The sequence below is a fragment of the Telopea speciosissima genome, chromosome 11 (assembly GCF_018873765.1).
Source record: "Telopea speciosissima isolate NSW1024214 ecotype Mountain lineage chromosome 11, Tspe_v1, whole genome shotgun sequence".
In the NCBI taxonomy this organism is placed as follows: Eukaryota; Viridiplantae; Streptophyta; class Magnoliopsida; order Proteales; family Proteaceae; genus Telopea; species Telopea speciosissima.
Genome location: NC_057926.1, coordinates 14,283,503 through 14,419,197, shown reverse-complemented (window position 1 = coordinate 14,419,197; position 135,695 = coordinate 14,283,503). Strand labels below are relative to the sequence as shown.

The window sequence follows — 135,695 nt, the reverse complement described above, 5'->3', positions numbered from 1 at the left end:
CACTAGTCTTACTCTTACTCCTAATGTTAAGAAAAAAGGTAAAAGATAAGTAATTCAGATATGATTTTGATGAAAAGTCTTTTATGCATCTTTATCCTTCATATTTATACTTAGTACGAACGGTTTGCAAATTGGTTGTTTCCACGTTCTCCCTGCAGCAGTTATAACTTCTTCAATGACAAGCTACAACCGTCTGTATTGGAATGTGATAGACTCATAGACCGATCTTAACTGTCTTGATCATGGTATGGATAACCGCGCTTACTTGTCTTGACCAAGTTGGGATCGATCGGTCATTATGTTTTTGTCACTTCTTAGCCTATGTCATTTTGGGTCCAGGTTTTATTGGCTATGCTTTGTGGCAAAAAATAGGGTACAAACAATGCCCCTCACAATCCCTTTGAACGAAGTTATATAGTTCAATAAGGATTGAGGAATATTCTGATTGAGCAAATGGTCATCACATTCTCATTTGGGGGTTTAAAATTTGAACTTTTCGTATTTGAAAGGACGTCTTCAAGTGATTTGATAGAAGTCATTGGTGCCACATGACATCACCCCCTTCTTTCAAGTACATTTTGGCAGCTTTCTTCGTCGTTTCCCTAGAAACGTAATTGTAGCCCCCTTTTTCTTGAACCGCCAAAGGTTTAAACCCCTCTTCACATCTTCTTCCATGAGAATCCATTTCATTCTGTTCCTTATTCTTTCCTTCTACTAAGTTGCAGTCATATCCTCAGCAAATGTGCGTCACACAACCCAATCATTTAAGGGAGCAAAATCAATAACAGGACGTATGTAAGTGAAGCATAATTCGCTTGCTTCCACATTCAACTTGGAGGTAGTTGTTCCTCAGCTCTAATCATTTTACAGTAGGTCCTAACCTTTGAAATCCTTCTGTGTCTATCCCAAACTTTCCTAGAAATCCTGATGAATGTCCCTTATTCCATAGTGGAACCCCTTTTTCTCTAGGCAAACACATTGACATTACTTCGAAGGAATGCTATCATATCCTCCCTTTACCTTCCCCCTAGCAGAGCTCCGACTTGGGCCGTTTGATCTAGATTTGAATCACATAGCACGATCTTTACAAGGTCCTCCACCAATTCTCCCCGCTGCTCTTTCGCTTCGTCTCTGTTGTTGCTGATCTCCATGGTCAGGGTCAGGGTATGCCTCGGCAATTACCTCTCGTCTGCTTCATGAATGCTGCGTAGCATTCTCTTGATTTTTTCTGCTCTATTTGGCATTCTCATATGCCATGCAGTGTTGAGAACTTCACCTTGAGGTGCTTCGTAGATACCACCGCATCCATCAGGTTGAGGCTCGGTCACCCTAGGATGGCATTGAAAACTGTGCTGACTTTGACCACCATGAAGTTAACCATGACGGTTAAGTCCTTGGGTGCCTCTCCTACCATGAGGGGCAGCTTGATTGATCCTCCAATGTTAGTAGCGGAACCTGAAAAACCATATAAAGACGTAACTTTGTGTTGAAGCTTCTCTTCCTCGAACCCGAACTGCTTGTAGGCATCATATGATAAGATGTCCACGGATGCTCCAGTGTTCGCCAGCATTCGATGAACCGTTCACTTGGCAATTACCGCCTATTTGATCACTACATCGTCGTGCGGAAAGCTCAATCCTCCGAGGTCTTTGTCTGTGAATACGATGGCGGGGTTTGGCTTTACTCTCTTGCTTTGCACTTCTGCTATAACAAATCGAGCGTGGGCTTTCACCTTCCTGATTGACTCCTGGCCAGGTCCTCCAAAGATGGTGAGAATGTTAGCACCCATTGGCCGGTTAGCTTCAGGATTTGAACAATGCTCTTCTGCCTTCTTTGCTAGAGCCCCCCGGTTGGTCCTAGGGTTTTTTGTGTCCTCCTTTAGGGGCTGAATTCTGTGTCGTGTCCGCTATCTCTGTGGAATCGATAATATTTCTTTGAATTTATTTCTATGGGCATTGAATACATGGGCATGGGCTACTGAAGAAGTCCTTGGTCTTGAATCTGCATCAGGATTTTTGTTTGGGAAGTGTTCAGCAGTGTATACTCAGAGCTTCTGGCCCTTCTCTTAGCCTTCGATCGATTAGACCTTTGCTTCTTTTCCCCGTTCCTTCGGTCATCCTTCTCCGATGAAGATTTCTTCTTCTCTTGGATTCTTGGTCCACTGTCTTTCTAGCCTCCAGGACGTTAACCATGTTCGCAAACTGATAACATCTCTACAATACCTTCGCCATGGTGTTAGGGTGATCCAAAGCCATAGATCGGACGAGCTCCTTCTCTGTAGAGGCCTATCTACTATGTTAGTCATGTCTTGATGGACGCAGAGACCAGGTACATAAAAATTAAGAAGGTAGCCTATGCACTCGTGATCGCGGCAAGGAAGCTAAGGTCATACTTCCAGGCGCACACGGTCGTGGTACTCACAAACCTACCACTGAAGAAGGTACTGCACAAACCAGACGTCTCTGGACGATTGATCACCTGGGCGGTAGAGGTAAGTGAGCATGACATCAAATTCCAACCTCGGACGGCCATCAAAGGTCAGGCCCTGGCGGACTTTGTCGCCTAGTGCACCCTATCAGAGGTCGAGCCAGAAGCAGAGGAACCAGAGGAGCATGACCGTGGGTTGTGGGAGATGTTCGTGGACGATTTGAGTAGTGCGGCAGGAAGTGGGGCTGGCTTCATACTCGCCAGTCCCGAGGGTTTTAGAATCCAATACGCCCTCTGATTCACCTTCCAAGCATCCAACAACGAAGTAAAATACGAAGCACTACTAGCTGGACTCCAAGTGGCCAAAGCCATCTAAGTCACTCAACTACCCATCCGGAGTGAATCCCAGCTCATAGTAAATCAGGTGAATGGGGAGTATGAGCAAAAGATGAGTGCATGACAGCATACCTAGCACGTGCTTGAGAGATGATTGAGGAGTTTGCGAAGTTCGAGATGGTTCGAGTACCGAGGGTCGAGAACATCGCAGCCGACATCCTATCCAGGCTAGCAAACAACGAACTCTGGAACTTGGGCAGTGTCGTATACGTCAAAATACTGCATGAGCCAATGTACCGGGAGAAGCAAGTCAAAGAGATCGAGGAGGGGCCAAGCTGGATGGACCCTATAGTCAATTACCTACAAAATGACGTACTACCAAGAGACAAGGTCAAGGCCAAAAAGATAAGGATGCGGGCAGCAAAGCACACGGTCATTGACGGGGTACTATACAAGAAGGCGGTCACTGTACCATTACTCAGGTGCCTAGGACCCAAGGGAGCCAAGTACGCCCTGGCAGAGGTCCACGAGGGGATATGCGGAAGCCATATGGGAGGGCGAGCACTAGCCTACAAAGTCCTCTGCCAGGGGTTCTACTGGCCACGAATGCAAGAAGAAGCCATACAGTATGCCAAAACTTACGAGCAATGCCAATTGTTCACCCCGATACCCCATCTGCCCGCCACAAAATTGACCTCCATCCTTAACCCCATATCGCTCGCCATATGGGGGATGGACATCCTAGGTGACTTCACCGCAGCATCTGGGAACAGAAAGTACCTGGTAGTTGCCATCGACTACTTCAACAAATGGGTTGAGGCTAAACCACTGGCGAAGATAATAGAGAATAAGTTGGAGAGATTTGTTCGCGATGAGGTAATCTACATGTTCGGGGTACCAAGAATCCTAGTCTTGGACAGCAGGAAGCAGTTCAACAATCCAAAGTTTTAGGCTTTCTGCCAATCCTAAAACATTGATTATCGGCCTGTCTCAGTAGCCTACCCACATGCCAATGGTCAGGTGGAGGTGACTAACAGAACATTGCTCGAGGGAGTCAAGAAAAGGTTAGAGGGAGCCAAAGACAAATGGGTCGAGGAACTTTTAAGTATCCTATGGTGTACCGAACAATAGTAAGGATGCCCACAAGAGAGAGCCCATTCCGATTGGCATATGGTACCGAGGCCTTGGCACCAGTAGAAGTCCTTGCCATGTCCCATAGAGTCCTACTCTTCAACCAACGCACATACGATGACGGGTTCTGGGCAAACTTAGATTTCCTGGACGAGGTCCTCGAGAAGGCACTGCTCAGGAACGTGGCATACCAGCAGCGAATGGCCAAATACTATAATGCCAGAGTCAGAGAGAGGCTTTTCCACCAGGGTGACCTAGTTCTAAGGAGGGCTAGAGCGTCACAACCCAAAAAGGAGGGGAAGCTATTAGCAAACTGGGAAGGACCCTACATAATTTTCAAGTAGATACGGCCAGGGACCTACCGCTTGAAAACTCTGGGGGGCAAGAAGGTAGATCGAGCCTGGAACTCAGAGCATCTGAAGAAGTACTATCAGTAGAGTAGCAGTAGTCGACTTTTAGCCATAGTAGTTCGCATTACAGCATTACAATAGTAGCATTCTATTTTTAAGGATTATTTAAAATTTTTTGAAGTTTGAAGTAAATATTTTGTTCTGGGCTACATCCGTCTACCTCTCGGCCGTTAGTCGAACACTTTCAAGCACCAAGGTCCAACGACCACCAAGGCGTAAGGCCACCAAGGTCGGGGACCACCAAGGCATAAAGCCACCAAGGTCTAAGGACAATCAAGGTGCAAGGCCACTGAGGTCTAATGACCACCAAGGCGTAAGGCCACCAAGGTCTAACGACCACCAAGGCGTGAGGCCATCAAGGTCTAATAACCACCAAGGCGCAAAGCCACCAAGGCCTGTCAGCTATATGCACAAACGATGAACAACAATGCACAAACGAGGCGAGGACTCAACCACAAAAATCAAAAGTAGATAATGCGAAGGAAGCAACAATAATTACAAAGCCAAGTTCAAAGTTCCAGGTTTAACATCCAATAAACAAAAAGAGCAGAGTCAAGGAAGAGTCGCACTCTCCTCTAGGGGAGTCACAACCTCCTCTAGGGGAGAGGCCATATCAGCCTCCGACGGATGAGCCACACCCTCCTCGGGAAGAGCAGCGCCCTCCTCGGGGGGAGTAGCACCCTCCCCACTGGGAATGGCAACTACCCTAGCATCTACAGTGATCGGTGGCACATTGCCCGAAAAACCAAGACAGGTCATAGTCGGGAGTCTCCCCAAGGACATAGGCCGCTATGTTGGGGTAAATTCCACACATCACCCATTATGGTTTTGATGATAACAAATAAGTTAGTTGTTCTAACTCTTGTCTAAAAGATGCATAGATAAGAGCAGAGCATCAAGTGAGGGGGAGCACTCAATTCAAGAGATTGATGCTCAAAACAAATTGAAATTGTCCAATCTTTGAAGACATCAAAGAATCATGAAGAATGGAGAACAACTTTTGAAGGCAAAGATCAAGACAAGTTAGAGGAACTCACTTTGAAGATACCGATGTAAAAAAGTGAAGTTCAAGACTTGAAGAAGTTTGAAGACTTAGAATTGTACTAAGTTGTAAATTCATTTGTTAAAGTCCATATGTAATACACACACTCACGCATGCATACATGTAGTGTGACCCTAGGAGGTTATTTTAGACACTTCTCACTTGGACTAAGACCAAAGAAATTGGCCCGGACTTGTCGAATGGAATCGACCCAAGTTAGTTCAATAAAGGACTTAATAATGTCAGCAAAAATTTTATGATCCAGCATACCGGATCATGAAACGGTATACCGGATCAACTGTTGATCTCAAGAAAATGCTCACAATAGCCTTCCGGAGTACGCCAGATTGTAATCCAGCATACCGGATCCTGAACCGGCATACCGGATCATAATCCAGCATACCGGATCAGTGTATTACTGTTATGATATAACCGTTACTCCTGTGTTTTAAATGGAAGTTAGGTGATCCGGCATATCAGATTCCCATCCAGCATACCGGATTATTTATAGACTATGGAATCCGAATGTTAATTGGATTCCTAATTGGTCCTAGGCCTCTAGCCTATAAATACCGTCTTGATTAGTGTTCTAAACACAACAATTATATACAATCAAGAGCTCTAAAAGATCAATTACTCCCTAGTGAGATTATATACTTAAGATCAAAGAGGATCAAAGAAGTTCAATCTCACTCTTGCTCCCTTCATACACATTTGCATTCAAGTTGCATAGATTGAAAGGTAGCACCTATTCTACTAAAGTTTGAGGTAATCCTAAACTAATTATTAGTTCATTTTACTTTGTTTAAAGTTGTGGTTGAGTCCTCTTGCTCGAAATCAAGAGAAGGAGTCCTCTTGCTCGGAATCAAGAGTAGTGAGTCCTCTTGCTCGGAATCAAGATTGGTTGAGTCATCTTGCTTGGAATCAAGAGTAGTTGAGTTCTCTTGCTCTTAATCAAGATTTGTACGATCCTTTTGCTCTTACTCAAGATTCAATTTAGTGAAATTCTCTCTAAGGTGAGAGGAGTGGACGTAGGCAAGTATTGGCCAAACCACTATAAATCTCATATGTCACTCTTTGAATTATTGCTTTGTTTATTGTTGGTCTTTACATTGGTAATTTGTTTTAATTTTCACATAAGTTTTAAAATTTTTTTCAACCTTCACCTATTTACCCCCCCCTCTAGGTGAATTCACATTTGGTATCAGAGCGGGAGCTCAAGACTGTGATTGTTTTTCAATCCAATTAAGAGTTAAAGATCATGGGATCCTCTAGCAATCGAAGGATTGAGGGATACACCATTACTAGACCTCCCTTCTTTAAAGATGAAGGATTCTCCTATTGGAAGAATCGCTTCAAGAACTTCGTGTGTGTCAATAACATTGACGCATGGGAAGTTATAGAGAATGGACCTAATACCATAGACAAGCCCAAAGAAGAATGGACCCCAGCTGAAAAGGCTAAAATGCAACTCAACTATGTTGCTATAAGCTATCTCCAATGTGCCTTAGGAGAAAAGGAGTATAATAGGACATGCATGTGTGACTCCGCCAAGGAGATGTTTGATAAACTTTTAGTAACCTATGAAGGTACCTCTGAAGTTAAGCAATCTAAGATTGACATGTTAGTGAATGAATATGAATTGTTTAAAATGAAAAATGATGAAGATATATATGCCATGTTTACTCGATTTACTGATATCGTGAACAAGTTGAAAGGATTAGGTAAGGTTTACTCCAATGGTGAGAACGTTCAAATGATTCTAAGATCTCTCTCAAAGGAATGGAGACCCAAGACTACAACAATCAAAGAATCCAAGGACATCGACAAGCTAAGCTTGGATGAACTGTTGGGATCACTCCAAACTCATGAGATGGAGCTCAAACAAGACACCAAGGAGATTGAACCAAAAGAACCAAAGAAGAAGGTTGTAGCGTTCAAATCATACTATGAAATAAGTGATGATGAAAAAGAACTATCTGATGACGAGATCGAATATCTCTCAAAGAAGTTCTCAAAGTTTCTGAAGAACAAAGGCAAAGCCACACTTAACAAGAGAAGACTCTTAGGAGATAAAAAATGTAAAAATGCTCTTAAAGAAAATAATGTTTCTTCTTCAAAAGACATTGTTTTTTATGAGTGTAGGAAACCAGGACATTTTAGGGGAGATTGTCCGAAGATAAAGAAATACAATAAAGTATACAAAGTCGAACACTACGTCGATTCAAGCGATGAAGAAGAGGAAGACGAAGAATCTCAAGAAGAAGAGCAAATCAACCTTGCTTTTGTAGCTATTGAAGATGAAGAAAATGAAACTGTGGTAACCCCCACTTATCCATCTCATAAGAATAAAGACTTTATAGAATTAGAAGAAGCCTTTGAAGATCTTTACCAAAGTAGCATGGAATTAGCTACTACTAAGAAAAATCTTTTAAAAGAGATAAACATCCTCAAAGACCAAAATACAACTCTAACTTCTCAAGTAAATATCTTGCAAGAAGAAAAAGAGAAATTATGTAAAGCCTTAGAGTCCTTTACAAATGGTAAAAGGACCCTTGATATCTTACTTGGAAATGCCTCCAAAGCACCCTTCAACAAGGAAGGAGTAGGATATGATGTGAACAAAGGTTCAAATCACACCAAAGAGGCAAGTTCAAGTAAAATGACAAGTAAGAAAATAAAAAAGAAATTTTGCAACTATTGTAGAAAGAAAGGACACTCAATTGAGGAATGTTATGCTAGAAAGAAAACTCCTCAATTTAGCAAACCCAATCCCAAAGGGAAGACTCCCTATATCCCTCAGATTATAGTATGCAATAATTGCAATAAGAAGGGATATACTATCTGGGAATGTCATCACATGAACCAATCTTTCCACCATCCTAGAAGACCTTACAATGGTCAAAACGGGAGGAGTCAACCAAAGGTGCAAAGACCTTGGAACCCCCAATCATACCCAAATTGGTATGGTAACTAAAGGGTAAATGAAAACCAAATGGTCTGGAAACCAAGAGGAATATATGATACTGACATTGACGGACCCAATATACAATGGGGACCAAATTTTTATTATGTTTTTTTTTTCTTTCTATCCCCGCTTTTTGATAATGCCAAAGGGGGAGAGAAATGGGGAGATAAAGCTGTAGTTTATCTTTTGGAACATATATTGTCTCGATATTATCTCTTTATATCACTTGATATTATTTATTTGTCATCATCAAAAAGGGAGAGATTGTTGGGGTAAATTCCACACATTACCCATTTTGATTTTGATGATAACAAATAAGTTAGTTGTACTAACTCTTATTTAAAAGATGCATAGATAAGAGCAGAGCATCAAGTGAGGGGGAGCACTCAATTCAAGAGATTGATGCTCAAAGCAAATTGAAATTGTCCAATCTTTCAAGACATCAAAGAATCATGAAGAATGGAGAACAACTTTTGAAGGCAAAGATCAAGACAAGTTAGAGGAACTCACTTTGAAGACACTGATGTAAAGAAGTGAAGTTCAGGATTTGAAGAAGTTTGAAGACTTAGAATTGTACTAAGTTGTAAATTCATTTGTTAAAGTCCATATGTAATGCACACACTCACGCATGCATACATGGTGTGATCCTAGGAGGTTGTTTTAGACACTTCTCACTTGGACAAAGACCAAAGAAATTGGCCCGGACTTGTCCAATGGAATCGACCTAAGTTAGTCCAATAAAGGACTTAATAATGTCAGCAGCAATTTTATGATCCAGCATATCGGATCATGAAACGGTATACCGGATCAGCTGTTGATCTCAGGAAAATGCTCACAGCAGCCTTCCGGAGTACGCCGGATTGTAATCCAGCATACCGGATCATAATCCGGCATACCGGATCAGTGTATTACTATTATGATATAACCGTTACTCCTGTGTTTTAAATGGAAGTTAGGTGATCCGGCATACCGGATTCCCATCCAGCATACCTGATTATTTATAGACTGTGGAATCCGAATGTTAATTGGATTCCTAATTGGTCCTAGGCCTCTAGCCTATTAATACCCTCTTGATTAGTGTTCTAAACACAATAATTATCTATAATCAAGAGCTCTAAAAGATCAATTACTCCCTAGTGAGATTATACACTCAAGATCAAAGAGGATCAAAGAAGTTCAATCTCACTCTTGCTCCCTTCATACACCTTTGCGTTCAAGCTGCATAGATTGAAAGGTAGCACCTATTCTACTAAAGTTTGAGGTAATCCTAAACTAATTAGTAGTTCATTTCACTTTGTTTAAAGTTGTTGTTGAGTCCTCTTGCTCGGAATCAAGAGTAGTGAGTCCTCTTGCTCGGAATCAAGATTGTTTGAGTCCTCTTGCTCGGAATCAAGAGTAGTTGAGTTCTCTTGCTCTTAATCAAGATTTGTACGAGTCCTCTGGCTCTTACTCAAGATTTGATTTAGTGGAATTTTCTCTAAGGTGAGAGGAGTGGACGTAGGCAAGTATTGGCCGAACTACTATAAATCTCGTATGTCACTCTTTGAATTATTGCTTTGTTTATTGCTTGTCTTTACATTGGTAATTTGTTTTAAATTCCGCATAAGTTTTTAATTTTTTTTCAACCTTCACCTATTCACCCCCCCTCTAGGTGAATTCACACGCCATGTCATAGGTCCCCATATCGTACACCTCCTGGTTGTACTCATAGAACAGATTCCTTATGGCGCGGGATGTCCGAAACTATGCCACAGCCTGCTCACTGGCCTGGACCAAGTCAGCAACATGACCCTGCCTCACGGTCTGGAGCTCATCCTCCAATGCTCGGACCCTGGCAGTCAAACCTGAGCTCTGAGCCTCCAAAGCCACACTCCTAGAGGACAAGGTACTGATCTCCTCAGCCATCCTCCTCTCCCGGGTGCTGCCCTTCTCACGAGCGGCCTTTTGCTCCAGAAGGTCCCTCTCCAAACTCCACAGAGTCCGAGCATCCTGAATCTCCTGGAAGACGAATCTCTCAAAGCAGAGTACCGCCTCAGTTGTACGGTGCTGGATCTGCAACCAAAGTCGTTGTCAGTAAGCCTCCCATGTGCTAGGTACCAAGTAGCAAAATTCATACGGTACCAAGTAGCAGAATTCATACGGTACCAAGTAGCAAAAATCATAAGGTACCAAGTAATAAAAATCAAAAGGTACCACTTACAGAAGCAATGTCCCCATAAAGGGACCTCAGCAACTCCGTATGGCTCATCTCCTACAAAGTCAGACGCTCGGAAGGAAGCTGGCCCTTGTCAAACCACTCCCACGGAACGCTGTTACCTGCAGAAAGAGAAGTTCAAGAAGAAACCACCCCTTGCCTCTAGAGGAGGGTGGAACAGAAGCACCAGGCACAGTAGCAGCTACATGGGTCAGCCGTGGAAGCTTGACCCTCGAAGAACTCCTCCCATTGCTAGGAGGGTTGGGACCCCCCTTCCTCTTGGCGCCCACGGCCATAACCACGGTGGGAGGAGGAGTAGGGACCGAAGGGGCGCTGGCATCCCCTATGCCAGCAGAAGGGCCATTCGTAGGAAGCGCGGCCTGAGCGGCATCCCTCTGAGCCACCCTCCTCCGAGAATTGGCACGAAAAAACACAGGGTCCGGTCGCAGATCCACTGAACAACAACAGACAAAAAAAGAAAATGAGTTAGCAACAGATAAAGAAAATTCTAGGCACAAGTACCAAGTATGTGTAGAACCAAAAGCTTGCCATGCCTCACCTCCCCGGGGGTAAAGGCACGACAGGGAGTACCCTCGCCGTTTGATTTCACTTCGAGCACTATGCATGATGCGGTTAGTACACACAAGGGTTAGCCAGACAAACATATTATGGTATTTATTTATTTATTTATTTATATTTTATTTTGTATATATATATATTTTTTATTATATTCTTTTATTATTATTATTATTATTATTATTTTATTTAAAGTTTAGAGAGAACATTCTGTCATTTATTGATAGCACCTAGTTAGAGAGTTTGACCTCGGGTGGACATTTGTCCACTTATTTCCCAGTGAAGTCGCCACTGTAAGTACCGCAGTCCTTCGGGACGAAGGTTTCCTCAGCCCTTGGTGGTATATTGGCGACATAGGATTTTAGGAGATACATGTGTGTGTGCATGGATGTGGATAACATTGTCGATGTATAATATCGATAAATAGGGGATTGGGATCATGCATTAAAATATGCTAACATAATGAGAAGTCGCCACCTAGGGTTAGGGCCTAGGACCCATTAAGTGTAGTCCTACCCGTGGTGAGCGGAATCGGGCTACGTGACTCCATATGGTCTGACCAAAGGTTCGGGTAAGGGGTCACGTTACGAGTGTGGGAAGGTGTTAGGCACCCACCTCGCCCGGCTGAAGCCGGTCTCTCTATGTTAGATGCTACATAAGGACGAATGTCTCTCTCTCTTATTACGGGGATGGGGGATATTATGAACTACATTCAGATGCTATGAATTGAACCAAAGCATAATAAACTACATTATATATATGAAAAATGCGGACTAAAACGGTAAAATATGAAAGGACTACATTAGATCAACAAAAATGCAATAATTATACCTGTATGGTTGTATGCCCCTGGCTCAGGGGAGATAGACGAATGGACCGACGCTGCTTCTTTCTCGGCAGAGTAACGGCTCTTTCGAGTGATTTGGAAAAGAGTAAACAGACAGAATAACGTCTGTAACAAAGGAGTTTCGATGGTTATCCGTGCACAGACGGGATACCAACACCAAGGAGCCAAAGCGCTCTATACTCAAAGGGACAATCGAAGGATCTGTTCGCCACAAGAGAACTTTAAATACTCACACACTCATGAGAGAAGGAGGAGAAATGAGGGTGAAAAGGGAGAAAAAGAGGCTAGGAATCACTTGGGGAGGGTCTCTCTACCCAAAATTCCTTTGGAAATGTGGGAGGGGACCCTCCTATTTATAGGGAGGGACCCTTTCTCTCTCCTGGCCGGATAAGTCCTCCACGACGCCGTGGAGATGTCCACGGCGCCGTGGGGGACTTTTCGAAAGCGCCGTGGGTGACGTCAGCAAGCTGATGTCACACCCCCTCATGGCGGCGTGGAAATCTAGTACACATCCCCACGGTGTCGTGGGAAGGTGCCCATGGTGCCGTGGGAAGAGTCCACTGCGCCGTGGGAGCGCAGTGCCATTTTTCCTTTGTTTTTGGGCCTAAAATGGGCCATTTTGTGCTCAGCGTGGTTCTTGGTCTCATGGGTCAGGTATCTTTGGGTCTGAAAAGAGGGAGGGTGCGTCGTCCATGTCCCGTTGTCATCATCGCCAATTAGGGGGTGACAAAAAATCAACGTCTACGTATAGCTTTAGGATGACTAAGGCCTGTTTGGCCTTAGGTCCCACTTCCCAAGAATGCATTTTTTAGTGCATTCTGGGTCATTCTGGCTGCACTGGTAGGGTCCACATGATTCCAGAGGTGGGTAATGGTTCCTAAATTTCCCATCTACCTCTAGAGGGTGTTCACAGGCTATGTGTATGATTCCCAGGTGTCTGGACTCCAATAAATCAGTTTCAGGCACTCTGGGCGTTTCACTGGGCTTTGGGCCAATCACCCAATGCATCGCCCAGAGAATGCAACCATGCTGTTTTGGCCTTAGGCTTGCACAGGTGTTAAGCCTATCTCTTGGGCATTCCACCAAGACCCCTTCCAAGGTCAAACACACATCTAAACAAGTGTGGGCCCCACATATTTGGGTAGGAGAGAGAGTACTTAGAGTTGGAGTTGTACATCAGACTGTGAGTAGTGCAGTTGCATGGGTCTATAACCCATCTTCTAACAGGCATATAGGATGACATCCTTGGAGGTTCTCCACTGAATTCAACCACTGGAGTGATGCTCCACAGTGTGCTTGGGTGACTGGTCACAGGTTCCTATCCTTCATTCAAAATCCCAATCAGTCTGGGGCAAGTTTGACACGCCGAGTAATATCTACCTCAGTGTTGTAAGAATACTGCTTGGTGAACTCCTTCACCACTGTCGACCAGGTTTGAGTTTGAGTCTGGTCCAATTGAGTGAGCCACCTCAGAGCTGATCCAGCCAATGAGTAAAGGAAGGCTAAACCCATTTGATTCTCTGTAAGCTGTCATAACTTGGCCACAATAATGAAGATTTTCAGGTGGGCTTTCAGGTCCCCCGTCCCGTCGAACTTGTCAAGCTTCCATTTGAAGCCTTCAGGTATTCTCCCTATCGGGAAGAAGACCAAATCATCTTCTGGTTTTGCTACTGCTTTCCCTTGCACAATAATCTCCAGTTTTTCAACTTTCTCCCTCATCTGTTTCTCTTTTTCATTCTCAGGGGGATTCTATGGGGTGCTGAGGACCACAACTTCTTCCTCCTCTATCACAACCTTAGGTTGTACTCTAGGTATCGGCGTCACCCTAGGTTCTCTGGGGATTTGTGCAGTGTTTCCTCGAGACTGACTTTGCATCTCCTAAACCATATGTGTAACTAGCTGCCTCATCTCAGTCATCTGTTTCCGCATGCTGACCATTTCTTGACTCAAAATTTCTTCTGAAGAACCGGCCTCCGGTGGATCCATGTTACTCGTAAGAGGAGGTGACCTTACTAGACTCTGCCTCGGGAGGCTGGAAGATGGGCTGGGATTTCTGTTGAACGAAGGGGATGGAGACTGGTGGAGGTGGGCTTGAGTTAATCGGTCGGTCTAAAGGTCCCAAGCAGGCAACAAAGGGTTCTTTCATCGCGGAATTATGCCTTGCAAGGGCGAAAGATTGTTTTAGGATTTCGTGTGACAAACAAATTATCATTTTTTTATTTTTAATCTTTATTATTATTATTATTTTTTAATTTCTTTATATATTTATATATACATATCTATGTTCTGGTTTACAAAACAAATATACAAACATATATATACAAACAGTGGTTGGGTAGCGTGACGATCCGTTTCTGATCTCCTTGCTCCACTTCTTACCATAAATCCTCTCTTGTTCGATGGCTCCCAGCGATTGAATTAGGATCGTCATGAAGAGGCTTTCTCAAGGATCTCCTAACAGTCTATCCTCAGTTAATGTAGAGTACCTTCCATTTTGGAATAACTAGAACTCCATTATTGACATAATGTGTTGGGCGGTGTACCATTTTCTGAGGGACTATTGAGGCTACACATTTTTTTTTGATACCCGGACGATTATGTTGCTTTCATCGAGGGACTATCGAGGGACAAATGGAGTCCTTTCCCATGACGAATAAGCTACATTAAAGAGGATATACTGCCAGGAACCTCGTTTTCGGCCCTGAAGGGTTGCTACGTTAGTTTGTGGCGTATCCTAATCATATATGGTCTTTCCTATATGATGCATGCAATGGGTAGGCTAATAAGACAGAAAAAGTTCACCCTTGACAGCACCGATATACCTATAGTTCGTGGTCGCGAATCGTCAGTACGTAGTGCTTTTAATATACTTGGAGAGTAGGTCACACGATCTCAGAGTAATCAAACTAGTGCCCTTTTTGAGTAGCGAAGTACCCCACGACACACTAGTGAATACCCTCGTCGGCACAATCTCAGAGTAATCAAACTAGTGCCCTTTTTGAGTAGCGAAGTACCCCACAACACACTAGTGAATACCCTCATCGGTGATTCTAAACTCGTACAGTAAATATCAAAGGCTGTGGCTTCGCCGCGAATTACCCATATCTACATATGGGGTCCAACGACTAACCACGAGGCTGTGTGTTTCCGTGCAGTGTTGTGTATGCATGATAGTGGTGGCAGAAGCGGGTATCATCCGATCTCAGAGTACTTAGTATGATGTACCCCATCTCCCTGGGGGTAGAGGCACAATAGGGAGTACCCTCGTCGTTTGACTTCACTTCGAACACGCATGATGCAGTCAGTACACAAAAGGGGTTAGCCAAACATGTTATCAATCAATAATGCAAAAGGAAGAATATTCTTGCGTTCAAAGATAGCATCTAGTATTGAAAGCTTGACCATTTTTTCCCCAATGAAGTCGCCGCTGTGAGGATCCGTTCCTTTCCTGGAACCGCGCCTGCGTTCCCTCTTGGGCGCTTGGTTTGGATGGGGTTGGGTTAGGTTATGCTCCTCGGTTGGAGAGAGAGAGAAGGAATGCATCTTCTCAAAGTTCATGATTTATCAAGGGATGGGGGTCATACAATTAAATGAAATGGAGTCGCCACCTAAGATTAGGGCCCAGGACCCATTGGTGTAGCCCTGTGAAGGGCTACGGGACTTCATTTGGTTTGGTCAGAGATTCGGGGTAAGTGGTCAGGTTACGAGAGTGGGAAGGTGTTAGGCACCCACCTTGGTCTTTCTACTAGATGTTGGTTTTCGAATATTCTTCCTTCAAAAATGTCCTATTCCCACATGTATAGCTAAAATGATGCACACATTGCTTAATTAAATTAACTACTATACACTATACAGTTATAATTTAAAAGTTTACATTGCTACGAAATTTAAATGCGATGAAAGGATTAAATACCTATATGCATTTAAACCAATGCAGTTATACGGGATGAATCGCGTCCCCCAGCTCAGGTGGAGGCAAAAGACTGGCTTTGCCCTTCGTCGGACAGAGTAACGGCGTCGAAAACTAATTACCTGGATGTCAGGCAGAATAATGGCATCGGAAAAATATTTGGGGAATACTTACCTGGATGTCGGGCAGCGTAACGGCGTACGGGTATCGGGTGCTGAGACCTCGGACAGAATAACACCGTCGAAAAGCTTTGGAAGCTAGGCTTCTTCGAATATCATGCAGAGTAATGGCGCACGGGCATCGTGTACTAGGACCTTGGGTAGAATGACGACGTCGAAAAGCGCTTCAGAAACTAGGAATTAGGACATCGGGAAGGGTGACTAGGCCATGGGAGGCTTCAGGATTTTGGGCAGAATTGGGTTAGGGGAGGCGGGTCCAGAAGACCCGGACTCCAGACAGAGGGACGAGGCTTGAAAGCTCAAAATCGGACAAGGGCAGGGCCCCGAAACTAGGGAAAAAGGAAAAAAAAAAACTGAAAACTGGAGCTCTGGGGGTCCCCCCTCTCCTCAACTTGAGACTTGTTTAAATGAGGGGTGGGGGATATTTATAGCCAAAAATCCGTTTGGCGGCACTGCGATGAAATTTGGCAGCGCCGCGCTCGACCGGCCCCAGGGCGTGGTCTTTGCGTGCAAGACCGTCGCGCGCCCAATCTTTGTCGCGCGGTGCCCTTGAGCGCTGCGCGCGCGATCTTTGTAGGGTCAAGGCTTCAGGGCGTCATGTGGGGTCATTCCGGGGATGCGGAGGACCACAGGTGAAAACGAGATGGAACAGGGGGTGTCCGAGTCACTCCGAAGGGAAAGGGTATTTAAAGGGCATTGCCAATCTTTTGCATCCAGTTGTCATCATCGTTGGGGGGGGGGGGGTCGCAAAATCCAGCGTCTATAGTTGGTGTAGAGACAATTCATCCTATTTTTTTCTTTTCTAAAATCCAACCCAGTTGAACCCATCTCTCCATTAAATCCCGGCAACCCATCTCCCTGTCTCATTTTTTGAAACCCTATTTCTGATTTCACCATCATCCTTCCTTCTATCCTTCGATCTGATGGACCAACATAGTTTCAAACCCTAAACGATTTGGGGTTTGAAACCCTAAGCCATCATCCTTCCTTGTTCCTTCTATCCTTCGATCATCCTTCCTTTTTGGAAAAATTTTTCAGTTTCAAACCCCAAACTATTTGGGGAAGATGAGGACAATTTGGTCATTTTATTCTTTAATTTGGGTGGGTTTTTATTAGAAGGACATATTGGTTATTAGATTCCCTGAAACCAACATCTAACGTCCAAATTAACGAACTGGACTAAAGTGATACACTGTTTTGAAAGTAGGGGGAGTTTACAATTAAAAAAATTGTAAGGGTGCATTTGGACAAATGGGGATTTTCAGGGGGGCATTTGTAAAAAACCCTTTTATTTGATTACATAGTTAAAACTTTGACCAGTTGACCGTATGGCAGGTCCACACAAGCGCAAGAGAGCTTGACTCTGTTTCGTGGTCCATCCAAAGAACCGGCCACACAACACGTAGATTTGGCTTAGGTTCAAATTAGTCGGCCCGGGTTGGTACTCGTCCTGAGTCTCCTGAGTCCTGACCATATGGACAATGGAGTTGGAGAGGTCCAAGGAGTCAGTGGAGACAATTTACAGTTATTTCTCGTATCAGAAACTTCAATTGCGGGGGATTCAAAAAATCCAAACGAAGGGGTGCCCAACCAGCTCTTCGTCACGCATTCAATTCGAGCTCCTTTCTCACATAATTTCCCTTTTCCCTTTGTGAAGAAGAAGAATAACTTACCATTAAAAAAAAGAAAAAAAAAGAAGAAGAATAACTCAGCAGAGCAAGCAGACCCTGTTCTTCAGCAAGGCATGTAACTCAACTTCAAGCCCTCTCAGATTCATCTCTTTCTCTCTTTATTGATCTTATTTTTTCTGGGTTTTACAGTGGGAATAGGGTTCTGCTCTGCAGATCTGATAATCTCAGCCGTTGATCTGCCAGCCATTCATGGGTATTTTGTTTACTCGAATGTTCTCGTCGCTGTTCCTTAACAGAGAGGCGCGGATTCTTGTTCTTGGTCTGGACAATGCGGGCAAAACTACAATTTTATGTCTGTTCTCCTTGCTTCTCTTGTTTCTCTCTTTTTGGTTTGTCTTTGTTTTTTGTGGTTTCACCTGTTTGTGATCTTTGTTGGGTGCCAATGAATTTTCTTCAGATCGGCTTCAGATGGGGGAAGTTGTCTCCACAATTCCAAGTAAGTATTTTTTTTCCACTCTGTTGGCTTGTTGGGTTCGTTTTCTCTCTGCTCCTTAATTTCTTTTCATTGCTGATCTCCGCTGGCGGTTTTATTACGATGCAGCAATTGGGTTTAATGTGGAAACGGTGCAGTACAATAATATCAAATTTCAAGTATGGGATCTAGGTATTTCTATCTATACCTTGATCTATCGCTATATGTGTTGTGTAATGATTTTGAACCCTGGCATTTATACTCTGTTTTGATTTGATGCTTGTAAAGAATTAAGGACAATCATAGTTGGACTAACAAATTCGGCATTCCTGCTTTCCTATTGGGTTTGGTTATTGGATTGGGATGGGGGAGGGGGCTTTGTCATTGTCTTTAGGTGCACAACTGATCATAACTTGTATAAATTATAAACATTAACTGAAGATCCAATTTTTCTTTAAGCACCACCATTGGAAAACCTTGCTACCTGGTGGTCGAGTCGGGAAACAGCCTCTCCGTGAAGCGGGGGTTAAGGCTGCGTATATTAGACCCTCCCCAGACCTCTTGCACTGGGTATGCCCTTTTTACAACCATTGGAAATCTTGGTGCTGGAATTCATTTTGATACATATAAATTCATTAGGATGCGCCCTTAGGAACTGGGATATATTAATTTTAGCTCAACTACTTGCTGCGAAAGACAGAGACTCTTATTGTCATAAAGCTGATTGGCGAAGATTCAAATGTTAGGTTTTCTTTTTTCATGGGTCAACTTTTTTTAGGTGTTTTTGTAGTGGGCTAATTCTAAAAGCCCAAATATTAAGGGTTTAAGGCCTAAACAGGATTAGTGTTAGTTTCTATTTTAGTAAGTCGTATTCTATATTTTAGTAGCCTTTCTAGAAAGGGTTGGATAGATATGCTACAATCCAGCCATAGTTTCTATTTTGTTAAGTTCTAGAAGAGTTTATAATTTGTAAAAAACTTAAGTTGTAAGGGATTCTCCCTGCCTTGCATAGGGGTTTCTTATTTTTCTTATTTCATTAAAGTTATAAATAAAGAGGAGGGGATCGATACTCACCCCAACGATTTTAAAAAAATTAGCCATGAGTTTGTATGAGTTCGGTAAGTGACAGAACATGGTGCTGCCACATCAAAGGTGGGTAGTATCCAACAAGCACGAGCACTGAAACATGGTCAGAAGCTGTGAAGAGATTCAGCAGAAGTTAGTGGACAGAATACTATTTTGAAGATCAAAACAGAAATGAAGAAACCTCGTTTGCACAAAGTATAAAGAACTTGTAGATCTGACCTTGAATGAAGAAGAAGAAAATAGAAAGGAGGATATGTTAGGCCTCTCATGTAAATGAAGGGAAGGAATCCCATCAACTCTAGCTTTAGCATCTTACTAAGGTTCCCCTACTGCATCCCACAGTAGAGTAGTTCTGAATCCCACAGAACCATGTTTCGTCTCTCACAAAACTCACAAGCTCAAGGCTAAATTATTTCTTAAATCGTGGGGTAGTATGATCCTCCACTCCTTTATTTATAACCTTATACAAGAAAATAGTAACTTTTCATGGACAAGCAAGAGAGTTCCAAAAAAACAAAATTAAAGGCTTCTAAACTACTACAAAATAGAAATTAAACACTTAATCCCGTATAGGTTTCAAATCCCTCATATTTGGGCTCATAGAATTGGTCTATTACAATAGTAAACTCAAAATATCTTGGCGAAGGGTGTTGAGCTGGTCATGCAATCTTCTACGGAAAGTGGAAGGTAGGTATTTCTCCATTGGTTTGGTTAAACTGTGCCAAAAATGGATTAATAGGCTTAATTTTGAGTGCCCAATGGGTTATATGGGTCATGGATTGACTATTTTTAGGTTTTCTATTGTAATGGGATAATTCTATAGGTCCAAATATTAGGGATTTAAGGCCTAAACGGAATTAGTATTAGTTTCCATCATAGATTTCAAGGTGCCTAGGTGAACCAAGGCGATCGAGGGGGTAAAAAACCAAGAGGACTGATGTAAGACTGGAATACCAGTCCCAAAAACCCACAAAAAATCCAAACAGTAACAGAACCAGAATTAGAAACTTAGGGTTTATGATCAAACCAGCCAAGTGATGGTCACCACACTTGGATCGAGTGTAGGGTGCAGTAGGTGGAAACTTATCTCCAAAATTGGTACACTTCTGATTGTCTAATGTGGAGATATCAAAAGATCACCAAAATAGATAGTTTGGGAAAACCTTCCAAACAATGTTGTTCTGGACTCCCAGCAGAGATTGAGTGTCAAACTTGGTGATTGGAGTCTGGTCTGCAACTCTGGGCCAATTCTGAGGGTTAGAATTGAAGATGGAAGGATGAGAATGAAAATAGAAAGTATGTGGAATATGAAAGTTTCAGGCAGAGGGATGGGGTGGAAGTGTCAATCGAATGGAGGTGATGGAAGGGGGAGACTGAGCTTCAAATCCCAACAAGGTTGGTGATGATTTGATTGTCACACCCCAAACCACCCCTTGGGAGGATTAGGTAGGTGACCCGAATTGCACTATAGCAATCCGCCAAATCCCAAGATCTAGAAGCAGTTAATCCGTTCACAGACACACACATCCACAGTAATACAAAATGTAAAACACAGAGTGTTGCGGAAAGCTATATTTACATTAACTTAAAAAGGAAAACAAAATAAGGAAAATATATACAACAACAGTGTTTTTAGTTCATTCTCTCTCTCACTCCCGGAACATCAGCAGCTCCTAACTCTATCTGACATAGCTTTATACAAAAGAATATAAACAGGGCAAGGCAACCCGAGCCCCAAAAACAAAGCTGCACAAAAGAGGGAAACTCCAACAAAAACAAAAGGAGTCCCACAGTTACAACAGAGTCAGTTGCACCCCTCACGGGTCTTCATCAGCCACCACCGAGAATACTCGCATCAATGGTATGACTTCCGTTCGGGTCCATATCAATATCATCATAACAACCATAGCTTGCCTCCGGGAGATAAGCCTCCCCGCCACAGTAACATCCACCTGCAGGATCATCTAAAAAAACATATATAATAGAGTGTGAGCTCCACTGAGCCCGTGAATGAAATATCACCATGCATGCACATGCAATCACAACCATATGAGTCCTACTGAGGTGTAGTTCATTTTATTTATTAGCCACCTAACATCACAACTAAGGCGGGTTAATGCTACTACAATCCCCAATACATGTATCCCTGGTGCGGGCTTTTAACCCCTTCCCACGATACACCCATTGAGTTGTCGGAGAAGACCAGTCGGCTCTAGCATCCCTTCCTAAGGTCAGCCCGATTGGCTCTCTGGATTAACCTGTGAAGCATCCATCCTTTCTTTTACATATCACATTTCTTTTTCTGGCTTATAGCCCATAACCACCTTTTCAGTGCATAACATTTCTTTCATTTCTTTTCTTTTTCTTTTTCTCTTTCATATGGTCACTCTCACAGGCATCCAACACCTTAACCCCTGTTGGCAAGGGTGCATAGCATGGGTGATGAAACTCTAGCCCAATGCATCTATATGGCATAGTATGAGTCAGGTGGTGTTAACCGCATCCCATTCTACGGGCTACCCATAGTTGTCACGGCGTCACGGTGATCCAAGTCGGTGGAAGGGTGTCACGTCGATATATCGACATGTCGCCCGCCATGGCGAGCATGTCGACCATGTTTAATTTTTTATTTTCTGTATTTTTAATGTCATTTAGTATGCTATAATATATGTCCTATAACATAAAAAATCAACATGAAAGTGTACTACACTACTACTAATATACTATGCCACTATGGTTTAATTCATGAAAGTGTAACTAATATCCATTAGTGTATATGAAAGTATGAAAAATTGAAAATATAGATTAACCTGTCAAATAATTGAAAGCAATAGTAAAAATCAAATGATAGGCTAACCTGTTTACTGAAGCTTGATAGCAATAGTCTTTCTTCAGTGTGTGTGATTTGGAGCAAAGCATCTAAGCTATTAAATGGTTTAAAAAAAAAAAATTTAAATCTAACTTTTATATGTACAAATATCGACCGATATGCCAACATATCGTGGTATGGCGTCGCCATGGAAGCCATATTGAACGATATATTTACATCCACCATGGCGTAGCTCGATATGCCACCTCTCCCAACGCCAGGACGCCATGGTGGCGCCATGGCGACGCCATGACAACTATGGGGCTACCATAGGCCTCATTTCCAAGCCGGCTACGGCATCTAGTCTAGCAATTCACATACAACATTCATTGTCCATTCACTGTATTCATCAGTCAAACATATCTTTATTAACAGAATTCACAATTAATGAAATAAGCAAACAGTATAATAATATTATATTATAATTTGTTTTAACAGATTAGTCATGTTACATTTACACACATGGTGTAATTTTACTCACCTTGTTCTAGTCCTACTGGTTCAGCTGTCGGCTCGGTCCCGATTGGTATCTGACTGTGCACCTCGAGCACGGGATCAAAACCTAATTTATCGGACCATAAAAGCATGTCAATTATTGTTTAAAATTACATTAATGTCCTAGAGTTGGTCTAGGCATAATTACACTGACTTTGTACCTACACAAGTGTTGCTTATAATTCTTTGGGCCTTGCACTGGGCTTTCGGGTCTATCTCCCGGTGCATCATCCAGAGATGTAAGGTTTACCTGACTTGGTACCTTAACAGCATGGTCAACCAATACATGGCCCAAACAATCACACAAACCAGTACCCAGGTCAGCAGTTCAGCCGAAACCATTCCTGGGCATGGCTATTTGGCCCTGTGGGCCCACTTGAGTATCCAGGGTATATAGGGCACTGTTATAAAAGCCTAATCTTTATTTTTTGTAAGAGGTGTTCAGTGGGTATTGAACGCTAGAAGTAGGTGCTCCTTGATAGTGGGTGCTATCTATTGTATTGGCATTGTAAACTGTAATGCCGTCTCAATTCTATGATGGGAAAATCTGGGTGTGGGTGCTCCCAGCTGTAAGTGCAGCTAAAGTAGCGTATTGAGCAAATACGAAGCCCCAATGGCATTGGTCCATGGATGTAGGCAACTTGCTAAACCACATACATTCTGTGTTGTGGGTGTAGACTCTTGTATTGTACTTGTGCCAGAATTTGAAGTATATGTGCTGCAGGAGGGGTGTACACGCCTGGTAGAGCCTTTGACAGGCTAGGGCATAGTTGTTAAGGCGGCCTTAGGCGGTGGAGGGGTGCCTAAGCGCTTAGGCGACCAAAACTCCCAAGTGTTATTTTTTATTTCCCCTCTTTTCTAACATTATTTAGTATGCTACAATATGTACCTTATATCATCAAAAATGAATATTAAGCAACAACAAGTCATAAAAAAATCAATATTAAGCAACATCAAGTCATAAAAAATCAACATTAAGTCACATCAAGTAATTAAAAAATCAATATTGAGCCACATAAAGTCTTAAAAAATCAACATAGAACCATAGTTGTCACGGCGTCACGGTGATCCAAGTCGGTGGAAGGGTGTCACTTCGATATATCGACATGTCGCCCGCCATGGCGAGCATGTGGACCATGTTTAATTTTTTATTTTCTCTATTTTTAATGTCATTTAGTATGCTATAATATATGTCCTATAACATAAAAAATCAACATGAAAGTGTACTACACTACTACTAATATACTATGGTTTAATTCATGAAAGTTTAATATCCATTAGTGTATATGAAAGTATGAAAATATAGATTAACCTATCAAAGTACTGGTTTTTCTGCTATAACATTAAGTTGAAGGGAAAAAAAAAAACTGAATTATGGACTAATGGAGTTGAATATGTGCTGCTGTTGTGTGTGGCTATGTGCAGGGCAAGAAGAAGAAAAAAATAAAACAAACAAAAAACCGAGAGGTTGTGTGCAAGCCTGCAAGGCTGCAAGTGCAAGGCAACAAGAAGAAAAAAGGAAAAAAAAATAAAAAATGAGAGGTCTGCTGTAAGCAAGCCTGCAACTGCAAGGCAAGAAGAAGAAAAAAGGAAAAAAAACAGAGAGTACTATGGCTGTAACTGGAATAAATTCCTCCCCCCCCTCTGTCTCTTGACTATCTCCCTGTACAAGCAGTTGTGTAGAAGAAAAAAAAACCGAGAGGCTCCCCTCTGTCTCTCGAGTCTCAACTATCTCCCTGTTCACAGAGACTGTACAAGCAGTTGCGAAGAAGAAAAAAAAAGGGAAAAAAAAAAAACCGAGTGGCCCCCCTCTGTCTCTCGACTATCTCCCACTGTACAAGTAGTTGCGAAGAAGAAAAGAGAAAAAAAAAGAGGACTGCCTGGGAGGAGAAGAACTGAACTAAAAAGTCATTACCGGAGGCTGGGAGGAGAAGAACTGAAGAAGAAGAAGTTAAGATTAGAAGAAGAAGAGGACTGCTTGGGAGGAGACGAACTGAACTCAAAAATCGAGTTGCAGGAGGACTGGGAGGAGGAAGAAGAACCAAATTAAACAAAAATACAAAATAATAAAAACTTACCGGAATGGAGTCCTGGAGGTTGCCGGAGATGTTCGCAACTTCGAAGGAGTGAAGAACTCTCTCTGCCGAGAGTTGCAGGAAGCTAGGAACTAAAGCCAAAGTCGCCGCTTGCCAGAATCTCGTCTCACGAACTGTTCCTCTATCTCGACTCTCTCCTCTCGACTCTCGAACTGTTTTTGCCTTTTGCGATTTCTATTTCCCCCCAATTAGGGTAATATGTTTATTGTTTTTAATTTTTATGATAAATTGATAATGTGTATTGCAGGTGTATATTTTCAAGTTACACCTCCAATAGACATTAATAAAATAGCATCTAAGCTATTAAATGGTTTAAAAAAAAATAAATTTAAATCTAACTTTTATACATTCAAATGAACAAATATCGACCGATATGCCAACATATTGTGGTATGGCGTCCATGGTGACGCCATGGAAGCCATATCGAACGATATATTTACATCCACCATGGCGTAGTTCGATATGCCACCTCTCCCAGTGCCAGGACGCCATGGCGGCGCCATGACAACTATGCATAGAACTAGAAGACAGCAGAACTGAAGAAGCAAGCTATTAGAAGTTTGAAAATCAAAACATACATTTGGTTAGACTGTTCTTAGAAAATATGATCTTATCAATAATTAATTAAACTGCTCTTGATTTAAAGAAATGTTCTTGTTCTCTATAAAGTTTGACTGATCAAATGATTGTATTTTTACATGAGACTTTTTGTATTACGTAGAACACAAAACCAGCTGATGCAGTTAGGAGATGGATCCAATACGGATTCTTTTTAATTTTTTTATTTTGTTCATGTTATTAGAATCGTAGGAAGGTAAGAGTCCAATTTTAGGTTTGTTTTCTATTTTGAATTAAATAGAGTTAGAGTCTAGGTTATTTCAGTTTCAAAGTAGGAATAGGATTTCTTTTTTTTTTTTTTAATTCTATAAAAGAGCTTGTACTCCCACGATGGAGAAGTTAGTTTTGAATGAATGAAAATTTGAGTTGAATAGTGATGCCGTGGCTATTTTCTCCTCCCCTTGCAATTCTGGATTTTCTTTCTTTTCTCTAACCCTTCTCCTCTTCTTTAGTTAAAAAGGCCGTACCCAGTGCACAAGGCTCCCGCGTTTAGCAGGGTCTGGGAAGGATCAAATGTATGCAGCCTTACCCTTGTTTCCAAAGAGGTTGTTTCCACTTTCCAGGACTTCTCCTCTTCTTCAGTTCTTCTCTAATTTCTTCTATACTCTAAGGTTTGAGTCAGACCATAAAGCTAGTTAAACTTCAGAGTTTCTGTAGAAAGCCTAGGACCTGTAACCAGTAACTCTAGAGAGAAGAAAAGAGAGAAGAGAAGATGGAAGTAGTAAAATACTTGAATGAATTAATTGATAGGTAAGCCCCTCTATTTATAATAGAGGGGAAATTACAAATAGACTAAACTAGGCGATGTGGGACTAAAACCCACATAGCCGACCTAAACTTAATAATATAAGAAGAATAAAACTACCCCCAAAAAGACCAGAATACCCCCATGGTATTCTGGATCACATATTCCAACACTCCCCCTCAAACTGGATTATACAAATAAGTAAAGAAAGAAGATCCAACTTGAACTAAAGAAAAAAGAACTCCTAATAACGCTAACACTCCCCCTCAAGTTGGCGCATACAAGGTACTAATGCCCTACTTGACAAAATGGGAAAAAACTAAGTTGCAGCAGAATCCAGCTTGACATATGAATGCAGCTCCCAAATAAACCTTCAAGAACTTTAAAAAATAGATCTTCAAAACTTGGACAGACATGATCAGCAAACCAGGGCTAGGATGGCTTCCAAAAAAGGCAGCTTTCAACGATCTTCAATAGCTATCCAGTGATGAATCTCAGATTGTCATAGTGACATAGAGTCTTGAAATGAAATAACTAGAGCAGCAAGCAGCGAAAACAAACTGAACCAAGCAGCGGAAAAAAAACTGTATCAACCCAACTGAAAGTCCTCAAATAGGCAACAACCAAATATCTTCAATACTCTTCAATACTTCAATCTCCCCCTTACGGCAAACTCAAACCAATAACGAAGGATACCCAATGGCAATGGTGGAGAAAACTGATCTTCTATGTTTTGCATCAATGTTCCTGCAAGTTCTGCGTTCTGCAATGTCTGGAGGTATACTGTACATAATCCCCCCCTCACGTGTAGTACACATGGACATTACAGAGATGATGTAAGAGATAGGGCAAAAACATAGTATTCCAGATTTTTCCAAGAGGTGCTAAGGGTGATAGAAAAGGAAGAAATGGCAAATTAGAGAATACCATTAACTTCCAAAGGGGTTATGGGTATATGCCAAATGTATGGGATATGAAGGGAATTAGAATTATTGAAAGGGAACGGTGTTGGAAAAAAAGGATGGCATGGCTGTAATTTGGTGGAATTCCACTTTTTAAATACAAACCAAGCCAAAGGGCAAACTGGTAATAAACCAGAATTTTCAAGGGTCAATTGGGTAGTCAAATAGGGGAATGTATTAAATTAATGGCAGTTCTGTAAATAACCCGAATTTTGCAAGGGGCCCTTGGTAAATAAGAAAGTAATAGGTCATGTAGGGAATTAGATTTATAGATGGGGGACATACTTGGAAGGAGCAAACTCTTAATGGCAAGATGTAAAATATAGGCTAAGTGAAATAAAAAGAGAGAGGAGGGGTAATATAGGAAACCAGAATAAAAGAAAAGAAAGCCACTCACGTTAGGACGGTTGTCTTCAACCTTCAGTCACGAACAAACACCTAGCGGAAAGAAGAAACTCAGATCAAGAGAAAATCCACGACAGATCTTTGTTTGGCCTAAAATATCAGTGGTAGAGTCGCACTCCCAGGCCCTGTTAAACCCAGGTGGTAGTTCCTACAAACAGCAAGCTCCACTCAAATATTTAGAGCCCTGAAATCAGATCTGGTGGTAAAACAGGGAAGCAGGTCACTGTTTCGACTTAATCTTCAAAACAGAGGTTGGTTTGGGTGATGAAACCCTTGGATTAGGATCGCCTATGTGGGGTATTGCCCTCAATTAGGATCTCAGGCCAAAACCAAAGAGCAGCAACAGCAATAATTGAAGAAACGATGAACCATCCAACATCAAACAAAAGGGGTTTCGATAACAGAAAAGCTCCAACATTGATCGACTCCAGCGTGAACCAGCCAGAAACCAAATTCGAAAAAGGGAGGCGATAACCAGAGGTGAAAATATTGTCTTCAACCTCTGCACTCAACGAAACACCATCAAGCAGAAAAAAATCATCGAAAGTCCAAAAAGGAGAGCATGATTGACTGTAGATCGATCAACAAATTGATGTCTGTTCTTAAAAAAACCAGATCTGAAACCTAGAAGACAAAATCGAGTTTGGAAATCCCTGCAAGATGGAGAAGAAAAAACCTGCAACTGAATCTGGCGGTAGCAGCTTGATCATAGGGACTCCATAAAAAATGCTTCAAACGATGGGTATCGCAGTAGCAGCAGGGCATCCACTCTACCATATTCTGCAATCAACTCCTTTAGAGTCAATTCCAACGGCAAAAAAAGGCATAATAGCACCTGATAATTATAGCAGCGGCAATAACATGTCGATAGCAGTAGCAGCAGATGCAGACCAAGAATGATAGCCTGTGGTGCTGAAACAAGCAGAAGAAGAAACCAAAACGAAACAGAAACGAAACCCTAGTTCTCCTTCTTTTATGAACTAGGGTTTCTCCATATCTCGGAGAACCTTGACACGACTCTCAAACCGGCAATAATGTAGTCCTAGATAGGTAGGAGACCTACTAGGAGCCAAACAACAGGATCAAATAACAAAAGGGGCTGCTGGTTCGAATGGACAACACTAGGATTTAGGTCAATTCTAGGGTTTAGGATGGGAATTTGGGAATGGGTCTTATATGGCTTTAATGGGCAGGTCTAGGGGGTTAATATGGTATAAAAATAATAGGATTTGGGAAGGTTTTAAAATTCTGCAATTTTGGACAGAATTGAGTTGCAGATTTTAGGTTTAATGGAGTGGGGGAATGGAGGGGTTGTAGTGGAGACTAAGGGCTGTGTTTAAGGTCGAGTTTAGGGAGAAGTGTGGAGAATATAGGCTGGAAGTATGGTTCGAAATTGATGGCCAGATCTGTAGTTATGAGGGAATCCTAGTTGAGGTAGGAGTTGCAGGTTTAATGGAAATTAGGGTTTGATGGATGGAGGGGGGTGTGGATTAGGTTAGAGGATGAAGAGGGGAAGGATATATGTAGGAAACTAAGATTACTTACTAGTTTGATCTCCTTCAAAGGCAGCAACAGCAGCTTGAAGAAGCTCGATTGAATAAGAAGAAAGACCTCCCGATCTACAAGATGCAAGGAGTCGATCGGAGTCCACCAATCCCTTCACCTTGATATTACTCACAAGGCACACTCACGATGGAGCAAAGGCAGCAAGCATAAAGCTGAGTTTTTATTAATCAAAATTCGTATGTAATGCTGGCCTCCCTTACAAACTTATATAGAAGACTCACAAATAGACTTAGACACTAAAAAGGAATGGCTTAACCCTACCCCTAACCTATTAGGCAACTTAAACTAACTAGGAAACTAAAATACTAAAAGAAATAGACTCAAAACATGGTTGGACTTATAAAGTCCTAATCCAGCCCAACTTACATCACATGACCACTTAACCAAGTCACGTGATTACTTAAATTGAACCAATTGGATGCAACCAATTTGAACCGGCTCAATTAAAAAACATAAAAATAAACTAAGTATTGGGCTAATCCCGTATGCAAGTGGCCTATTACATTAGAAACCCATGGGATCAAAGGCCCAACATGTATGTAACCCAACCCTAGACTTATTCCCAATGAAACAAGCCCTATTTGGTGATGAATCTGCATCAAGCAATCTTGGAGAGAATCAGTCACTTGTTGCCTAGCTCTGATACCATGTAGAAAACCTAGGACCTGTAACCAGTAACTCTAGAGAGAAGAAAAGAGAGAAGAGAAGATGGAAGTAGTAAAATACTTGAATGAATTAATTGATAGGTAAGCCCCTCTATTTATAATAGAGGGGAAATTACAAATAGACTAAACTAGGCGATGTGGGACTAAAACCCACATAGCCGACCTAAACTTAATAATATAAGAAGAATAAAACTACCCCCAAAAAGACCAGAATACCCCCATGGTATTCTGGATCACATATTCCAACACTCCCCCTCAAGCTGGATTATACAAATAAGTAAAGAAAGAAGATCCAACTTGAACTAAAGAAAAAAGAACTCCTAATAACGCTAACACTCCCCCTCAAGTTGGCGCATACAAGGTACTAATGCCCTACTTGACAAAATGGGAAAAAACTAAGTTGCAGCAGAATCCAGCTTGACATATGAATGCAGCTCCCAAATAAACCTTGAAGAACTTTAAAAAATAGATCTTCAAAACTTGGACAGACATGATCAGCAAACCAGGGCTAGGATGTCTTCCAAAAAAGGCAGCTTTCAACGATCTCCAATAGCTATCCAGTGATGAATCTCAGATTGTCATAGTGACATAGAGTCTTGAAATGAAATAACTAGAAGCGACAAGCGGCGAAAACAAAGCCCGAACCAGGCAATGAAAAAAAAGCGTATCAACCCAATGAAAGTCCTCAAATAGGCAACAACCAAATATCTTCAATACTCTTCAATACTTCAATCTCCCCCTTACGGCAAACTCAACCCAATAACGAAGGATACCCAATGGCAATGGTGGAGAAAACTGATCTTCTATGTTTTGCACCAATGTTCCTGCAAGTTCTGCGTTCTGCAATGTCTGCAGGTATACTGTACATAATCCCCCCCTCACGTGTAGTACACATGGACATTACAGAGATGATGTAAGAGATAGGGCAAAAACATAGTATTCCAGATTTTTCCAAGAGGTGCTAAGGGTGATGGAAAAGGAAGAAATGGCAAATTAGAGAATACCATTAACTTCCAAAGGGGTTATGGGTATATGCCAAATGTATGGGATATGAAGGGAATTAGAATTATTGAAAGGGAACGGTGTTGGAAAAAAAGGATGGCATGGCTGTAATTTGGTGGAATTCCACTTTTTAAATACAAACCAAGCCAAAGGGCAAACTGGTAATAAACCAGAATTTTCAAGGGTCAATTGGGTAGTCAAATAGGGGAATGTATTAAATTAATGGCAGTTCTGTAAATAACCCGAATTTTGCAAGGGGCCCTTGGTAAATAAGAAAGTAATAGGTCATGTAGGGAATTAGATTTATAGATGGGGGACATACTTGGAAGGAGCAAACTCTTAATGGCAAGATGTAAAATATAGGCCAAGTGAAAGAAAAAGAGAAAGGAGGGGTAATATAGGAAACCAGAATAAAAGAAAAGAAAGCTACTCACGTTAGGAAGGTTGTCTTCAACCTTCAGTCACGAACAAACACCTAGCGGAAAGAAGAAACTCAGATCAAGAGAAAATCCACGACAGATCTTTGTTTGGCCTAAAATTTCAGTGGTAGAGTCGCACTCCCAGGCCCTGTTAATCCCAGGTGGTAGTTCCTACAAACAGCAAGCTCCACTCAAATATTTAGAGCCCTGAAATCAGATCTGGCGGTAAAACAGGGAAGCAGGTCACTGTTTCGACTTAACCTTCAAAACAGAGGTTGGTTTGGGTGATGAAACCCTTGGATTAGGATCGCCTATGTGGGGTATTGCCCTCAATTAGGATCTTAGGCCAAAACCAAAGAGCAGCAACAACAATAATTGAAGAACCGATGAACCATCCAACATCAAACAAAAAGGGTTTCAATAACAGAAAAGCTCCAACATTAATCGACTCTAGCGTGAACCAGCCAGAAACCAAATTCGAAAAAGGGAGGTGATAACCAGAGGCGGAAATATTGTCTTCAACCTCTGAACTCAACGAAACACCATCAAGCAGAAAAAAATCATCGAAAGTCCAAAAAGGAGAGCATGATTGACTGTAGATCGATCAGCAAATTGATGTCTTTCTTAAAAACCAGATCTGAAACACTGGAAGACAAAATCGAGTTTGGAAATCCTGCAAGATGGAGAAGAAAAATCATGAACAATCAGCGGTAGCAGCTTGATCATAGGGACTCCATAAAAAATGCTTCAAACGATGGGTATCGCATGCGCGAGGCATCCACTCTACCATATTCTGCAATCAACTCCTTTAGAGTCAATTCCAGCAACAAAAAAGGCATAATAGCACTGATAATTATAGCGCTGCAATAACATGTCGATAAGCGATGCAGCAGATGCGGACCAAGAATGATAACTGCGGTGCTGAAACAACCAGAAGAAGAAACCAAAAGCGAAGCGAAAGCGAAACCCTAGTTCTCCTTCTTTTATGAACTAGGGTTTCTCCATATCTCGGAGAACCTTGACACGATTCTCAAACCGGCAATCTTGGAGAGAATCAGTCACTAGTTGCCTAGCTCTGATACCATGTAGAAAACCTAGGACCTGTAACCAGTAACTCTAGAGAGAAGAAAAGAGAGAAGAGAAGATGGAAGTAGTAAAATACTTGAATGAATTAATTGGTAGGTAAGCCCCTCTATTTATAATACAGGGGAAATTACAAATAGACTAAACTAGGCGATGTGGGACTAAAACCCACATAGCCGACCTAAACTTAATAATATAAGAAGAATAAAACTACCCCCAAAAACAGCAGAATACCCCCATGGTATTCTGGATCACATATTCCAACACTCCCCCTCAAGCTGGATTATACAAATAAGTAAAGAAAGAAGATCCAACTTGAACTAAAGAAAAAAGAACTCCTAATAACGCTAACACTCCCCCTCAAGTTGGCGCATACAAGGTACTAATGCCCAACTTGAACAAAATGGGAAAAAACTAAGTTGCGCAGAATCCAGCTTGACATATGAATGCAGCTCCCAAATAAACCTTCAAGAACTTTAAAAATAGATCTTCAAAACTTGGGCAGACATGATCAAAACCGGGACTAGAATGTCTTCCAAATAAGGCAGCTTTCAACGATCTTCAATAGCTATCCATGATGAATCTCGGTTGTCATAGTGACATAGAGTCTTGAAATGAAATAACTAGAAGCGTGAAAAAAAACTAACTCGAACCAGGCGCGAAAAAAAAGCTGTATCAACCCAATGAAAATCCTCAAATAGGCAACAACCAAATATCTTCAATACTCTTCAATACTTCAATCTCCCCCTTACGGCAAACTCAACCCAATAACGAAGGATACCCAATGGCAATGGTGGAGAAAACTGATCTTCTATGTTTTGCACCAATGTTCCCGCAAGTTCTGCGTTCGCAATGTTTGCAGGTATATCGTACATAATCCCCTCTCACGTGTAGTACACATGGACATAACGAGAGATGATGTAAGAGATAGGGCAAAAACATAATATTCCAGATTTTTCCAAGAGGTGCTAAGGGTGATGGAAAAGGAAGAAATGGCAAATTAGAGAATACCATTAACTTCCAAAGGAGTTATGGGTATATGCCAAATGTATGGGATATGAAGGGAATTAGAATTATTGAAAGGAACGGTGTTGGAAAAAAGGATGGCATGGCTGTAATATGGAGGAATTCCACTTTTTAAATACAAACCAAGTCAAAGGGCAAACGGTAATAAACCAGATTTTCAAGGGTCAATTGGGTAGTCAAATAGGGGAATGTATTAAATTAATGGCAGTTCGTAAATAACCCGAATTTTGCAAGGGGCCCTTGGTAAATAAGAAAGTAATAGGTCATGTAGGGAATTAGATTTATAGATGGGGGACATACTTGGAAGGAGCAAACTCTTAATGGCAAGATGTAAAATATAGGCTAAGTGAAATAAAAAGAGAGAGGAGGGGTAATATAGGAAACCAGAATAAAAGAAAAGAAAGCCACTCACGTTAGGAAGGTTGTCTTCAACCTTGATCATGAACAAACACCTAGCGGAAAGAAGAAACTCAGATCAAGAGAAAATCCACGACAGATCTTTGTTTGGCCTAAAATTTCGATGGTAGAGTCGCATTCCCAGGCCCTGTTAAACCCGGTGGTAGTCCCTACAAACAAGAAGCTCCACTCAAATATTTAGAGCCCTGAAATCAGATCCGCGGTAAAACAGGAAGCGGTCACTGTTTCGACTTAATCTTCAAAACAGAGGTTGGTTTGGGTGATGAAACCCTTGGATTAGGATCGCCTATGTGGGGTATTGCCTTCAATTAGGATCTCAGGCCAAAACCAAAGAGCAGCAACAACAATAATTGAAGAACCGATGAACCATCCAACATCAAACAAAAGGGTTTCAATAACAGAAAAGCTCCAACATTAATCGACTCTAGCGTGAACCAGCCAGAAACCAAATTCGAAAAAGGGAGGCGATAACCAGAGGCGGAAATATTGTCTTCAACCTCGAACTCAACGAAACACCATCAAGCAGAAAAAAATCATCGAAAGTCCAAAAGGAGAGCATGATTGATCGTAGATCGATCAAGCAAATTGATGTCTTCTTCAAAAACCAGATCTGAAACCTGGAAGACAAAATCGAGTTTGGAAATCCTGCAAGATGGAGAAGAAAAAACCTGCAACGAATCAAGCGGTAGCAACTTGATCATAGGGACTCCATAAAAAATGCTTCAAACGATGGGTATCGCGATGCAAGAGGCATCCACTCTACCATATCTGCAATCAACTCCTTTAGAGTCAATTCAGCAAAAAAAGGCATAATAGCACCGATAATTATAGCAGCGGCAATAACATGTCGATAGCAGTAGCAGCAGATGCAGACCAAGAATGATAGCCTGCGGTGCTGAAACAACCAGAAGAAGAAACCAAAACGAAACAGAAACGAAACCCTAGTTCTCCTTCTTTTATGAACTAGGGTTTCTCCATATCTCGGAGAACCTTGACACGATTCTCAAACCGGCAATCTTGGAGAGAATCAGTCACTAGTTGCCTAGCTCTGATACCATGTAGAAAACCTAGGACCTGTAACCAGTAACTCTAGAGAGAAGAAAAGAGAGAAGAGAAGATGGAAGTAGTAAAATACTTGAATGAATTAATTGGTAGGTAAGCCCCTCTATTTATAATACAGGGGAAATTACAAATAGACTAAACTAGGCGATGTGGGACTAAAACCCACATAGCCGACCTAAACTTAATAATATAAGAAGAATAAAACTACCCCCAAAAACAGCAGAATACCCCCATGGTATTCTGGATCACATATTCCAACACTCCCCCTCAAGCTGGATTATACAAATAAGTAAAGAAAGAAGATCCAACTTGAACTAAAGAAAAAAGAACTCCTAATAACGCTAACACTCCCCCTCAAGTTGGCGCATACAAGGTACTAATGCCCAACTTGAACAAAATGGGAAAAAACTAAGTTGCAGCAGAATCCAGCTTGACATATGAATGCAGCTCCCAAATAAACCTTCAAGAACTTTAAAAAATAGATCTTCAAAACTTGGACAGACATGATCAGCAAACCGGGACTAGAATGTCTTCCAAATAAGGCAGCTTTCAACGATCTTCAATAGCTATCCAGTGATGAATCTCAGATTGTCATAGTGACATAGAGTCTTGAAATGAAATAACTAGAGCAGCAAGCAGCGAAAACTAACTGAACCAGGCAGCGGAAAAAAAACTGTATCAACCCAACTGAAAATCCTCAAATAGGCAACAACCAAATATCTTCAATACTCTTCAATACTTCAATCTCCCCCTTACAGCAAACTCAACCCAATAACGAAGGATACCCAATGGCAATGGTGGAGAAAACTGATCTTCTATGTTTTGCACCAATGTTCCTGCAAGTTCTGCGTTCTGCAATGTTTGCAGGTATACTGTACATAATCCCCCTCTCACGTGTAGTACACATGGACATAACAGAGATGATGTAAGAGATAGGGCAAAAACATAATATTCCAGATTTTTCCAAGAGGTGCTAAGGGTGATGGAAAAGGAAGAAATGGCAAATTAGAGAATACCATTAACTTCCAAAGGAGTTATGGGTATATGCCAAATGTATGGGATATGAAGGGAATTAGAATTATTGAAAGGGAACGGTGTTGGAAAAAAACGATGGCATGGCTGTAATATGGAGGAATTCCACTTTTTAAATACAAACCAAGTCAAAGGGCAAACTGGTAATAAACCAGATTTTTCAAGGGTCAATTGGGTAGTCAAATAGGGGAATGTATTAAATTAATGGCAGTTCTGTAAATAACCCGAATTTTGCAAGGGGCCCTTGGTAAATAAGAAAGTAATAGGTCATGTAGGGAATTAGATTTATAGATGGGGGACATACTTGGAAGGAGCAAACTCTTAATGGCAAGATGTAAAATATAGGCTAAGTGAAATAAAAAGAGAGAGGAGGGGTAATATAGGAAACCAGAATAAAAGAAAAGAAAGCCACTCACGTTAGGAAGGTTGTCTTCAACCTTCAGTCATGAACAAACACCTAGCGGAAAGAAGAAACTCAGATCAAGAGAAAATCCACGACAGATCTTTGTTTGGCCTAAAATTTCAGTGGTAGAGTCGCATTCCCAGGCCCTGTTAAACCCAGGTGGTAGTCCCTACAAACAGCAAGCTCCACTCAAATATTTAGAGCCCTGAAATCAGATCTGGCGGTAAAACAGGGAAGCAGGTCACTGTTTCGACTTAATCTTCAAAACAGAGGTTGGTTTGGGTGATGAAACCCTTGGATTAGGATCGCCTATGTGGGGTATTGCCTTCAATTAGGATCTCAGGCCAAAACCAAAGAGCAGCAACAACAATAATTGAAGAACCGATGAACCATCCAACATCAAACAAAAGGGTTTCAATAACAGAAAAGCTCCAACATTAATCGACTCTAGCGTGAACCAGCCAGAAACCAAATTCGAAAAAGGGAGGCGATAACCAGAGGCGGAAATATTGTCTTCAACCTCTGAACTCAACGAAACACCATCAAGCAGAAAAAAATCATCGAAAGTCCAAAAAGGAGAGCATGATTGACTGTAGATCGATCAGCAAATTGATGTCTGTTCTTCAAAAAACCAGATCTGAAACCTGGAAGACAAAATCGAGTTTGGAAATCCCTGCAAGATGGAGAAGAAAAAACCTGCAACTGAATCTGGCGGTAGCAGCTTGATCATAGGGACTCCATAAAAAATGCTTCAAACGATGGGTATCGCAGTAGCAGCAGGGCATCCACTCTACCATATTCTGCAATCAACTCCTTTAGAGTCAATTCCAGCGGCAAAAAAAGGCATAATAGCACCTGATAATTATAGCAGCGGCAATAACATGTCGATAGCAGTAGCAGCAGATGCAGACCAAGAATGATAGCCTGCGGTGCTGAAACAACCAGAAGAAGAAACCAAAACGAAACAGAAACGAAACCCTAGTTCTCCTTCTTTTATGAACTAGGGTTTCTCCATATCTCGGAGAACCTTGACACGATTCTCAAACCGGCAATCTTGGAGAGAATCAGTCACTAGTTGCCTAGCTCTGATACCATGTAGAAAACCTAGGACCTGTAACCAGTAACTCTAGAGAGAAGAAAAGAGAGAAGAGAAGATGGAAGTAGTAAAATACTTGAATGAATTAATTGGTAGGTAAGCCCCTCTATTTATAATACAGGGGAAATTACAAATAGACTAAACTAGGCGATGTGGGACTAAAACCCACATAGCCGACATAAACTTAATAATATAAGAAGAATAAAACTACCCCCAAAAAGACCAGAATACCCCCATGGTATTCTGGATCACATATTCCAACAGTTTCTTTTCCCTAACTCTGTCCTTGTTGAGAAGACCCTTGACGCAGGTTGGAAGGCTACGATCTGAATTAGATCAGGTTCTGGTTTGGGGGTAGCAAAGGGGTGTCGCAGGGATGAGAAAAGATGAAAAGTCAAATGAAGTTGCAGGTTTAATGGATGATGATGTAGGTTCAACAGAAGAAGATAGGTTGAAGTTAAAGACAATAAGGGGAAGAAAATATAAGAGAGAAAGAAAAACGAGATTAATGAGAGGGGAGGGATAGAAGGTGATCAAATACACCTGTAGGTGATCCAGCAGACCTGCTGATTTCCAATGAAATCCAATATTCAATTCATTCTTCAAATCTTGCTTTCATTGTTTGATTACATGAGTATATAAAGAAAATAAAAATGACTCTTGGACTCAAGCATTAATCACCTAGAAGCTATCTCTAATAAAGCATTAAATTACCTAGAAACTAATACTAAGTAAAATTAATTACTTAACACAAACTTTTGGACTCCTACATAGAAACTTAAAAGACTATCTTAAAAACTGATGTCAAATTAAAGCACCTAGAAAAAGAAATCAACTCATTAACTAAGCCTAGAAAAATGAAAAGACACATTGGAATATTAAAAGACACTTAAAGAAAATTAAACTCAGGTCTGGTGGCTCTTTGGAGTCAACTTCATGGGCCCCACCAGCAATAATATCACAGGGACTAACCCTGGCCAGCTTGAGCTATGGCTGGGCTTAATTGGGCTGGTTCTTGGACCTGCAGGTTGGTCTTGGACCATATCTGCATGGATCTGCATCAACCCTCCAACAATGATGCATAGTAGAATAGGTCTCTCACCATATACCAGCTATCTCTAGCATACAATGATGCAGGGAAGAAACTGAAATAACTATAGTGAAGAGAAAGCTTTCAACCTTTGTTCTGTATCAACCTTAATACCCTCAAGTGAAACTGACACCTCCTAGAACTACTGGCATCTTCAACTAACTCCACAACAGAGGGAGTTGAATCTTCAATTGCAATCAAAGTTGGGACCACCTCTTTGTCATCTTCTTACTCTCTTTTTCAAACCTTCAATCAATGGAACATAAATGTACTCTAACCACCTTTAAAGCCTTCCCATGGAGCTTCAATGATCAATGGATTGGTTGGTGATAGGCTTGAATGCCAGGATACACTACTCCCATAATTTTCGTCCACTTTGCTCTTTATTTCTTCTAGTTTCTTGTTTCAGGCTTGTAGAGCTCAAAATTGTGAGAACATGGCACTTTGGATCAGCTCAAATAGAGTTGTATCAAAGGAGTTATGCCCTTTTGAAAATCAGCAACCATTGGCCTCAAAATGGAAACTATAAGGCCTTTATACACGTGTGTCACATAGTATCGCGTGAGCCCTGGGGGCCATTCGATCTGTATCTGGAAAGTCAGGGTTACTCGTTGCCTTTGGATCGATTTATTTCCGTTATAAAGCACAAGAGAGCTGAGGGCTAACCATTTGGAATCTTGGGATGGGAGTTCGTATGCCTGCGCCACACGAGATCGAAGACATATGAAGAGCGGCCTGTCACACGACAGGCGGTCAGGCCGCGTTTCAACCTGGCATTGGTTCGTACAGTGAAAATTGCATTGGTTCGCACAATTCCTAGGTTTGGGTGAGAAATGTCTCGGCCTTCAGATTTAAATCCCGAGTGCACATGCGCCATATTGGATAAGGCATATATTGCGTGTATTATAGACGTAACAAAGTCAATGTGCCTGACCAATAATGTGTCTCGCGACGACATCTAACTCGTTAGACATTCCTCGCCTACTCATGCTTCAACATTAGCCACCAGATTCGTGCATGGGCGTTGTGACACTTCTTGAACCCTTTATCTAGAATTACTTGAGTTTTATGAAAATAACTTTGATACCCCTCTGCCTTTCTGAGTTATTTTTCTTACCTTGCCGATTATCCAAGTTTACAAAGAAACCCTGATGGCCATACGAACTCATAGGGTGCTCATTTTCTCAAGTCTGAAAATTTTTCTAGTCCCAATAGACTTGTCACCTGCTCGATGAAATTCCCCATGTATATGGCCGTAAGTTAAGGCTTGTGGGCGGCCTTTGACCAGTGCGTGCGGGCCCTCTGCCTGCATTCCACCTAGCATGCGTGTGGCCTGGGAGTGTGCGGGCTGCGGGAATACCTTGGTGCGGCCACGTAGGCTGGCCCCATGCACTGTGTGTGCATGCATGTTCGTATGCTTGCTGGCTGGCTCTGGCCATGTCACCACTATTCAGACCTAACACGTGGCACTGCCACGACATCAACCACAAACCCAGCCTTATCCCAATTTAACGTGGTTGGCTACATGGTTCGAAACAAAACAAAGTAGGTAAAATTGTGGTCTAAACGAACAAAGGTGAATGAAGAGAAGGGAAAAGAGGAATGTGAAATGACAAAAAAAAGATGGGAAATAAAAGTAAAGTGAAAGATGAAAGTAAGAGGAAAGAGGCACAACCCAGCAAGTCAGGCGAATCTCAGCTAAATGGGATCTACTACATGGATCCTTGCCCTTCAATAGGCTCTATCCAAGGTCATACTTGGTACAAGACGTAGACTATGCATGTCCTTCCTCACAACTTCTCCTATGGTCATTTTAGGCTTGTCCCTAGCTCTTTTAGCTCCTTCAATCGAAATCATATCACTCCTCCTTACTGGGGCATCCGTAGGCCTCCGTTGAACATGACCATACCACCTCAAACGGCTCTCTCAGAGCTTGTTGTTGATCGGGGCAACTCCCAAGTCAGCTCTAATACGCTCATTCCTTACTTTATCCTTCCTAGTTTTTTTCACACGTCCATCTTAACATCCTCATATCTGCTACACATAGCTTCTCAATATGACACTTCTTAATACATCATAGTCGGTCGTACCATAGTCCTATAGAACTTTCCCTCAAGCTTTAAAGGAATACGTTGGTCACACAACACTCTGAACGCACCTCTCCACTTCAACCATTCCACTTTAATTCGCTGTGAAACATCATCCTCTATGTCCCCTTCTTTATTTATGATGGACCCCAGATATATAAAATAGTCACTTTGCGGTATCTCTCTTTCCTCAATTCGCACCATGCTAGTATCCATCGTAGTGTGACTAAAGTTACATATCATATACTCCGTCTTTGTTCTACTAATTTTAAAGCCTCGACATTACAACCATAAAATGACAATTATACCCCTTGTCTTGATTATAGTTCGAGAACTTGCGAGATCTCGAGACAAGATGGGATACAATACAAAATAATACAAGATCTCGGCGAGATCTCGGATTGCGGGTCAAGATCTCAACGAGATCATGGATCTCGGGTTGACCCATGGAAATGACCCATCTACTATGTATTTACTTACCTAACTCGACAGAACTCCACATATCTCGGCGAGATCTTGGTTTGACCCATGGAAATGACCCATCTACTATGTGTTTACTTACCTAACTCGATAGAACTGTTATATGTTTGTTGTGGAGCACTAGATGCAACATTACAGCAACACTATGTCATGGGAAGACTATGTGACACTAGCGGGGACTTTTACCAAAAAAAAAAAAGACACTAGCGGGGACTGAATACTTGATTCAAAGTCATTTTATGGGATGATAGTTTTAACACTGTTAAACAGTTTGATGTATCACTTTAACATTTCTAATTCTTATTTAAGTTGTTTAGCTATTAATTGAATGTTTTGCTTACTTTCTATTACTAAATTATGTGTAGAGTAGGGTATTTTAGTACATCATCGCCTACCAACCTATGGTCCGAATTGAAACTCATATTTGGGCTTTGTTTTTGCAAAATCTGATAATGCCATTGTGTTTAAATGGCCTAAAATAGGCTGAATAACAAGTTTCAGACCCAAACTAGGTCTAAAACCCACCGAGTTGAGGTTTCGAGTTGAAAAAAAAAATTTGTACCAACTCGGTGAGATCTCGACTTGACTCGGTTTTTCCAAGGGCCGAGTTGTTATACCCGAAATTTTGGATATTTTGGTCTAAATATTGTATTTTTTCTACATGGTTTCGGTGGGTTTTAGGTCAAGTTAAGGCCTGTAACTTCATGGAAACCCTATTTTAGGCTATATAAATGTTCAAATTGCAAAAATAGTCACCCAAAGTGGTGTTTTGGATTTGCACCATTGATTGGTAGTATACGGTTGAATCCTAATGTATAACTTAGTTAATTACACTTACATTACACATACACATACACATTGTCTAACATATATGTAATTGATCACCATACAATGTACATAACCCCTATTTTTTTTTTAAAGATTTTTGTAGGAAAATAAAAAATTTGATGCAGAAAAATAAAAAATATATTTATATACAGAAAAAAAATTTCGACACCGTAAGGTTGTAGATCGGCCTCCGGTGTTTAACATATATTAATTTCATCAGAAACAGACATGTATAGTTAAGTATTTCCTAACTATATATATTTTATGCTTTCTAATATATTTCTCTTTCTCATTAAAAAAACATGTATTGATCATTTTTTAAAATAAAAAAAAAAAAACAGTTTTGGAGAAAATGGTTTTACTTGAAATAGTGGAAAGGCTTCACTGATGTGCTAAAAAGGTTTAATACTGACTCCCCCAAGTGCTTCCGGCATAGATGTGGTGAAGATTCAAAGAACAAAGCAAAATCACAAAAAATGAGTGAAGGATGAAGAAATAGGACCAAAAACTCGACAAACAGCAGCCTTGTGAGTTCTCGGTCAAAATTTCAGTCGAGAGTCATGAGAATTGGTCTTTTTATAAGGTGGGTTTATAACATCTTGCCGATATTTCGACGAGATATTACGAAGGCTCGAAATCTCGCGAAATGACCGAAATATCGGTCAAGATATTGTTGTTTTTTTTTCAAATCGAACATACATTTCGTTTCAGTAAGGTCAAGATAATCGAAATTCTCGAAATCTCGATCGAGATTTCGCGAGTTTTTGTACATTGTTATCAACATGTAAGAGTACTGAGCTGCTCCTGGACCAGTCAATTTTACCATCAATTGTAGGGGCCACTGCCACTACCAACTGCATCTGTATCATTGCTGATGAACCATAACTGGAGACGTCTAATCACCGTGCATATGAGACCAAGCAACGCAAATAACTGACCCGATGGCCCGACGATAATCCGACGATGAATCGAACCCGCTCGTACTAAGCAAAATCGGTCGCCGAGGCGGGTGAGAGATTGACCTGGTCAACTCGGATTGGACCCAAGATTCTAAATGCCTAAACCCCTGCGGTGAACTAACTTAACTATGATTCAAGTTAGGTCAAGGTCATGCTTTCTACATGACTCTCAACCCGACAGGTGTTGAACCTTGAGAAAGACACCTAGGATAACTTGAGACCCAAACTACCGCCTATGAACATACGACTCTTGTACCGATCTAGTAACTCAAACCTATAAATAGGAGCTCCTATTTCAGGTAAGGGGGCTCTCATTTTTCTAACCTTTTGGATTTGAGCATTTATCTGTTGCAGAGATCTGACTTTGGCATCGGAGCATACTAACCGACTCAGGTCGGTGCTCTTTTGTCTTGTGTTTCCTACCTATGCAGTACAGCTCGGCCAGGTGGGACGATTGGTTGGATTTCACCGTAACAATTGGCGCCGTCTGTGGGAAACGTTACGTTAAAGCCGTAGGTTATGGTAACTAACAGAGCAAACAATTCCCGACCAAGAGATAATCGTACAATGGAGAACTCTCGCCGTAGGGGGAGTCGGGTTGATGGTGGCTCAGTTACGCGACAGGCGACCCGAGCTATGCTTTTGCCATTGGGCGCAGTAACCCAGGTGCATCAGACTTTGGAGGCCTTGATTGAGGAAGATCTCCCTCCCTTGTCACCATTACCAATTCCAAGACTCTAGGGAGGAGGGCCAAAACCTCGACCAGCCATCCTAGGAGTACACTATCTTGACCCAAACGCACTCGCGACCAATGCACAAGTGCGTGATCTGCGGCTCCAACTTGCGGAGACAAATGCGATGATGAGGTCGTGTCTATTACAGGTGGAAGCGAACCACCCACATCAGCAACAATAGTCGCGCCAACCAGCGTTGGAGTAGCTAGGTAGGTCTGGCCACTGGAACGAAAGTAAGGCCAGCTCGGCTCGGGCGAGGAGATGCACTCCGCCACCACATGACCAGACGGGACAGCGTGATTACCCAAGGAACGTCAGATCGGGTTCTCGGGCATGGTCACTGACCCGACCTGATCGAAGTCCACGGAGGGAGTGGGAGAGAACGGTTTCGAGGCAATCCTGAAGGAGCTTAGATCGCGGTAGGAGAAGTCCCTTACCCGAGGGGAGTAGGTGCAGTTCTTTTCGGGAACCATCCCGAATCGAGAATGTCCTCCAGACTCGGCCTGAGGATATCGAGATCGGGCAACGGCTGAAGGATCTCGATGAGAAGATCCGAAGTATCGGGAGGAATACAGTAGAAGAGATGTTGGCCGTATCTAACCAACACCCGTTCTTGGAAGGGGTTCAAAATGCTGACCGTTGTCTTGTATGACGGATCTACTGACCCGATCGATTACGTCAATTACTTCCACTTGGCAATGATGGTCTACGGCGGGTCGGACATTGTGTTGTGCAGATTCTCCGCGGTATCATTGAAAGGAGCGGCAAACTACTAGTTCTCTCACTTAAGGCCGAGGTCAGTCCGCTGTTTTGCCGAAATCATTCGGGCATTTGTCACAAGATTCTAGAGCAGCATCCGACAGAAGAAGACCGTGGCGAACCTGTTGGCCATCAAGTAGCGGTGGGACAAGACGATTCGAGACTTTGTCTCGTGATTTAATCGGGAATCCTTAGACATTCCCAACCTCGATGACTCAGTGGCATTTAGTGATTCAACGCTCTGTAGAGTGGCATAACAGATATCGAGCTGATAAAATCCTTAATTTTGAATAAGACCAACAACATGACCGAGTTGATCAGCTGGTGTCATCAGTTCGCCGACATGGCCGAAGTCATCGCGGCACGCAATGAGGCAAACAGGATCCCGGAGAGGAAGAAGGATTCAGACAAAAAAGACAAGAAGATTGACAGGAAAGATGATAAAAAACTAAGAACTAAGAGGGTGCCTAGTCCCGAGTACACCCCGCTCAACACCAGGCGGTCGGACATCTTGATGCAAATCGAGAATAGGGGTCTCCTGAACTGGCCTGGACCGATGTTCTCAAAGGCTGAAGATAGGAACCCTCACAAGTATTGTCGATTCCACAAGGAGATAGGGCATGATAAGGAGGACTGCAGACAATTGAAGAGAGAGATCGAGAATCTGATCAAGGAAGGGCATCTGGGCCGGTATGTGGACAAAAGAAGAGATTACCGACCCGACCACAGAGAAGGGGATCGAAAGGCACGAAGAGAAGAAAAGCGGGACAACTAGAAGGGAGAAAGAAGGCCTGATAAAGAAAAAGAGAAAACAAGAGAGAGATCGAGAATCTGATCAAGGAAGGGCATCTGGGCCGGTATGTGGACAAAAGAAGAGATTACCGACCCGACCACAGAGAAGGGGATTGAAAGGCACGAAGAGAAGAAAAGCGGGACAACTAGAAGGGAGAAAGAAGGCCTGATAAAGAAAAAGAGAAAACAAGAGAAGGGCGCCCAGAACCTAACAAAGAAACTGGGCAGCTGAGCCGACCATTGGCTGTACCCATTTTGACGATTTTGGGAGGACCCGGCCAAGAATCGGTTCGGAAGGCAAAGGCGCACGCTATGTTCGTTGGAGGGGCCGAGACGACCAGGAAGTTGGCAAAGTCCGAACCAGCCATTACCTTTACCAGTGACAATATGGAGGGTATCAGCTGGCCACATGACGATGCGATCGTGCTGCAAATGATCATACAGGACCGACTTGTCCACAGAATCTTGGTCGATACAGGAGCTTCAGTAGATCTGCTTTCATATCAGGCTTATTGGCAGTTTGGGCTAGGGGACGAGAACTTCACACCGGATGGAACAAACTTGTACGGATTCTCAAGAGTGGAAGTTAGACTTGAAGGAAGTATAAGGATGCCTGTAACTGCAGGGGAATACCCGAATGAAGTTACTGTCATGGTAAACTTTATGATGGTAAGAATAGTCTCGGCTTTCAACGCCATTGTAGGCCAACTTGCTTTGAACACATTAGGAGCAGTCGTGTCTGCAAAACATCTGAAGATAAAGTTTCTGACCCCAAACGGAGTAGGGGAATCCGAATTGACCAGAAGAGATCAAGGGAATGTTATGCAACATTCATGAAGAACAAGAGCAACTGTGGAGGCATGGCCTTGACAACATTTACGGGGGTCCGTTCTCGGACTTCGAGAATCTTGACCCCCCCTTCATCTGAGTCATTTGACTCATCACCTCCTTCCTCGCGGTCTACCGACCCCTTACCTTCGGTGACATGCGCTTGACCAGAAGGCTCGGTTAACGCCTGGTCGGGGTGGACCACAGAATGTTCTTCCACTTGTACCTGACCTAACCTAGATACTACCTCACCATCCTCACTGCGATTATCATTGGAGTCACTATCTAAGGACACCGAGTCGGATCTTTTACTCTTGGGGTTGCTATCTTTGCTGAAACCCTTTATCCCGCCCTTTAGGGGAACGGGCTCGTACTCACTATCGGAAGACATGAAGGATAAGTAAGAGGGACACTTACTTTTCGGTTATGAAACGACGAGCCAAACCAATGGGAAGAACAAGCAAGAGGACGAGAATGACGAGCCGAGCCGAGCACGAAAGATGCCCAGATAGAACAAGAAAGCAACCTGAGCCGAAGAAAGCAGTCATGCAAGGTGCAAGATCTAAAGAGCGAGACCCCTATTTATAGGAGTAAGGAGTGGGTAGGCGAAACGATTCAATGGCGCAGATCAAGTGAAACCGACGGTAGGGATTGTGCAACAATCCCTCTACCTAAGGAGTCATGATGACGGATGCCACGCGTCAGAACACGAAAAGTGCCTCACGCCGGCAGTTTGTCTTTCCTAGGTAACGTATAGATTCGTAATGATGGCAAGTAGCGTGGCCGATGATGTCATCGCACAAATGACCTGACCCGCCCTGACTTGTAGAAACGCGACCCTACCAAGGGAGGATCGCAAAGGAATAACGGCTCGGATACCATATCCTGACCCGAGCTTACTCTCATCATCCAGTCTTTCAATATGAGAGTTGGGGGGCCATGATAAACCATAACTGGAGACGTCCAATCAACAGAGGACACATCACGAGCCGGATCAAGCCGAACCGGACACCAGACCAGAAATCGAACCATGCATATAAGACCAAGCAACGCAAATAACCGACCTGATGGCCCGACGATAATCCGACGACGAATCGAACTCGCCCGCACTTAAAGCAAAATTGGTCGCCGAGTCGGGTGAGAAATCGGCCTGGCCAACTTGGATCGGACCTAGGATTCTAAATGCCTAAACTCCTGCAGTTAATTAACTTAACTACGGTTCAAGTTTGGTCAAGGTCATGCTTTCTACATGACTCCCACCCGACAAGTGTCGAACCTTGAGAAAGACACCTAGGATAACTTGAGACCCAAACTACCACCTATGAACATACCACTCTAGTACCGATCTAGTAACTCAAACCTATAAATAGTAGCTCCTATTCCAGGTAAGGGGGCTCTCATTTTTCCTACTTTTTGGATTTGAGCATTTATCTGTTGTAGAGATCTGAGTTTGGCATTGGAGCATACTAACCGACTCAGGTCGGAGCTCTTTTGTCTTGTGATACCTACCTGTGCAGGACTGCTCGGCCAGGTGGGACGACGGGTCGGATTTCAGCGCAACAACTGCCATGTGAATTCTCTACCTGTACTCATCAGAATACTGACCGCCTCATCACTGACACATCTGCATGGTTGTCAACAATGACAATCCATATACAACAAGAATTTCATGCATATCTGAGTTGTCTCTATACCTACGTTTCTGTCGCAAGCCGATCTCCCACTGGACTTCTCTGGTTCGGGATTACCACTGCTTTATTTTCCTTGTTTTTGGATCCCTTCTCTCTCTCTCTTTTTTTATTTTTTTTATTTATTTTATACAACCGTAAGAAGAAATTTTTGATGGGATATAGGGTGCCAAAATTGATTAGATGGATCATGAAACTTCTATCAGTAAATAAATGATACCTATACTAATCCCTGTTGAAGAGAAAAAGAAAAATATGCCATTTGTTATCATGATGCAATTTATATCCTTATGTGTTGTTATCCATTGCTCGTTTCAAGTTTTTTTTTTCTCCTTTTTTACTGTTATTTGTTTTTCTATTGTTTCGGTTGTAGTAATATCATTCTATGGTTCTGATCAATTCTTTGGTTTGTTGAGCAGGTGGCCAGACAACTATCCGGTAATTTTATCTTCAAGTTCCCCATTCCTTTGTAATTTAAGATTTCATTTTCTATTTTCCTTCACGAATGAAATGCCTAACATTAAATCCCATCATGATAATAAGTAACAAATGACAACTTTTTCTTTTTCTCTTCGACAGGGATTAGCATTGGTATCATTTATTTACTGATAAAAGTTTCATGATTGTTCCATCTAACTTAAGATTTTTCTATTTGCTTTCATGAATAACATTTACATATTTGTTATCATGATGCAATTTATCTCATTACAGAGAGTTATTCAAGTTTTTGTTAGCATGATAAATGGGAATGTGGGCTTTTTTTAAAATTTTTTTTAATAATAGGTGTTTGCTCCATAATTAGTCTAAAGTGAATATTATATAAGGTGAACTTACAAAGGCTCTTGGGATAAGGGCTGCCATAAATTAAAACTCTTTGGCTATTTTGCAAACAATGAGATGAGCCTCCAGGCAAGGTTCTTGATTACTAGGTTATAGCACATTAGAAAAGCACTGACAATTAAAGATTGATAAATTGGTTCATCTCTTGGTTATAAAACAAGAGCATATATTATAAAATATTTTATAGTTTGGTGCCTTAGAAATCCTAAAAAATACAGCAATAGTGTTGTTGATGAAATCATTGATTTTTTAGCAGATTTTATCACAATGTTAATTTATTGGAGGTTTTTTTTTGCTGAATATGGATGGAATTATTTATTGGCTAAAGATATATCTTATTTTTCTGTAATTGAAAATGTAAAAGATTTTATAAGACAAATGATAAGATAGCACCACCACAAGATATCTCCCAATAGGTCTTGGATGAACGGGGAACCAATAGCCCAAAGACCAGATTAGCTCTTGTAGGTCCCTGCTTTGCTAATTTGTTGCAATGGAAGGTGGATTAACTGTTCTATCTGAATGAGATGTGGAAAGTAGAAGCTATATCTCTAATTTTTTAATTCAGTGTGGGTGCCCACTGTTCTTTCTTGCAAGAACCAATCTAGAATTTTTGCTAAGTCATCCCTCAGCCAAAACCAAAAGTGCCTGAAAGCTGAGTGAACTGGCATGGTTGAGGCCCTACAGAAGAGGCAAGATCTGTACGGATGGAATTTCCAGTACCAGCTAATCCTGAATATGTATATGCCACTAAATATGCATGCTCTCTAAAAGCCCTTGCAACTGAATTCTAAGGATTCCCCATCAAACAACCATTAAGCTTTGATTTTATTCCGTCTAAGAGGATGGGTAACCTCTGGGGTTAAAAATTAAACCTATAGAAACCTCCTAAATAAATCCTTATGATGCAGATTTAGCATCAAACTGGGCTTCTTTTATTAGGAATAAGTCTAGGGTTGGGTTATATACATGTTGGGCCTTTGATCCCATGGGTTTTCGATGTAATAGGCCACTTTTATGGACCTAAACTATGGGTAATAAGGTTACATACGGGATTAGTTAGTAGATCTCTTTTTATTTGGTTAGAGATCATATGACTATTTAATTGTTATTCAAGTTCGGCTGGATTAGGACTCTATAAGTCCAGCCATGTTTTGAGTCTATTTCCTTTGTTATTTCACTTTCCTAGTCAGTTTAGGTTATCTAATAGGTTAAGGATTGAGTTAGGCCTTTCCTTTTAGTGCAGGAGTCTATTTTTGAGTTTTTTATATAAGGTTATAAGAGGGGCAAGTATTGGACACGAATTTTGATATTAATGAAAAGTTTTTGCTGCTCGTCTTCTCCATTGAAGATTTTGTCTTGTGTTTGATCAAGGCTGGTGGGATTGGTGTTTGATCCGATTGAAACCTTGCGATGGGAAGCCAAGAGTGGTTCGTTGGTGGGATTGGTGTTTGATCCAATCGACACTTTGCGGTGTGAAGCCCGGGTGATTCTTTTGAAACTCTCCTTCAAGTTACTTGAAGATTTCTTGAAGTTCTAGTTAAAACTTCAATTTTATTCAAGTTTCATACTCAAACAAGGTGCTGCCCAATTTCCCTATTTCCCAAAACCCTAACCCTAGTTGCTGCCCAATTACATCTAAACTACTTCTACTCCTCCAAAACCAATAAAACCGAGTTCATTAGACTCCCCTACACCTGCGCAGCTTTACCATATAAGATACCCATCCATTACCCTAACCCTAAACTTGACATACAACTCCAATTCTGTCCCATCGAACCAGCAGCTCAACAGGTCCTGGATGTCTGGTTCCTAGTAGGTCTCCTACCTATCTAGGACTACATTAAGTGGTATCAAAGCCATGGATGAACATGGCCAGCTCATTCCTTTGCCTCCACCGACCCATTGAACAAAATTCTGGAGATGTTTCAGCAGTTTCAAGCTGGTCAAGGGGCTATAAATGAAAGGTTGCAGCAAATGGAGCAGCACCAAACTACTCCAGTAAGGGACAGCAACAATCCCTTGGAAGAGGATAGATATCAAGTTCAATTAAAAGTACAAAGAGCTCTGGGAAGAGATAGGAATTACAGAGATCAATCTAGAAATCACAGAGATCAACCCAAAGATCACAGGGATTACAGAGACCACATGGATCACAGAGAGTACAGAGATCACAGAGACAAACGTAGGAATGATAGAGAAGGACACAGGGAAGACAGGGACAGTTATAACGAATACATAGAAAGGTACAAAGATAAGAGTGAAGACAGGAACAGAGGATACAGAGACTACAGGAGACACCATAGACCTCCAGAGGCGTATGAGTTGAGAGACTTTGATGGCAGACCAGATCCATAGGTATTTTGTGATTGGTTAGATGCTTTAGATGATTATTTTGATTGGTATGATTTGCCTGAGCATAGGAAAATGAGACTACCACATACCAAGCTAGTGGGACTAGCACATAATTGGTGGAGAACCCAGATGGATTATCCTGACTACCGTGGTAGAGAACCTGTTACATGGGTAGAGATGAAAGAAGATTTGAGTAAGAAATATTTCCCATGGATGTTCAGAGCTCTACAACAAGGTAGCTTAAATTCCCATCGACAACATCACCACCAAAAGGCCTTTAAATCTGAAGACAACTTGAAGCCTCCATCAATGAGATTTTGTTTGCAAGTTGAAGACTGTTGGAAATCTGACATCATCAGTGTTAAATCAGCGGCTGAATACAAATGTACATTGCCAACGGAAATTGAGAGAGCACAAGTTGAAGACAAAGCTGAAGTGATCACAGTGAATTGTGATGAAAAGAAAGAGACAATGCCTGAAGCTTCAAAGATGGAAAGTCAACATGTGGAAGATTTTACTAAAGAGGTCTACGTTGAAGAAGTCAAAGTAGACAAAGCTGAAACAACAGAAGATGAAGAGGTGGTTGAGAATATTCCGAAGGAGATCAATGATATTCAAGATGCTATTCTTGAAGAGGTGGAGCTTGTATCTAAAGTATTAGGTGAGAAGGTTGCTAACACTGAAGACTCTATGGATAGGGCATTCACTGTTGGTGTGATTCAGAGGTAGAGCACATAGAGTTAGTTATGCCCCCATGGTTCTTCGAAGAGAAAGCTCCACGCCTTGAAGACTATATTCCTAATGTTCCTGCTTCACCGGAATTCTGTTTGGGGATGGTCAAAGCTGCTACTCACATGTTGTTTCCCCCTTATCACTACAAAATTCGAGGACGAATTTTTTGAAGCTGGGGAGAGTTTATGCAGATTCATCAGCAAAATAGGCTTGTTTTATTAGGAATAACTCTAGGGTTGGGTTCTATACATGTTGGGCCTTTGATCTCATGGGTTTTCTATGTAATAGGCCACTTTAATGGGCCTCAAATATGGGTACATAGGTTGCATACGGGATTAGCCCTATACTTAGTTTATTTTCATGTTTTTAATGTTTTAAATTGAACCAGTCCAAAGCTAGTATGAACCAGTAGTTCAATTTAAGTGATTTTATTAGTTTTTCTTTTAATTGTTTAGTTCGGCTGGATTATGACTCTGTTTTGAGTCTATTTCAGTTTCCTAGTCAGTTTAAGTTACCTAATAGGTTAGGGATAGGGTTAGGCCTTTCCTTTTTAGTGTCTAAGTCATAGTTATCAAGGCATCATCATGGTGTCCAGGCTCCTTGGTGGCCTTGGACGCCTTGGGCGCCATGGCGGGCTCCTTGTCGCCATAGCGGTGTCGCCTTGAATTTTGCCCCTCTAAAACGCCATGCTGGCTTTCCCGCCTTGATAAGTGTGACTCTTAAGTCTTTTTTTGAGTCTTCTATATAAGTTTGTATGGGAGGCCAGCGATAAATACGAATTTGATTAGTAAAAACTCAGCTTTATACTTGTTGCCTTTGTTGCTGTTGTTACTCCTTGAGAGTGTTGCATCCTTGTGGGTTTATCAAGGTGGAAGGGACTGGTGGATCTCCAATCGACTCCTTGCATCGTGAAGATCGGGAGGGCTGCTACTTATCTCCTTGGATCGTGAAGATCGGGAGACCCCATTGTTCATCTTCAAAGCTACTACCATTGAAGATCAGTGTGCAAGTAAGTACTTTACAGTTTCAGCAATCATCCTTCTTCTCCTAATCCTCTAAACTCAGCCCCATCAATCCCCATTACCAATATTCAATCATTACTACTTTCCTCATCCATCATTAATACCATAGATCCATTAGAACCCTAAAACCTGCAACTATTCTTCTTCCCTTCTAGGTCACATGCAAGGTAATTTTTGTGAGAATTCTGCCCAGCCAAATCTAACCGTTAGAACCTGCTAAAAATTTGCACGAATCTTCCTCAAACCCTAAGAGAGACTCGATTCAAATTTCAGCACCATCCACCTAGCCGATTGTCTGAAATTACAGTTTTATCCCTCTCCTATTTCTACTAGGAAACCTCCATAACTCCAGATTTAACCATCTGATTTAGCTGTAACTTTCAGCATATATTCCCCTCCACCCTACCCACACTCGACCTAAAGCCCTTGGCCAAACTCCACCTCTAAAACCCTAGATTCCATCACTTCCCTATTTCCCAAAACCCTAACCCTAGTTGCTGCCCGATTACATCTAAACTACTTTTACTCATCCAAAACCAATAAAACCGAGTTCATTAGACTCCCCTACACCTGCCCAGCTTTACCATATAAGATACCCATGCATTACCCTAACCCTAACCCTAAACTTGACATACAACTCCAATTCTATCCCATCGAACCAACAGCTCAACCGGTCCTGGATGTCTGGCTTTTAGTAGGTCTCCTACCTATCTAGGACTACATTATTGTCTCTAGCCTAATTCATGTGCATTTTGGTGTTAATTCATGTGTTAAAGAATACCCAAAAGATTTCCCAAAAAGTGTGGGAACCTCTCAGTTTTGGGGTCTACCAGTTGATGGTACCGGTTGATTTACTAGAGGGTGCAGTTCTATAACAGATCGTCCACCGGTCGATCTATAGATTTGACCGATCGATCAGTGGTGATCGATCGGTGGTGGTCCAAGAACTGTTCTTCAGTTCAGGTTATAACCAACATTGTCGTAAGGCCATTTTGGTTCCGTAGGTATTGTGGAGGATTACCTCACAATGAGCCTAGGGACATCAAATTTCACCATCTATAACGGAAGTTACAATTGAATCTCCGATCGTAAACCTAAAACCTAGGTCTTGAACAGATTTCCCCCAAATGACTTGGAATTCATCTGTCGTTGGTTCAAGGGTATGCAAGAGGGTATAGTACCCTCAACCACCAACACACCAGCTGGCCACAAAGCTCAGCACTAGGTTTCAATTGAAACCCAGCCAAAAATCCCTAAACCTAGGTCACACATCCACAGAAATGGAGAGGGGAAGATGGGGAACAGATGTTCCTACCTAGGGCTGAGCGTGGACATCAACTAGTGCGGATCCGAGCTCCTCTTCCTCCTCGTTTCTTTCATTCCTCTCCCTTTCTCGGTTCTTAGTTGCGAGTTATGAGCTTTAAGAAGTTCATTCCTATATATAGACTTTGACTAGGGTCCGTTTGCCTGGAAAATGCAGTTTTACCCAAATCACATTTATTCTCCTATTGGACCATGCAGGCCCATCACCTGGACCTAATAAGGTGTATGAAGTTGCGGATAGCTCCCATGATGTGATGAGGCTTGCATAGAGGGACCTAATCACGAAGCACAGGGTCCCACAGACAATAACCCATTCGGGAATCTTAGACCACTAGATGAAGGCCTCCGGTCGATCAATGATCAACTAGTGGATCTAAGGTGGATCGATCGGTTGGTCAGATCTGTTTTGTTCAAGCTGGATTTTCTCCTATGTTCTTGCCTACTCACAAGGGTGTTCTAGTGGGAGTTTGTGCACAGTAAAATGATAATATTCTACCATGCATTAATAGGTTAAAACAACATGATTCGGTTACTTACTACCAATCATCCGGAAGTCCACGTGGATATCTTCTTCTGCTCTCTTCACACCATGATCATGTGCATGGAGGGTAGTCAACCAATCAACCTGACTCCTTGACTGCCACAGCCCACATGTCACCAGTGTCGACAGTCGCCGGAACAGCACCTATTATGAATAGTTCAATTTAGACCGGTTTGAGCACGGGTGTAACAAGTATGACCATGTTCAACGAAAGCCTGGGGATGCCCCAGTAAGGAGTGATTTGATCCCGATTGAAGGAGCTAAAAGAGCTAGGGGCAGGCCTAAAATTACCATAGAAGAGGTTGTGAGGAATGACATGCGTAGTCTGGGTCTTGTACCAAGTATGACCTCGGATAGAGCCTATTGGAGGGCGGCAAAGGATCCATGTTGCCGACCCCATTTAGCTGAGATTTTCATGACTTCCTGGGCTGTGCCTCTTTCCTCTTACTTTCATTTCTCATTTCTCACTTCTCATCTCTCATTTATTCATTTCTTCATTCCTCTTACTTTTAGTTCTCTACTTTTGTGTGGACCTCAGTTTTTCCTACTTTGTCTTGCAAGAATCCATGTAGCAGACCCATTTTGTTGGGATAAGGCTGAGTTTGTTGTTGTTGGAATCTTTACTGCTAGCAGCTGGAGAAGCCCAGAAGCTAGGACGGTGGTGACTTTTCAAGCTTCTTGAACTTTTGCATTAAAAGATTTCAATCCAAACAATTTGGTTGGCCCTTTTTAACATACATAAGCTCTAGAAGCTGCTCCTTGAAGCTTACCCAAAAATGCAGGAAAGAGTAAAAGTTTGTTCTGTTTGGTTTAAAGTTAAAAGGGTCGTATCTAGGATAAAATTCCTTCCATGTTTACACGGTTAGCTATTTCATTTGTGTATTTTCACTATTTTGATTATATCTTCTAAAGGCCTATAAAATCCTGGATGTGGGCAAGTTATTAGATTGGGATTTTGAATTGTAATTGTATACCTTGGGTGTTCTGTAAGGGTTGTCTGTGGTCAAATTTCTCCATTGAAGTATAGTCTTTTCCTACTTTGTGCTATGGATCTCACTACTGCTGCTGCATACTGTTGCTGATTATTATTGTTCTATGTTGCTTGTTACTGTTACTGGGACTTCTGGGTATTTTACAGATGGTTTGATTGGGAAGGTGTTAGATATAATGTTGCTGATTAAGTTCCAAGCTTTGCCGATTGGGAATCATATTTTACATGCTGAACAACTTTGACTTTATGGGACCCTAGTGATCGATTTGAGTTTTTAATCGTTGTCAATCAAAAAACATTTGGAACTATTGTTCGTGGTGCTAAGTTTCAGCCCAGTTGATTTGTCTGGAAACTGTTCCTCAAGTTGTTGGATCAATCTGAAATATTTGCACATATTGCTTTAAGATTATGGTTGAATCCTAAAATCTCAGACTGAGAAGTACAGTAGTTTTGCTACCTATTTATTGCTTGCTGGTTTGCTCTCTGTTCATATGGATTTCAATTCCCTAGGTTGTGGAAATTAATTAAATTGTTGGTTTACTTGCAGTTTAGGGTTTTACCTGGGCATAGTCATACATCATGCCTAGCATTGGGCTTGACTAGCTGCCCTAAGGTGTCAAATGATACCAGCCTAGACAAGCTGACAAGGGATACTACCCTAGGTGTTTGCCTTAGTGGATAGCAAACACCTTAGGCTTGGTTTCTGGAACTGCTTGATATTTTTGTTTAAATATTATGTAATACTTGTTAACCCACGACCAATGCCAGTTGAGCTAAGAAACTTATATATGAGATGTCTCATTATTTCTATTTCTGTGTTGTCACTTGTCGATTTTTTATGCTTTTTGGAGTCGCAGACAAGATGTTAAATCACATCTTATGTAAACTGTTAACTGAAAACCCAAACAACCTTTGGGTATTCATCTGTACACCTATCATTCTGCAAGTTACTTATGTTGAATTTTTGCTGAACAATTGAATATTATGAGAAATGACATAAACTGATTGGTTTAAAGAAAAGTTTTTATTTCTCATTGACAGGCCATATTGGAGATGCTATTTCCCAAATACGCAAGCCATCATTTACGTTGTCGATTCCAGTGACACTGATAGACTAGTAATAGCCAAAGATGAATTTCATGCGATTTTGGAGGTATTGACAGGGTATTGTGTTTTGGAAGTAAACCATTTTCCTAGACCACTTTCTGGTGCACAGTTTTTAATATGTAAGGACTTTCTTGTTCCCTTAAATAAGCACATGTTGTTTGCTTTATTTTTGTCTCTGTGTGTCTACTGATGGAATCAAGAGTATTCAAGTGTTGGGTAGCATGAGATTTTGAAACTGTCATAAAAGTGGCGTGTGTGGAGGTAACGGAGGGGTTCATAGTTGTCATAGGCACTAGGGTGAGCCATAGCAGTGGCCTGATGTCCAAGCGACTCCTTGGTGAGGCCTAGGTGATATAGAACATATTAGGTTAGTAGCAAGAAACCATTGAAATTTATGACAATGGAGGGCAAGATAACCAGGTTTTGCATCTGGGCATCTTGGTGGCACACAAGGCCACTGGCTGCCTGGGACCTCAATGGGCACTAGGGCAAGCCCAGTCCGAAAATTGGTCTTGTTTTAATATCTGTCGTATATGGGTTTTTAATTCTTTTGGCTTTTATTTGTAATAATGGGCTTAATTGTAAGGCCCAAAAGTGGGGGTCTAAATGGGTATACGAAAATAGGTATTTAATTAGTAGTGGGGTCCATTAGGTAATGTGGTTGCTTTAGTTTAGTCAATTAAAAGTCCTATTTTGGTTAGTTGTGTGGGCCCAACTTTTCTAGAAGACTTTGGTTTCAACAATTCAAGTTATCTAGAAGACTAAGGCTTCAACAATTCTAATTAGTTATGTATTTTAGAGTCTTTGTTAGTTAAGTTAGTCAAGTTACTTGAGAGTTTTAGATTAAAGGGACTTTATTTTATCTTCTTATAAAATATGTAACCATCCCCTTTGATGATGGTTAATGGAATAGAATACAGAGTTTGGATTTGAGTTGGTAGCCAAGAGAAGGCTTCTTCTTTCTCCATCTTTCTCTATCCCTCTATTTTCCTCTCTTCTCTTTCTTCTTTACTGTTCATGGGTACTATTCACAGTCCCAAAACAGGCACCTTGTTTCCTAAGTGTTGTCTTGGGGGGGATGTTGGTCTCATGCTATTGCTTGCCGAGTGATGTGCAAGGCAATTAAGATGGTTGACCAAACTCTGAAGTTTTTTACTTCACCAGTAATTGCTTTTCAACTGCGACATATTCTGTGGATTTTCTATGTTCTTTTCAACCAATTATCATTATCCTGATTGTACCATCTTGGCTCAACATTATTGATTTTCTTAATTATTGAGAAAGCTAATGGCGCTGTTCAAATCTCGCTAGAAATTTGCTTATGTTTCAAGCTCTAATTGGTATCTACAGATTTTCAATTTATGCTGTTGAGTCTTTTGACAGGAGGAAGAGTTAAAAGGTGCAATTGTCCTCATTTTTGCAAACAAGCAGGTTACCACCAATGCTCTTTTCGTTTTGTTTGTTCCTCCCCTATAAAATCCATACCAACGGAGCCAATTTCACTTCTGCGCTAATAATATACAGGAGAAAGAGAAACTGATTAGAAACTGTATTGGTGGGCCAGGGTCTCTTGTATTGTAGCTTCTTGTCTCAATTGTCTTCTGAAGAAATTTCATCATGCAGTCCATAAAGTCTTGGGTTTTGGTTTCTCTGACATTGCTAGCTTCCAATGTTGTCTTCTGCTTGTATACACAGGATCTACCTGGTGCACTTGATGATGCTGCCGTAACTGAGGCCTTGGAGTTGCACAAGATTAAAAACCGTCAATGGGCAATTTTTAAAACTTCTGCCATAAAGGGTGAAGGCCTATTTGAGGGTTTGGACTGGTAAATTCATTTAGCTCTTGCATCCTGCCCGCAGTGGTTCTGAGCAAGAAAATTTCAGAAATTTTTAGATTTCTTATTGATCTTATGCGTTTTAATCTGTGGAAATTTGGTCTACTCTCTTCTCTATTTTGTGATAGAACTACGTAGTAGTGTTCATTCCGTTTGTATTTAATTGACTTGCTAGAGGCTTATGGGCTTCAAGTCTCCTAAGGATAAGGGATTAGAAACCAAGAAAAAGAATCTAGAACTCCGTAACAAAAGGGAAAGCTGGAGAAAAATAACCAGGTCAAAATTGATCTGTTCTGGCTCCAACTTTTCTTTTGAATGGTGGTGGGGGGTAGAATGGACCCTAGGTTCAGAATTACACACTCCCGTAACGGATCACAAGTAAATGCTAAAACCGAATTTAGGTCAACAATAGGTTAATAATTAGATTCCTCTTAAGAGTAAATCTTGTTTCTGCTTAAAAGGATCAAAAACAGGGTAGCCCCCAGGTCAAACTGAGATGGTTCTTACTGTGATTTGATTCTCAGCATGAGCAGTATGTAATCAGCAAACAAAGGGGGTAATAATCCTGCCCAATCTCAGATTAAAATGATAACGGAAAGCTTGAATAGTATTAGATGAACACACTTGCTTGAAGAAGGAAGTATAGAAAAGAAGGATATGGCTTTAATGTAGTCCTAGATTGGTAGGTGACTAACTATGAGCCAGTAAACCAGGATCTGTTATGAACAGGTGAATCAGCTAGGTCAAAATAGGGGTTTTGGTGAAATTAGGGTTAGGGTTTGATGTATGGGTTATGTCAAGTCAAGGTAGGGGAGTCTTTTAGTGAAGGTCCTGAGATGTTTTAATGAAGTTAGGTATATAAACTTGAATGGGCAGCAAGGTTAGGGTTAGGGTTACAGGTTTTTGAAAAGAGGAAAATAGGGGAATCTAGGGTTTAGAGTGGGAGGATGGGGCTAGGGTTTGGATCGACTATTCCTAGTGTAGGGAATGAAATTCGATTCAGGTATGGTGTGTTTCTGATGGTTGGATTGGTCTGTGACAAACTTGGGTAATGGGATGATCTCTAGAAATAGGTGGAATGTTGTCGTTTGAATGGGGGTAATGGGAAAACAGCTTCATTCGAGTATTCCAATTGGGCAGGAGAATACTTGATCCAATTATGTGAAGGTGTTGTTAGCTGAATGGTTTGTTAAGAATTTTGGGAGGTGAGTGGAAAAATTAGGGTTTTGGGGTGGTTTGGAGGATTAGGAGAAGAATGGGTATTGATGGGATGGATCAAACTTACTGTCGTTGCAGAGAAATCTTGGCAGCAGCTTGTTTGGTTGATGTTCTTGAATAAAGATTGAATCTTGATCTTGAACTTGAAGGAGATCTTCAAAGAATTGAAACAAAGCTTCAAAGAACCACCTGGGCTTCACACTGCAAAGTGTCGATTGGATCAAACACCAATCCCACCAACGAACCACCCGGGTTTTCCCCCGCAAGGTATCAATCGGATCAAACACCGATCTCACCAGCTTTGATCAAACACAAGACAAAAATCTTCAATGGAGAAGAAGAGCAGCAAAAGCTTTTCATTAATATCAAAATTCATGTTCAATACTTGCTCACCTTACAACCTTATATAAAAGACTCAAAAATAGACTCCTACACTAAAAGAAAAAGGCCTAATCCAATCCTTAACCTATTAGGTAATTTAACCGACTAGGAAACTAAAATAGACTCAAAACAGAGTCCTAATCCAACCCCACTAAACACTTAAAAGAAAACTACTAAAACCACTTAAATTCGACCAGTGGTTCAACCGGTTCAATTTAAAAAAAAAAAAAATGATGAAAATAAACTAAGTATAGAGCTAATCCCGTATGCAACCTATGTACCCCTACTTTAGGTCCATGATCTATTACATTGAAAACCCATGGGATCAAAGGCCCAACATGTATATAATCTAACTCTAGACTTATTCCCATCAAAATAAACCTCTTTTGATGATGTATTTGCATCGAGCTTTTGATTTCCTACCAACAGGCCTAGATTAGAATCTCTCCAATCCCAAGAGTTTCTCACTCTTCATTGTCTCTCACAGTAGTATATTTGCTTAGCAGCAAAAGGCTCAAGCCAAAATCTCATATATCAAGTTCGTAGACAAGACGGAACCCCCTTACAAACTTATATAGAAGACTCAAATATTAAAAGGGAAAGGACTAACCCAATCCTTAACTAATAAGGTAATATAAACTGACTAGGAAACAAACTCAAAACAGGTCTGGACTTATAGAATCTTAATCCAGCCTAACTAAAGCACTTAATAACAATTAAGATAAAGAAATAAACACATCTTCTTAACTAATCCCGTATGTCTAGCCTCTACCTATATTATAGGCCCATTACAAAGAAAACCCATTAGATCAAAGACCCAAGACATACATAACCAACCCAAAGCTTATTTCCAATAAAATAAGTCTTTTAGGTGAATTATTTGCATCAATTGGTCAGTAGGGATGGGTAACATCTCAATAAACTTCGATTCAAATCCCATGGTAAGATGTAAGTCATTATGAAATCACAAAAATGGCAAGTCATCAAAATAGTAACTAAATTTAATACAGCAACAACTCAGCCTTATCCCAACTAAATGGGGTCAGCTACATGGATCCTTTTCAAAACAAAGTAGGGAAAGTTGAGGTCCTCACAAAGAAAAATGAAAGTAAGGGGAATGAAGAAATGAGATAAGAAAAGTGAGAAATGGAAAATGAAAGTAAGAGGAAAGAGGATAGCCCAGGAAATCAGGAAAATTTCAGCTACATGGTGTCGACAACGTGGATCCTTGCCCTCCATTAGGCTCTATCTAAGGTCATAATTGGCACAAGATCCAGGCTATGCATGTCATCCTTCACAACCTCGCCTATGGTCATTTTAGGCCTGCCCCTAGCTCTTTTAGCTCCTTCAATTGGGATCAAATCACTCCTCCTTATTGGGGAGGCCCCCAGCCTCCGTTGCACATGGCCAAACCACCTCATACGACATTCTCAGAGCTTGTCACTGATCAGGGCAACTCCCACATCAGCTCTAATACGTTCATTCCTCACTTTATCCTTCCTAGTTTTGCCGCACATCCATCTTAGCATCCTCATCCCTACAACACATAGCTTCGCTATATGACACTTATTAACTTCCCAACATTCCGGCCCATACGTCATATATATATATATATATATGACCATCACCACCACCCCTGTCAAATCGTTGCAAGTAATAGATTTAGTAACTAACAGAAAATAGCAAGTAGTAATCAAGAAATAGCTAGTCAAACTCAAATAGAAACAAGGATCAAGTAGCAGAAATAGCAACAAACTGCAATTAGATTTAGAAACAAGTAGCAAACAGTTCAAGAAATAGGAGTTTCAGATCCAAAACAGTAGTCTCATAAATCAATGGTAAAATTCTGATCTGAAACAGCTTTTATACAAGGCTTTGCCTTGGAATGGAAACAGTACAGAAACTGTAGAATAGTAGTAGAAACATGGATAAGAATATGGGATCCAAAACCAGATTTAAAACCAAAGGAACGGTAACTGATTAAGTAATGCACGGTAAACTTACTTGTAGTTGTGATTTTCAGGAAGAAAGAGGAAAGATAGACAAAGAAAAGAAAGGATATAGTAATTGGGCTGGAACTGAATCACCACCAAAGGCCTTGATTGGAATCACCACCATTCAACCAATCTGCTGAACCATCACAACAGGGCTGGAACTGAATCACCACAGTACCTAGTTCTGATTCACCACAAAACAATTGGGCAAAAGCTATCTTGATTTACTCATAAAATCATTGTAGGATGTGAAGTGTGCTGTAAACTAATCCAGAACAGAAAATATAAAGTACTAAAAATTAAACTAGGCCTCAATCTCATAATAGCAGCCCATTAAAGCACTCCTGCGTTAAATAACCCAAAAGTAAAGTGCCCAAAGCCCTTATAACCCATTGGGCCCTTGAAATTAAGCCTATTAAGGCCCAAACGAGTTGGGTGAGTGGGTGACCCCGATCTGGACCAAAACCCCGTGAACCTAGAAAGTACTATAAATTATAAAATAGACCCCAATCCCATGAAACTAGATGTTACCCATTATTAGCACCCATTGGAGCCCTGAAATTAAGCCCATTAAGGCCCAAACGAGATGGGTGACCCAGATCTGAATTAAAACTTGAGCCCAGGTTCAATTAAACGAGAACACTGGTTAAAAAAAAAAAAAAAAAAACTAGAACACTGGTTCAAACCGTGAACCAAAAGACTAGAATAGGCCCTGGTCTTCATGCTGGCAATCTGCATCACTCAGGCTTCTTTAAGACTTGAACTGGCAAGATTTGTTTAACCGTTATACTTTGCAACTGATGGTGCTAATGAATTTCCTGATATTCCAAGTAAATTTCTCATAGATTTTATTGTATGTCAATTGGGGCAAGCTGTTGCATCATCCAGGTGTCTGATCCTTCGTATTTCCTTTTGTTTGAGCTATATTATTTTGGTTTATTTTAATTGACCTATTCAGTATGATAATAGGAATATTTTATTTTAATTGCAGCTCTTATATTTGTACATAGGGTATACATTTAATGTGTTCAGATATGTGTGTGTGTGACGTGTGTGTGTGTGTTTCGGATTTCCATTGTTCCGTAATTATGAAAATATAGATTTGAAGTTCTGTTATGCCGTAAAGATAAGTTGGTTATGTTTAGATAGTTGATCAGTTGGATATGTATTTATGCATGTTAATGCATACATTACACAGAGTCATGGAAGCTTTCTTGACTTGGGATTTTGACTGGAAGCTCTTGTGAAGATTTGCGAGAACTTAACAGAATGCACCCAAAGAAAATACGCTTTTGTCAATCTTCTGTTGCCTTTTGGTTTCATGAGAAAATCAAGAAAATCATTAGTTTCACAGATGGTCAACTGTCACATGTTTACGGTTATACTCTTCAATAGTTGCCATTTAACATGCTCTGTTTCACAGTTAAACTTTTCTACTGTTTGTTCTCTTGGGAGTTTGGAATCTACATGTGTTTCCAGTTTACGTTTACCACGGAATGATGATGAGAATACATTAGATGGTAGTGTTTCTACTTGATTTGGAAGCCTTATGTGAAGCTGTTGAATCTTGCATGCAGGCTGAGCAATACCCTCAAGTCAGGAGGTGGCTAACTTCGTTAGAGAAGAATCAGGGTAAATGTGCAGCTCTCCAGCCATATACAAAGTAGTGAAGACAAAATTATCATTACTTTGGTATGAATTGCGAGATGAAAGTTTAAGGATTGGGGGGTTAAGTCATTGGGATATTGTTTTTGGGATGAGAATAGTTCAAACAAGTTTTTACTATAAAATGGTGCTAAAGGATTTCCCTTTAATTTTGTTCATATTTACTGGTTCGCCTTTTGTCCTATTTCTTTGTCAGTGGAAAGTGAGGTCTTTTTTATACAATGAAGGATTGTTAAACTGTGGTTCTTTTAGAAACGCTTCTCAATAAACCAACCATTGAATGGGTACAAAACCTCGTGGATTCAAGCGTGTGATCACACGACTGCCATATCACCCACCAATTTTTCTATTAACAAGAGAGCTTTGTAAGCTGTGGGGTTCACAGGCTGCAGATCTTCTCCATGTATGAAACTCATATAGGTGGTCCACATTTGCCAAAGCATGCTTCCAATTTTAGCAGTTCTGTAAACATCTGTATTGTTAGAGGAGTTGGAGAACGCTTGATTCATATGCTCCCTGATGTCGGATGAAAGGATGATATCTTTCATATTCACTCTATCCCATAAGGAGAGGGCATGCTGACAACGGAGGAAAAGATGATTGGGGTCAAGAGACCCACTATTGCATATTAGACATGTTGGGGGTACATTTAAACCCCAGCTGTGAAGAAGATTGGCCGTAGGAAGTCGGCCTAACATTAGCTTCCATAGAAAGATTTTCACCTTTGGAGCAGTGGGGGTATGCCATAAGTGAAGCCACATCTTATTTGGAGGATTCAAATCATCATCAAGAGCAAGACGGTAAGAAGCAACTGAAAACTTTTACCATTGGCTGTAGGGAGCCAGGTAAAGCAATCTCCTGTGGGAAAATTGGTAGTGATATAGCCAGAAAGCAAGAGGAGTCTCCACAGGCCACCAGTGCATAATAACCTCCATCTTCCATCTCATGGAAGTTGGGATCGATGAGTTGCTGAAGTTGGGGCTTCATGTTGAAGAGGGTATGGAGCAATCCGAGCGAGCCGATTTGGGATCCAGAAGTCATGCCAAGGATTTATGGAGACAACCAGTCCCCACCTGGATGAAGAAGCCCCGCCTAAGTAGTGGAACCGCACCTTGGATTGATTTCCAAGCCCAGGAAGTAGATGCTTGAGTTGCAGCTTGAAGAAATTCCTTTCTAGGAAACTAAGTTTGCTTCATAACATGCCACCATAGAGATCTTGTTGGCGTTAGCAACTCCCAAGCCTTTTTGGCTAGTAGAGCTGGATTCATAAGATCCGAGCACTTTATATTCAGTCCACCATTTCATTTGGACTGGCAAATATTGTTCCAACTCACCGTGGTTATCAAAGATTTCTCTCCCTTTTCTCTCCCTTACTCCAAAAAAATTTGCTACATAAAGAATCCAACTCCCCATGGATTGTGTCGGCAGTCGAAAACAGGACATATAGTGCAGCAGAATGGCAGTGTGTGGACTGGATAAGAGTTTGCTTCCCTGCAGCACTTAAAATTTTGGCCTTACATAAGTGAAGCTTTTTGTTGACTCTCTCAATTTAATGGTCACATTGGGATTTTCTGAGTTTCCCCAAGAACTGAGGGATGCCAAGATAAATGTCCATGCCAGAAGTAGGTGTGATGTGGAATCTTGAAGATAAATTGTTACACCCCAATCCCTATACCACAGGGTGGCATGACTAGAGCATACACCTACACTCCACTTCTCCGTCAGGAAGTTAAGATTGGGGCAAGCAAGCACCAAACAGTATGTAATTGAACTAGGGACACTCCTCAACGTGAGAGTGTATTTATAGATGTAGAGGGGTGTGTGCACTCCCGAATTCGTGTAAGGACTTGGGGATTGATTCGGATCGTCGAAAGGGGTTGTCTTTGCATTGGCGATGGGTGTTTGGTCAAGGTTATGGCCAATTGGGTGTGGGCAAGTGGTTAGTTGCCTTAGGGGATGTTTCTTGGGGCCTAAAGAAGCTAAAATACGCATCCAAGATGCCAAAAAAAATCTTGGTCGTGAAATAAATTGAAATCGGAGCTAAACATGGAAAGTTTTGGCTTCTCAGATTTGCACAGATTTGACAGTGAACTGGGGTCGAGTCGACATCGAGTGGCTATCGATGAACATTACTCGACATCGAGGGAAATGGCTCAGCTGTCGGTGTTTATTTTCTGAATGTTGAGGTAAGTTAGATAGTAGGAATGCTCTGCTCGACAATCAACTGGGATATGCCGATGTCGATATTGACTCGGGGTCTTTGAGTGTCGACCTAGGTTTCGACGTCGACAGGGATGGAATGGGTTGTTTGGGCCAGGGTGGTTCCAAGGGGTCTGGGTCAGAGCTAGCCTTTTCAGGGGTTCTTAGGGGGCTTGGAGGCTCTGATTTGGGCTCCAAAAAGTGAAAACGACGATCGATAAACGGATTCGGGCAGTGCACACTAATACTACATCCACAGATACATCGACTCTAGGCTTTGGAAGGTGCTCATTATCATTACGGGGAATCTCCGGGGGGAAAGACAAAATGAGATGTCTACAATGGCCTTTTGGAAACCATCTTAAAACTTAGAAGTGAACTTGGGGTCGCTATCGGAGTCAATGTTAACCGGAACACCATGCAGCTGACTATGTTGTCCACATAAAGTTTGACCAATATGTCCATTGGGAAGGTCCCCTTCATAGGTATGAAGTGGGCCGTCTTAGTTAATCGATCTATGATCACCCAAATAGCATCCATTCTCCTAGAGGTACGGGGTAGCCCTATGACAAAATCCATGGAGATGTTCTCCCACTTCCACTCTAGTACAGGTAGGGGTTGTAGCAGTCCATGAGGTCTATGCCTCTTCACCTTCACTTGTTGACAGATCAAACATTTAGATATAAACGTTGCCACATCTACCTTCATATCCGACCACCAGTAAACTTGCTTCAAATCCTCATACATTTTAGTGTTGCCTGGGTGTATAGCATAGGGAGAACTGTGAGCTTCCTTCAAAATAATGCCCTTCAATTCATCATTCGCAGGCATGCACAATCTATCCTTGAACTTGAGAACACTTTCCTCGATCAATATGTAATCTGAGTACTGGTGCTTTCCCTCACGAATGTTCTCAATAATATTTTGCTAGTCTTGGTCTGACACTTGAGCCGTGATGATCCTCTCTCAAAGAGACAGCTATAAAACCAAGGCTGCCAAAGATAGGGTAGTGCCTTCCATCAATAGTTCCAAGTTGAACCGTCTAGCCTCTTAAATGAGTTCTTTTCTAACAACCAAAGATGCTAAAGACAGGGGTTGCGACCTTTGGTTGAGTGCATCTGTTATATCTGTACCCGAACTCTGAATGTATGTCCGGAACCCGGAGAATCCAAGGTCATGCCCACTATAATGTCCATCTAGAAATTCCCATTCAAAATCAATATATGCTCCCACAAATTTACGCAACCAAACACGGTGTTATGCAATCTTTTACTTCTTGAGTGTCGATGAGCTTTTTGGCAATTACTAGGGTTTCACTCAAACTTCCAAAGATTTCCATGAAAATATGTTGGGTTTTCACTAGATGGCTTTGAATTGCAAACTCTCTGGATTTAACGGCAAATTGCCAACCAATGCAAAACCGAAGAAGGTGAGAGACTCTACTGGTGGTCGGAAGTGGTGGATGAAGCTACTGCTTCTATTTTTTTGGGTTTTTGGTATTATTATTGTGTCTATATGGGTTTTGGACCTCGTGAGTGCGGCAGTGGTGGATACAAGGTGGTGATCGTGGCTATGGAAGTGGTGGTGGTGGTGGTGGTGATGGTAGTGACCGTTACTCAAGCTGGAGAAACTAGGGTTTCTAGAGATGTTTTTAGGGTTTTGATATGGTTAGGGGTATTATTGAAATATCACAACATAAGGGTATTTTGGGGTTTAATTGAATATATTTAGGGTGATGTCATCACTTAACAGTGATTTTTTACGAAATAGGTACGGTTAATAGAATCTTTTGATTTCAGGGGAGGGGAGAGTTAGTACTCAATACCCAAGGTGGGACTTTTCATTCAGGCATGTTCGGGGGGAGGGGGGAGTAATTTACCCATCTTAAAATTTTAAATACTTTGGATCAAATAATTAAATGTTTTTTTTGTTAAACCAATAGATAATTAGATACTACACAAAAATTATAGGAAAAATTACGAGATTAGCCACAAATGAGTTTCACTTTACAAAACTGTCTACTCCATCTTTAATTTAACAAATATAACCAAAGAAAAGATCACAATTACAAAAATAGGCAAAACAATGCTATACAATCCTGGGTGCAACAATCGTATTTTTTTTGGACAATTTTACCCTTCGACCTTTCCTTCTCGATTACCATATCCGCCTTTGTAACCCCTACCGCCCCACCCCTGCTGCCGCCCTCGCTATCACCGTAACTTCTGTTGTATCTGCTTTATCTGGACTACCATCCTCCAATCCACCCGGCCATCCCCTTGCAATGGCCGCAATGCCCAAGCCCGGTCTGCTTTGGCTTCGGGGACCAACTTCTCCACTTTTTCTTCTTCTTCTTTGGCCCCAGGGACTACCTTCTCGCGGAGAGGCGCTTGCATGGCTGAGGTTGGGTCCTCTTCTTCTTCAAGCCGCCAACTATGTCCCTGAAAGAAATAGAGAACATTATTTTTCTGCAGTTTAACCCATCTTCGAATAGAAAAATATATTAGAAATTCTACATCTCCAAGTCCTAGATACCAGCAAACTGTTGCTTCTTCCTTTTAATCTTCTTCTCACCGTTTTCGTCCTCTCCCATGGCCTCAAGGAATCCATCCTCAAATCCTTCCCAACCTTTCTATTCCTGAAATCGTATTCTACATCTATCTCGCTCAAACTAATTATGACCAAAGAGAATAGATTAGCATGGGATTTAATAGAGAAAGATTTTGATCCACTTTTTACTTTTAAACGAATAGGAATTGTATCAAATAAAAAAGCTACCAAATCACAACTCTCTTCGATTTGAATTGGAAAACAGGGGCTCCGTTCCCCTGTTATTTTCTCAAAATTTTTTCACAATGAAAAAAAGGTTAACATAACACAAGTAATTCTCTTTGATTCGATACAGAAAATGAGTGCGATGACCAATTTGGCTGAGTTTTTGTTCTCCGTCCATTTCGGACATGGCAAAGCCACGTTGGAAGGTTCCAAGATTAGGTGAATCACTTCTTCCCCATCCGTCCATGTTGCCTCCGCTGCAGAAGCGTACTTTCTTCTTCCCTGCCACATGTAAAATCCCATTCTCTACCTTCACCTGCTCACCACCACCACCATCCAAAACCAAAAAATACCAATCCCCTACTTATCCATTTCCGGTTGCAGAGCCAGCGGCGCAAAGATGGTGGGCAACGCCACAGATCCAATGCCCTGCAACAATATGGTGCTAGGCTGGCCGACAAAGCCTATAGGGCGGTTGTGCTAATTTGGTAGTCAAAGGTGAGATGCAGGGACACTGGTGGCAGAGGAAACCATACGTGGTGGGTTGGTTTGAAAGGTGGATGAGTGCAATGGCAACAGGGGTGGGATGTGGTAGCAGTGGTGGGGCGGTAGGGTTACAAAGGCGGACATGGTAATGGAGAAGGAAAGGTGGAAGGGTAAAAATTGTCCACAATAAAATATGATTGTTGTACCCAGGATTGTATAACACTGTTTTGCCTATTTTTGTGATTGTGATCTTTTCTTTGGTTATATATATTTTTTTGGGTGAGAAAACACAAGTTATATTAAGGAAAGGAATTATATACAGTTTTGTTGACCAGTGCATTGCGAGCTATGTTCACCACTATAGTTATACAAAAAGGATCTCCTTGAGCTATATACTTAATGTTACTATACGAGTCAGAAATATATAGCAGATCTTTAAGATGCTGCAAGGGTTAGGCTGATTCGGTAGGAGATGGAAGAACATTGACGATCATAGGATAAGAACACCATACTTCTTGGATTTGCAATCCCAAAACTGATGCTTGATCCAGCCCAGTCCTAATACTATACAAAATCGGTTCCAGTTTTGTCGAAGCAGACTGAAATCCAGCAGCCAAAAAGGTAAGTCTTCCTCCTGTCAAAGAACAATAAGCCCATGCTGCTATTCTCAAACCTGGTATGTAGTATCCTACGCAAGTTACAACATGAAAATTGAGGTTTGGTAAGCCATGGAATTGTGAAATAGACAAACAAATATCCGGCTCATTATTTACATTCGATGATGTAATAAGGGGGGGGGGGGAAGTTTCATATCAGATAAATAACTTGAAATTTGTGTTATAATCCGAGTCGGATTAGGTCTCTCTACGCCAAACAATGCCTTATTTCGAGCAACCCAAATAAAGTAGCATGTTATAATAAAAACATCAAAAAACCAGACAAGAGACTGTTTTTCGAGGTTTGTTTTAAGAAACTTTGGTTATCTTTGTTAAATTAAAGATGGAGTAGACCGTTTTGTAAAACGAAACTCATTTGTGGCTAATCTCGTAATCTTCCCAAAATTAGAATATGCAAACACTAAATTATAAAGCATAGGGCCGAGCCGAGCCAGGCCGAGCTCAGCCCAAGGCCTCAACACTAACCTAACCCAACCCTAACTCACTCTCAGGGTTGAAAAATCCAACCCAGGCCCTATTCAGGCTCAAGGCGAGCTCGGGCCAACATGGCCAAACTTACACCCCTAGTACAAACAATTTCATGTTACAGGGAGCAGGGACATTCTCGTTATTATAATTAAAAAGCAGGTTATTCTCCTGAAAAATTGGACGGCCAGGATCTCACAATTAAATCAGGGAGATGTTCATCGTTACAATCAAAAGGCAACGCTATCCTCATCACTTAAAATCGGACGGTCAGGGTCTCAAGTTGGTTGACTAGCGACGACCAATAATCAAAGGAAAACGAAGATATTTCTATATCTAGAAAAAATGAAGAATATCTCCCTCTCTCTCCTCCTGTTGAAATTTCTCAGTCCACTCAGTCTTAAAAAATTCTCAAAGTTTTCGATCCTCTCTCTTTCTTTTTGTTGTCATGGGGGTTTTGGAGCTTGTCTGGTTTTTTCCTCTTTGAATCTACTACTAAATTTCATGAAATCTGAGCTGAATCTGTGACTGATTTTAGATCGAGAGTCGGGACTTGAGGAGTGGTCTGGGAAGAGGTTAGGTCTTTGATCTGATGGCGAATTGCTGAGAGGGAGGGTGAATTTGTGTTCCAAATCTGTGAATATTAGGGTTTTTGTTGTTTTGTCGCTGCGGGAACCTGGTTAAATGCAGAGGCCCACGACTAGGTATCTGGAGAGATCCAACACTATGAATAGGGAGAAACGAGTGCTGGATCCGCATGATGCAGAAGAAGGACAGTCTCCGAAGAAGCGGCCTGCACTTGCTAGGTAATTCTTTGTTGCGTATGCATAATCTTTGTTTTCGATAGTGCTTTACTTCGCTTCAGTTTGTTTTATCAGTCGGGTTCAATTGAAAAAAATTCTCTCTTCCTTATTTCGGTAAGCATGATTTTACGTCTTGATTACGTTAATTGTCTGATAGAAATGCAATTTTGCGAGAAAAAGAAGCAAGGACAAGAGTTTGCAACTGTAGCTATTTGTGGCTGTCATTTGAAGTTGAACTGCTAGTGGTTGCTTTTAGAGAAAAGGACTGACATGTTGACGTATTCACTTTTTCCAGAATATCTTTAACACTTAATTCAATGTCGTGAAAAGGAGAGGAAATTTTTTCTTGATAAGGGATATTGTAAGTTTGTTACTACCAGCATATTTTTAGTTCATAAGGATTTTGAGAGAGTTCTGGAACATAGCACTTAACGCTTTGCCCCATAAGGCATTTTTCTCGAGAATTCTCTCGTGGATGCACCTGTTGATTGTGCATGGTCTTTCCGTTCATTCACAGGACATCCAGTTTCATTGTGTGGGAACTCTAGCAGTTAGGTTTCCTATAATGTGGTGCATTTAGGATGCAATTTCGATTTTAGTAAAAAATTAGCGGCTTTGTGAGATAAGTGGGAAAAAAGGACCTTGCAAAATTGATTTCTCAACATCAGTTCATTGGAAATTGAACCAAAGTGTTGGTGGTCAAACACCATTTTATATGTCATGATGTTATACTGTTCAACACTATCACAGCGGCAAGCAGAGATCAAGGGAGGGAGGAAAGATAGAGAGAGAGCAGGTGCGCGGGTGGAGCGGCAACAGCAAGGTGCGCGTTTGGGGCTGAAGCGCACAGCCCAGGCGCATCCAGACAGCGGCGCGGCAAGGGGCACACAGCCAAGGAGATGCGCGGCCAAGAAGGCGCTCAGCTAGAAGGGGTGGCGCGCAAGGGCAGCGGCATCTAGCGGCGGTGCGCGTGCTGCCATGGCAGCATGCACACCGCCAGTGGTTGCGAATCTCAAAAAATAGAAACCCCAAAAGAAAACGCGACCTTTCGTCTCAAAATCTCTCTCTTCCCAAACGAAAGTGAACTAAAAACCCGCTCTGATACCAATGCAAACAAACTACCACATATTAGGGTGTTACCTGAAAGGAGATGGGAACGTAGCGGAAGGATCTCGTATGGATTTGGTTACAAGCTTTGCAAACTCGAACGTTCTTCTACAATCTCTAGATATCTTGAAAGGCTTCTCCACGGAGAACTCCACACCACAAATCCTTGAGAACAGATGGAATCCCACAGAGAACACACTAGTAACTTGGGGAACAAGATTGGGAGTGAGAGAGAGAATGTTGCAAGAATGCAGTTAGGGTTAGGGGTTACTTGATTATGTCTATATGTAATAAGTCCCCACCTCCTTACAGTGTCCCATTCTAAATAGGAAACACAGCCAAAGGGGGAAGGCCAACTCCTTAAGTGGCTGACCCACCCTGGTCCAACCGGCTGCCCATGGGTGGGTGCCAAACCCGAACCAGGTCTGCCCAGGTTCAGTTAACAGGAAGAAAGGGATTCCTCTTAGTGTCATTTCTTTCAGCTCTGCCAGCTGCTTTGTCAGGTGAGGCTTCCAATTGATGGCTAAACTTAGATGTGGGTGAATCTTGTTTCATTGCTTCTGTTTAGTCCTTATTGATGTGTGGTTACCATTGATGTCAAGTTCTATCTTTAGCAACTTCTGTTCCGTTCTTTTTATTTGTTCTTTTTTAAAGAGAAACAAATAGTTTGGTTCTATCAGCATTATTAATTTGTATATAAGGACATGTGCATTGAAAAATAATTGCGTGCAGTGTAATTGTTGAGGCGCTCAAGGTGGATAGTCTGCAGAAGCTTTGCTCATCATTGGAGCCTATTCTTCGTAAAGTTGTAAGATGAACAATCTAATACATTGGCTCTCTCTTTCTTTATATGTAGAATTTTGGATGTTTCCTTTACTGTTTGCCTTTGGATGCTTGGCCAGAAATTTTGGTTTAGTCATTGTGTTGTTTTTCTATACTTAAGTGCTTTTTCTTTTGTCAAATTCATCTGTGTAGTACTTTAAATACCTAGAACTCCAATTGAATATCTCAATACTTTACATGAACCATATTAGTGTATGGAGTAGGAGCCATTGCTTGGAGCAACAGTAAAAAGGTTTGGGTTGCCAGGCAATGCCTAGGTTCGAGTCTTAAGGTCCCCTTTGCCCTGACAATTCTGAAGGTTACAGCCATCTCCAAACAATGCAGAATGTTACAGCCGTCTCCAAATTTTATTTTTAGCTACTGATATACTCATAGCATTATTGGTCCTACAACTGACTAGATTGAAAAAGAAATAGCCTATCAGATGATTACAATTTCTTCAATTGATTAGAGAAACCATAAATGGTCCACGAGAAACTGTATTGATGTATTTATTTTCTTGGTCGAGTCTCATCAAATGCTATATTTGAGTCTCTAACTGTCCAGTTACAATCTTCTAGCTAGTGAAACATTTTTTATTTGTTCTGTGAGAGAGATATTTGTGCCAAGACCATATGAGAGAAATATTTGATCAATTAATCATTTGCATCTGCATGTCTCCTTTTACATTTTTAAAATCACTGAAAATGGATTAGTATTTTTTTCCCGGTTAGAGGAAAAAGGAGTAAGAGGTTTTTGGCCATCTCAGTTGGTGTGAATCAAATCTTGGGAACCAGCCATTCATGCTTGCTTCTTATTATAGTGAGTTATTCTTGTTTGTGCGTTGTTTAAAAAGATATTTCCTTCTCTTTTTGTTAGTTGAACTTATTTCACATCTGGTGAATTGAGATTTTTTTCTTTCTTAGTTTGATATCTTAATCTCTAGCCTGTGGAAACTACTATGCTGAATCTTATTGTGTGTATTTTACTGATTCCCAAACAAAAAGCTTGTTGATTCATCATATTATGGCACTCCTTTCTTGGATTTCCCTCATGCAATTATTTTGAAGTTGAAATTTTGAGCATATAAAGTCATAATGTTTAGAAGTACTGAAGTGTTTAATGTTCTAATACAATGTTTATAATCATTGGCCCCATTTAGATGAGTTGACAGGCAGGCTCAGTATATTTGGTACTCTTAACCACTCAATCAATCAGATTTATTGATGGTCAGGAATTCATTATTAAAAAACCATAGGAAACCAATATATTCAGACAAAAAAATCATCTGATTAAGCCCTTTGTGTTCAAATTTTTTGAATCTAAGAGGTGTCTTAACTTGGGTCACTGTTTTAGGCATTCAATTCAAATTGAAAACATGGCCCATTTGTTTGATACAGTTTAGGATATCTCCATAAATATGTCAGTTTCAGAATTCAGAACAACCAAATCTTTCTCCAATGTACTATTATTTAAATTTAGAAGCATCATGCCTGTACAAAATGCTACTGTGGTTTGGTGGATGTATTTGCTTTGTTCAAATTACTTGTGATCAACTCATTAGTACTTGGAGTCGAGAATTGCTTCGTAGTTGCTCATTAATCTGAAGAATTTTCTGTTTCGACTTATGTTTTGGAAAATCAATATCCAGTGATGTTTATGTAATTTTGAATGCTGTATTTATGGATTGAATTGTCATCATTAAAATGTCGTATCAGACAAAATCTAATTGGTCAGACAAGAAAATATTTCTTGTTGATTTTCCTGTTCAATTCAGTAATCCGTGCTCCCTTTTTTCCCCTAATAATTTTTTTACTGCATTTTGTGCTAAGCAGGTTAGTGAAGAAGTGGAGCGTGCACTGGCAAAATTAGGGCCTGCTAGGCTCAATGGGAGGTGAGAGCTTGCCCTGATCATCCATGTACAGAAAGTGTTTGGTGGTAGATGCCAGTGGTTAACTTGCCTTGCATGATCATTGTTTTGACACATTATGAGTTGACATGATCTCCCCCCCCCCCCCCCACCCCCCCCCAAAAAAAAAAAAAAAAAAAAATGTTGATAAGAAATGTAGGATCCTGTTGTAAGTTCTCAGTTACTTTGGGCAATGCTGATCTGGTCCATGATGGATCAACCGATCCTGTAAGCAAGATTAATCTGAAGATGGTATTTTTCTTCATTGGTATATTTGAACGCAAAGATGGCATAAACAGCACAAAGATTTTCTCCATGTGGAAATCTGAAATCTCTCACTAAAATAGCAAGTAGTTACACCCTACCCACAAGCTGAACCTTAGGGTAAGATTCCAGCAGAACAAAGGGTTTGATTGCTATAGACCCAAGGCTTAGATTAACCCCAGAATAAATTCTGGGCAGGTGTAGGTCTATGACAGAAGCACAAAATCTCCAAATGAGGTGGAGATCCAACTGTGGGATTGGTAGTTACAATCATTGTTCAAAACCTCACCGAAATTTCAGATATTTCGGCCAGGCCGAGACAAGATACTATGTCGAAATGAAAAAAAATGCAATATTTCGGAAATTTTGGTCTAAAAAATGCACCGTTTCGTAGAAATTTTGGTTATTTCGGCATTTTACACCCCGAAATGGCCAAGCATAACTCAGAAAAAAATACAAAATTTCGGTGAAATTTTGGTATCTCAGAAATTTCGGTCTGGCCGAAATGTCCTTCTGAGACTAGACTTAATACTATGGCTACAATAGAGAGAATAAATATGAACTTAGGGAATTCAGATTTAGTAACTAACAAGTTCTCACAAACTACAGGGCAGATCACCTTTAAAGTTGGATCAATTTTGGAGACTAGGCAATGGAGCTAACTCTCCAATTATAATGGTCAACTAATGGCTGGATTGTTAGTTCTGAGTAAAATCTGAAATTAGAAAATAGAATCTCAAATTAGAAACTCACATAGATACAATGATCTGACCATAGTTGTCAAGGCGGCAAGGTGACCCAAGGCGGTGGAGGGGTGTGCCTAAGCGCTTAGGCGACAAGGCATCCACCTAGGCGACCAAGGCTCCATGTGTTACTTTTTATTTCCCCTCTTTTCTAACATTATTTAGTGTGCTACAATAAATACCTTATATCATAACATTAAGCCATATCAAGTCATCAAAAATCAACATTATGCCACATCAAAGTCATTAGAAATCCACAATTAGTGCATCAAGTCATCAAAAATCAATTTTAAGCCACATCAAGTCATAAAAAATAAACATAGAACTAGAAGACAGCAGAACTACAGAAGCAAGCTATTGGAAGTTTGAAACAATCAAAACCTACGTTTGGTTTATATTGTTCTTGGAATTGGTCATTGTCCTGGTATTCCTAGTCTCACATTTGGTTTATACTGTTCTTAGAAAATATGATCTTACCTATTAAGTAATTAAGAGCCTGCTTGATAACCTTACGAGAAATAGTTTCTGGTGTTTTTCCGTTCTGAGAAACGGAAAAACACCTAAAAATCGCTTGATAACGAAGTGTTTTTTGTGATTGCTTTTGGAAACATAAATCAAAATTTATGCTCCTTGGAAGACTTTTGACAGAGCATGTCCAACATGTTCTGTCGTTTCTTGGCTGAAAATTGGAAAAGTGTGCCCGATAAAAACTCCTATAATCATTCACTATGCTCTTCTGTAAAATTGGAAAAGTGGGCCAAACATATCCTTTTGTTAATTTTTAAAAAAAAAAAAAAAGAAGGGGGTTTTGCTTGTTTCCAAGAATAGGTTTACCAAGCGGGTTAAAAACGGTTTCTCAGCACAGAAAATGAAAAAACTGTTTTGCTGTTTCTCAGCACATAACTAGAACAGAAACACCCGTAAGGTTATCAAGCAGGCACTAAACTGTTCGCGATTTAGGCTCTTTTTGGTATCATTTTTCATTTTCATTTTGGCCTATTTAAAAAAAAATATTACTAAAAACCATTTTGATAAAAAATGAAAAACTGTTTGCTAACTATTAAACATAATAGATTGTAGAATGAAAAATAAGTTTGGTAACTACCCATGTGTAAATAATTTTTAGAGTAAATTACTGTCCCCTCCCCTTGATTGTGCCCTAATGACTTGCCCTTGCCTTGCATATTGAGTAATAGCTCTTCCCTCCCCTGAAATCAAAAGATTCTATCAACCGTACCCATATTGGTTAACGGTGTTAGAAATGCAATTAAAAAGACAATAATACCCTCATATCTAACCTCAAACCCTTCTTTCTTCTTTCTTTTTCCTCCTGTAACCCCATCCGCCCCCACCATTCTGCACCTCTGAGAAAATTGGAGCTAGCCTTCATCTAAGAAGGATTCTTGTGATCCATGGCAAGTGAGTTTGGGTAGCCATGTTATCACAATCCCTTCTCTCCTACTGCCTTTTAATCTCAATTCACAGTATGAGATCACATACGAGAAACTCATTGCAATCTGACCGGGCATCCACAAGCACCAGTAAGAGAATGCTTGTTCAGATAGTTTTAGCTTCACTTACATTTCTTACAACCACAATTAACCATTGAAACGATGCATAGGTAAGCTTGATATGCCCATTTAGGGACCAAAAATCACCAAAAAACTGGTTCAAATTAGGCCCCTTTTGCAAGGTTACAAAGTGCAAGGAGTATTTCCTTTTGGTTTTGGATCCCAGAATCTCAATAACAATGAGAAATCACTCAATTGGAGGAGGAACTGCTCCTTTTCTAGTACTTAGCTTTGACCCAATTGAAGCCCACCGATGTCCCACTCTTGACCTTCCCTGCTCCCACCACTGCTGCTGCTTTTGCTTTTCCGAACCCTGTTGATGCTGCCGCCTTCACGTTTACCATCTTCTTGCTACTGCTGTTGCTATTGCTGCTTCCTTTCTGGGTATTGGGTTTCTCATCATCTTCCCCTGCACCAAATCCGCCTGCACCCCACTGATGAAACTAATTGAAATTGCTTCCCTGAGCTTCTCCTCCCTCCTCCGCTCCTTCCCTTCTCCTTTCTTCTTGCCATTAGATGTTTATTAGGGTTGTAAAAATCGGAAATTGTGGAATTAGGTTTTGGACTTGTGTTTGTTATGTTTTTTTGTCTTGCAAATACATATATACAGTGAAGGGAATGGATCAAAGCGAGTAATTTTGTTGGGTTCTCACTTTGGATTAGATTACAATTCTTTGATTTAACTATGAACAAGCCTAACCTAGTGCCCCTGAGAAGGAGTAGAGAGAGAGACCAGCTCCAGTTGATTGAATCTTTTGAGATGCCCTTGGGGCTGTGACGGAATGGGCCTCATGTTCTCTCAGCTAAAACAAGCAGTCCAGTCCCTGAAACCTCCTGGAGTCCAACCTGTAAACTAGTGTATCCCGAAGAAGGAGGATCAATGATGGGTTCTCTTCGCTTCCCTTTCTGGTTTTCTCTCAGCCATCGAAGCACCCTCACAGTTCTCATGGCTCTTCCTCTCCTTCTTCCTTCTCCGCGTCAGGCGTGGTATGCTCTGTCGCAGCCGTAGTCAGTGTTTAGTAATGGTGCGATGAAAGAAGAAGAAGAAGAAGAAGAAGAAGAAGTAGGGACTTGCCTCTCTATTTTAACGACCAAATGTCTATTTTACCCCTCATATTTGGGTCATACGAGTACATGCTCATTAAAGAGCGAAAAAATGAAGGAAAAACAGATTTTGGCCATAATCCATAATTGACTCTTGAGTCTATTATCATTTTTGGGGTGTTTTCATTTATTTTAAATAAAAACAAGTTTCAAAAGTGATACCAAACACGTGAAAAAATGAAAAATTGTCAGAAAATGAAAATGAAAAATGATACCAACGAGGCCCTTAGAGAAATGTTCTTGGTCTCTTGAAGTTTGACTGGTCAAATAATTTTATTTTTACATCAGACTTTTTTGTATTAGGTAGAGCACAAAGCCAGCTTTCCAACAAATCCAAGATTGCTTAAATCAGACTTATATTGAAAGAATTATGTTCCGATCAAACCTTATTTGGTGTGTGTGAATGTTGTCAAAATCGCTCTGGATGAAAATATTTTTTAGATATCAAAGCAAATGAATATTTTACCGCTCTTTTGGTTTTTAGCAATGTTTTACCATATTAAGATTTATGAAATTTGAGAAAAACCCCAACATGAGAAAGTTGAAAATTTCTTCTACTACCAAAAATCCATTTTTTGTTCTTGAACTGGGGGGGGGGGTGTTTGACTTTTTTTATCCTTTTGGAATTTGATTTTTTAAATATTTTTATTGGATTCAAATAGGGGGATATTTGCTTATTTATGAAAAATATCTTAATTGAAAAATTTATTTAAATGTATTTGGCATAAATAAGGGCCAAATTTGGTTCGATACCACTAAGACAAGAGTCGCCTAGACCCCACAAAATCCACATGAACGCTTAGGCGACGCCTTGACCAGCGGATGAAAGTCAATATCTGGTTGATAGGACTTCAATGGTTGAAGAATAATCAATTTGTATCTATTGGACAGATTAGAAGTTACAAGGAGTTACAGTTGCAGCAGAACTTCAGAACTTAGCAACCGCAGGACTTGAACTAGGAAGGGGCTGGTCTGGTTACAACTTCAGCCAAACTTCTTGTGTATACCAGCAACCAGATGTCTCAGTAGTGCATCAACAACAGCAGCAATCATTCAAACAAGGTGGTGTGTACTTGCAGAAAATCAAGAGCAAAATAGAAAGAAGAGAGAAATGAGAAGAAGGGAAGAAGAGGGATATCACCAAGTGATACAGAATCTTAGTTCAAAATCCTGCCGAGATCTTGAAATACTCTAGCTTTTTCGAGACGAGATTAAGACCGAAATATCAAACATGCAGTAACTCCAAAATCTCGATCGAAATTTCGGCGAGATTTCGGTACTTTGTATCATCTCGCTGAAATCGTACAAAGTACCTTAAAAAGACAAAAACTGAACCAGACTTTGAATTTCGAAGTAAACTCAACAGAGAAGGGCGAAAACCTTGGGTCTTGATTTTTTTGCCACATCATCACTCAATACTATTGGGATACATTACTAGGGGTTGCTACATCACTACGAAGAGATCGATTGCCGCTTACTATGGAAGAATTGGCTACATTTAACTATTTTAGGTAAAGTTACTATTCCTTAAAAATATTTTTTGAAAAAATATGACAAATACTTGTATGGTAGGTAGATTTTTATATGTCAGACACCGATGGCCGATCTTTGACCTCACGGTGTCGAAATAATTTTTTTTTGTTTATAAATTTATTTTTTGGTGAAAAATTGATTTTCCTACAACAAAAATGCGAAAAAATTAAAGTTAATATAAACTAGATGGGGCTCAATTATATATATGAATATTGTTCACTGTACTTGGGTTGGGTGTCTATATAATATGCAGTGTTCACACTTCATTGTGCTTTGTGGTTTGTAGTAGAAACTTTAAGTCTTTAACTATTTTTTAAATAATTATTCAATATTATATGTCTTCATCCATTATTGAATAATTTCTTGTTTTACTTGCCAGTTATGTCTCATAGCACTCAAACAATGTCTAGAATATGCAATTTTACATTAGGGGTTCGACGTTTACTGCCAACCAAGGATGCAAATCCAAAACACCAAATTGGGTGCTTTTTGTTTTTTACAATTTGAAGATTTAAATATGCTTATTAAGCTTATAACAAGCTTCCCTAAAAGTTTTGGAGCCAATTATGGCCATTTACCCACCGAAACATCATACCAAAAAAATAAAAATAAAAATTACACACCCACACTCATCGATATCTCCAGATCTCGGTCGTCTTGACTTGGTTGAGACACCGAGTCGAGACAAGTTTTTGAACTATGTCCAGAATTAAAGACTTACCAGCATAGGAGTACAAGAAGAACCCCTAGCGTGGCCCAGTTCTATTTTAAGGCCTGGGTCCAGTTATTTTTTATTTTAAGTTTTTGTTTTCTTTCAAGTGTTTAAGTGAAGTCCCGGTTGAACCAGTGGTCCAATGGTCCAGTTTAAGTTGTTATTTTATTTCTTTTCTTTTAGGGTTAAGTTGGGTCCACGTTCTTTTAATTCTTTTCAGACTTTAACAAGGAATGGGACAGCTGTATGGGGGGACAGCTAGGGGGTTTCCTAGCTTGTTTTGAACTCTAGTTTCTTTGCTTTTATAAATAAAGGAGGAAGGCAACACCTTGCGGTAAGAACCACAGGTTCTGCCCTTCAATCCTTTTAATTTCTTCTTGGAGATATCAATTCTGGTCTACTATAACCTGCAATCAAATTTCAAGTTCTTTTCTTGTGATATAGCTATTTTACTCACACTAGTACTGCTGGAAACAAGGCTTCTGCAGGTCTGGTCTTCATTCTTGTTTCATCAATAACAATCAGTCAGTACCTTATTCTGTTTTGTGCTGTCAAATCATATTACTGGTTGCATTCTGTTGGATTGTATGGGCCAGAATACCGTGGGGGTATTCTGGACTTTTTATCTTTCATTATTTATGTTTTATGTTGTTATGTACTGCCTATGTCGGCTACGATAGGGGCAGTTTTGTCCTTGTAATCTCTGCTTCATTATTATAAATAAAGGCTTGGGGTCAGTCTTGATCATTTGAGCATTATTCCAAAATCTGTTTTGTTAACATGGCATCAGAGCCAAAAATCTCTCTGATCTAGGTTTTCAAAACCCACCACCCTCCCATTGTTTTTTCCTTCCATTCTCCTTCTCTCGATTTTTTTTCTCCTCTTTCTCTTTGGTTCCCATCCCTCTCCCAAGGCAGCACTGAAGAGGTGAGCATATGATCTAGTTGCTGCCCTCCTCCCCACCTCTTTTCCATTTTTTCCATGTCATAAATTCTGCTCGATAGCTGCTGGACCTATCTCTGTGGTTTTGGAGTTTTCCAGAATTTTTGAAGATAAGACCCCTACCACTGTTGAAGGCTGATTTTCCATTGTTGGATCTTCATCTGCAACCTTGACCAACATCTATCCAGCCTCTACCAGTTATTTGAAGACCCTTACTCCCAATCGATCTCCTTTTTCAGGGTTTTCCAAAACCTTGACATCTATCGATTTTTGGGTTTAGGGCTGCTTGTTGCTGCTATATTTTTTGGAGGAGTTTCTACCACCAAGGGCATCCTCTACAAGTTCCTGGCCAGCCTACATCCAGCTCTATTGTAGGTTTTTTTTGGATCCAATTCCCCATATTGATCTCAACTTTCAGGTTTTTTTTTTTAAACCTTAACAACATCGATATTTGGGATAGGGTTCTCCATTGTTGCTGATTTTTTTGGGGGTGTTTTCCCCATCCAAGAGGACCACTTGACCTTGCTTTCAGCCCTTATATTGGAGTATTTGGTGGATTTCTCTTCACAACAGCCTCTGTATGCGATTTGGGTTTCTCTGCTGCTTCTATGGGTGACTCTATTACTTCCACTGCTACTTCTGATCATGATGGCCTTGGCAAATCAGAATACACAATTTTCCTCCTAATCCCATCAAACTGGATGGCACAAACTACCTACTGTGGTCTCGGTCTGCCTCCTTTGCCATTGCTGGCCGTGGCCTTACTGGCCATATTGATGGCACCAGTACTAGGCCGGTTGCACCTGGTCCTCCTCAAACTCGATGGTTTGCCAACAATGGGGTTCTCATTTCATACTTGATTGGTTCTATGACTTCTGACGTTGCACATGAGTTTCTTCTCCTTGATACAGCTTCTTAGATTTGATCGGCTTGTAAGGAAACATACGGGGAGCTTGGCAATGATGCTCAGATTTATGAACTCAAAAAGAAGGTCCTTCATACTACTCTGGGAGACTTGTCGGTCTCTAAATACTATGCTACTCTACGCAGCCTTTGGCAACAGTTGGACCACTTTTCTGATTACCACCCTACTACAACTGCTGACATGGCTACCTATAAAAAACATGTGGACAAAATCAAGGTCTATGACTTCTTAGTCAGGTTGAATGTTGAGTATGACCAGATTCGTGTTCAAGTGTTGGGCCCATAGTTCGAGAACTCGTAAGATCTCGCCGAGATCTCTGCGAGTTTCTCGGTTTTTTGAAAAATCGAGACGAGTTGGCATACGAGTTGCAAAAGTGCAACAACTTGACCGAGATCTCAAGATCTCGTCGAGTTCTCTAGATTTCGAGAATCTCGACCCAAACTCCTTTATATGAGTGCCAGATCTCGAGATCTTGGTGGAAAATTTTGGTATACAGACACCTATCTATGTAAACCTTGGTATACAGACACTTATTTAGGCTAGGAACTAAGACAGACACTTATTTATGCCTAATATCATTTAAGTAAATGAAATTGTATTTCATTTATTTAAGATATTATTCATAAATAAGCAAATACCCCCCTATTTGAATCCAATAAAAATAGTTAAAAAATCAAATTCCAAAAGGAAAAAAAGTCAACCCCCTAGTTCAGGAACAAAAACTAGATTTTCGACTGTAGGTGCAATTTTCAACTTTTTAATGCTAGGGTTTTTCTCAAATCTAAAAATTCCATAAATCTTAATATGGTAAAACATTGCTAAAAACCAAAAGTGCGGTAAAATATTCATTTGTTTTGATGTCCAAGAAAATATTTTCATTCAGAGCGATTTTGACAACATTCGTGCATACCAAATTAAGTTTGACCGGTACATAACTCCTATTTGGACTTTGTTTTTGCAAAATCTGATAGTGCCATTGTGTTTAAATGACTTAAAATAGGTTGAATACCAAGTTTTAGACCCAAACTAGGTCTAAAACCCACCGAGTTGAGGCTTCGAGTCGAAAAAAAAAAATGCACCAACTCGGCGAGATCTCAACACGACTCGGTTTTTCAAGGGACCGAGTTGGTACCGAGTTCCGAGTTTTAGTACCTTGGCCTCAATGTGCTTTGTCCTCTCATGAAAGACAATGTTACTTGCAATATAGATAGCGGCTTGATCATCACAAAACATTTGCATAGGCTAATTGATGGGAAACCCTAATTCCTAGAGTAAGGATTTTACCCAAATTAATTCAGCTGTACTATGCGCCATCGCTCAATATTCGACTTCAACACTGGATCGAGCAACGGTGGTTTGTTTGTTGCTTTTCTAGGTGACCAAATTCCTACCCACAAAGGTACAATAACCAAATTAGAATGTCTATCACCATCAACACCAGCCCAATCAGCATCAGAGAACCTAACCAAATTAGCATTTCGATTAGGTTGATAAATAAGGCCTTTACCAGGAGCACTCTTCAAATATTGCAACACGCGGCAAGCATCATCCCAGTGAATTTTCTTTGGACACTGCATAAATTGACTAATAACTCCAACGTCAAAGGATATATCGGGGCGAGTGATTTTAAGATAAATAAGTTTGTCGACTAATCTTCTGTATCGCTGAAAATCTGAAAAATCCTCTCTACAGACCAAAGTTTTTGACGAGGGTCCATGGGAGTATCTGCTGGTTTGGAAACAAGCATTCTAGTGTCAGTCAGAAGATTAAGGACATATTGCCTTTGAGATAAGCTAACACCCTTCTTGCTTTGCAAAACCTCAATACCAAGAAAATATTTGAGAGCATCCAAGTCTTTCATCTGAAAATGCTAATGAAGACATGCTTTAACTTGGGCAATAGCGGAAGCATCATTCCCAGATATAATAATGTCATCCACATAGACTACCATTACCACTACCTTTGAATTCTGTCGGCGAACAAAAACAGAATGGTCAGAATAACACTGTGAAAATTCAACCTGAGTGACAATGGAGCTGAACTTATCAAACCATGCCCTTAGAGATTGTTTCAATTCAACCCATAAATTGTCTTATGAAGCTTGCAAACCTTGGTAGACTCCCACTGAGCAACATACCCTGAGGTTGCTCCATATAAACCTCCTCTTGAAGATCACCATAGAAAAAAGCATTTTTAATATCCATTTGATATAAGGGCCAATCAAAGTAGACGAAAGTCTTTGTTTTAGAATTCCACCATATCCTATTTCGGAACCATCAGTTTCGACTATTTTGAATGAATCAGGGCGAGCTAATGCTAACCAAGGAAGTTCCTTGGCTTTTAACTTGATCTTTTGGATCACCGTAGTATGTTCTATGGTTCAGGGTTCAGGCTTCTTTTTAAGCCTTTGGAAAAGGGGTTTTGCATTCTTAGCCAAATCTTTATAGAATTCTGCTATATAATTCAAGTATCAGTTATTTCATCAGGAAATGCGTCAGCAAATTGGATAGCATGTTCTATTGGTAGAATAGATCCAAAAGTGATATAGTGTTTTAAGAAGCGTATTTGGGTTTGAAATAATTTTACCTTCTCGGTGGACACTGCTAAATCTGCATGTTTAATCACTTCTAGGAAAATTCTTAAATGTTTCGAATGTTGTTCAATAGAATTTGAATAAACTAAAACATCATCAATATAAACTATCGTAAATTGAGAGTATGGATTTAAGATTTGATTCATTAAATGGAGCATTCTTTAATCCGAATGGCATGGCATTCCATTCATATTGTCTGAATAGAACAACAAAGGCAGTTTTATATTTATCCTTTTCAGCAATTTATATTTGCCAATATCCAAATTTCATATCAAATTTTGAAAAAATAGAAATTACATATAAATGGGTTAGAAGATCCTTTTTATTTAGTAATGGATATCGAATCCATTTAAGGACTTTATTAGGGGTTTATAATTTATGACCAGTCGTGGGGCTCCATGTTCTATTTCGGCATTATTTTCCACATAAAAAATAATACAATTCCAAGGTGATATACTAGGTCTAATTAATCTTTTAGTTAGTAGATCAACTATTTCATTTTGGCAGATTTCTCGTTGATTTGTTGGCATTTGGGCTGCTCTTGCCTTAGTAGGAATTATTCTTTCAGAAAACCCGTCTTTATAAGGAAGAGTAACTATATGGGATTTTCTAGACCAAAATGCGTTGGGAATATCTGCACATATTTCATTTTCGAGTTATTGTTGAAAGGCTGTAATTGAATGCCAAACTTTGAGTTTGTAGAGTTTATAATTTTTCTTTTAGTTGTTCTAGAAAGGAGAATTTTCATTGATATCCATTAATTTCTGTTTCTATTCCCTTTTCATCAATTTTTTGAAGAGGATAGAGCATGTTTAGAAAGGGTGTTCCAAGGATTACCATTTGTGATAATCCTTTGACTGTAATGAAAGAGGTTTCCAAGCATATTCCATTATTACAAATAGCTACATTTGTGAGCTCATTTTAGATCCACTGGCAGTAGTCATCTGGTAGGTTGATTTTTCAAAATGTTTCGAAGGCACTAGACCTTCTCTAATACAATTTAGATCAACACCTAAATCTATTAGTGCAATAACTTAAAGAGAAAATTCTTTTTTTATCACGATGGTTAATAACACATACCAACGATGTGAGGTAATCTTGTGCATGGCATTTATATGAGGACAGAGAGGTTCTATTTGTTATACTCATAACACTTGCTTGGGTTTCATTAGATGATGATAAAGCTCTATTTTCAGAAGTTTGCCCTTCATTCATGATTTTAGCGAAGATAGATTCTTTATTGGTTTATTGAGAGTCTTGTCCAAGATTTTTCTGATATAATTCTATAGTATGAATTATTTGTTTTGGAAGTTTTACTTCTGTTTTTTTACTTAGAGAGCTCTCTTTTTAGCTCTTGAATAGTGGGTTCTCTTCCTTTGCGTTTAGCTTCTCTAACCCGATTAATAATTCCTTTGAAATTGTATTCTTCGGGTTTACTCGCTCTATTAGGCGGAGTTTCTTCTTGTTTTATTTCTTGTAATAACTTTATAAGAATCACAGGCGCAATTAGATTCTGAAGTTGAGTTAGATTGAAATAAGTCTTCATCTTTAGCTAAAGCTATCTGATTAATATCTTGTTTTAACTCTGAGGAGTCCAAACCAGTGTTATATAGCAAAACGTCTAAAATTTTTTTCTTTAGAGAATCGCTAATTTCAAGAGCATTTATTTTTGCTTTAGTTCGACATTTATTTTTGAAATGCCCAACCTTTCCACATTTATAACAGACAGGAGGTTTGGTATTTTGAGGGAAGGTTTTTATTGTAGTCTTAAATTTTTTAGAAGAGTATCTTTAAGGTTTTTAATAAGTCTTTTCTTCATTTGTAGGTTGAGAATAACCTTTGAATTTAGACTTACGAAATTTTCTAGGATTGAAAGATTTAGATGCCTCTTCTTTTTCCCAGGGATTTTTTAATTTTTGATAACCAAATTATTCACAGAAATCACCGAGTTCCTTATAACTAGTTTTTCTTTCTTTTTCAAGCTTTGATCGAAAGTTCTTGGTATAAGAGCCATGTGGGACTGAGTATCACCCCAGATCGCACTAACCTCAGCCGTTTAGCCGTGGAAGGTGTTTAGGCATTTTGAGGATTGTTTCGTGTTGACAGACACCAGTCTACTGTTCCCTATGGCAAGTTTATTCAGAACTGCCTCTAGAAGACTATCATTTTACTCTTCCTCTTCTGCTGATAATATGGTTCATAATTCTGAACAAATAACCTTTAAAAATCTTGAGAAACGTATAGAAAATTGAACCAATCCTAAGGTCAATGAAACCGATATATATACCAAAGGAACTTTCAAGTTTGTTAGCGATTATGCTATTAAAAGTTGTGAAAATTCTCTCTCTGTTATATCTGATCAGAAAAGTTCTAAAAAAAGAAGTAAAACTTCTAAAACAAAGAATTCATACTATAGAATTATATCAGCAAAATCTTGGAGAAGACTCCCAATATACCAATGAAGAATCCTTCGCTAAAATCATGAATGAAGGGCAAACTCCTAAAAATAGAGCTCTACCATTATCTAATGACACCCAAGTAAGTGTTATGAGTATAACAAATAGAATCACTCTCTGTCCTCATATAAGTGTCATGCACTAGGTTACTTCACATTGTTGGTATGTGTTATCAACCATCGTGATAAAAAAGGAATTTTCTCTTCAAGTTATTGCACTAATAGATTCAGGTTTTGATCTAGCTTGTATTAGAGAAGGTTTAGTGCCTTCTAAATATTTTGAAAAATCAACCTGACAGATGATTACTGCCAGTGGGTCTAAAATGCAAATAGATTATAAGCTCACAGATGTATCTATTTGTAATAATGGAATATGCTTCGAAACCTCTGGCACTCAAGCAAATATTATGAGTATAACAAATAGAACCACTCTCTCTCCTCGTATAAATGTGTGCACAAGGTTACCTCACATCGTTGATATGTGTTATTAACCATCGTGATAAAAAAGGAATTTTCTCTAATAGTTATTGCACTAATAGCAGGTGCTGATCTAAATTGTAGAGAAGGTCTAATGCCTTCTAAATACTTTGAAAAATCAACCTAACAGATGACTACTGCCAATGGGTCTAAAATGCAAATAGATTATAAGCTCACAGATGGAGCTAATTGTAATAATGGAATATGCTTGGAAACTTCTTTCATTATGGTCAAAGGATTATCACAAATGGTACTCCTTGGAACACCCTTTCTAAGTATGCTCTATCCTCTACAAAAATTGATGAAACGGGGAAAACAGAAATTAATGGATATCAAATAAAATTCTCCTTTCTAGAACAACCAAAAGAAAATATGATAAATTCTCTACAGACTCAAATTAAGTCTAAAGAATAATTCATTTTTTCTCTACATTTTGAAATACAACAAAAGGCTATGGAATAGTGGCTCAATTCTCCTACTGTTCAGCATTCAATTACAACCTTTCAAAAACAACTCGAAGATGAAATCTGTGCAGCCTAATGCATTTTGGTCTAGAAAATCCCATATAGTTACTCTTCCTTATAAAGATGGATCTTCTGAAAGAATGATTCTTACTAAGGCAAGAGCAGTCCAAATGCCAACAAATCAACGAGAATTCTACCAAAAAGAAATAGTTGAACTACTAGTTAAAGGATTAATTAGACCTAGTAAATCACTTTGGAGTTTTATTGCTTTTTATGTGGAAAATAATGCCAAAATAGAACACGGAGCCCCATGACTGGTCATAAATTATAAACCCCTTAATAAAGTCCTTAAATGGATTTGATATCCATTACCAAATAAAAATGATCTTCTAATCCGTTTATATGCAGCTTCTATTTTTTTAAAATTTGATATGAAATTTGGATATTGGCAAATACAAATTGCTGAAAAAGATAAATATAAATCTGCCTTTGTTGTTCCATTTGGACATTATGAATAGAATGTCATGTCATTCGGATCAAAGAATGCTCCATTTGAATTTCTAAATATAATGAATCAAACCTTTAATTCATACTCTCAATTTACGATAGTTTATATTGATTATGTTTTAGTTTATTCAAATTCTATTGAGCAACATTGGAAACATTTAAGAATTTTCGTAGGAGTGATTAAACGTGCAGGTTTAGCAGTGTCTGCCAAGAAGGTAAAATTATTTCAAACCCGAATACGCTTCTTAGAACACTATATCACTTTTGGATCTATTCTACCAATAGAACGTGCTATCCAATTTGCTGACAAATTTCCTGATGAAATAACTGATGAAACCCAATTCCAAAGGTTTTTGGGAAGCTTGAATTATATAGCAGAATTCTATAAAGATTTGGCTAAGGATGCAAAACCTTTTTTCCAAAGGCTTAAAAAGAATAGAACATATTAGGGTGATTCGAAAGATCAAGTTAAAAGCCAAGGAACTTCGTTGCTTAGCATTAGCTCGCCCTGATTCATTCAAAATACTCGAAACCGGTGGCTCTGAAATAGGATATGGTGGAATTCTAAAACAAAGACTTCCATCTACTTCCAAATAGCAATTGGTACGATTCACTTCAGATACGTGGTCCCCTGCTTAAAGAAATTATTCTACAATTAAAAAAGAAATCTTATCTCTTGTTCATTGTATCACTAAATTCGAAAATGATGTTTTAAATAAAAAATTTCTTGTTAGAATAGATTATAAAGCTGCAAAAGATGATCTTGAAAAAGACGTCAAAAACCTAGGGTCCACACAAATATTCGCTAGATGACAAGCTTTATTATCTATTTTCGATTTTGATATAGAATATATAAAAGGAGAACACAATTCCCTCCTTGACTTTCTTACTCGTGAATTTTTGCAGGGACCGAAAGGGCAAGAACCATCTCAGGACAAAGATAAGCAGATGACCCTGACCTATTCTGGTCTAGAGTTATCTTTCTCGTCTCCTTCCAAAGGTCTTTTGCCTGCTCCATCTCCCATTTCTTCAGTTTCTCCTTCTCAACTCAAATCCCCTTTTCTAGAAACATCTACTATTCGCATAATGCCAATTGATCAATACTATATTAATCATAAAAAAACTCCCTTTGAAATTTCTACAGAAACTCTTAAAAATCATCTCCATCCCAGTCTTGGTGACAAAACCCGAGAATACTATGAGCAAATTCTGATCCAAAGTTCTGTTAATATTCATCACACGTTTCGAAATAATTCTGAAACAATAAAAGCTTATTCTAATCTTACAATCCTCGATATTATCAATATTCATAATTTGGGACTTATTCCTTCAGCCCCCCGTATTTTTGTCAAATAGAACAGTGGGTTTAAAGTCAGCTCTTACACATTTTATGATTATATGAATGCTTGGGAAAGTCCTCTTATATCAGAATGACTTCGAGACCCACAGGTGGTTTATTCAATTTCGGATTCAAGGTAGCTTAAAAGAGTTACCCAATTGGTTTAAATATAGGCTATTTATTTGGGGTCCTAACCAGGATATATTACCCCTCTCTTTCAAAGAATCTGTTATAAAATTCAATCATACTCTCGATCCTCGAGGTATCCTTATTCAATTATGATCTTATATGAGATCCCCTGGATTGTTAGATGGACTCATACAATTCCCCTTGATAATAGTACTTGGGATTATATTCTGATCCTTTATCGTCAAATTTTCATCAAATGGTGGGACAAGTTTTCTAAGCTTATTCCAGCTAAGATCAGCCTAAAAATAGGCATATATTCGGACTCTTTCTCTTTCGGCTAAAGTTCTTCCTAGCTAGACTCAGACGATTTTGTGGCACTCTTAGCCTCCTTAAAAAAGAAGCACCCATCCTTATTTACAGAAGCTTTGAAGAATCCCATTACTGATGCCCTTATTGTCGAAGAAGATGTCGTGTCCCTTTCAACCGACGAAATGGTGGACCTTTCCTTAGAGACGTGTCTTGCTGTCTAAGGTTAAAAGCCGGATTCTCCGCATTAAGGTAACTCACCAAACTTCAAAACAGTATAAAGTAACAAATACTGTTCACAAGGAATCTACTTTTCTTAAAGACAAAAGATGCGATGTCTTACTTGCCTCTATTTTATAAAGATGATTTGATCCCTTACCTGTCGGCCATCTCCAATTATTTTCTTGAAGCGTCAGTGGACTCAACTTTGTTTCAAGTCTGCAGATCAGGAAGCTTCCACAGCTTTTATGCAAGGGCAACCTTTCCATCCATGCCAGGCAGAGCTTGAAGTGTGGTTCATTCTAGCTCTTGAAGTGTGTTTGTGTGCCTAAGTTAGAGAGTTTGCTTTGTATTTTGAGTGCTTATTCTGTATGTTATAAAGTGAGGTGTATGATATCCTAACTGATATCTACTAGAGTCATCTTGCATTTGTACTAGTGTCCGATGAACTATTATTGTCACACCCCGACCCGGTTTATAAGGGCCAAGTGTGACTGAATGTGTCTCGCATCCAATCAACCCACTAGGATCGCAAGTGCAGTACTCTATTGACAATCTCATTCACAAATACAGAATTTAAATGCAGCGGAAGCAATTAAATAAAGTAATAAGACAGTAATAAAGGAAGAACTAGTGATTACTTTTATATACATATGAACATTTAAGTACAACTGAGTTACATCGGTAGACTACAAAAGAAGTAACTCAACCACCAAAAGACTATTTACAATATTTCCTACAAAAGTGTTATAACAAAAAGGGTAGAGATAGCCTGATCAATCAGGAAGATCAGGAGAAGGCGTAGTCGTCACATGAGCACGAAGCTTCGTGCTCCACTAGGCACTAGTAGAGGAGTATCAACTCCATGAGCAGTAGGAGGATCCTGAGCAGAAGGAGTCCCCACAAAAATACCAATAACACCTAGAGTAGTCTCATCTGAAAAATAAAGTGATCACAAGGGGTGAGCTCTACCGAGCCCAGTAAGGAAATGCATGCAAACATAACACAATAATCCATGATGAATGTCCTAATCTAGCATGCACCTAACATGGGATCTAAGTCATATGAGGTATAAGTACTACTGTAGTAGATGCTAACCTCGGTCTCGGAAACACATAACCAGACGTCGGTCACCCGAGCGAAACCATTCTCTACTACGGTGAGGACCTGCCAGTTTAGGCATCATACATCTGACCCTAGCAGACCCCCAATGACCAACCCTACTGTTTGTTCCCACAGCGGAGTACACACGCTAACATGGGATAGTGAATGGTATCTCGGCATACCCTTCGGCTATACCATAGATTGTCCAACACCTCTTCCCCTGTTGGTAAGGGACGTAGTACTGGGTAATGAAATATACAACCTAGCCCAGTACAATCTAATCATGATGGCACATGTATGATCAGTTGAATTATAAGATAACAGTACTTCACTATCATCAATTTAACAATAACTATAAGTATCGATGTAGTGCAGAATGCCAATGCAGCCTAATTCACATGCAATCTAGTGCAATAAATACAAGCTAATAAACTATATGCACCGAGTGGTATTGATGATGCATGGCATGGCAAATTAGAACAACAACAAATTAAGGTCATAAACACACTGAAATTAAAATCAAATTCCCTTACCTGTAGTGTTTGGGCTAGCCTAGGTGACAAGACTCCGGCAGATCAGACAAGAACAGTAGAAAAACAATAAGAATAGGCCTAGAACAGTAGGAAACAGCAAGAATTAGGGTCTGGACTGGGCTCAGATCAGTACCCAACTATTAAAGGGTATTTTGGGTATAAAAAGGGTGAATCAGATTCAGACCCAGGCTGAACTGGTCGACCAGTTCAGGGCCTGGCTCTGCATCCGATTCAAGTCCCAGAATTGGGGATTTTATTTTTAAGGCCTGGATCATCACATACATGGTCTCAATTTTATGTTTCCAACCTATTCTAAGGTGGGTCAGCTTATTTGATTGTTCAATTTCAAAATTAAGCATCAATTTGGGGATTTTGGACAATTAATCTCAAATTGGAAATTTAGGGTTCTACAATCTGGTTCATAGAACCAGAATTGGGTTCAATTTGAGAGGCAGCTATGAATTTCTGGTGTAATTGAACTTAAATTAGCCTAAAACAGGTTTATATAAGTAAAATCCCTATCATTAAAGCTTAATTATAAAATTAAGCTTTAATGGTTGCCATGGGGGTAGGGTTTGATTAGGACTGAAATTGAAGAAGATGAAGATGGGAATGAGGGGAATCATAGCCTACCTGAATACAGCAGCAGAAATAGGGTGATAGCAGCCTAGTATTATGCAGCTAGGTTGCTGAATTTAGTCTCAAGCTCCAGTTTCAAGTGTAGGAACCAAGCTCCATGAAAAGCCCTCTCTTTCCCTTCTTCTTCTCCTCTTTTCTTCTCCTTGGTTTCTCCTTAGACTGGAACGAATTCTGATTTCTTAGGATATGGGAATAGTGATTTGTAAATTGTATATATAGTGGTTAATGACTAAGGGCTGTTTGGTTTACTAAAAGTAAAATCAATTTTTAAAACTAATTCCTAAATCTAATTTTAATTAGAATTTTGTACTTATTATCCTATTCTAACCACGGAATGATGTCATCTGACATCAAGGGTAATCCGAATACGGGTAAATATTAGGAATAGGATTCGCCACTGGGGATGTAGGTCCCACAGAGGTAAATTGACCAAAATACCTCTATAACTCTAATTGGTCGTACAAAACACTATAAAATACTTTTAAATTATACTTACAATGAGTTTAATTAAGGGAGAGGTTCTGCATAGCCTCCAGGCAGCAGATCCGACACAGGTAACTCCGGTGTGGGATTCCACAGGGGTCCTCAGATTCCAGAAGGGCAAGTTGGGAAGAATCCTTGAAATCCTCCATAGGAGTGTCGAGAGATTCGTCTGTATCCTCGACCGATGCAGCCCATAGCATCGATGCCACCATAGAGTCAGAGCTGGAACCTGAAATCACACAAGTTCCAAAAGTTTAAATTTATTGCAGTTTTCACACTCCACCTCGTTATTAGAATTTCGTCCTCGAAATTGACATACCTGGGAGATCGAAGAGGTAAGGGTATCTCTCTTTCATCAAGTCTTCTCATTCCCAAGATGTCTCAACTTCAGAGTGGTTACTCCACCTGACTTTCACAAAAGAGATGGTTCGATTCCTCAGGTTATGTTCTTTCACATCAATAATCTCTTCTGGCACCTCTTCATAGGTCAGATCAGCAATAAGCTCAGCTGGTTGCTGAGGCAGCAGATGTGATGAATCAGGGATGTATTGTCTCAACATAGAGACATAGAATACATCGTGTACACTGGCAAGAGATGGGGGTAGTGCAAGCTGATAGGCCACTGCACCCACTCTGGCTATAATCTCATACGGGCCAATGTATCGAGGACTGAACTTTCCTCTCTTCCCAAACCTCACAACACCCTTGATTGGTGATACCTTCAAGAATGCCTTCTCACCAAGTCTGAACTGAAAACCGCAATAAATTTAAACTTTTGGAACTTGTGTGATTTCGGGTTCAAGCTCTGAGTCTATGGTGGCATCGATGCTCTGGGCTGCATCGGCGAGGATACAGACGAATCTCTCGACACTCCTATGGAGGATTCTAGGGATTTTTCCAAACTTGCCATTCTGGAATCTGAGGACCCCTGTGGAACCCCGTACCGGAGTTACCTGTGTCGGATCTGCTGCCTGGAGGCTATGCAGAACCTCTCCCTAAATTAAACTCATTGTAAGTATAATTTAAAAGTATTTTATAGTGTTTTGTACGACCAATTAGAGTTATAGGGGTATTTTGGTCAATTTACCTCTGTAGGACCTACATCCCCAGTGGCGAATCCTATTCCTAATATTTACCCATATTCGGATTACCTTTGATGTCAGATGACATCATTCCGTGGTTAGAATAGGGTAATAAGTACAAAATTCTAATTAAAATTAGATTTAGGAATTAGTTTTAAAAATTGATTTTACTTTTAGTAAATCAAACAGCCCTTAGTCATTAACCACTATATATACAATGTACAAATCACTATTCCCATATCCTAAGAAATCAGAATTCGTTCCAGTCTAAGGAGAAACCAAGGAGAAGAAAAGAGGAGAAGAAGAAGGGAAAGAGAGGGCTTTTCATGGAGCTTGGTTCCTACACCTGAAACTAGAGCTTGAGACTAAATTCAGCAACCTGGCTGCATAATACTAGGCTGCTATCACCCTATTTCTGCTGCTGTATTCAGGTAGGCTATGATTCCACTCATTCCCATCTTCATCTTCTTCAATTTCAGTCCTAATCAAACCCTACCCCCATGGCAACCATTATAAGCTTTGATGATAGGGAGTTTACTTATATAAACCTGTTTTAGGCTAATTTAGGTTCAATTACACCAGAAATTCTTGGCTGCCTCTCAAATTGAACCAAATTCTGGTTCTATGAACCAGATTGTAGAATCCTAAATTTTCAATTTGAGATTAATTGTCCAAAATCCCCAAATTGATGCTTAATTTTGAAATTGAACAATCAAATAAGCTGACCCACCTTAGAATAGGTTGGAACCATAAAATTGAGGCCATGCATTTGATGATTTAGGCCTTAAAAATAAAATCCCCAATTCTGGGATTTGAATCGGATGCAGAACCAGGCTCTGAACTTGTCAACCGGTTCAGCCTGGGTCCGAATCCGATTCACCCTTTTTATACCCAAAATACCCTTTAATAGTTGGGTACTGATCTGAACCCAGTCCAGACCCTAATTCTTGTTGTTTCCTATTGTTCTAGGCCTATTCTTGCTGTTTTTCTACTGTTCTTGTCTGATCTGCCGGAGTCTTGTCACCTAGGCTAGCCCAAACACTGCAGGTAAGGGAATTTGATTTTAATTTCAGTGTGTTTATGACCTTAATTTGTTGTTGTTCTAATTTGCCATGCCATGCATCATCAATACTACTCAGTGCATATAGTTTATTAGCTTGTATTTATTGCACTAGATTGCATGTGATTTAGGCTGCATTGGCATTCTGCACTGCATCGATACTTATTGTTATTGTTAAATTGATGATATTGAAGTATTGTTAATCTTATAATTCAACTGATCATATATGTGCCATCATGATGAGATTGCACTGGGCTAGGTTGTATATTTCATTACCCAGTACTACGTCCCTTACCAATAGGGGAAGAGGTATTGGACAACACGTGGTATAGCCGAAGGGTATGCCGGGATGCCATTCACTGTCCCATGCTAGCGTGTGTACTCCGCTGTGGGAACAAACAGTAGGGTTGGTCATTGGGGGTCTGCTAGGGTCAGATGTATGATGCCTGAACTGGCGGGTCCTCACCGTAGTAGAATGGTTTCGCTCGGGTGACCGACGTTTGGTTATGTGTTTCCGGGACCGAGGTTAACATCTAGTACAGTAGTACTTATACCTCATATGACTTAGTTCCCATGTTAGGTGCATGCTAGATTAGGACATTCATCATGGAGTATTGTGTTGTGTTTGCATGCATTTCTTTACTGGGCTCGGTGGAGCATACCCCTTGTGATCACTTTATTGTTCAGATGAGACAACTCTCGGTGTTACTGGTATTTCGGTGGGGACTCCTTCTGCTCAGGATTCTCCTACTGGTCATGGAGTTGATACTCCTCTACTGGTGGAGCTTCGCTTCGTGCTCATGTGACGACTGCGCCTTCTCCTGATCTTCCTGATTGATTAGGCTATCTCTACCCTTTTTGTTATAGCACTTTTGTAGTAAATATTGTAAATAGTCTTTTGGTGATTGAGTTACTTCTTTTGTAGTCTGCCGATGTAACTCAGTTGTACTTAAATGTTCATATATATATAAAAGTTATCACTAGTTCTTCCTTTATTACTGTCTTATTGCTTTATTTAATTGTTTCCGCTGCATTTAAATTCTGTATTTGTGAATGAGATTGCGAATAGAGTACTGCACTTGCGATCCTGGTGGGTTGATTGGATGCGAGACACATCCAGTCACACTTGGCCCTTATAAACCGGGCCGGGGTGTGACATTTAAGTGGTATCAGAGTGATCATGCTCTATTTCTATTCGCAGTCAAGTTCATGATACGGCAGCTCTTGGACTCATTGACCTGAAGGTAAGTCCAGTCTAGGGTTCATTAAAAACCTTAATTAAAAGACATTAAGTAAAAAGAACTTGTCTGAAGACTGTAAAAGTAAAGATAAAAACTTCTATATATATATATATATATATATATATATTGGAGTCTTTACAAAATTTCAGCGCTTAGGCTGATTTGGTTACATAGGCTAGCTTGTTGTCATAAGCTGGGGGACATAGCCTTTACAAGTTAAACAAGAAAGGAAAATACAAATTTAGACTAAACTAAAAAGACTAGAAGTGTCTAGCGATCACTGTGGTGGTGGACCCTGCCCATGGAAACGAGATCTCCACTCTGCAAACTGAGTCTCCATGGCGCTCATCCTCCCACTCAACTGGGAAAAGCCCTGCTCCATCGTCCTTTCCATGCTCTCCAACCTACTAAATAGCTGTGCCCATGTAGTCCCATCACCAGTGTACTCTGGGGCAACAGAGGAAGAAGAAGCACCTGGGTGCCCAAGTGGTGCTGTAGGCTATGGCACTGGGGGATGATCAACAGGCATGGGTGCTGGAATCTCATCCTCATCTAAATCCTCCTCAAACATGGGTACATCCTCCTCAACAGCAGGCTGTCCCATCTCCGTACAGTCTGGGTGGCCTAGCTCTGGAGAGAAGGCTGGCGTAGGAATGTGCATCTTCACCAAGGACATCCGGTTCACGCTCAAGACCTTCTTTGTTGCATATTCCTCATCGATCAATGACACGCCGAAACTCCTGAATACCTTGGTGAGGAGTCGACTATATAGAAGGTTCCCTGACCTCGGGTGATCATGCTGGTATGCCATAGTCCGCATGATCAGGTAAGGCAGGCAAATCTCATAACCACAGTAGAGGCTGTAGGTGGCGATGATCTGCAACGAGGACTATTCCTCGCTCTATCTCGATGTTCCTATCCATAAAATGCTCCACAAACCGGATTTCTTCTTGGGCATTTCGGAAATAAAGAGGCTCGAATTCTTCATCTACATTTACTGCCCCTCTCCCTCTGCCTCTACCACCCCTACCCCTGCCTCGGGCTGCTGCCATTTGATGTACAAAGGCTGCAAGCAAAGTATAGATAGGTGGTAAGTAACAAAAATAAGTCAATGTGTGTTTACATATAGGACAACAGCTATGAGGACAACAGCCTATATGTGAACACTGTTGTCAAAAAAAAAGAAAAAATAAAAAATAAAAAAAAAAAAAAAAAGAAAAAAAAGAAAAAAAAAAGGAAAAAAGAAAAAATAAAAAAAAACAGCAACTAAGTATAGAATAAAACAGTAAATGAATACTGAAATCAAGTGGCATATGTATATAAACCTATCCCGAAGTAGTAGAGTGTATGTATGTGCATGGTGGTGTACAAAAGTTTAGTTAAATTCATATATAAATATAATAGGGTACATTAGGCTAACAAAATGAGTAAACTTAGCTTAAAAATCTCATGGAAACCTTTCAACAAACACTTAACATGCACAATAAACACAAATTTTAGGAGAAAAGCTAATAAATATCAAATATTAATAAAAGATAGAGTATTTAGGAAGAAAACACCATCAAATAGTTGTTTACAAACTATTATAGCTTAGGACAGCAAAAGAATGAGAAAATGGTTTAAATAGGCCACTTGGGCATTTTTACAAACATTTACTGTGCACAGATATATGCATAGTGAATATTGCCTTGGGAAATATAGGAAATCTTAAAAAAATAAGAGAGAAAGAAAGAATAGAGGGTAATGTATGAGAATGTGGAGCAAACTAGTAGAAAAGAAAAGAATTACATGTGAAGTAAACAATTTATGCCATGAAAAGTACTACATTAACCTAGAAACTAACAAGAGAAGGAAAAGAGACTAGAGCAAACAAGTAAGGTTAGAAATTTTTAGGTTTAGTGTACTTACAAGTAGTTAAGAATGTAAATCTTGTGTTTGAATGCTTTCCCCAAGCCTTCGAATGCCTTAGGTAACCCCCCTTGAGAGCTTTAGGACTTAGAGAGAGTTAGGAGAGAGCTGAAGACAGAAAAGAAGTGAAAATAGAAAGATGCAGGAAAATCACGTTTTTAACAAGTTGGGTCACTGCCGAGTGAACCGGTTCGACCCGGCAGTGAATCCGATTCACTTAAAGGTGTGAATCCGGTTGGGTATTTGATTCTAAAAATAGTTTTATAAATGATTAAATAAATATAGTATATATGTACTATAATATGTCAAATAAAACAGTAATTATAATTATATAAAAATATAATATGATAAATAAAATATTAATAAAATAATAATAATAATATTATTATATTACATATAAATATGATAAAAATAAAATAAAATATATTAAAAATATTTACATGTTATACGTAATTCATATACGTGTATATGTATGTAAGTATATGTATATTAAGTGTAAAAATTAAGTAAATAGTACTATATATTGATTTTTGGTCTATATTATATACTACTACATGTATAAGTAAAAAAAAATAATAATAAATATTATTTAAATATTGGACTTGTATATATTATTTTATTATGCTATACTATGTTATATAATTATGTGTTTTCTTTTTAGGAATTCGGGTTATTGGCTTAACACACAACTGCCATTCAAATGAGTTATGTGTTAAGGCCAATCGAGGAGTATACTTACAACCCCGAAAACATCGATGAGTTGAATCGAGTACTCTACTCTCTCCCGTTGGTCTATACTATTCACTCCATATGTAAGTATTTCTAAGCTTATACTAATTAAAGCTTGTACTATTTTGTGTACTGTATTGTGGAATTATTTTTATTTCAGTTTTACTTAATATGCTATTATAAATGCAAAGAGTTGTTCATCAGATTAGGTTGGTTAATATTCTCCTTACTAATCTAGATCAACGATTAGCCGATACTCATTCTGTAACTAAATATTTAGAATATAGAATTAATTATCTCTAGACTGACTTCTCCATCCTTCTTATATCAAGAATTGAATTTAGAACGATCTATCTTGCCTCAAATAGAAGAAGAAATAAGACAATTAGAGCTTAGGCTCAAAAATCTTAGGACAAATTTAGTCTAATATACTCAGGTTTTTCATGGGCTGTTTTTGGTATATATATATACGTATACACTATTAAGTAATTACAACTCAGACAAAGAAAATGAATCCTTGTTGTAGAAAACTCAAAATAGAAGCTAACTAAGGAAGCCTAGCTAAAATAGGAAAGAGAGATCTATCCATCAAAGTAAAACAACCAACCATGATAGGGACACTCCCCCTATTGTGGTCCATATAAACTTGTCCCCCAGTACATATGTCGCACTCTTTAACACTCCCTCTCATGCTGGAGCATACAAGTCACCCATGCCCAGCTTGGAACAGCCTTTTGGAAAAGTAGGACCAAACAGAGGCTTAGTAATCACAACACCAAGCTGATTAGTAGAAGAGACGATGGAGTGACAATTAGTTTCTTCATGGCGACGTTTCACATAAATTGAGAATCAACTTCAATGTGTGGTTTGTTTATGAAATATCGGGTTGCTGGCAATGTAGATGGCAGCTTGGTTGTCACAAAACATCTTCATAGGTTGAGTAACTGGAAAACCCAACTCTTGAAGTAATGACCTCAGCCACATCAACTCGGTTGCAGCATGGACCATAGCTCGATACTCAGCCTCAACATTGGATCTAGCCTCAATTGTTTGCTTCTTACTTCTCTAGGTGACTAAATTGCTACCAATAGACGTGCAATACCCTGTGGTAGACCTCATATCACCATCGACACCAGCCAATTAACATCAGAAAATCCTACCTGATCAACACTTTGAACACTCTGATGTAGATAATTGAGCCCTTTTCCTAGAGCCCCCTTTAGATTCTTTAAGATACGACAATTTGCCTCCCAATGAGCCTTCGTTGATGATTGCATAGACTGACTAATAACACCAACAACAAAAGAGATGTCCGCTCAAGTAGCAGTGAGATAAATAAGCTTTATACCAGTGTTTATCTTCAAAGTCTTCACCACTAGCTGTCTCAAATTTTCTGATATGGATCCATAAGAGTATCAACATGTCTGGAGGCGAGCATACCAGTTTCGGACAACAGATTTAACACATATTTCTTCTGTGATAGACTTATTCCTTTCTTACTCCGTAGAACTTCACTGCCAAGAAAGTACCTGAGCTGACTAAAGTCTTTCATTTGAAAATGCTGATGTAGATATGATTTCACCTCTGCAATTTCGGATGCATCATCCCCAGATATAATAATGTCATCTACATAGACGACTAGTACAACTACCTTAGAGCCCTGGTGTTGTAGAAACACATAATGGTCAGAGTAACATTGGGAAAACCCACAGTGAGTAACAATGGAGCTGAATTTGTTGTACCATGCTCTAGGTGATTGTTTTAACCCATAGATGGGCATGTGTAGCTTACATACTTTGGTTGAATTCACCCCTTGAGCAACGTACTTGTGAGGATACTCCAATGCTCCATATAGACCTCCTCATGTAGATCACCATATGGAAATGCATTTTTGATATCCATCTGATACAAAGGCCAATCTAGATTCACAGCCAAAGATACACGAACAGAATTTAGTTGAGCAACAAGAGAGAAGGTTTCAAAATAATCCACTCCATATGTTTGAGTGCACCCATTTGCTACCAATTGGACCTTGAGGCATTCAACGGAACCATATGGATTGTACTTTATGATGTACATCCAGCGACATCGCACTAGGCATTTCCCTGGAGGAAAATCCACCAGTCTATATTTGTCGAGACAACAAGGCATCCATTTTCGTTTCTATAGCCACTTTCCACCTAGGACTACATAAAGCTTCATGATGATTCTTTGGAATAGATTTGGTAGACAATGAAATAGCAAAGTTATGGAACAGAGATGAGAGATGAGATATAGACACATACTTTTCTATAGGATAGGTAGTCATGGATTTTTGAGTTTAATACCGAGTACCATTCCGAAGTGCAACCGGTAATTCAGTAGTACCCTCAGTACCAGGATCAAACTGAATGGTGGGTTGAGCAGGAATCGGAGCTGAAGTGGACGGCATGGTCCTCTTGTGCTGCTGATATATCTGCAGTGGGTGATGATGGAGTAACAAGGGCATAAGAACATGAATAGGTGGGTTACAATCAACATCGACAGCAGATGTTGGTGGAGTAGTAGGCAGAGAATAATAAGACGTATTCTCAAAAAAATTAATATCAACATTGACAAACTGCCGATGGGTAACAAGATCATAGCACTTGTACCCTTTCTGAGTTCTAAAATAACCAAGAAAAATACATTTGACCGCTCGGTGAGATAATTTATCAATGTGAGGCTGTAAGATATGAACAAAACACACAAAACCAAAAACCTATGGCGGTTTAAACAATGGAGCATGAAGATATAAAATAGAAAATGGGGATTGGTTATCTATAACAGAAGAGAGCATCATGTTAATTAAAAAACAGGCAGTGATGACAACATCCACACCAAAACTGTTTAGGAGCATGCACAAAAATCATAAGTGACCAAGCAATTTCCAATAAGTGTATTTTTATGTTCGACGACTCCTTTTTGTTCCAAGGTATACAAACAACTTGTTTAATGAATCATACCATTAGCTAAGAAAAGATTAGAAATCTCCCGTTGAGTATATTCAAGAGCATTACCGGATCAAAAAATTTTAATGGAAGCATCAAACTGAGTTTTTATTTTACTATAAAAATTTATAAAAACAGTAAGAAACTTGGAACAATCTTTTAATAAATAAACTCAAGTCAACCGAGAATGATCATCTACAAATGTAACAAAGTAAGAAAACCCTAATCTATTACTGACACGACAAGGACCTCAAATATCAGAATGAATTAAGGAAAATAAAGATGGACTCCTAGATACACTGAGAGATAAACGACGACCGATGATGTTTCCTAAGTTTACAGGCTTCACACTCAAGATGAGAGATTGATTTGCAGCTTGAAACCATCAGTTGAAGCTTGGATAAGGATGGATGCCCTAGACAAAGATGCCATTGAAGATCAGAGGGTCCATGGTTTAAGGTATCACATCGTATCGTATCGTATCGGTCGATACGTATCAATATCACAGGTTATCAATACGATACAGTGAGATACGTATCTTTGTTTTGAAAAACATTATGTATCGATAAGTACCGCATTGTATCGGCCGGTATGGTGTGATACGATATGATACTACAGATACGTATTGATAATCATCGATACATCACGTTAAGGGGTTTAAAAAAATTGAAGTATTGGTACGTATCGCTAACGTATCGGCCGATACGTTACGATACTATGCGATACATTATGATACGTTGCGATATATGCGATACAGGCCATTAAAAGCTCGTGTTCACATTCTAGAACTTAGAAATGAGTTCTGAAGGCAGAAATGACCATCCAAGAGTCACATAACTTGCTCTCAACCTATTTGTTTCCCATGTTTTTTGACTTGGGGTTTACATTGAAGCATTAAAAACTATTCAGATTCAACCAACAAACCTTTCTTTCGATCATTCAAGTGGCTGAAATCAGAGATTATTGAAGAAGTTCTCAGAAAAGATAGGTTTTCAAAGAACTTGATTTTTTTTTTATAAATCACTAAGAGAACTTTCTCATTATAAAATAGACTATTACTACATGTAAGAAACCCCTTCTTTATAACAATTCAATTGAATGGACTTATCTTATCATACATTGTTCTCCATTTTAGTGTTTATGCATGGTAATTGTTATATATTTCCTTATTTATACTAATTTTGGCTCCAAAAGTGTATTTCTATGCATATCTTGACCATTTTCATACGTATCTCCGATATGATACGTCTCTTTAAATCACCCCACCGATACGATACGTGAATTGATACTTTAATCCTTGAGAGGGTCTACTAGTTGTAGTAGCAGCAATTGACGGTCTAATGCCATCCAGATAGTACAGGCCAGCCTGCTCAAGCCCTCCACCAATCATTTTCTTTGTTAAAAGGTCTTGAATAACAAATAAGAAGGGTAGAAAGTAACAGGCTTAAGTGACTTAGTAAGTTGACTAACGGATAAAAGACCTAATGGTAACTGTGGAGCATAAATGACAGATGACAATGTCATGTATGAGGTAAGGAGAGACCGTTTCATGACTTGCCACATTAGTGGAGGATCCATCAGCAGGAATGATTGGAGAAGAATGTTGAACTGTTGACATGGAAGAGAAGAAGTCTTACTTACCAGTCATATGGGAGGATGCACCACAGCCAATAATCCATGGAGCGGATGAAGTGGTGGTAAGGAGGGTTGAGTTACTCCTATGTGTGCTAAAGTGGCTATGGAAGTGGAGGTAACTGACCCAAGTTGTTGGAGGCATTTAAGTATCTGATTATAATTGTTTCGAGGAACATAAACAGAGGAAGAAGTCCCAGATGTAGATGCAAGTGTTGTGTTACCAGAAGTTACTCTCTCATTAGAACTATCAGTAATAGTTGTGTTGACTAACACATTGGTGTAGTCTGGTCGATCATGTTTAGCCCAACATTTGCCAACTGTATGACTGGGGTTGCCGCAGTCGAGAAGACTTGTCAGTTTGTTGCCCACTTGTACCACGACCACTTGGTCCACGACCGCGACCTCTCCATTGGCTATGGCCTCTACCAGAGCAGATGGAACCTCGTCCACAGCCAACAATAAAGGCCGAACTTCCCTAGGAGAAGGGGAGGGATCAACCTTGGGTGAAGTAACCGTACGCTGAAGGCGAGAAAATGTTTCATTTAATGATGGTGCCTTTTCACCAGCAAGGAGTTGACTTTTAACAGATTGGTAGTCAGGGTGGAGGCTGGCCAGAAACTCTGCAACATGAAACTCAGCCCGCTGAAGCTTCAATTGTTCCAGATCAGTAGTAAGAGGTTGGCGAATATGGAATTCTTCAATAATGCCCTTATAATTGCTGAAGCACTCATTTAACGACTTATCCCCTTGTTTAAAGTTGAACATCTTATAGAGCTCATAGTTTCGAGATATATTCTTCGCTTGAGAGAAGCTTTCTTTTAAATCATCCCAAATCCCTTTTGCAGTAGTGTGGAACATGATGTTGGTGAATAGTAGGAGCCATACTATTCCACAACCAAAATTTGAATGTAATTTTCACACATCCACTCTTTATAGCCTGCAACAGCAGCAGGATCTTTCGAATCACCAGATGGAGGGTCAGAAGTAAGACATTTCATCTCCCTTTGGCATGAATGTAGATTTGGACAGCTTGAGCCCATAACATGTAGTTAGTTACTCCATTAAGTTTAATACTAGTAATCTGAATATGAACATTATCAACAGGTACTTTAGGATCAGCCATCATGCACACACGTAATTTAGGAACCAAGGAGAGCATCCAAACCAGCAACTAACAGTAGTAGGAACACAGTCAGGCAGCAGCAATACTGTTCTAAGAACTAATCAGCCGGAAGCAAAAATTATTCTAAACCGATACACCTTAAAAACCAGATTTGCGTGATTATGAATTAGCAGAGATCAGTTGGTCAGATGGACCTGAAATTGAAGTCGAAGGTATCTCTAGTAGAGGGTACTGATGTCCCAAAAGATTGGGTTGATCAACTCGATGGATCAAAAATAATTTGAAGAACAAAACTTCTGAAATATGAGCCAAAAACAGTGTACCACAGCTATTTATGGAGAAGACTAATTCCAGCAAATCAGACCACCAGATGATCCCCAAATTTGGATCAAGTGTACCTTCAGATGAACTCAAATAAGCCTAAAAAAATCACCAACATCAACCGGCTGGATGGGAAGTAATTTCAGATCTCAATAACTTAAACAACAGAATCTGGAGCCGTTATATGGATAGAACCTGATCTCTGGATCCAAACAGCAAAACATGAGCAGTAGAATGCCCAATTTTACCTTCATATCTTCATTAACAATGGCAGTAACTAGCATATAGGCAGCATAGGCTGCTGCAACCAGAAAACAATATCAGTCCTTGCATGGACTATCAAAACAGCAAGTGAATGAAGGAGATTACTGGTTATTAATGCTCTGATACCATGAAACAGTACCAGGAATTAATAACCAGTAATCACTAACCTCACAAGAGAGGGAGGGAAGAAGAAGAGAAGAACTGAGGAAGAAGAGGGAGACACTGCCAAGGAGATCAGCAATCAATACTTCTGACAGTCCCCCTTCCGCATATATATATATATATATATATATATATATATATATATATATATATATATATATACAGACAAGGAATAGGAATCCTTGTTTTACCCATCAAAGTAAAACAACCAACTATGATAGGAACACTCCTCCTATCGTGGTGCACATAAACCTGTCCCCCACGGTACATATTTTGCACTCATTAACATACTTTCTTTATGCACATGCATCTGTTGAGAGCTTCATGGCTTTTCTCTTTCATGATCTTTGCATAGGAGGTGGAGCTGTGATGGATCCCTTCTGGATTCTATTTCCTGAACCTGTTGCTAGCCACATTAGGATTTTCTTTGTTGGGATGGGGATATGGATAATTGTAAACGGATCGGATTCGGATCGGATACGGATCGGATGTGATCGGAGCCGGATATTCCCTGGTCGAATACGGATACCTCTAAACGGATTCGGATTTTCGACCATCCGTTTACATCTCTGCCTTGTGTAACCCGGACCTTCCTCCCCCTAGCGGATACAATTCACTCTCAATCCATATCTCTTAGATCATGATTCTCTTTTCATCATATTCTAGAACTTATTTAATCTTCAAAAACCCTTGAAATCATTATTTACTTAATTTTTTATTATTAAGTATTCGGATTTTTTTTCGGACGGATTTTAATCGGAGTATTCGGATTATTTTCCGGATATCTCTAAACGAATACGGATGCCCCTAAACGAATACGGATGCGAATTCGGATTCGGATTTCGGTTATCCATTTACATCCCTAGTTTTTACCTTCTCATTGTATGCTTCCCATCTCATTTGCTTCCAAATGTAGCCATCATTCTTCTTTTTAATTCTTTTGTTAACACTCTGTTGTGATGGTTTGATCAACTCGTTAAAATTTAATGATGTGTAGGTCTTCTCCAAAAACAATAGAAGGGCCTGATGGAAGAAACTTGCAGCTGCACTTCAGGTCTAGGTTGTCCCTCCCCCTCTTTACTGGAGGAAAAGTAGAAGGGGAGCAGGGTGCTGCAATCCATATTGTCTTGATCGATGCAAACTCAGGCCTTGTGGTGACATCAGGGCCAGAGTCCTCGGCAAAACTAGATGTTGTTGTGCTTGAAGGTGATTTCAACAACGAAGATGATGATGGTTGGACACAAGAAGACTTTGAAAGCCATGTGGTAAAAGAGCGTGAAGGGAAGAGGCCACTTCTGACTGGGGACTTGCAAGTGACGCTGAAAGAAGGTGTAGGAACCCTTGGAGATCTAACATTTACGGATAACTCTAGCTGGATAAGGAGCAGAAAGTTCAGGTTAGGTGTAAAGGTTGCTTCAGGCTACTGTGAAGGAATTCTTATTCGTGAGGCAAAAACAGATGCATTTACTGTTAAGGATCATAGGGGGGAATGTACGTTAATGTCTCACTGAGCATTCGTTTTACTTGTTTACCATTTGGGTTGTACTGTTGAATAATCTGCCTATGTACTAAATGACTAATTATGTTACTTATTTTGGGCCTCTGCAGTATACAAGAAACACTATCCACCTGCATTGAATGATGAGGTGTGGAGGTTGGAGAAGATTGGCAAGGATGGATCGTTCCATAAGAGGTTGAATAAGGCTGGCATATACACAGTTGAGGACTTTCTTCGGCTTGTTGTCAGAGACCAACAGAAATTGCGGAATGTAAGGATACAGTATTCGGTTGTCTAATTACAAACTCTGTTGCCTAATTAGAAGCTTTATATTTTGAATAGGTGTCATCTGATTTTATATGATGGTTGTAGATCCTTGGGGGTGGCATGTCAAATAAGATGTGGGAGGTTCTTGTAGAACATGCGAAGACTTGCGTTCTAAGTGGGAAACATTATATCTATTATTCTGACGACATGAGGAATGCCGGTGTTGTTTTTAACAATATATATGAGCTGAGTGGACTTATTGCAGGTGGACAGTATTATCCTGCGGATGCTCTTTCTGACAGTCAGAAGGTTAGTGTCATACACTAACAATTTATGATGTTATGCAAAATACTTGTGTTGGGTTTTATATGCTTTTATGTGAGAAGTGTTGATTTGTCTTCATTCTGTAACCGAAGTCTGATTGGCAGAAATTATAATCTTGTCTGAACAATCATTTCAGACCAATCCCTCTCTTGCACCTTATTTCTGCAAACTGCTAGTTTTAATACCAAGGGTTTCATATTTGTATTGGACTAGTACTGTGAACTTGATAAGTAGATTTCCTTCTTGATATTTCTGACAAGACACTCCCTCTTAAAGAAGATAAAAGGTCTTTAAATCATTAAATAAATCAACCTTGCTATCTAGTTAATACTGTTTTCAGATGAACATTGTCAATGACAAAACTGGAAATGATTGGTTTTGCAGGTCTATGTGGATACCTTGGTGAAGAAGGCATATGACAATTGGTTGCATGTTATAGAGTATGATGGCAAGGCACTTTTAGGCTTTAAGCAGAACAAAAGATCGACTCGAAGTGAATTTCCTATGGGCTCAGCAGATTTTGGAAAGTCATTTGATCAGCAACTCTCTCTTCCCCATCCACCTGCTCCTGCTCCTTCACAGCAGCCTTCAATGAATACATGCATGGCTATCGGGGGTAAGATTTATAGGACCATAGAAAGTAGTGAACTCAGACATACAGAGGCTCACCAGTCATGGTAGTTCAACCACAAAGACATTAAATTCTGATGTGGTCGGACATTACATTTTCATGTCTAAGTTGCACTAACACTCCCCCCCCCCCCCCCTCCACTTTTCTATTTAAGGCCATAAGCCTATATGGTTTTCATAGCAGATGCCATGTCCGATACATATCAGGCATTCTGTGTTGGTATTGGCCATTCTTTGAAACTATGATCTAATCTGTGAATTTTAGAGTTTGTCTGTGAGGGGAGGGTTTGATGTCTCTCTCTCTCTAAAACATATAAACGCACACACACATATGCATGCATGCTGATTGTTATGTACATTTTAGCTTATATCTCTTATTGATCTGGGTCCCTCTTTTTTTCCTAGTTTCAGGTTACAATGATAATCTAGCTACTCATTACCCCACACAGCCCCAGCAAATAAACTCCAATACTCATATCCAGTTTGATGCCACTGCATTTGCCCCACACAGCCAGATGATTGGAGCTCCAAACCAGGCCCAAGTGGTGAGAAATAATGACATTGTCGGACTGGCCTTGGGGCCACCACATTCATCAACATCAGGTTTCCAGAATGTTGGTCCATCTGCCCAGACGACTAATCTTGCTTGTGATGACTGGTCACGTTACCGCGATAATAGAGGAGTTGATGAATTCTTCTCAGAGGAAGAAATCCGCATGAGAAGTCATGAGATGCTTGAAAACGAAGACATGCAGCATCTGCTTCGAGTCTTCAGCATGGGAGGCAATAATATAACTGAAGATGTGTACCCTTATTCTACTTCATTCATGCCATCCCCATCACCAAACTATGGTTATGATGAGGACCGGTCCCGTTCATCTGGCAAAGCTGTTGTAGGATGGCTCAAGCTCAAGGCAGCCTTGAGGTGGGGTATTTTTATCAGGAAGAAAGCAGCTGAGAAGCGGGCACAACTTGTCGAGTTGGATGATTAGTGTTTAGTGAAATCATGTTGTGGGAAGCTGTGGGATTCTGCGTCAAGCCATTGTCATCTTGGATCTATGGTCTGCGATTTCCAGCAAAGTCTTATTTGACCCAAAAATTGGTTTTTTGGGGTTCCTTTCTTGTATTCCTGGGATTTCGTGTGTGTTGGGATTCTTATCAGTTGACCTGGAATCTTTGTTTGTACAGTTCTCCCTGTACAGTAAGTTTGTTTCTGTTAACAACCTTACGAACAGTTTAATTCATTATATCTCTCTCTGCTCTCTCTGGTGTTTTAGATTCCCCCACTATTAGGCTCCGGAAGGAAGGGGCTCGGAAGGTTTCAGTGCTTGGATGTTCCTTCTGTGACGCATAACATTTCTGTATTATTGACCTTGTTATGCTAAGTTAATCCTTTTCAGATTAAGGTCTGTATCGACCCCTTCCCTCCCTTTTATTGTTGAGCATCGGCTGAAATAAGTAAAAGTCTATTACTATTGTCATTATGTTTTCTGTCGTTGCTTTCTTCTAATATGTTAGAAGTGAGGTCTAATCTGACAGTGTGGGCATATGATAGTGTTATGTTATCTAGGTGTAGGCATTCATTGCATTACACTGTAATGAGATCTAGTTATTCAGGACCTACTCTGTGCTTCAAAATTTCCTACGAAGAAGAATATCTTGAAAAATGCTTATTGTGGAGAGATGAGTAAGAGTATGCTAAATTCACATCATCTCTGGTCTTTTGAGTAGACACAGACTACCAATTTGTTTTTACCAAAAATTAAAAAAGACTACCAATTTGTTTTAACTAGAGAAGAGAAATCAAATGGGAAGGGAAATAGGTTCCAAGGCCATGGTTGAGAGTTTCCTGTGTTACTGAAATAAAGTATTGACTGGGCATCAGTCCAGACTTCTACACGCATCTCCTAAACGGTTTACTCGACCGAGTTTTTGTTTGATAGCTCTTGCCTTCGCCTTTTGGGCTGTGAACCTAAGAAACTTCATTCCATATGAGCTGATAACAGATTTCTATTAATGAACAAACATGAGGTTGGTAGCAAGGTACCATCAGTTATGATTAAGAGATGATGAAGAATAAGGATTGGTGTTAATGAACTCTAACTGCTTTCGTAAAGACAGGAGGATGGAATGATATATAATGGGAGACGTGGATCGGATTTAGATCTGAATTTTTAAATCACCACCCATTTATTGATATTTTGCATGATTCTGATAGTATTATGGGAAGCATGACTGAAAATACACTGGTTTCTTTCTAACCAAATAAATGAGGAGATTGCCAGAATACTTAGAATCGTAATGTCTTAAGAGGACAAAGTATTAGGGAGATGACAAAGTTCGGTTCTAGACCTAAAAGACCTGTTGCCAATATCCTTTTGGGGGTTTCAGTGACCCCTGCAAAACAGACTACAAGAATCCGGGATAGGTCATCTCCTATCTTGAATTTATAGGAATAATTACTCATACTCAATACCTGAAACTCAAAGAAAAAGAGAACCTAAAAGACCTAAGGGACTTGGATCTGGTAATGTCTTCAATTTGCATTCTTTTTCTCTGTGCGGAAGTATCGTCCACTTTCTCGGACTGTGCAGTATGTCCAATCAAATGGTACCCTTCTAACCAGAGTTGGGTGCCTATAATCATTTTAAGTTAGTCAATAAGACTAGTATCATCAAGTTAATGATCGTAGTTTAACGTCTTTAAGAAACAGTTCAAGACAACTTTCTAGCCACGATTCTCATGTTGTCCATTATCCCACTAATACGTAGGGTTGGTAGGATCTGACCCTGGAGAATATCCCCCCCGGTAACGTGTTGAAAGTGCTATGTGTAGGAATGGGTTGGTGATCAAACTTAGTTGGCGTTGCTTAATCCTCCACTCAAATTTCTTTTCCTGCAAGAGGTCTTGTATAATATGGCGAAGTTGTAGGCAGTTAGTTATTCATAGCATGGCCCTTTTGAGAGTGGTAGTCGCAACAGAGATTGGGGTCGTACCAACTCGGCTTTGGTTTAGGGACATATCTCAGTTCAACCTTGGACATCACATTAACTTTAAGCAGGGAAGAGAGAATTTGACCCAAAAGTTATCCCTAAATCAATAAACTGCCTTTTTGTATGACTCTGGAAAGCGGAACACGCTCTATCAAAAGAGATGCCCTTGCCAAAGATAGCGAGGGGATTACAAGAGGGGTGTCCTTCATTCAAAATCCTAGTCAGTCTGGGGCAGGTTTGACACAGACGGTCTCCTGATGAAGGTAGTCCTAATAATCTTGGTTCGCCACAATCAGCTCTATAGCATCAATCTCAGCCCTCGAGCCCTCGATGTTAGGAGACAAGAGAGGAGCACGCATATGAGCAGGTGGAGGCCGAGGTACTGCCTGAGTAGAATGCCACTGGCGGGTCACCCTCTCCCCAAGATACAACTCCACCCCAGAAGGGCCCTCAAAGACTATCCGCTTCCGGACGAGCCCACAAGCAAACTAGTACTCCTCCAACTCGTCAGGATACACGATCATCTCCTCATCATAGGGCTGCCAGCAGATCTGCCAACAAAATCGTTTCAATTAAACAAGCAAAGGGGAATCAGTTCAAGGAGAACAAGAAGACTCAGAGAAGTTTCGTTGATCATTACTCGGGTAGTTGCCAACTCATTGAGCTGGAGGTGTACTTGCAACTCATTAGTAAGAGAACACCTACCTTTCCCCCAGTGAGTCACTCGGGGGATGTAAGGAGCCAACTCGTCATGAAGGCCAGGGGTATGGATCCCAAGAGCCTCGTAACACCATATCTGTCAAGGAAATAAGAGAGCAATATCAAATACCAAACAAAGTTTGAAGACTAAAAGGAAAAAAAAAAGAAAAGAGGAATCAGGGGAGCGAAGCATACCCAAAGAACGTAGGCGTAGCTGGTCAAGCCAAGAGTGCCGACGGCAAGACGATCCAACATCCACAGAAAGTGAGCATAGGCAGGCCCGCCCCAGTCAAAGGTCAATGCCTCGTAGAAATCCTCAAAGAAACAAGCAAGCATGGTGTCTGTGCGGCCTCGCTAGTCACAGAAAAGAACATTGGAGACAAGATAAAGGAGAAAACTCCTAGCAGTCTGGTCCAATATCTCCCTAGGGCAGTTGTCATCAATGACACGGTCATCCCACTCCTTTAGGGAAGATAAGAGAATAACTCGAGAGGTCACTATAAAACCCAAGAGTTTCCCAATCTCCTTGAGAGGCCTCGTGTCAAGGGAGGGAGTCACAGAAATAGGTTTCCTGGTAAAGGGAATCCCGGTGACCATATAGAAGTCAAGGGACTGATGGTTACCTCCCCAGCAGGCAGGTGAAATGTATGAGTCGACGGCCACCAGCGGTCCGCCAAAGCGTGAACTATGGGAGTGTCTAGCTTGGGCGCAACTACCTGAGCGGTATGCCCCAAGCCAGTCAAGTCCACCCTCTCCCTCATTGCAGGATGAAGGCACGAGTACCATGACAAGATGTCATTGGTACGACAGTACTTCTTGTAAACTGGGGAGTAAGGCTCCTACAACATATTGAGTGGAAATCAAATACTGAACAAGAACATGCGCTGCATGAAAAGAGAAGAAAGGTTGAGCACCACATACCTTCTTGAGAGCTTGACCCCAGGTGGTGCAGCATTTGTGGAACGCGGTGTCCACTAAAATACTGCCCGTGTCCCACTCCGCCTTCAGGTCGCCAGACACCTCGGAGGTAGAAGAAGACAGCCTGCCTCGTTTGGATGAAGACATGGCGAATGGCTCACAAGAGTGATAAAAAAACAAAGAAGAAAGAGAAAAATGAGAGAAAGCAAGGAAGAGAGAGAAAGAAGAGAGAGGGGAGAGCCCAAAGAGGGAAAGAACCTAGCCAAGGGAGAGGGGGAGGTGAGAAATGAGGTCCACCCCCCCTTTTATAGAATCTGCGTTTTGGCAGCTCCGCGGGCTGTGGGCGCACGCCTGGCGGCGCCGCACGACAGGGCCGCAGCCCAGCCTGCGGCCCCGCCGCGTGGAGGTGCCGCGCCTAAAAAGAAAAAAAAAATTTCTTGGGTTACAAGCTCACCTCACCATGCAAAACCCAGACGCAAGGCCATTGCATCGAATATTTTTCCACAATGGTCGCGATGCCATCTCATCGTATGTTTTCCAAAAATCGGTCATGATGCCATCTCATCGTTTGTCTTCCCTAGTAGGTCGCAATGCCATCTCATCGTATGTTTTCTAAAAATCGTTCACGATGCCATCTCATCGTACTTTTTCCCCAATGGGTCGCGATGCCATCTCATCGTTCACATTTCAAAATCCGATCGTGATGCCGTCTCATCGTTATACATTTCAAAATGGGTCGCGATGCCGTCTCATCGTTCACATTTCAAAATCTGGTCACGATGCCATCTCATCGTTACACATTTCAAAATGGGTTGCGATGCCGTCTCATCGTTCACATTTCAAAATCCGGTCACAATGCCGTCTCATTGTTACACATTTCAAAATGGGTCGCGATGCCGTCTCATTATTCACATTTCAAAATCCGATCGTGGTGCCATCTCATCGTTACACATTTTAAAATCCGGTCGCGATGCCGTCTCATCGTTACACATTTCAAAATTCGGTCGCGATGCCGTCTCATCGTTCACATTTCAAAATTGGTCACGATGCCATCTCATCGTATTTTTTTCCCAATGGGCCGTGATGCCGTCTCATCGTTCAGATTTTAAAATCCAGTCGCGATGCCGTCTCATCGTTACACATTTCAAAATCCGGTTACGATGCCGTCTCATCGTTCACATTTCAAAATTCGATCGCGATGCGGTCTCATTGTTACACATTTTAAAATCCGGTCGCGATGCTGCCTCATCGTTGCACATTTCAAAATCCGGTCACGATGCCTTCTCATCGTTCACATTTCAAAATCTGGTCGCAATGCCATCTCATCGTTTGGTCGCGATGCCATCTCATCGTTTGGTCGAGATGCCATCTCATAGTTTGATCATGATGCCATCTCATCATTTGGTCACGATGCCATCTCATCGCGCGTCTCCAAGGAAATTTGGTCAGTATGCCTTTCAAATCGAGCGTTACTCAAAACCGTTGCCCTTTTTTTTGATCACCCATTTGTCGAGATAGGTTTTGATGTTCAAAACTACAAAAAGAATTTTCATCGAATGGGTTGCCGAGATAGGTTTTATCATTCATCGAGTGATTTGCCAAGTTAGGTTTTATTGTTCAAAACTTCGTCACCTATGAGCAAAGTGGCGATAGTAGTTGCTTAACCCGAGGAAGTTCATCGAAAGGTTTACTAAGGGACCTCTGTCACCTATGAGCAAAGTGACAGTAGTAGTTGCTCAAGAGATTTGTCGAATGGTTTACCGAGACGCGATTTTATCATTCTACTCCGCCACCTATGGGCAAAGTGGCAGTGATGCATGCTCCTGGTGACAAACTCAAGTAGTCTTTTGTCTTTTCCCTTCGACTGTTGGCACAGGTCTCGGCCAAAGAGGGGCAAACTGTGGACGCTAAATTTTGCCACCCCCCAGGTAATGATGACAACTGGACGCGAAAGACTGGCAATGCCCTTTAAATACTCCTTTCCTTCCGGGTAACTCGGACATCCCCTGTTCTATTGTGTTTCCACTCACGGACCCCCCGCATTCCTGGAATGACCCCCCACTATGTCCTTGCTTAAGGCCATGACCCAGTGGCATCGCACCGTAACAGCACTGTGCAGTAGCGTCACACACGATCGGGCACTGCTTGGCAGTGCCGTGCCCGGCCGCGATGCCACCTGGGAGCACCACAACCAGCCGCAGCACCGCCAAGGTACGTAGAACAAAATTTTTTTGTCTGGTGGCGCCGCCAGATGAACTTTTACCTATAAATAGGCCCCACCCCTCATTTCAACAAGTTCTCAAGTGGAAGAAAGGGGGGACCCCAGAGCTCCACTTTTTCAGTTTTTTTCATTTTTTCTTAGTTTCGGGCCCTTGCCCCTATCCGATTTCAAGCCTTCGAGCCTAGTCCTTCTGTCTAGAGTCCGGGTCCTCTGGACTCACCTTTCCTAACCCAATTCTATCCAAAATCCAAAGCCTCCCATGGCCTAGCCCCTTGCCGGATGTCTTAATCCCCAGTTTCTGCAGCACTTTTCAACGTCCGAGATACTAGTATTTGACACCTGTGCGCCATTACTCTGCCCGATATTTGAAGAAGTTTAGCTTCCAAAGCTCTTCAACGCCGTCATTTTGTCCGAGGCCTCAGCATCCAACACTTGTACACCGTTACGCTGCCCGACATCCGTATAAGTACTCCCCAAATATTTTTTCGACGCTATTATTTTGCCTGATATCCATGTAACTGCTTCCCGACATCGTTACTTTGTCCAACAAAGGATAGAGCCAGTCTTTTGCCTCCACCTGAGCTGGGGGACGCGATTCGTCCCATATAACTACATTGGTTTGAACGCATTCAGGTATTTAATTCTTTTATCGCATTTGAATTCTGCAACAATGTAGATTTTTAAATTATAATTGTGTAGTGTATAATAATTAGTTTAATTAAACAGTTTGCGCATCATTTTAGCCGAACATGTGGAAATAGGACTTTATGAAGGAAGAATTTCGAAAACTAGCATCTAGTAGAAAGACCGGTTTATCCGGGTGAGGTGGGTGCCTAACACCTTCCCCCTCTTGTATCCTGACCACTTACCCCGAATCTCTGACCAGACCAAACGAAGTCCCATAGCCCTTCACAGGGCTACTCCCATAAGTCCTAGGCCCTAATCCTAGGTGGCGACTCCATTTCATTTAATGGTATGACCCGCATCCCCCGATGAATCACAACCATTTGAGAAGACGTATTCCTTTTCTCTCTCCAATCGAGGAGCATGACCCCAAACCCCCATATGAGCCAAGTGCGCAGGGAACGCATCCAAAATGACCCCCCGCATCCTACGGTTTCTCGGGAATGGATCCTCACAACCTCCGGGATACAAGCCAGAGTTACATTGCTACTATCTTAATCAGAAAGGTCACTAGACCGACAGATGCATACACCTCAAGCATGCTATACAAGACCTGATCGACGCAGGGAAAATAGCGTTGAAAGCGGAACAACAACCCAATGTAACTACTAACCCTTTGCCAAACCATGGGGGTGAATATTTTACAAGAGGATGTCACTTGTGAAGACCCAACATTTATGATCCAACCTACAAGACAAGGGAGGAAGTTGATGGATTCTCGAATTTATAGGGCTATCCTAGCATCCCAAACCAAGGAAAGTGAGAAGAAAAGAAGAGAGTTGGAGGCTCTATGGCAAAGGCCGAATGAAGGATTTTCTGACTTCGTCAAAAGATTTCGTGAAGAAGCGGACCAGATGCAACCTTGCCTAACGGAGGAGGAACAAGTAGGGATAATCCTAGAAAACCTGCATGGAGTGTACCATGAGTATCTTTACCCTCAACAACGCGAGATACTAGAAGCATTCGCAACCCTAAAGGGGTCGCTTGATGAAAATGAACTTGACTCCCCAAGATCGTCCATGGAATCTGTAAATGCCTTGGAAGAAGGGACAACGGGTTTGGACCCGACCACTCTGATTTGGCCCGTAAGGAGTCCCTTGAAGGAGTTAAAAAGAATTTGGAGGGATAAGGTGCATCTCATGTGGCAGATGGACCTCCCAGCTGAAGCCAGAACCAATATCAACAATTTCTTAAGAGACATGTAAAGAGAAGAAATGATTGAAGCTCAGCCAACACCATTTCGCGGCCGAGGCCGATACGTTCAAAAGAGGAGAACAAAAAGGATGATGGTGTGTGCCTATTGTGCAAGAACCAATTACAATGGAAAATTCAGAGAAGGTGGACAATGGTGTGACCGAGGGAAGGGAATAGCCTCCAACCATGGGACGATGGAGATGGAATATCTAGAGAATGAGTTAGATAGCCTTGGACCTTATGTGCAATTGAGAAAGTTTGGGTTCACTGATTAAGAGACCAGCCACATGGCATATATGGAACACTCAAATGATGAAGAAGAATGTGCTAACCCGACGGCTCACATTCAACCCATTGCGGTAGTGCCACCTGAGGGTAATATGAAAATCATTGAAGAGGTCACACCAAGCTTGATCCAAGCCATATCTGTGCTGGCCATTGACGATACTCTCTCTGGAGACACTTTCCTTACCCAGATGGGAGGAAATACCGACGACAGTGAAAAAGAAGACTTTGAGTCACACTCTGAAGATGAGTTCTGCATTGAAATTGTAATAAACAATATTGGAGTAGAAAATGACGGAATAGACCCAACTAATCTCATCCAACTCATACCTCCCAGAAATAAGGGAAGTAGCAGTAGTGAGGGAGAAAGGTCCCCAAAAAATCCGAGAAGAGCATGGTTCATCAAAGAAGAAGACTTTAATAGATGGGGCATGAGCGTCTTCCATCAAGTGTAAGACATCCTTGAGCTAATATCCACGGCCCACGACATCATGTACGAAGCTACTTCCAGCTTCTCGAATATGGTGTGTGGTCATTTGGCAGAATAAGTTGAAAAGATAGAATTACCAGTAGAAGAAGATGTACTTCAAAGAGTGTTGCATGAGCTGAGGAACATGGTGTGGCTGAATCTTGCCTTAACAAAGGATTTCTTTGGGAATCCACCCCAAGATCCTATGTTATATTCAGATGAATTCCCCTACACAGGTCCACCAAGAATGATGGAAGAATGGGAAAATTGGGTCGGTAATGTCAATACTGGAGACCCATACTTTGATCTAACAAAAGGAATTCACCCAGTAGTGGGGAAGAAGAAGAGGACCCAGGTCATCAGGATTCTGAAGGACAGGTAGATGAAGAAACATCCAGTGAAAGTCTGAACGACGAAGTAATGGATGAAGGCACTGGTAGTGAACTAGCAGGGAAGCATCTGGAATGGAGGAAGAACCTACTATCAACCAGTATGAGGAAATCTGTGGGCCGAGAACTTGGTCCCTTCCATTCGAAGCAAGGGAGATCCTCAGAATGGTTGATAAGATTCACCAAATGCTCTTTAAGGTAGTACTTCCAGACAAAAGCTATCAGGAAGAACTGCAACGACAACAACTACTGAATGAGAAATGGCCATTACCTCAACTCCTGAAAGAATTGGAAGATGCGGTCTCCCTCGTGTTCGGTCTTGCGAGAGATTTGTGTGAAAGTCCTCCAACATCTCCAGACCGTGGAAGTGAAGAGTATCATGAATGGGCACAAGCACATGATAGGTTCTACCTCTACAACATCAACATGGATGAACAAATGAGGGATCCCACTAAGAACATTCATCTTGTAATCTCCAACGATGAAGAAACATCGGAAGATGAGGACCATTTCGAGTCCTTAGCTGAACCTTTGAGATTCCAAAAGTTAGCCACTGAAATCTTTGAAATGATACAGTAGATGATGCTAGTCGGCCCGCGAAAGCCTGATGTTGACCAACTTATTAGACACCTCTGCGAAAAGTAAGAGGCCCTGTATAAGATCTTGCAAAAGTCCCAAAGGACGATCGTTGCCTTGAAGGGAGAAAGCGAAGTCACTCGTCTAAGAAGGAAGAGCCCAATGGTAGGAACCCTTGTGCTAACTAAAAGTGACCTGGAGGATGACGAGCTATGCCTGTTAGAGCTCATTGTCAAGGGAAAAGAACCTGAGGTATCAAAGACCCAGAGTGGAAGAAATTTCAAAGATAAGGGTCTGACTGTAGAGAAACCGTATGCACCTCAGAGCAAGTACGAGCCAGAAAATCAAGTGTTGAACCAACTAAAGAAGATACAAGCCAATAACTTTGTTTGGGGGTTGTTGATGGCCTCCCCGCTACATCGGGAAGCAGTCCTGAAAGCACTCAACAAAGTTCAGGTACCAATAGAGATGGGCCTAAAAGAGCTTTCAAACATCATGGGGGCTACCTATGCCACACATTCTCTCTCATTCTCTGAAGATGATCTGCCACCTAGAGGAAAGAATCATAATCGGGCATTGCACATTATCGTAGAATGCAACGGGAACCGGGTCCCCCAAGTCTTGATAGATAACGGGCCAGCTCTCAATGTCATACTTCTCAAGGCCACAAGCTGCATAGGGCTAGACCTCACTCGTATGAAGCCCTCTGCTCAGACAATCCGAGTATATGACAACACAAGAAGGAAAGTTTTGGGAGTCTTGACCACTAATATCTGAGTCAGACCTGTCCAGTTCACAGTGGAATGTCAAGTGATTGCCATTCAAGCATCATCCAACATTTTGTTGGGACGACCCTGACTACATTTTGTAGGGGCAATGACTTCAAGCCTACATCAGAAAATGAAGTTTATCCATGAAGGAAAGATGATCACTATCTTCGGTGACCTAGAAATAGTCCACACCTTGGCAAGCATTGGGGTAGGATTAGAAACTCCAGAAGATACCCAGCTAGGTGGATTTGAGATTGGAACAATCGGTGTGACGACCTCAGAAGTAAGAGAGGTAATCCCATTCAGATATCCATCCGCATGGGGTAAGTCAACTTTGAAGATGATGAACAACATGGAATATTTCCCAGGGCTTGGATTGGGAAAGAATCAGCAAGGGATTCTGGAATTCCCTGAGTTTCCAACCTACAACAACTATCGCGGACTGGGATATGAAGAACTAAGGAAAAAAGATAAACTTGAAAACAGCCAGAAATGTAAGAAGGTGAGAACTGCCATGGGACCATCTCCATATTTCAGGACTCTAAACAGGTATTTTGTCAAGGAAAGAGAGAAATTCCCATACTGTGGCAACATTGAGCCATGGTTTGATCATGATAAGGGAAGCCTCCAGCTGGGATTTGAAGTCTTCTTTCTGATGACATTGACTGGGTGGCACTAGAAGTGGAACAAACAAAATTGAAAGCTACTGAAGAAGATCTGAATATCAGAGAATTGTTCAAGATAGCCATGATTTCTGTAGGGGATGAAGAAGGGCGGGAACCTCATCTTTTAATTCACCCTCTCCAAGAACCCATTGTGAACTGAATCAGTGTTTCTGAAAGGTTTCAGGAAATAGAGTCTCAAGGAGTGGTCAACTTCGAACTAGTCTCATCTGTTAGTAAGTCTATTGTAATCAAGGAAGGTAGTACCTTCTAGTCTATTGAGTCTGCTTGTACTCCTCTTTTCATCATGAATGAAATCAACCATTCCGATTATGTCTCTTCTTCTTCTTCCGATTCATTTTTCGATGATGAGGATATCCTTTTACATCATCACTTAATAAAACAACTAAAGCAAAGAAAAGCCCAACCTATCCGAGAGGACACATGTCTCATAAATTTGGGAATAGAACAGTGTCCTCGAATGGTTAAAATTGGCTTCCCACTCGATAAGGAGGAAGTTGGTCAGATGACAGCCCTGTTGAAAGCATTCTAAGAAGTGTTCGCATGGTCCTACGAAGATATGCTAGGTATCGATCCAAGGATAGTACAGCGTCAAATGCCCACATATCCAGATACTCGGCCTATCAAACAGAAGCCCAAAAGAATGCGGCCTGAATGGAGTGAAAAGATTAGGGAGGAAGTCATCAAGCAGTGGAATGTAGGATTTCTCCAAGTGGCACAGTACCCCCAATGGTTGTCCAATATTGTCCCAGTTCCCAAGAAAGACAAAAAAGTATGGATGTGTGTGGATTCCGAAGACCTCAACAAAGTCAGCGCCAAGGACGACTTCCCATTGCCGCACATTGACTTGCTGGTAAATAACACAGCAAAGCATGCCCTATTGTCATTTATGGATGGATTTTTTGGGTATAATCAGATCAGTATGTGTCCAAAGGACTGAGAGAAGACAACGTTTACCACACCATGGGGAGCTTATTGTTACAAGGCAATGCCCTTTGGTCTGAAGAACGTAGGAGCAACGTATCAAAGAGCAGCTACGGTCATCCTACATGACATGATACACAAAGAAGTAGAAGTGTATGTGGATGATATGATCGTCAAATCGGTTACCCGGCAAGGGCATTTCCTAGCACTGAGAAAGTTCCTCGAGTGAATAAAAGAATACAAGCTCAAATTGAACCCTAAAAATTGTGTGTTCGGAGCAACGACAGGGAAGCTTCAGGGATTTCTCGTCAGTAAAAGAGAAATAGAAGTGGATCCCGACAAAATAAAGGCTAGAACAGAAATGCCATCACCACAAACAAAAAAAGAAATCTGAGGTTTCTTGGGTCGCATCCAATATATAAGCTAGTTCATACCACGCCTAACTGCGACATGTGAACCCATCTTCATGCTCTTGAGAAAAGAAAAACCAAAAGAATGGAACGATAACTGCCAAGAGGCGTTCAAAAAAATAAAAGAGGACTTGACTCATCTGCTAGTACTCGCTATACACCTTTGGAAAAGACATGTACCACCTTAGTTTGGGGAACTAAAAGATTGACGCATTACATGCTTTCACATCCAATCCGACTCATCTCAAGGATTGAGGCATTACATGCTTGGTTTGAAAATCTAGTGCGAATCAGAAGGATGGCCAGATGGCTGTTGTTATTATCAAAATTTGACATAACATATGTCAACCAAAAGTCTATGAAGGGGCGAGCAGTCTTAGACCATCTAGTTGTGCATTTGGTGGAGTCGGATTCACGAACAATCGAAGATCTTTTCCCAGATGAGGACTTAGCATGCATGGAAGAAGATGAATGCAAAGACTGGTGGCAGTTGTACTTTGATGGCACACCCAATCAAAGAGGATAGGTGGCCAGAATATTGTTGATAACCCCAGAAGATCTTTATCTCCCTTCTGCTTTCCGATAAGAATTCCCATGTACCAACAACATTGTAAAGTACGAAGCATGTGTGATTGGCCTCGAGGCCGCCATGGCATTGGGAATCAAGAAGTTAAAAGTTTATGGGGATTCGTCAATCGTAATCTGTCAAACTCAAGGGAAATGGAAAATGAAAGATGAAAAGTTGAAACTCTATCAAGAACACTTGAAGGGGATAATCAAGAATTTTGAAGAAATTACATTTGAATATTTGCCAAGAGTCAACAACAGATTTGCAGATGCTTTGGCCGCCTCAATGGTTGAATGTAGCTCAAATGCCCAGATCCGACCATTTCTGGTAGACAAGAGATGTGAGCCGGGATACGAAGAATCAGTGAATGTCTTGACAGCTGATGGAAAAATATGTTGTGCACCCCCATAATTGACTTCATTAGAGAAAGGAGGTATCCTGAACATTTCACAGTGGGTGAAAAGAAGTGGCTACGAAAGTACGCCACACAATTCATGCTCCAAGGAGACTTATTGTACAAAAGATCTTACGATGGCATACAACTGCTCTGTGTAAATGAGGAACAAGCTCAAACAATCATGAAAGAAATCCATCAGGGAATCTGCGGACCGCATATGAATGCCAGAATGCTCACCAAGAAGATCCTAAGATTAGGATATTATTGGGCAACCATGGAAAAAGATTGTACCACGTTCATGAAAAGATGTTACAAGTGCCAGATATTTTCCAACATTAGTCATATTCCTTCCATGGAGCTCCATTCATTGAATGCTCCTTGGCCATTCTCCACATGGGGCATTGACATCATAGGGAAGGTGAAGCCAAAAGCATCCAACGGACATGAATTCATCCTCGTCACCATAAATTATTTCACCAAATGGGTGGAAGCATAGTCTTACACCGTCTTGATGGCTACGAAGGTAGCAACGTTCATCAAGGAAAATATCATATGCAGATACGGAGTGCCACACGCCCTCATATCCGATTAGGAAGCACATTTCTTGGGAAAAACAGATAAGTTTTGTGCCAAGTTTGGTATCAAGAGACACCAGTCTATGACTTATAAACCACGGACTAACGGAGTAATGGAAGCAGCCAACAAAAATGTCAAAGTCATAGTGCAAAAAATGTTTGATACTCATAGAGATTGGGCAGACAAGCTCCCATATGCATTATGGGCTTATCGGACGTTCATTCGAACTTCTACTGGGGCAACTCCTTTTTCATTGGTCTTTGGAATGGAGGTAGTATTACCCGTAGAATCCAAGTACCATCCCTCAGAGTATTGATGGACTGCAAATTACCCAAAGGGGAATGGATGCAGGAAAGGCATGATGAGCTCAACTTGCTAGATAAGAAAAGGATGAAAGCCATGGATCACCTTAAAAAGTACCAACTCAAAATGGCGAGGGCCTTCAACAAAGGAGTTTGCCCGCAGAACATCGAAGAAGGAGATTTGGAGTTATTCGAGAACAAAGAGCACCTGTCCACGACCCAAGGGGCAAGTTCAGGCCGAATTAGAGCGGACCTTATCAAGTAAAGGAAATCCTAACCGGGTATGGTATTTGACTTGTGGATCTTGATGGAGAAGACGTCAAGGGCCTTGTCAACATGGACTAACTCAAAAAATATTTCATGTAGCCGTCAGTCCGTCAGGTCTACATGAACTACGTTTGACCTGATTCATTTTCAAAGGATACGTAGGCAACTTGGCATGCTCAAGTATGGTCACAACAACCCTTCATCAGGGGTATATTCCTAAATCCACCACTCGACAATCTCCATCACCCATCCAAAAAAAGATCCCGCCGTGCAACAAGAATCTGCCATCCGGCATCTCTTCATGAGTTACTAATAGGAGTTGACTATTCCTTGAGTCCAAAAATATTTAAAGAAAAAGAGATCTTTTCCAATTTACTAGAAAGTTCTTTGGTTGAGTACAGACAAGATGCATCCCCCAAAGAGGGCAACTCTCGATGAGACTTTACGTAAATGGACCATTGACATGAGTTCGGACGATCCAACCGCTTTGGAAGATGTATATCTACTGATCCTTGGAAGGATTATGTATGTTGAGATCAATCATGACATGCTTCGGCAATTATACCAATGGTGGGATCCAGAACTGCACGTTTTCAGATTTGGAGATGTGAAGACAACCCCTATAATTGAAGAGTTTCGAGCTTGCATGCTCTCACCGCCATTAGGAAGACTTTTTGTCCCCCTCTACGCAATAGCTATAAAGAAGTTCTGCAAGATTTCTTCGGATGGACCAAGAAGGAAGTCAAGAAAGTCATGGAATATGGCAGAGTTGACATTATGAAAGTGGCAGGAATCTTTTCCAAGCAGGAAAGCGTCAGAGAAGCTGGATAGGAGAATAGAAGGAAAGCAAATTTATTTTGCATGATTGGGAAATACTTGCTGCATAACCCCAGAAAAGGTGTTCTCCCTGTAATGGCCGACGTTGTTTAGCAGCTTCTAGAAGGATGTGATATCACCCCTACAGTGCTAGCTGAGACTTTCAAAGGTCTGGACGACATGAGTGCTTCCCAAAAATATGGCACAGATTATTGTGCAAGATCGCCTGCAATTTTGTAAATGTTGTTACTGGAAAGGCTACGATTGGTCCAACCAATACCCGACGCTACGCTGCACCTAAAGCATTTCTGAATCTGAGAGAAACGATAGAGTTTCATGCGATCAAGGTGTTTGAGTTAAACTAATACCGCAAGCATACAGGTTAATCGTAGCTACGGGTCGAACACGAGGAGATATACGCCACCCTATTTTACTTACTTTAAAGTAATGCAAAGTGAATCAAATTAAAGTGTTAAATTAAACTAATTAAACTAATAAACTAACGGATCCTAACTCACAAGCATCTAACGAATTAAATTGACATGAATTAAGTTGGCATCCTAACACATATCCATCTAACCTATCAAACTAACGCGGATTGGAAGAGATAAAATGCAGCCACACACCACAACCACATAAAAAAAAATAAAAAAAATAGAGGGAGAAGAAGAATAAGAATGAGATGGAAGAAGAGAGAATGAGATAGAAGAGAGGGAGAATGAGTTTAAGAGTTTAGAGAGTAAAAACCTGGATACTTGAACAAACCTTGCATGGCTTCCTCTTCTAAATCTCCAAGTCTTATCATCAACTTAGGAACTTAGGCTAGAAAGCTTGAAACTAAACTAGAATTATTACCACCATATTGAAGACATAAAATTAAAGCATGAATCAAAGGCATTACAACCATGGAATTGAAAGCATGAAATCAAACTAGAACTAAGAAAGTAAAAAACTAGAAGAAGAGAAGAAGAAATTTCACTAATTAATTGAACTAAAAACTGAATTAAAACTAACTAAAGTTGAACTAAAATTGAACTAGAACTAACTTGTTACAACCCAAAGGGCAAGGGGTATTTATAGGGGGAAGGGAGAAGAGAGAAGAGGGAAGTCGTAGGAGAAATATTCCCTAAGAAAAGATAATATTCTCTTCTCCTTCCTCCTTTACATTGCCTTGAATCCCAAGAAAAAACAAAAAAAATTGAAAGAGGGAGAGAAAAGAATCCTAGATACATAAACCTTCTATTTATTAAAAAGTAATTTTCTAATTCTAACTTGTGCTTCCTTTTCTTTGTAGGTGTCTTCTCCAAGTAATGAGATCAAGGTATCTTTGAATTTTCAACCTTCCATAGATGAGAGAATATTTTTTAAATTAAATCTATCCATAGTCAAATCCCAAAAGTGCCCTTGGAAAGTTGGAGGAGAGAGAGAGAGCAAGGGTGATGACTAGGATTCCATTCACAATTAATGAAATGTCAAATCTGTCCTTCAAAAAACGTGGAGCATGGGATGCTTATATGGGCCTCACTATTGTATTCCTTACGAAAAATTACCCAAAATAAACCTAAATTTCGTCCAATTTGGAGTTCATATCTCAAGTTGAAGTTGGACTGCTCCAGAGCCTCCCATATGGAATCTTTTGGCTGACAGAAAGATAACTTCTGATAATTGCGCTAAGGCCTCTGGAATCCGAACTTCCACTTTACTTTGTCCCCAGTCGACTGTCAATAATTATTTGAACCGTTGAGAAGCTGACTCGACAGGCTACGCATCCATACTATTAACACCTCAAAATTATGCTAAGGGGGCCATTGTACTCACGTTCAAATTTGACTGATTGGCTTGATTCTTTCAGTGCTCAATCCAAACTTGATTTTCTCGACTCGTGGGTGCTTCCGACTATTGCCAAACTCCACTAAATAGCTTAAAAATGGCTCCTAAGCATCATTTGCTCCATTTTTACAAGAATTCACCTAAAACCTAAAAAGCACAAGAAAGCAACGAAGTAACTCTGTCCAATGTGGTAAAATATATGCTTTATGCCCTAAGATTTCACGCATAAATGTGTTCATCAGATTCCCCCACACTGGAACGTTACTTGTCCTCAAGTAAAGCAAAAGAAAAACTAATCTAGAATGTAAAAAAATTTAGCTCACTTTCGTAGGAACCACGATTGCACTCAGCATGTGCAACAAGCCTTTGAACCCTTAGGTTACCCCTAGTGGACGAGTTTTGTCTCGTGGGTGTTTGCAGTGAATATACACCCAAAATTCAATTGTAAATGAATGCTATAAATTTTAATCATGGCATAAGTAGGACAATGCACATAATCCCAAAAAGTGCTCGACTAAAGATCAATGAGCCAAAGGTTCCCCCACACTTGAATTTTATCACCCCACATCAATTCAAGTAACAAGCATGCATCAAGATTAAGGGATCCCCTTATATTTTCTGAACACTACTCACCTTCAGGTAAACCACTTATAATATCAATGGAACCAAAGACTTAGGCTTTGAGTATTTTTTACCACACTTTCTTTTTAGGCATTAAGACAAAAGCTTTTTTTCTTTCTCAACAACAAACTCTATTTCTACTCCACTACTGTTCTCTGAATGACATGGTGGAGCATACACCAGACACCCAAATACTTGGTAGCTTCGCTTTTCGTATATATCTATAAAGACTTTGAGACATTGATGCAAGAGTTTTTTGAGTTTTCTTCCAAGGAATTTCAATCAAGTCACCCTGCTTCATGAGGCACAATGCCCTGTCTAGTCCCAAGGAATTCCACTTTCTTTTCTGTTTCTTTCTTTTTTTCTTTCACCTTTTTTTTTTTCTTTCATTCACTTTCATGCCTTGCTTTGCCACAAACAAATTGGTTTCAACTACTAGCCAAAAGATTAAAGGGTCCATAAAACACATAGAGGAATCTAGCCATCAAATGAACTAACGCTCATATTTTCCAATTCAATCTCTCTCACAGGTTACAAACCAATTACCATCCTTGAAAAGGGATTTGTTTTATTATTTTGTATGCTAGGGCACCTAATTCCCTCTCTCTCTCTCTCGCTTCGTAATCAAAGAAACGTATGCACAACACCAAACTACCGCCACAATCAAAATTTACCAAATAAGCAAGCTTACACCCTCCCCACACTTAAGTTGCAGTGTCCTCAATACATGCATAAAAGAAATAATAAGGACAAGGGAGGAGATGAGGGGGCTTACCAGATATAATCAAAAAGAGGATAATGAAGAGTCATGAGCTGTACAACAAGTACTTGGGGCATCAAAAAAAATCTCAATCCATGGCCAGCAAATGTAGAAAGGGCTTCAGAACCAGAAAACACTCGACCATGAATTTTAGTAAAGCGAGAAATAATATAAAAGTTAAGCACAACTGAGAAATATCCAATAGAAAAATCTATCCTCATGAGACAGTGAAAAATGAAGGCATTAAATCTCATGCCATAAATCCTCCCCTTCTCTCCCGTTTGCAATGTAGAACACATGTCATGTTTAGAAAAACCAACCAAAAACGGATTGCAGTAAGCATAAAAAAGATCATGAATGTCAGTAACCTCATCAAAATAATCATAAAAAATGGGAGGTTTACTCAAATCAATCCTAGTAATACAACTATCCGCCCTTTGCATAACTTGGTTTTCCAAATAAGGGTTGCGATAAAATGCTTGAAGAGCATCAGGACTAACATTGTCTTCCTCAATAAAATCATCAATCCTAGGAGGTTTGGACAAATCAACATGTGTGACAATAGAATCCTCAAAATGACAATTATCTGGGTTTTCCAAAGAGAGGGGGAGATCGAATTTCCAAGGTTTCTATGCTATCATAAAAATCTGATTCTAAATCAGTGGAAACACTAGGCTCACTAAGATCAGAAATTTCAGGCAAAAGTTGGACGTCCCTGGGTAGCTCATCAAACTCCGCTTCACTAACATATTTAGGAGACTCAATCTCAACAAATAAATCATCATGAAAATCATCATGTTGGGGTTGACTCTCGTTAACCTCAAACTCGGGTGGTGGACTTTCAACATCATTAAACTGGGGATGGGGTGGTTCATTCGGAACAGGAATCTGGTAACATAGACTAGGTTCAGGCTGACTAGGTAATGTACCCATTTCCTCCTCTTGTAACATGGTGATCAGTTGAGAGAGTTGCTTCTCCATTCTATCCATAGTCCTTTCTAGCTCATTCATTCTTGTGGAATGCATTGCAGGGTTGGGCATTAGAGGATCAAATTGACCATGACATTGGAAATTGGGTGGTCTAGCTTGGTTATTCCATTGATCCCACAAGAAATCGGGATGATCACTCCACCCCTGGTTGTAAGTGCCAAAAGAATTGTACTGAAATAGAGGACTCATATTCTCATCACCAAAGCTACTCCCATAAAGATTAGGGCATCCTTTCATAACATGGATAGCCTGGATATTTGACCAATCAAAATTTTTCGAAAGCCCATAGTTAGGTTGGGGAGCAAAATTGTAATGGGGTGGTGCAAAATTGTTCTCTATCTCACTACTTTTGGCTTTCGTAGTCTATTTAAACATTTCCCCCAAAGTCATGGTTGCCTTAGCATAGTTCCATCTTTCTCCCAAAGTCATATGTGGAAGTGTATCTCCCATTATTCTAAACTAACCACCTATCCCAAATTGAGATCTCCCTTTTTTTTTTGGAAAAATAAAAGGACTAGAAAAAATCACTAAAAACACAAGCGCTCACTATGTTGCTTTCTTGTTATCAAAAGTAATCACCTACAAAGATAAGTCACATGCCAATCCACCCAACCAAGTCAAGATGTAGCGTCATAGGTAACTTAATCCTATGAGGTACACCAAAAGAGGTTGGGTTTGAGCATATAAAAAACTTTAGATTAAGTGCACACTCTTGAAACAAAAAAGAAACAAGATGAGGTTTTCAAAAACTTTTTTTTTTTCGAAATAGAAGAGGGGAAAGGGAAGAAATTAAAGAACTTCGAACTACTAAAAAAATCAGAAAAATAAAGTGGACAATAATCTCCCTGGCAACGGTGCCAAAAACTTGTTTGAGTTAAAATAATACCGCAAGCGTACGGGTCAATTGTAGCTACGGGTTGAACACGAGGAGATATACGCCACCCTATTTTACTCACTTTAAAGTAATGCAAAGTGAACCAAATTAAAGTGTTAAATTAAACTAATTAAACTAATAAACTAACGGATCATAACTCACAAGCATCTAAGGAATTAAATTGACATGAATTAAATTGACGTCCTAACACATATCTATCTAACCTATCAGACTAACGCGGATTGGAAGGGATAAAATGCAACCACACACCACAACCACATAAAAAAAAAAAAAAAAGAAATAGAAGGAGAAGAAGAAGAAGAAGAATGAGATGGAAGAGAGAATGGGATAGAAGAGAGGGAGAATGAGTTTAAGAGTTTAGAGAGTAAAAACCTGGATACTTGAACAAACCTTGTATGGGTTCCTCTTCTAAATCTCCAAGTCTTGTCATCAACTTAGGAACTTAGACTAGAAAGCTTGAAACTAAACTAGAATTATTACAACCATATTGAAGACATAAATTTAAAGCATGAATCGAAAGCATTACAACCATGGAATTGAAAGCATGAAATCAAACTAGAACTTAGAAAGCCAAAAATTAGAAGAAGAGAATAAGAAATTTCACTAATTAATTGAACTAAAAATTGAATTAAAACTAACTAAAGTTGAACTAGAACTAATTTGTTACAACCCAAAGGGCAAGGGATATTTATAAGGGGAAGGGAGAAGGGAGAAGAGGGAAGTGGTAGGAGAAATATTCCCTAAGAAAAGAGAATATTCTCTTCTCCTTCCTCCTTTACATTGCCTTGAATCCCAAGAAAACAGAAAAAAAATAGAAAGAGGGAGAGAAAAGAATCCTAGATACATAAACCTTCTATTTATTAAAAAGTAACTTTCTATTTCTAACTTGTGCTTCCTTTTCTTTGTAGGTGTCTTCTCTAAGGAATGAGATCAAGACATCCTTGACTTTTCAACCTTCCATAGATGAGAGAATATTTTTCAAATTAAATTTATCCATAGTCAAATCCCAAAAGTGCCCTTGGAAAGTTAGAGGAGAGAGAGAGAGCAAGGGTGATGACTAGGATTACATTCACAACTAATGAAACGTCAAATCTGTCCTTCAAAAAACATGGAGCATGAGATGCTTATATGGGCCTCACTATTGTATTGCTTACGAAAAATCACCCAAAATAGACCCAAATTTCGTCCAATTTGGAGTTTGGGAGCCTAAGACATCTCAAGTTGAAGTTGGACTGCTCCAGAGCCTTCCAAATGAAATCTTTCGGTTGACAAAAAGATAACTCCTAATAATTGCGCTAAGGCCCCTAGAATCCGAACTTCTGTTTTACTTTATCCCCGACCGACTGTCAATAATTACAAATAAACCCCTTTCCATGAAAATGGCCGTAACTTCTTCGTTTCAACTTAGAATCAAGTGTCGTTTGAACCATTGAGAAGCTGACTCGATGGGCTACGCATCCATACTATTAACACTTCAAAATTATGCTAAGGGGCCCACTGTACTCACTTTCAAATTTGACTGATTGGCTTGATTCTTTCAGTGCTCAATCTAAACTTGATTTTCTCGACTCCTAGGCACTTCCCGCTACTGGCAAACACCACTAAACAGCTTAAAAATGGCTCCTTAGCATCATTTGCTCTATTTTCACAAGAATTCACCTAAAACCTAAAAAGCACAAGAAAGCAACGATGTAACTCTGCCCAATGTGGTAAAATGTATACTTTATGCCCTAAGATTTCACACATAAATGTGCTCATCACAAGGATTGGAGGAAATATTTGGAAGAAAGAATTGATGGGAAGATTCAGTGGAATTGCCATTGGTGGAATACAAAGGCCCCGATCTTCAAGTTCCATGATTGTGATTATGTACAGTTGATGGGTTTGACCCATACCACCTTCTATTTGCCTCATCTTGTACCCATGTAGCATCATTTGGCTCCGAAAGCATCAACGGTGAAGGTTCGACCACTAGAAGAGCTAACGCCGATGATCGTGAATCTACTGGATGAATTATGGATGAAACATGTAATTGCAGGGTGATCTTATTGAACTACGTATCAATTCCATCACTCTCTTTTTTTCAGTTGCCTTACCATTCCCATGCATGTAACAATCAAGGATTAAATGAAAAACGTTTGGGATTGTGCCTTGCAAAGGAAAAAATAAATGTCTCAAAATAATTAACATGTTTTGTTCATAAGACGGAATAAAGAAAATAAACTACAACATCTAAAATCCAAACAACATCCAAAATCTAAACAACTTCTGAAATCCATACAACATTCTAAAATCCATACAAAAAGTATGTTTAATAACTGGGGAGGGGGAGAAGGCTAATTCTCGCTGCCAAAGGATGGAGCCACGCTATCAGCCTCCGGAATGAACTCATCATCATAACCGCCGTCATCATCTCCGTTACCATCATCATCATCATCGCCTTGCACTGCGGATGGCGATGACAAGAGCCTGCACACCCTAACTGCCTCCGAAGGCACTTGTTCTCCTCGAAATATTGCTGACAGTGATTCTCAAAGTGGTCCCGGGATTCCCTCATCTCATTGAGCTTGTCACACCCCAAACTACCCCTGGGAGGATTAGGTAGGTGACCCGAATTGCATGGTAGCAATCCGCCAAACCCCAAGGATCCAGAAGCTGTTAATATCATTCACAAAAACACACACACCCATGATAATGGATAAAATTTAAATACATAGTGCAGCAGAAACTAATATTACATTAACTTTCAAGTTGCGATACACGCCATATAGTTTCTATTTACACTTACACCACCAATCAGGCAATCACTACTCCTCCAACCAATAGCTTCACAAAACAACAAAAGGGGCAAAACAACAAAAGCCCCACACAAGCTATACAAAAAGGGAAAGTTAGTAGGCTACTATCTACATCAAAAGAATTCCCTTAGGTTAGATGAGGTAAGCTACCCACCCTTCATGGGCCATCTTCAACTGTCACCGAAATCACCCATACCAGAGCGATAGCCTCCGTCCAGGTTGACACCCATACTGTCATAATCAACATCACCCTGCTGCTTGAGATGAGCCTCCCAGCCAACATCACGTCCACCTGTAAAATCATCTAAAAAGAAATATACAAGAGTGTGAGCTCCACCGAGCCCATGAATGAAAATATAACCATACAAGCACATGCAAACACAACCAAATGAATCCTACATGAGATGAGGTTCTTTATTATTATAAAGCCACCTAGCATTACAACTAAGGTAGGTAAAAGTGCTACTATTGTCACACCCCAAACCACCCCCTGGGAGGATTAGGTAGGTGACCCAAATTGTACAGTAGCAATCCACCAAACCCTAAGGATCTAGAAGTTGTTAGTCCATTCACAGACACACACATCCACAATAATACATGATGTATAACCCAGAGTGTTGCGGATAAACTAATATTTACATTATGCTTGTAAGAAAAACAAAAGGTAAACAAATATGTACAACCAACATTGTTTAGTTCTCTCTCTCTCTCTCTGAACATCAGCAGTCCCAACTCTATTCACCCAGCTTTAAAAAAGAATATAAAGAGGGCAAGGCAACCCGAGCCCTAAAATAAAGTTGTACAAAAGAGGGAACCCCAATAAAAACAAAAAGAGTCCCACAGTAAAAAATAGAGTCAGCTACACACCCCTCACGGGTCTTCCTCAACTATCACCGAAAAGACTCGCACCAGCGGTATGACCTCCGTCCGGGTCCACACCAATATTATCATAACAACCAAAGCCCGTCTCCGGGAGATGAGCCTCCCCGCCACAGAGATATCCACCTGCAAGATCATCTAACAAAAAATATACACAAAAGAGTGTGAGCTCCACCGAGCCCGTGAATGACATATCACCATGCATGCACATGCAAGCACAACCATATGAGTCCTACATGATGTGCAGTTCATTTTATTTATTAGCCACCTAACATCACAACTAAGGCAGGTAAGTGCTACTATAATCCCCAATACATATATCCCTGGTGCGGGCTTTTAACCCCTTCTCGCGATACACCCATTGAGTTGTCAGAGAGGACCAATCAGCTCCCGCATCAGTTACCAAGGTCAGCCCGACCAGCCCTCTGAGATTAACCTATAAGGTATCCATCCTCATTTCTTTTTCTTTTTTTTGGTAGAGTATCCATCCTCATTTCAACATACCATATTTCTTTTGCTGGCATATAGCCCCATAACCATCTTTTCGGTGCATAACATTTCCATTTCTTTTCTTTTCTTTTCCTTTTTCTCTTTCATATGGTTACTCTCACAGGAATCCAACACCTTAACCCCTGTTGGCAAGGGTGCGTAGCACGGGTGATGATACTCTAGCCCAATGCATCTATATGGCATAGTATGAGTCGGGTGGTGTCAACCGCATCCCATTCTATGGGCTAACACAGGCCTCATTTTCAAGCCGGCTATGGCATCTATTCTAGCAATTCACATACAAGCATTCATTGTTCATTCGCAGTATTCACCAATCAAACATTTCTTCCTTCAACAGAATATACAGTAATTGAAATAAGTGAACAGAGTAAATAGCATCATTGTAATTTCCTTGACATGTTAGCCATGTTGCATTTACACACACGATGTAATTTCACTCACCTTGTTCTAGTCCTACTAGTTCAGCTGTCGGCTCGGTCCCGGTTGGTAACTGACTGTGCACCTCGAGCTCGGGATCAAAACCTAATTTATTGGATCATAAAAGTGTGTCAAATAGAGTTTAAGATTACATTAGTGTCCTAGAGTTGGTCTAGGCTTAATTATACTGACTTTATATTTATACAGGTGTTACCTAGGATCCTCTGGGTCTTGCACTAGGCTTTCGGGTCTATCTCCCGGTGCATCATCCAGAGATATAAGTTTCACTTGCCTCGGTATTTCCACAGTATAGCCTGCCTATGCATGGCCCTATTAAGCCCACAAACCAATGCAAAGGTTCACAGCCCAGCTGAAACCAGCTCTGGGAATGGCTACCTGGCCCAGTGGGGTCCACTTGAGCATCCGGGGTATTAATGATAGCAAGGACTAGTGGAGAGGGGTATTTTGGTCATTTATGTCCTCCCCACACTACCCTAGGTCCATTGGTCCAAAAGGTAGAATTCACATCTAAGCCCAAATGCCATCTCTAGGCATTTCACTGGGCGTTTGGGCAATCACCCAATGCATCATCCAGAGCCTATTTAACATGAGTTTAAGCTCATTTTCTTGGATTTTGTAGTAGGGCCTGCCATGGTTTTGATCAAGGATGCAAATGGGATGATCATGGACAAAAAATAAAGCAAAATTCATTGGTCCAAATGGATTCAAGTTTGGTTTTCCCATTTGGAAGCTGGGGGAGCTTTGACAGCACAGGGAAAGGCTATCCAGGCTGAGCTCAGGCTTTTGGAACCAGCTTTGGCTACATGCATGGCTTGTTTTACATGTATTTACATGAAATAACACTGATCTTATGCTAAGGTATACAAAGATCTCATTGCATGCAGAGATCCATGCCCAGACTGCATGCATAGGGTGC

The 135,695-nt window shown here is 40.5% G+C and overlaps 2 protein-coding genes across 2 annotated transcripts; both read left to right on the top strand.

Annotated features, from left to right (window-relative positions):
• Positions 1-17,715: 17,715 nt before the first annotated feature.
• LOC122646689 (ADP-ribosylation factor 1-like) lies at positions 17,716-63,588 on the top strand. Its single transcript, XM_043840281.1, has 9 exons — positions 17,716-17,762; positions 17,841-18,003; positions 18,109-18,147; positions 18,253-18,315; positions 47,835-47,853; positions 56,261-56,372; positions 57,710-57,757; positions 58,022-58,152; positions 63,332-63,588. Exons 2-9 carry the CDS (start codon positions 17,901-17,903, stop codon positions 63,363-63,365), a joined length of 549 nt encoding a protein of 182 aa, XP_043696216.1. The 5' UTR covers positions 17,716-17,762; positions 17,841-17,900; the 3' UTR covers positions 63,366-63,588.
• A 6,811-nt stretch (positions 63,589-70,399) lies between these two features.
• Positions 70,400-110,319, top strand: LOC122645810 (calmodulin-binding protein 60 B-like). Its single transcript, XM_043839177.1, has 9 exons — positions 70,400-70,827; positions 72,664-72,739; positions 74,589-74,647; positions 107,196-107,689; positions 107,807-107,967; positions 108,069-108,272; positions 108,672-108,903; positions 109,329-109,942; positions 110,025-110,319. The coding sequence occupies exons 1-8, from the start codon at positions 70,706-70,708 to the stop codon at positions 109,907-109,909; spliced, it is 1,929 nt and encodes a 642-aa protein (XP_043695112.1). The 5' UTR covers positions 70,400-70,705; the 3' UTR covers positions 109,910-109,942; positions 110,025-110,319.
• Positions 110,320-135,695: the final 25,376 nt, after the last annotated feature.

Excerpts from the sequence above, each read along its gene's own strand:
- LOC122646689 (XM_043840281.1), top strand. The coding sequence starts at position 17,901 with ATGGGTATTTTGTTTACTCGAATGTTCTCGTCGCTGTTCCTTAACAGA. Across the intron at positions 57,758-58,021 it reads TCATTTTTGCAAACAAGCAG|GATCTACCTGGTGCACTTGA; the intron begins GTTACCACCAAT and ends TTGTATACACAG. Across the intron at positions 58,153-63,331 it reads CTATTTGAGGGTTTGGACTG|GCTGAGCAATACCCTCAAGT; the intron begins GTAAATTCATTT and ends TCTTGCATGCAG.
- LOC122645810 (XM_043839177.1), top strand. The coding sequence starts at position 70,706 with ATGCAGAGGCCCACGACTAGGTATCTGGAGAGATCCAACACTATGAAT. Across the intron at positions 107,690-107,806 it reads TAAGGATCATAGGGGGGAAT|TATACAAGAAACACTATCCA; the intron begins GTACGTTAATGT and ends GGGCCTCTGCAG. Across the intron at positions 108,273-108,671 it reads CTCTTTCTGACAGTCAGAAG|GTCTATGTGGATACCTTGGT; the intron begins GTTAGTGTCATA and ends TTGGTTTTGCAG.